Genomic DNA, 144,179 nt, shown 5'->3' with positions numbered 1-144,179 from the left:
CTGGGATCAAGATAAGCAAAACGGGGATGGAACAGACAGTTTGAATTAACAACATGTAATGCACGTGAAAATGAGCATGCTTGGGATAAAAAGGGAGATGTAATTGCTAGAACATTTCTTCAATATTTGACCAGCTCAAATTAGATTAGCAAGGAGAAAGACACCCCTAATACGAGTCATTAAAACACAGAAGAGCAATTTCACCCCTTAAATGAGTCTCAAGATAACAGAGTAGCAAACTAATCCGCTTAACTCTACAAGTAGTTAAGTAGTATATCAACTTCTTCATTTGCCTTTCACCTTTATTCTTATCTATCCCCTTTCCTAATCCAACATAATCAGAAGTTCAGAACACAGCGAATGTCGTTAAGATGCTTAGAGCCTTAGAGTTAGTTGGTGGTTTTTTTTTTTTTTTTTTGGGGGGGGGGGGGGGGGACGATAATAATCATAGAATCATCCACACTCCACACACCTAGACAAGAGTTGTAGTTCACAGAAGCAGCAGCTCTACAGTAACATTTGGGGGGCTTGTTCAATTTAACTATAGACGTAATAGTGCAGCCTGGCATACAGATGTGCACTGAGGCATTTGCTTGTCCAAATGAATTTGATTGGAATACATACTTCATTCCTGAAGAAAGCCAACATGACTTCATCCCTAGAAACTGGCTCAAATAAGATTATAGAACATCATCTCACGCCTTAAAAGTGGCACAGACACAAGAAAATGAGGAGTCTAGAGCATTGAAAAGCAATCAAAAGGTCATGTACATAAAATCAGATACAAATCAGACAATGGAGTCACAAATTGCTTCCTAGAACAACTATATTCTTTCCAAACTAGCTACATGCCTATAACTACTTAAATAGTGAATATATACCCTGGTTTCTGTAGACCAGTGAACAAATCAGACATAAATAAATAGACAAAATGACATTACACACAGTTTCTTCATTACCTACAAAATCTCCAAACTTGCAAATCGCTGCATTTAATGGAAATACTCTCCCTTGGTACATTTAAATTAAATTGAAGCTCAACCTCGTATATAGCATTGCCTTCTATCCACATTCTGAATTCATATTCTGATACTCATGAACTCATACCACACGACCTCGTACAGTTTTGAACATAAAACTTCATGATCTAATCAAAATCACAAGTTACTTGCAAGCTCCTTTTCACAGACCGGCCTACCATATTCTAGCTCCTATACTCCTAATAGCACTAGTGATGCATCCTATGTAGAGTTCAAGCCAAAAGTATTAAGAATATCCACTTGGGTCTTCCAAACAAGACGCATTCCTAGACTAACTGCCAACAACTACCTCAATGGTCAATTTTCAATTTCCATTCAAATTCGAGTTTTCATGGTTTGATCAACATCAAATCACCTTATAAGCATCTCAACTAAATACTATATAGCCTTTCAAGACTCAATCAGACTAAAGAAGGCAACTTTAAGCACCTAGCATTTGTCAACTTCCAATCAAATTAGAGCATTATATGATTCTATCATATGAACAAAACTTTTAGATTCTTAATTAATTCAACATATATATTAAATCAAAACCATACCAAGCAGACAAGCAACAATTGAACTAAAATTATTAAACCCAGATTCTCAAATCAAATTTTAAATATTTCAATTCACCCATTAAAGTAAAATTTATCATATTCATCATCCTCTGAATTCTGTGCAGCAAAAAAAATCCTAAAAACCCAACTTGAGAGAACGGAAAAAACAGGAATATGCACCAAAATTTAAACAAGAAATCTCCCAACAAAGAGGGTATATCACAATTCACAAGAAATTTAGCAAGCAAAATCAAATGAAAAACAAAAAAGGATAAGATTTCATTACCAAAATATGGAGGACGCGAGACTTTCTTTTGGTAGAATTTCTTGGGTTCTGCACGACTGCACTTGATTTCTTATAAGCGTTGAAGTCTTAGGTGAAGTAAGAGAGAAATTACCAATTTGCCAAACTGCCAAACATTTAGTATGAGTTAAAATACGGCCCCTTAAACTAATGTATTTGTAGAATTTAGTTCCTCAACTATTAGGTGAGGCAATTTGGCCCCTTAGCCACCAAGGAGTATTATTTTCGAATTCCGGCCTAATAGTTTAGGGATTTTGCCTACTCATCAGAGATGACAGTGGGTCGGGTTAAATGGGAGACACACCCCATTTCCGGTGGGGATGAAGGGAGTTTGGCGTGTAATGGGCATAAAATGTGTACCCGCCATGGGTGATGAGGCGGGTATGAATTTTAGAGTAGACCCGCCCCGCCCTATACTCGCCCCATATTTCCGTTAGAAGAGTATAGAATTTATGAAACTTGATACCCCCTAAGGCCTAATAAGCCAAAACAATAAGAGTCCCAAAATTTTTTAACCTAAATTGATATAATTGTCATTAATGTGATACAATACGGCATCATAGCAGTGGGTTTGGGACGGTTTTGGGGCGGCTATGAGGTGGGTATGGATATCCAAGTGGGTGGTGGGCGCGGGAATGGATCTTAGCTTGTACCCGGCAGGGCAGGTATGGACGTGGATATTGTACCCTTCACGTGTGGTGGGGCGAGGGATGGGTACAAGATTTTTAGGCGGGTATGGGTATGGGTATGGAGGTACCATCATCTGCATCTGACCCGCCCCATTGCGATCCCTAGTCATCAATAATTAAAAATCTTACTCCCTCCGTCCCTAAATATAATTATTTTTTGACTATTCAATATTCACGGTCTTCAAGACGTGTCTTAAACGTCTATATCTTTATTTCTATACGTGTAAAAATTATACAAATTTGATATTAATAAAATATACAATGCGATGAACTAACAAGATCTCACGTGAACATATAATCTCTTATAAATTAACGGAAATTTATGATCAAAGTTTTCATAATTTGGTCAAAATTAATCAAATAGGAACTATATTAAGGATCGAAGGAGGTAGTAAATAGAATCAATGTTCTAAAGCTTATAACTTACTTCACATAGAGGAAATGCAAGTTGATATCGCATATCAACAATTTTTGTTGATATAAGGGTGTCGTTGTCTTTTCCCTCATTAACTGAGGGGCATTATTGTCATTAAGGGGCGTAATTTACACTTCCCGTAGGCAAACCCCCGTTTTGAAGTAGTAGACGACGTTTGCTTCGTTTCGTTTGCTTCTTTCTTGTCGACGAACATTAATTCTTCGACTTGACGAACCCTAACTCTTCATTATTGCCATTTCATCCACTACTCCAACAACAAATACTTGTTCTGAACCCTTGAACATTATTTCGGGTGTTTCCTGTACTGTCTGTAAAGCGAATTTTCCGGGAGTAGGGTTATCAATGGATTTGAGCAACTTAATCCACAATCAGGAGCAAAACACTGTGAACCCGATGCCGATGAAGGTACACTAATCTTATAATGCAAGTTGTTTTCGAAGTAATATCGGTTTGATTTATTGTTATTGTACAAACTATTATATGTTGTAAATTAAGAGTCCAATTCATTTTTATGAATAAATTTTTGAAACAATTGTTTTCGTTAATTGATTCGAAGAAGAATTTGTTTTTTGATGCTCTCCACTTGTAACAATCGGATTGTATGTGGATTGAATTATTGAGCTGCATTATTATGCCCTTCAATTGTGAATTGGATTTTTGAGCTGCATTATTTCCGTATGTGGATTGAATTATTGAGCTGCAGTATTATGCCATTCAATTGTGAATTGGATTATTGAGCTGCATTATTTCCGTAGTTAGTTAATGTACCATTACTGGTTTGCAACATAATTAAGTGTTATAATTACAATCATTGTAATAGGAAAATGGGAGAAGGTGTTTAAAGCGGAAGTCGATTGATTGTCGAGCAGATGATCGTTTTAAGGTATCCAACTGCGCTCTTTTACTGATGCTTTATTTCAGATTAGTTTTTACTGATACTGTTCTCTGTTAGGAGCCTTGGCCTGTCAACAAGTTTTTATCTCCGGATGTGTTTAAGGTATTCAAACGAGTGGCATATTTTGTGGTTTGGTTTTATTCCTGTTATGATAGAATATTGACCATTAATGAAATATTTTGGTGTATTGATGAAATATCTTGGTATTGATTATGTTAATTGTGGCAGGATGACACATTAACAATTGGTGGACAACTTAAAGCTAAAGGGGAGGTCTTACTTAGACGAGATCATGTTAGATGTCGGGTGAGAATACTTGTATCATATATCTCCATTTGAGAAAGGTTTTGTTTTTGGATGAAGTGGTTTTTTATTTTATTGTGTAATCATTTGCAGCCTCCTAATACTACTTGTCGCATTGAGACTTTTGCAAGAATTTGTCAGACATTTGATGATCGAAGAGTAAAATGGGTTTTGGAAATGGGGTTTGGAGGTTTGCTACACTTCGTAGGAGACATGCATCTCCCGAGGCAGTTGTCTTACTGGCTTATGACTCGTATAGATCCTTTCAATTGTACACTTACTACTACAGATGGCAGGGTGTTTGCACTATCAAAGAACCAAGTACATTGGGTACTAGGTATCCCTAACAGTGGGATGAAAGTTCCAACATATAAAACAATGACCAAAGAGAGTTTGGAAAAGATTCACCAAATTATGGGTAGGTATGGTAAATCATGGAATAGTAAATCAAATAAAACAGGACGGCACTATAAATCAGAGGGCATCCCAGTGAATAAGAAATTAATGGACAGGGTGGAGGGACATTGGGAGGAAAACGAGGCTGATGAGTTTAAGATGTTATTTTTGTTGTTGTCCCTGGACATGTTGTTATGTCCAACTCAATCATCCAGATTGGCTTCTGATCTCCTACCATCTCTAGTATGTGCACCAGTTGCTTATGAGTATGACTGGTGCAGTCTTGTGCTGAAGAAACTTATGGATAGTGTAGCTACATTTGCCAGACGATTTTATTTTCATGGTTATGCTAGTGGGTGTGGTGGTTGTCTTTTATTTGCTGTGGTAATCATCCTTCATCCTTTAATTTTAAAGATGGATTTTGCTGTGTGGTTGTGTTTTATTTTTTTGTAGTTTGTTTTTTATCCTGTAACCTTTACAATTTTGATGTTGTAGGTTTTGTATTTGGATCGGCTTAACAGGCAACCTGTTGAATGGGGAGTTTTTCCACGGATTGAAGTGTGGACGATGAATCGTATACGTGATGCTATTAAGGATGACCGCCTGCCAAATGGTGGTGACTTTGGGTTACTTGGCGTATGTTAGAACCTTTTAATGTCCATAAGATATAATTTCTGATATTTGCCTGGCTGGTGTTGGTCTGAACCAGACATTGTTTAATTGTTCTTCAATCGCAGAGCTTAGATGTGGCGTATGGTGAACGACATCCACTATTAGCAAGGGACACAGATGGCCCTACCACTGATGAGGTTTTACAATATTCTGTTGATGATGTTAAATTATTATAAGGTAGGAGATGATGTTTCGGTTGATTAGCTGATTTGTTTTTTTTGTTAGGAGCGCGTGGTTTTAAGCAGGCCCCGTAAATGGTTCAAGCCCACACCACGCCGTGTTTCATTGACCAACAACTTAAGGCAGAAGTGCTCAGGGGATGAGGTACCAATTGTATGTGTCATATGCCATTGTATTTCAACTGGCCACCGTTTGAAATTTTGTCCATTGAACGGCAGTTCTATTGTTGGGGAACTCCAACTACTGGTTATGAATGGTGATGAAATGAATAGGTTTGTTAAGTCTAGTTACATGTGGTTCTTGATCAGCTGTCGCTATGTACCTAATTGGTTTGGCTTTTGTTGTTTGTAGGTTGCTGTATTCAAATCCTCTTAAATCTGATGAAATGGTTAAGCTCTGTCAATACATTGCTGGGAAGCAGTACTGTAGTACGCGACCGATCACACAGTACGCATTCAGTTTGGTGGGTTTCTGGTTGTTGTTACTATCCTATGATATTTTGACAACTTGGTTGTTGCTGGATCTGATTGCTTATACTGATGCAGGTGGTATTTTTAAAGTTTTGTGGAGCCGTTAGGAGTCAGTCATGGTGTCTTAATGTGGTGGCTGATTTCATTTCGAACAGGTGTTTTGGTTTTATGGTGCTTGTTTCACATGTGAGTGAATGAACACTTGCATTTATATTATCAGTTATGTGACTTTTTATAGTGTATATATGGCTTATAATAGGTCTATGTTTCAGGACTTTGAGACACAGAGGCCTTTGTCGCGGTTGTTAGTGGCTTTGAAGTGTGGTTCTGATTGTTATTTGTATATCTTGAATTCATGTACTGGCAAAAAAGTGAGTATTAATATGACTGTACTTTAAAGGGGAATTTATGTTAAATCTGCTTACAACATACATTCATTCACTTTTGCAGATACGTAGCTATGATCAGCTGCTTAGAGATTTGGACAATAACTCACTGTCCGATAAATCAGGCAACACGTTGATGGTTTCATGTGTAACTTCCAGCCGCTGATGGTTTGGGGATTTCAACAATAACGCTAGGTGAAAGGCAAATCTCATCCGTAGTGTATGTACAACGGCTTGTTTATGGAAGAGTGATTGACTGATCTAATAATTTGTCTGAAGCTGTATCATAGTGTATGTTTATTTTTAAGACATTCTACTATTCCAGTGTTTCTATGGTTAACTTTCCAAATTTGGGCGAATGTTGGGTACTTTATTTGTCTTAACTTGGGCTGTTATTTGTGTACTTTATGTTATACTATCTTTGGGCTGATATTGTGAACTTTATCTTGTATGTTAATATGGGTTGAGATTATTTAATTTATTATCTCTTATATTGGGCTTATATTGGGCTCATATTGGGTTTTTATCATATTCTAGATTGATATTTTGTGCTTATAATAACTTGTGTTGATGATGTAACTATCTTGGGCTGATGTGTATTTCACTTGAGTCATGAACAAAATCTCTAATGTAGTTTTAATATTTGGGCCATCTTGATGGACTAGACCATAAATAAGTTCATAAATAAAGTTTACAAATTACAAAACATGGTTTTGTTTACAACCTCCAAGGTTTACATGCTATTTTAGTCGAAATGTTAATACTTTAATACAGCCCACACTATGATTTAAGCAACATAACTTAGTAAACCAAAATATGATATGTAAATGCAAATTAGCTATTTGAAGCCCATACAGAATTATACAATTAAGCCAAATGGATCAAGGCCCATTTGAAGGATGTGTTGTTTGAAGCTATCAACCTTGTTAACAGAAGCTCCTTTCTGAAGGTGATGATAATTGTGCCACCAAGGGTCGGTGACCTAGCTACGCCACAAACCCGGTATGGCATAAGTGGATGGAGTATAAGTCTTGCCATGTTTACCGATACGCGAGTTTCTGTCAACACAACCACATCTGGCATATGTAAGTCTATTGCTGTGGACAGAGAAGGGAAAAAGGTTTCTCTGGCCATGTCCCGACAATTCCAGACGAAAAACTTTGTGCTGGTGAACCTGAAATCCATGATTTCAGGCTCTGTGACGTCCACCGTTAGCAGTGCACTTCTTCCATCTAATATGTTGCTCGAATTTGTAGAGCATTGAACAGACAACTCTGTTGCATACATTGGCGCCTCAACGTTGAAAATCTTGAAATCATTTCTGTAACTCTGTAGGCTTATTGAGTGTTCCCCTTTTGACAGCCAGCACAGTTCCATTACTGGTGGCAATTCTGAAGTTGGATCTATAACACTTCTAATTGATTTTGGTATAATTTTCTCAGATCCAGGCCCATGTAACCCACCAAATTTTGCAATGAACCAAGCAATGAAAACTTTAAAAACCTTGGGTTGTAGCGCCAAATCTGATAGGTCCGGCAAATGAGCCGGAGTGGCTTTGTTTCCTGTTGTGATTCGTACAAAATCTGAATCCGTTTGGATTCCGTTCACCACCCACGCTACTGCTTCTACTGAATCGACCAATGTTAAATTTACCTTCCCTTCACTCAATTTTGGATCTTTAATCTCACATAAGACCCCCTTTCTAATTGGTATTTCTGTAAAAGAACTTGGGAGGTTGTTTTTCATTAGTTTCATAGTTGGGGTTCGGATAATTCCATTCAATTGTTTTTTGAATTTGTTTAAGTTCCTGGGGTTTTGTGTTTTAATCAAAGAAACTGGGATGGCTAGGTTACGCTTCACCATTTTTGCGGGTAAGATTGTCTTTGATTTCATGTAAATGTAGTGCTATTTAAGGAAGAGGAAGTAAGTAATTTACGCGGGTAAAAGTATAGTGTTTCCCGCAAGACATTTCACTTCTTTGTTTTTAAATTTTCACAATTAAAGGTATCCGCCCACATTTGCCGCCACTACACATTTCAAGTAGATTAGATGGTTTGAGCGACATTTCGAATCTGTTCGTCTTAATGTTATGTCTGCGATTTTTTCAATTAAGCTAAATATTGTGTAGATATATATACTTGTATAAAGCATATAAATATTATTCCTCATAGTTTAGTGTATTTTTTTCTTTTTGTGAAACATATAATTGTTTCTTAAATTATTTCTAAATGTCTAAATGTTACACACCGTGGAAAAAGATTGACGTAATTCTTTTAAACGTAACGTCAAAATGTCCGTTGAATTACCCAAGTATATAAATTAACAATAACAGTATAAAAACTAACAATAATCGTACACAAACCAATAATAACAGTATTAGCACTTGATAATAACGGAGCACCTTATCGTTGTAAAATTTCATCGAACCGAGTGATTTGATACATAAACGTTTGTAAGTGCTGTTCAAAACTATCCTTGAATCCGAAAATTTTAAATTTCGATCTGTATTTGATTCGATTCAAATACTGATTTTCAAATTTTTCGGATATTCGACATTCGAAAAATAACCGAATATTATCAGATATAATTGCTATTTGTCTAAAAGGAACCCTATATTTCAAACTCCGCCGCTCAGTCACTTTGCTATTTGTTGGTCTAAAGTCTTGTGTAACCCCTGAATACATAGGCCTAATGTTCTTATTAATTTTTTTTTTTTTAAATGTCGCCTATTGGAAAATAAGATATAAGCATTATTTTTGGTTATAAGTTAGCAATACAATCTTGTAGCTTAGTGGTTGGAGGGATTGGGATAAAGCCCAATTAGCAAGGCCCAGTCACACAAGTCTTGAGTTCGAGCCTAATTACTTTTATTTTTTGTGTTCCTTTTTACTTGTAATTTTCATAACAAGTTTCTTCAGTGCCAAGCATCCTCCTCCACGAACTCATCGTTTATCAAAAAATTCATCCACCTCCGGTATGCGGTCGATGAGTGATGATCAATACAGGTGACAGTGACCCAGCACCTTAAAAATAAAAATATTCCTCTCCTCCACTGCTTCGTTCAGTTACCATTTTGTTGGTTTGTTCTCCGTTGCTCAACTCTCCTATGGTCATTGAATTTTGATTTTTAATATGTGTGTGTGTAGACACCCATTTGTGTCTCCCCAAAACCAAACCCAATGATGAACACCTTGTGCGTCGAAACATAATCGAATTAGGTGAAAGTGATTCGAAAGTCGAATGTCGCGGTTAAGATTTATTTAATGCTTTCTAGTATCATGTTTAGGGTGCCTTTATCCTTTCTAATATCATGTTAGTACCATGTTAGGTTCAAAGCTTCGATCTTTATTGTTTAGTGACATGCTAGGATTTGGAATTAATCTTGTTAGTATCATGCCTAGGGTCTTGCTGTCATTATCGAGCTTTATTATGCCTTATCATGTTATCATCGTTATTGTTATTATTTATTCTTTATTATTGTTGCTTGATATATATTATTGTTATTGCTTGATCACACCTTTTATGTAGGTTTAAAGGGAATTTGTACTTGAAATCACGCTTAATAAGATAATTATTAATTTGGTTTATGCTAAATGTGATTTTAATTCAAGTGATCGCCAATAATAGTATTATTTGTGCATTAATTTCAACCAACATAGATAAACAGGGTGTATGTTTAATATAATGTTTGTATGTTATTTGAAAAGCGCACATGAATACGAGCAGAACAAAGTAGAGGCCTATTTTATAGGGCGAGTCCTTTCTTTTGCAGATTGGATTCGTACCCTCATCCCTGGACCCTGTTTGGTTCAAGACCTTATGGAGTATTTGACGGTCCTTTTGGATTGTCTTTTAGGTACAAGTTCCTTAAAACTTGTTGGCGACTCTTTTTGCTCTTTGTCTTTCCCTTTGGAACGCCACCGTATTTTAGTGTATGATCACAGTGGGGTTCAAGTTTGGGGTTATCATAATGCTTGAAATATTCCCCACAGTGTGTCTCCTGTATTGTTGGGTTTTCTCACCAATTTCTTGGTCTTATCGCCAAACTAACAAAGAAGGCTGATATTGATGAGCTATTGTTAATATGTGTGTGTGTCTCCACTATTGTTATAGTTTTTGGTACTCGTGGTGATTAAGTAGGCGTTATTAGTTTACTATGCTTAACGACACCAAAAGCAAATGATTTAATGAGATTTACACAAGTTTCATTTATATCGGATTACGGATATCCGTAACATCCGATCCGAGCGATTTCGGATCGCAGAAACCCACTATTCGAAATTTTCGGATCGGATTGTGATATCAAAATCTAATCTAATATCCGATGGTTTGGATTTCCGATCCGAAATGTGCTAATGGGTTATATACGCATTTTACTATTTACTCCGCTCGTTTCAAGTTTAAATACCATACAATCAGGGCCTATTCTCTTATGTTGAAATTTAGTCCAGTTTTTAGTTTAATTCAGTTGATGTGAGTTCAGTTCAGTTTAAATCCAGGGCCAGCTCAGTTCAGATCACTACAATTCACTTCATTTCAAGTAGGGGTAGTCGGTTTGGTTTTATTCCAAATCCATTACAGTTCACTTCATTTCAAGTAGGGGTATTTGGTTTGGTTGTAGTCCAAATCCATCGCTAATCCATTTCAAATAGGGGTATTCCCTAATGTTTTTTTTGGCTTAATTTATACATAAAATATCCCTAATTTTTTTTGGCTCATAAATATAAGACTCTGGATATTTTAGATAATCGAAGTAACCGGGGGGGGGGAGGAATACCGTGATTTGTCTACGATCTTATACGCTTTCAATTTGTTTCTAATAACGCATAATGAAACGTTAAATTCAAATAAATAAAACATTAATTTGTAACTAGGGTAACTTGAAGAAACCTGTACGTTAATTTGTATATTGTACCGTTTACAGATCTTGGGAATTATTGTTATTTATTTATATTGTCTGTCAATGACCATTATGAATATTGAGTTCCAAAAACGATTTGTAACTTTACCAACTCAGTTGAAATCTAACTATGAACCGTAACCGATTTCAATTTGATCCAATTTAACTTCACCACACGTGACCCCTCATAAGAAAATGACTAACAGCTACATTGGAAAAAAAAAAACTAAATTAATTAATAGTGCGAGAATCAAATCTGAAAAGTAAATTTGCTGACTTGCCCCTTCAACTCCTAATTTAAACTCTGACCGTCACTCCCTCCTCACACAATTCTAACTCCTTCTCTGTCTCCTACATACTCTGTTTCTCTCTCATCGCCATTCTCAATTACCCCCTTCAAAATTTAACTTCATCATGGCCTCCAACTACCCTGCTGGTTTCTACCCAGCTTCCATGGAGGAAAATTCCACCTTTTATTACTTTGAACTGAACCGCAACCCTGTTCCTGAAATGAACTTTAACGATTTTGTCTATTTCTACAGTTCCAATGGGCGATTTGGCAGAAAAATTCTCAAAGACCATGAGCTACGAGATATTGTAGCTAAACCAGAGGTGAACCAAAGCATGCTGAACAACCTGCTGATGATGAGTGAGGAGGGAGTTGTCTACCCAGCTCACTTGCCTAATATTGCTGATGTTGTAGGCCGCACCGACGTCCAGGCTGTAATAGTGGAAATCGAGCAGCAGGATACAATACAGTATGAAGGGGCTAGCAAAATTATTCCCAAATTGTTGATCAACTATGTAGATCCGAAGCCTGTGATTCCACGGGGTGGACCTATCTACACTCTAAAGATGAATCATGCAAGCACTTATTTTGGCTCATACTCAGACTGTGTTCAATTCTTAAGGGTAATGTTTTATTAGCAATGTCCGTTACATATAAAATAATTAAGTATGCATTGATTTGCCGTACTTTCATTGTTGTGAGTTAGATATTTTTTGAAGTCTTGCACTACGCATTACTCAAATGTTGGTGTATTTACATGTGCAGGTTGGATGTCCTATGTCGGCAGTCAATTTCTCTGTTTTCCGTCACAAAATGATAGAGGATGATCCATCAAGCCGCTACCAGGGAGTAAGGCTGCACCCAGAGCAAGAAGCTGAAAAGAAAACACTGGAGGAAGGTTCTTCAATTGTTCTCTAGAATGTCCGCAGGCTAACAAGGCTATCATTCACACCCCACTTTCGTGAAATCGTCACCACTCACAATCCAATCTTAATCATCCTTACCGAAATCGGGGCATCATCAGTTAGCTCCAAAAGGGTTCTCGGGAATCTAGGCACCACAATGTGCTGGAAGGTTGATGTGGGTGGGGGACTGCTCGGAGGGTCTGCTGTGCTATGGGACCCATCAAGGGTGTCTGCAACTGTGACTGTGGCTGAAAACCCCAATATTGACCTCCGTGTAATTGGGTGTGTGGCTCCGGTTGTGTGCTGAAGTGCTCTGCTCTATCTATCCCAGGGAAGATGATCTCCTTAGTCTATGGTTAAGTTGTTTAAGCTGTACTAGTTTATGTTAGCCTAAGTGACGTAGTGTCACATTTTATGTTAGCCTAAGTGACATACTGTCACATATGTTATGGAGTTGTAAAATTTAAGACTTAAGTTGATGTGGTTTATAATTATGAAACTTCTATAATTATATTTTGGTGGTTTTAATTAAAATATTAAGCACTTGTCTTTTCCTTTCTAGTTGTTTGCATTTACTAATTACATGAATCCGGATTACCGGATGGAGTTTGGATCGGATATGTTCTGGGTTAAATATTAATATTTTAACTAGGATCGGGTCGTCACGGGTTTGGATCCGAATAAGGTTATTTTTGAACTAAAGTTAATATTGAATTTTTACCGTATTGTTATGTTAATTTGAAGTTGTATTATATATTTTTATCATTTGATTCTAATAGCTATATACGTGAAACGATAATTAATGAGCTAGTAAAATGCTGACAAAGCACAGTTAAGTATGATGGTTTATACAAATAAGAATGATATCATCTTCGTTAAGGTGATTATAATTCTTTTACTGAAAATTCTTCAATTGCATACGGATTTTAAACTTACAAAGTAATTTCATATAATTGATATGTACATGAAGCAAACTTGATGTAGAGTAACTCACGACTTGTCTCGATTGGTTAGAACCACATCTCGAGTAGCTCTCACGACTTGTCTCGACTTATTACAGTAGATCATGGGTTTGCATTCAGAGAACCCAGATCTCATCCCGAATTTTTTACATTGTGGACGTATGACTAATTGGTACAACAAAAGTTATTAGTATTAAGTTATCAATTAAACCATAATTGGTACAACAAAAGTAAAATTTAAAACACTCGTATTAATTATTTAAACATTCGTAGTAAAGCATTAAACACTCGTAGAAATTAATTAAAAGCATTAAAAACTCGTAGTAATTAATTAAACATTCGTACGTAAAGCATTAAATCGAACATGTAGCCTCTAAGTTCTAATTTTATCAAATTAGGGCCACTACATTTTATAAAATTAGACTCAAACCATTGATAGGCACCATCATCTAGTTACTCTAATCATGGACAGTAGGGTCTCCACTCAAACCAGAATCATGTGACCACTGTGCGTGAAGCTCGCCGATTAAATTCCCTTCGATTTCACTGGTCAGATACACGGCTCGTGCGTCCGAAGAGGGCTGCGTAATAAGAACAATAAATTAGCTGTATAAATAAACATAAAATTGAATTTTAAAAAACTAATCGAATGCAATAATTATAATTTTAAAATACTAATCAAATGCAATTACCACAAAGTCAGCTCCAAGTGTTAATCCCCGTCTAGTAGATGACCTTTTGTGAAATAGCGGGCGGCTTGCACTGTTCCAGAACAGGGCTACTCCGCCGTTGTCGACACAATCTGGGGTTAGAATAGAGTAATCACCACGTAAAGCGAGTCTAACTTCGGATAGTTTGTCGGACTTCGCACGAGCTTCAGTGACGATTACAAACAGGGGCTTAAATCTCTCATATAGGCTGTTAAAAGTTTCAATAAATGCAGGATTATGAATACCCTTAGCATTCAAGCAAATCACTATTTCTCCGTCGGCAAATGTTGCCCAATCCTCGTTCCCCATCTGAGTTCTTCCGTTCAATCGAACCTTGTAATACCCACTACTATTATTTCCTTCACCTTCAGATAACCACGAATACACATTTAACTCCAACATAACTGTTGGGCGCTGAAGACTAAATACACTTATGGCCTTTGTGCTACGACCCACTGTGACACATAACCCTTCACATGGCAAGGGAGATGGTTCAATTGTTTGTGGGTTGGATATTGGGTGGTAATTTATCTGATTGACGAATGAGCTACGAGTTTGATTCATGGTTTCTGTATGCAAATGATAGTTGGTTGGTTGTTCCTCGGTTCATTGTTTTTTGATAGATAGATATAAGCCTAGCCTAGGTTCCTGTTCCCTACAGGAAGCCATCACACATTTGGTTCACAATTGAATATTTTGTTTTTTTAAAGAAGTTAATTTGATCTTACAGAGTAAAAACGTTTTCAATTAATATGAAACCAAAACCCGTAAAACCTATGGCGAGTGTAATAGGAAATTAAAATGTTAATATAAAAGTTCAATGTGTCTAACTTTATCTACTAAATTGAGTCGATAAGTTTTATTTTTTGTTTGCTCAAATTTAAGTTAAAATTAATACCCATAACATACATAAAAAACACCATTAACATAAACAAGCAATAATTTAAATACCATGAAAATACATATGACATATGAGTACATTAATCTGACCAAAAATAATACATAATACTTGCCCATATGGAAAATGCCAGTAGTGTTGAGATTTTAAGAGTGCTTAGCAAAAGTAATACATAATACTTGCACAGTAGCAGATTATTTCAATACTAGTAGTGGTGTAGCCCCCATTGATGCCAGCATTGATTAAATCCCAAAATAAAAGGCTTCACGGCTTCGTATCAGGTTTGCTGGCCCTGCAATAAGTAGAATTTGTTAAAGCACTTGTACATTAATAAGTTAATCGAATTTGTAATCACGAATAGCTCACCAATAAATTAACATTTAACAAACACTGAGCCCCAGCTGATTGGAAGGTAGATACACCCCTAAGTGATTCCGCTTTCCATAGAATAGCCGCTCCACTTGACCAGGAACGAAGAACAGAGTGAGCGAATAAGTAGTTCCGTGGGAGCATGCTCAGCACTTCACTAAGATTGTATACTGTGTTCCTTATCTCAAACAGTATAACCACTTCTGGCTGGTACATGTCGTAGACCTCATTGAAATTGTGCATGAATGAAGGGCGTGCTATGTTTCTAGCGTTTAAACACACTAAGGTGCTGTTTGGAGGAATGTGGGGCAATGTGGGCATGGAAGTAGTGCTGTAAGTTTGGATCACGGCAGTATGGTACTTAGGCGACTCATTGTGGAACTGGGTCATCACCATAACATGCAGCACGCATTGGAAGGAAGTTGGGAGCAGAACAACTTGGACAGCATCTGAAAAGCTTGCCATCGAAATGCGGAGATCGCCCCCATTAAGTATGAATGGGGGTGGTGTAAGATCAATGGCTGGGTACGGGTCAATCAGATGCATTAGATATTCAGGGAATAGTGTTTCCCTGTGATCGGCAGTCCCAACAGCAAGGTGGTAATTGATAAGACACTCAAACTCGGTGGACAGAGATGCGCAATCGTAAAAACTGGGAAGATGGCCAGGACGACTACGGCCACGACCATCAGTGCGAACCATTCTAAGATTAGCACCCTCTTCGAAACAAGTATCAGGGTTGAGGAAAATTCGGTAAATAGACTCCCTAGTGGCTGGGTATGTTCTGTTGTTAGACTGCCAGTAATACTGATAAGAATTAGGTTCCATTTCTGGCCGTAAATTTGGAGTGGCTTGTGGTGGTTTGAAGAATAAAATGAGGGGACTACCATTAGCTGTGTGCCGGTAAACAGCCATGATCTCAGAGTAATTTAGCTAGGTGTGGTGGGAGGGAGGAAATGAGAGGGTGGATGTTTTACATTTAAAGTCGAATGGGACCCTTATAACGTATGATAAGTATTTCAGTGTTAGTAGTGTGACACATTGGACTTGATACTGAAAATGAACACGGATTAGGTCCTTAACACTAAGTCTTTAATTTAACTTACTCAAAGTGCAATTCATCTTTTCATCAAACCTTACATGTGTAGAAATTACTAGTGATTTATTTATTAAGTAAGTAAAAAGAACACTGTACTGAGTCGCTATCATGTTTTGTTCGATAGCGTACACTGTTATTAATTACCTATCATGTTTTATGAGTCGCTAGTTTATTAATTGTAGATTTTTTTCCATTTATGACAATGAGTTCTGTTTAATACTATTTTTTTTATTACTTATGTTGGTTTAAGTGCGGAATATTAAGGTCCGGCTTTGGTGGTCCTGCTTTGGTTGACTGTACTGAACTGAATCGAACTGAACTGAACTTATTGATTAGTAGACTGAGGAGAACGGATTACTGCAGGACACCTAGTATTATTACTAATATTGTAATTATTTATTCATGATTATTGTTATTATTATATATTGTTATTATTATTATTATTATTATTATTATTATTATTATTATTGTTATTATTGTTATTATTACTACTGTTATTATATGTTTGTTGTTGTATTAAAAGAGTAAAGGGATTTCATCGGAAATGAACCTATTATGTGATTTAAGTTAAGTATTTTATTACTACTACTATTATTACTACTACTACTTTTTTTTGAATGAAATTTTTAAGTTAAGTAATTTATTTTAAAACGATTGCAAATTTTTTAAAATATAATTGTACCATCACCTTCTTGTTAGGTGTGTAAAGTCATTTGACTGGATTAGTACCAACTCATTTTTACAGATTTTTAAAGATAGGGAAGTTATTTGCTTGTCTAAACAAAATAAATGTACAAATTTTAAAAATGAAACAACCACATTATACTTTATCCATACGTACCTTGGTAAGCACGAAGAAAAAGAGGAAATGCAGACACTCAACCTGCTTGATTTGACGATTCATACTGCCATGTATGGTACATATTAGACTTGATCTATCCAACTATGTACTTGATGGTGTAAGTAGTAATACGTATGGAAATGGTGCGTATCCCGAAACTATTCAAACTAACGGATCAAACTATCTTCATCTAAATCAAACTATCTTCGTCCATAACAAACTAATTTACAACTATAATGTTTGTTAATTTTACTAAGATGCATTATAAAAATAAAAATAAAAATTAAAAATCAGCGTAACACCCATCGGATAGAAAATCTCCTCCATCCAAATTTAATTCCGAAAGTTAGTTTTAGTCGGTCAAATTTAATTAATTTATTAGATGTGAATCGTTTGCCAAATTTCACCAATAAGGTTAATTTAATCTATTTTAATACATTTGTCTTATTTCTTCAAATCAAATACATATGATCTTTGATTGATGGCCTATTCTCTAAAAGGGTAAGGTGTTAGAAGGTTAGCATTTTTATTTGTCCATATATTAATTCATAAAATGTTATCTTAGAGAACTTGAGAAGTAGACCGTAACATTGTTGAGTGTGCTACATATGTAGTACCTGTGTCCTATATTTATTAGGTATTGACAGGACTAAAAAGTGTTTGGGGAGAGGTCCAATGATGTTTTAACCACTCTATAATTTCCAAAGCAGATGCATCCAACTGTAGGGAGTAGTAGGGGCAACTCTTTTTTGTTTTACTACTTATTCTGCAATTGCATTTCAAAAATATATTGTAAAGAGAAACTTATACAAAATCGTCTAAAACTAATTAGTAGTATATTGTTAAGCAAATTAACAATAGACATAGCAACACTTCATATTTGTCACAATATTAAGTTTTTTAATAATACAAATTAATTTGTAAAAACTATAAATTAAATAATCTCATTATCAAAACCACTATAGAAAAGCGTATTAATCAATTTAAGGGTCAATAAAACTACAATGTATTACCTTCCATGGAGTAATATCCTCTACATCTACATTGGAGGAGCAGATGTATTTTAAGGGTCAATACACGAAAATCTAAGGGTCACTGAACCAAAAATTTGGTCAGCTGAAAACCCGAGGCTTTCCTTTTGTCAGCTTAAATCCTGAAGCACGCGACCGTCAATATAAAGTAAAAGTACATGTACATCAAGTCATTTGGCATATAATCAAGTCTACATGTCCACTGTCAATTAGTTTTGGTATAGCTCTTTATTTATTTTTTGATTTATGTTTTTTATACACAATAATGGTAGTGGGTACACAATAAAATTGAACATTGTAATCAAATATTATTTTTTGGATTTAAAACACCATTAAAGTATATACTTCAAGTTTAGTGAATCTGTCGTTATGTAATTCATACCTAATCTCGGCTATTTCGTGAAAAATTGTTAAATACTTGAGTGGTTGTTAAATAAAAGTTAAAGGCGTTTTCGTTATCTACTATTTCGTGAAAAATTGTTAAATACTTGAGTGGTTATTAAATAAAAGTTAAAGGTTTGTTCTCTGTCTTGATCTTATCCAATCCGAATAAAAGTTTGGTTTTGTTTGATAAAAAAACAAATAACATTATTTCAAATAATAATAAGTAAAACTAAATATGTCAACATGAAGTCATTAAAAAGTCTCATTATTTCAAATAGTGAGTAATAGTGAATATATCAACATGAACTCATTAAAGAGTCTCATTATTTCAAATAGTGAGTAATAGTGAATATATCAACATGAATTCATTAAAGAGTCTCACTAATTTATTGTTGGTAGTAGTAAGCTTAATTGTAGTATTCGATGTACGGTTTGGATTGGATCCAATCCAATTATGTTAACTCCGTTTTAATCCGAAGTGGCAAAATACTCAAAATACTCAGAACTATTTACATTTCAATTCATTTCAAAACCCTAATAAGACCCATAATCCTTCTTATTTGTTCACTGATACATATTCGCTCTATTTTACAAATCTAGTTATTGCATTACTTGAAATAACCCCCAAAATTTTGCATACTCAGTTCGATTCAGTTCAAATCAGTACAGTTTAGTTCTATGCAATTAAGATCATTTCAGTTAAGTACCTCCTATTCAATTTAGTAGTTGGACATAGTAAGATAATTCATAAATTGTGCATACTTAGTTCGATTCTAGAATTTATGTAGCGGGTTTTATGTAGATATATGTTAGATATATGTTAGATAGGTTCGATGTCCCGTAAAACGGTCAATAACTAATGTCGTAAACGCAAACCTCCAATCCGTAACAATATGCACTTAAAAGTGGTAAAATTGTTTTAGTTAACATTTCGGTAAGTTAATCCTTTTTTATTGGAATCATTAGTACGTTTTAATTTAATATTTTTGGATGAAAACAATAGTAGAGTAAATTAAAAACTAATTGACTTGTTTTAGGAATGATGGGAAAAACAAAATATTAATAAAAAATACAATTGCCTCTCACAGTACGTTGTTTTGGCGCTCAAATTTCACTAGGAGACATCTTTCTTATATATGTTGCTGTTGTTAGCAAAGTTCCTCTTGCCCAGAAAACTGAAAACCCTAGTAAACTCCAAACTCTCCGAACTAGAGAATGGCTAGTAAATCTCCAAACTTTGTTCTTGTTGGTACCAGCTCTTCCAAGACTGGTAAATCATCCTCCAGAAGTTCAACCCCCGTCGTAAGGGGTTGCTAGTCAAAGTCCTTGCCAAAAATGCCCGTAAAGCCATGAAATTCAGTCCAAAAATTATTTTTATGCCACGTAGCTCAATTCCACTCTGTAAGCATCAAACACCCTTAATTCCAATACAACCTAAAGAGGAACCAAGTTACTCTTCTCCAGTGACCCGTAATGATGTTCTTCGACCAGAGTACAGGGAAGGTAAACAGCCGGTCAAGGCTGTTGACCTGAACGAGGAGACTCTACCAGCTGACAACGATGTTGTGGTCTTCTCTATCATCCTAAGGAGCCACACCCCAGGTGATGTTGATGTCATGTACGACATAAGAAGTGATGAAACGTTTCAGGCAATTTTTGATGACTACGCAGCAAAGATTGACGTAGAACCTCACAGGATTAGAGTCTACAAGGGTAGTAACCAAGTTCACTCTGATCAACGCCCTAGTGAGGTTGGGGTAGAGAGTGGAGATATGTTGTTCGTCGTTGGTCTGGTGAGCATTTCAACATTCACGAGATCATTTATTTTTTTAATAATATTGTGTCGTTATTGGTTAAAAAAAAATATTTAATGTTAAGATGAATTTGTTTTGATATCAGCCTGGAGTGATCAACTGTAACACCCGGATCAAGTCTTTCTTCATCAAAAACACCGGCCATCGTCACAAGGTGAAGCTCCAAGTGCATAGCAAGTTAGACACGCCTATGTGCAGGTTATTCCATATCTGGGCTAAAGAGATAAAGGGAGATCCAACAAACTTGCTAATGATGCATGAAGACAAAGTCGTCACTACAGTAGACACTGTTCGCGATGTTGGGATTAAGAACGGTGACAAGGTTGTAGTCCTTCCTAATTACTTCTGAGTTCATATTGTTTGATCCACATTACACAGAGTTTCCCTGGTTTTATTTTGTGTTCAAAAATTGTGTTAATGGTGGGACATTATCTAGTGTTGTGTCTTTTGTTCAAGCTATTGTAATATTTTAAGTAACTTTTGTCATGTCCACCTAATTAATGAGAAAACCACTGATCTGTAGTGGAAGCTTTTGCTATGACTGTGTTGATGTAGTAATTGGCTCTGTTTATGTAATGGCCTCCCCTAATGTAATAGGCTTTGTTTATGTATTGTCAGTTTGTTGTTAAGTTAATGGATTAGTGTGTGTTGGATCCACTTCATGTTTTGTGTATTTCACAAATTGCAACATTATGGGGCTGCTTACTAGGCTCAATAGAAAGTTAAGTATAACTTTATGTGTTTATGTGTTCTGTGTTCTAATAGGGCTTACTGGGCTCAATAGCCCATTAAATATATCCTATTAAATATAACCTATAATAGAGCTTACTGGACTTCATAGTCCATTTTAAGCATATCATAATATGTGTTCTGTGTTATAATAGGGCCCTTACTGGGCTAAATAGCCCATTTTAAGCATAAGTGTGTGTTCTTTTCTAATATAATTAGTTAAGCCAGAATAAAGCAAAAAACCTGAAATGTTGTGGTAGAGTTTGACTAAGCGTTAACTAAAATATTGTACAAACGCAAGGTTTCTAATGCTCCGATAACATGCTCTCAAATACAGCAAATAATGACTGTATTGAAATTCTTCCTGAATTCTTATACTGGTGGTATCTTTATTTTGTTACAAAAAGCTGTTGCAAATCTTAATGTTGTTTACAAAAGTTACAAACTTTGTTGATATGCGATATAATCTGGCATTTCAACGTATAGATGAATGAAGTGGCTTTAAAATTAACTTTTCTAATGATGTATCAATATGTCAATGCCAAATATGGGTGACATAACATTTTTAATTCAAAGTGTGATGGCCCAGTCCAAAAAAACATTACATGATTTTGGGCTTTTGTGAACATAGGGTGAAATAACATTTTTAATTCAAAGAGTGATGGCCCAGTCCAAAAAAACATTACGTGATTTTGGGCTTTTGTGAACATAGGGTGAAATAACATTTTTAATTCAAAGAGTGATGGCCCAGTCCAAAAAACATTACATGATCTTGGACTTTTGTGAACATAGGGTGACGGCCCAGTCCATAACCCTATTATGACAATAAATCAGAATAATCAGAATAATTGACAATTCATTACTACAAAATAATGGGAATATCTAAATATTTTAAACAAAATGACATTAACACTACGGTGACCATACTCTGATCATACTTGACAATTCAATCAGGAATCAGTACAGGATACCTTCAACCTCGGATGCCAGATTCAAGTTCGTATAGTTCAACAAAATAATGCCATGTGTGACATATATACAACAAAGTTCCCAATACTAAATAATCGCAGAAAACTGGTGCTACAACCTAAGTAGACGAATCAAAACTCAAAAGATCGATCTGATACCTCACCCGAATCAGTCATGTCTTCGATCAAGTCAGGGTCAATGCAATCCTCATACAACGCGCTTAGTGCCCGTGTTGCTCTCTTTCTTTTTCCCTGCCAGATAATGAAAGTTGTTTGTAACACAAATGGAAGAAAATGCAGAAACAATAACCAAAAATGAAACTGTTATCTGACCTGGTTAATCTTCTGGTTACTCTGACTTACTGAGGTTTTCTTCTTCATCTTATAGCCAGTCTCAGCTGGGCTCTTGTACCTTGAACCTTTTGGACGGCCTCGAGGTTTCTTGCGTGTGACAGGATCTTTAACATGTGTAACATGTGGGTCTTGCTTATCAACTGAGCAAGGTGTTTGATGCAACTGGGTTGGCATGGTGTTTGATGCAATTTCAGAAGGAGCTATCTGAGAAGCAGGTAATGAAGGAAGTGCAGCTTGCTTTTCAAGGAAACATTTTCTGCTCTGTTTCACAGCTAGGCGCAATTGCTGCAGGGTTGAAATAACCATATCAACTGTCTCAATGTCATCAACAGCCGAGGCCTCATCACAAATGTCCTCAAACTCATTCATCATTTTACGATAATACCTCACTTGGGGAGTTTGACCAGGATCATGGTATGCAACTCTGACACGAGTATGTTTCCTTGGTATGTCTTTTCTCCAGCGATCCAATATATATTTCTTTGGAATATCCAACACAAGGTTGTCCTCAAACACACGTATGGCATGCTTGCACAAAATCCCAGATGTCTCAAATTTCCGGCAATCACAGCACACATCCTTGGTTTCATGATCAAAAACCACAGACACCCATCGGCGTCTATCGGTAATAACATCCTCACTCATGCCTTCTGGTATTATCCAAACCCTGTCCTCAAGGATATACTCAATCTTTTGATTACCGATATCACGCCTGACCTTGGGATAACAATACCCCATCCTAGCACACTCAGTTTGCAGTTCCTGGAATTTTGCATCAGTGTATATTTTCTGAAAAAGTTTCTCCACTTTGAATCCACTTACCAGCCTGCGAACATATTTGCCACATCTTGCATCGGCATCCATTTCAGATTTGACACGCTTTTCCATTGCCCTAGTATATTTCTCCGGAAATTCATGAAGCTTCGTCTGCCTATTAACAAAGCCATCAAAAAAGCTGTTTATACTTTCAACACGCTGTGTTGTCTTCATTCCCGCCCAAAAATGCTCTTTCATAAAGGCAGGAACCCACATATGCCTCTCTTCAAACAGGTCACATAACCAATCATTCTCCTCTAAATTAAATTTCTTCATCAACGAGTTCCACCGGAACTCAAACTCTTCTACTGTGAAACTCTCGTAAATAAGAGTCTTCAAGGGGCTCTTAAAATCAGCATAGCTGCCACAAGTGAAACATAAGTATCAGCAAACTTGTGCATTTCCACAACATCACAGTAAATATGTCCTCCAATCTGTCGTACAAAGAGAACATTACAAAACCAAACTAGGGAAATCATAACCTAATAGAATGACATCATATCATCATATCCTAATAGAACCACATACAACATACACTATAAAGTAAATAAGTTAATCACACATAACTATAAGTACCATATGGCAATTACAATAACACATTAAAGCAATATCCTAATATCTTTTGTAAACCATATGTGCATTCAAGAGTTTTTAAGCCATTTGTCAATCCAAACTACAAAATTAACAAAACAATACAAAACATTACCAGAAAATTTCAACAAAAAAAAATTGGGAAAAACATTAGCACCAGAAGCAGTAACACAAGCTGCCATCAGTCCCAAAATCCATCCAAAATATATTAAAAAAACAAATCACTCAAAGATTCATTTACTTACTGTTTGCATTTGCCTAACTTGTCTGAGAATTTCCTAACAATATGCCAAATGCACCATCGGTGACGAGAGGAGGGCATAACTTCAGCCAACGGTTTTCTCATTGCAGCAGCTTGATCCGTAAGTATAGCACCAGGGGGTATGTTACCCATACATGCAAGCCATTGCTGAAATACCCACCGGTACGTCTCACTGGTTTCGTGTGAGACAAGAGCACAACCTAAAAGTAATGACTGCCCATGGTGATTAACCCCAACAAAATTTGCAAAAGGAAGCTCGTATGCATTAGTGAGGTACGTTGCATCAAAGCACACAACATCGCCAAATTCCTTGTAAGCGACCCGGCTCCTAGCATCAACCCAAAGAACATCCTTCAACCTACCTTCTTCATCAAGCCGATGTGCATGGAAAAAGTTTTGGTTATCAGCTTGCATACGATCAAAATAAGCCATCATGGCAGCAGCATCGCCCCCTTCCATTTTTAGTCGCCTTTCCTTATAAACCTCATGTTGGAGGTCTTTCACACTAGGCAAGTTGTCTGCACCCCCCTTTTGAGTGGCCATGCACCCATGGATTTGACTGACAGGAACCCCATTTTCATAAAAGTCAAGCAAGTTCCTCTTCACATTAGAAGTATACTTCTTCATCCGATATTCCTTCACCAATTTCGAACCAGTAGGGGATAAATCATGAGTATGATCAAGTACAACAGTCCTTAATATCCACTCTCCATCAGAATTCACACTAGCATATATTCTAGCCAAACAATAACACTTCTTGGAAGTTCTTTTCCCACGACTCAATTCATTACCAACAATGTCACCATTCCCGGTTGCCAACGTACCACAGATATCCATAGATTTAGCCCTTTTCTTCGCTTCCCTCCGGGCCCTCATATCAGGGGCACCCCAACACTCACAACGCCATGTAGTTCCCCTCCTCTCCTTCTTGTCCTTTCCCTTAGAGAAGGACCCTGATTGTCTACAAACACCAAATCCATGCTGCTCAGCATACTCTTTGTAATACATTTCTACATCCTCCCAGCTCTTAAACACCATGCCTTCTCTAGGTGACTCAACTGTAGAATAAACACTAATCTTGTTTGTCGAAACAATAGTCTCTACTGTCTCCAAAGTCTTCACTGGAGATGTTAAATTCAAGGCACGATGCCTTGAAGGAGATGGCTGGACATAAGGTGTGAGGCTATCTAAAGAAGGCCCTTCTACACTATCATCTACAAACTGATGTTCAAACATACTTATCTCAGGATCAGAACCCATAAGGGGATTCACCAGTTCCTCTTCCATAGCATTCAATACAATACACTGGCAGTGTCTGAAATTATTACAATTAACATAATTATGAATCAGACTTACAACTCAAGTATAAGGAAACAACAAGAACAAGTGCAACAGCATACAGATGAGGATTAAGATAGTAGAGTAACACTATAATCTGGCCTCAATTTACCAATAACCATTCATTACGGTTACGAACAATGTAAGCTATCGAATTACCAAAACAATAACAATTGTTTCACCAGTATAAACTACAACTTTCATCATTGAATGAATATAATTATCTATCGTGTTCCAAAACAATTTCTAAATTAGAGGATCATAATAACAATTACAACCAATTAACAGTAACTTCACACCAAATCAGAATGATGCGCATTAAAGCAAATTTCAAGGACAATTTCAACCAAATTTCAACACGATAACAAAATTAAGCCATGGATTAGGCAACTTACCTAAATAAACAACCCCAATTTCAACTCAGCTCCACCGATAAGTCAATTTCTTCGCAGCAATACTTGGTACCAGCTACTAACAACAACACCGAACAATGATTAAAGGACAGAATGTGCAATTGATTTGGTTTCTCAGATCGCATTGGTTTCTCAGATCTCACTATACTGTTTTCTCTCTCTTCGAAACTTTCAATCAGAAGAAAAGCTTAAAGTAACACTTGACGACGTTAAGAAATCCGTCCACTACACAACGGTTTAACATGCCAACTATTACGGGGTCCAGCTCAGCGTTTCAATTAAACAATGAATATATTCCAAAGACAGTACAAAATAATTACAGCAATGCCATTATATCAACAAAGTTTGTTGATATGCGATATCAACCGGGACAAGCTCCTTCACATAATACCTCATTTCACCTCAAATTAAGCTAATATTCTAAAATACGAGTTCAAAATTAACACCCTACAAATTCAGTGAGCTCTTGATTTAACTAATGTGGTTCCATCTTATACCTTGAGGACTTGAAGTGGTTCAGGACCTATTCTGATTGACTGAATTGAATATTTACAAGAGAAAGAAATTAAGATAAGAACTGAAATGAATTGAGCTGAAAATAAACTGAAAAGAACATGCCCTCAGTCTCTAATCTACTGGTCGGCTAAATGTTACTCTTGAAAATCTATCTATTTACTACTACTAAAACAAAACAAGTTGACATCATTAAGGGACACATATCAATTCCTTATTAAAAATTTTCCCGCCTAAACTATTTTTAACATCATCATTTTATTTTCCTCCTATGTCCCAAAACTAAATAAACACAGTGCTTCTTTCAAAATTAATTAATGAGATTATATATATTTTTTTTCAAATATTAAATTGACAACTATTTACAGAAATAATGGCTATCTAATCCTTGCAACGCCCGGGACTAAACTATTAGCTTCCTAATCTAGTTTTATTTTTATTTTTATTTATTATTATTATTTTTTTAATAAAGTTGAATATTGCATCTTGGAGAATTGAAAATAAATTAAAAAAAGAAATATCACCCAAAAAGAAAGAAAAAAACCCAGATTGGCCGAAGAGTTCCAGAGGTTTCTTTCTTCTGCTCCTCGGAAATCTCTCTCCCAAGTTTTACTACGACGATCATTTCCTCAAGAGACACAGAATATCAGTTACACGCTTTAATTTTAATAAAGGTTCGTTTTTTTTTTTTTCATTTCACTTACTTTGGAGTTTAATGTTTATACATTAATTATATCCAGAAAATAGAATGAGTCGAGATTATTAAACTTAGAAGCTTTAAAAATCATGTATATATGTTATGATTGATAATGGGTATTTGAAATTGGCTTCAAATTTTGTATTCCCAGCTCTTTAATTTAAATTTATTTTGTTTACAATTGCAGGAAATTATTTGTCAAATTTATGTAAAATGAGTTGGAGTAAGAATTTGAAGCAAATTGTTAAGAATAATGTGGGTATTAGCACAACTGGCATTGTAAAGGGTACTAAAAGTTCAATTCTTGGGTTATTTCAATTAAATGGTGGAGGGTTTGATTTTGATGGAAAACCCCAATTGCCCAAACATCCTGTAGCAATGCTGGAATCTCTTCGGTTTAAGCATAGCGCCCGAAAGGAGCCGGATTTGGACCGGGATTTTCTTGCCCGGCTTTGGGTTTTAGACAAGGAATTGGGGAAGGTAATGGAGAGAAGGAAAATGGCTTATAAAAGGATAAGTAATAATAGGAAATATCATGGTTCAGGAACACATGTATTCGAGCAGCCCCCGGTTAGTCAATCTACTACCGGGTATTTGGCACCTACTTCTCCTGAGGAGGTAAAAATATGTTCTGTCCCCTTTTGATTGGGTTAGCTATTGAGTGGTGTGTTCTTTTGTGCTTATTATGAGCTATTGCATGTTGCTTTTACATAAAATGATGGATTTGTTACCCCGTTTCGATTTTGTGAAATGGTGATCATTTGCTAGAATTGAACTGTGTTATTGTATCATGATGCTTTCTGTGTGAAAATTTGGGCTTAAGTTTTAATTGGTTAATGTCTGTTTGTTTAGTAGTGTGTCAGTTAAGCACTTAAGCTATTCCTAGATCAGAGCTTGAGATCATTTATACATCATTGTTTCATATTCATTTCTGCACTTGGAAACCTAGTTATGAAACATATAGCCTTTATATGGCCAAAGATCAGGGATAAATAACTTTGTGAAATCATTTAGGCTGTGCTTGGTAGTTGAATGGTTGTCTTATTTCATTGTTATATGTCATGTACATGTCTTTCTTTTGAACAGGATATCATAAGCTATTTATTTGTACTTGGAGGGTGTTATTTGTGATAGCCTATGGTGTATTAGCTTATTGTATAGTATTGTGCTCCCACTTTTGAATAGCATCATGAATTCATGATTGCACGACTATGTGTTGTTAAATGTTTATAATGCTTTTGTGAATATTGCAGGCTCAAGTTGCCCCTCTTCTTGCTAGAGCAACTTTATTAATCACCCGACATATAGAATGGGCAAACCTTGTGTTTGGCTTTGAGCAGGTAATTTGTGGTTTTGTTCAATAATTGCTATATGTGCATAAACAAGATTAAAATAGTGTGAAGTTGGAATATTTTACTTGAAAAGAAACAAGTCCAAAGTGATTGGGTAAAATTCTAAACTACCACAAACAATGTTGACTCCACAATGTTTAATCCTATATCAAATGATATAGTTTTCTTAGCGTACACATAGTGATGATTTGATTGGTTTAAGTTATGGAGTTTGGTTTGATATTTTTGTCAGAGATATGAGCTGTGATCTGTTGCAAAAATTAAACCCCCCTCAGCACTGTGAGCACTTGACCAGTGCAGTACCACCCCAAGCTAAGCACCACCAATAATTTGTTATGGAGTCATGCTAATCATGAATATGTGTCAGAATCTTATATTTTTTAAAAAGCGGATTTCAGGCATTAATCATTCCCAGACCCTTCAATATCTGAAATTTGTTGCTATGTTATATTTCTTATAGTTTTGTAATCAACCGTTATTGAATATCCATTGCAGGAAAATCGGTATGCAATAGTGGATGTATGCTACCCTCAGTCTGTAAGTGCACGTGGCATTTGCTTGAAGTTCTGCTGCAATTTAATGTCAGTTTTTGGAGGAAAATAAAGTCATTGTAGAACTCTGACTAGGGTTATTCTGTGTGTTTTATTTAGCCTGTAGGCTTCATCCGTGAACAGAGTAATGTCCTTTTGAGACAGGTAAGAATTCATCATTATCTGAATATTATGAGTCATTATTTTTTATAAATACACGTATTTTGGTCTGAGGGATTCTTTTGCTTAACTTTTTCCTTGAAAGGGCCTTTTATATGCCTTGAAAATTGTTAATGGCTAAAAACAGTAACCTGATTCCGTTTACCACTGCTGTTTTTCGTTGCTGTTGGAAAATTCAATAGAAATAAGAACTCTTTTATTGAGACAGTTGAACAAATGATCAGATTTGACTCAGAATCATGCAACACTATAAAGCAATAATTTTCACTTAATCAATAAGCTATATGTTTGTAATCCACTTGGAGGTTGGGTTGATTAATAGTGTCCCGGAAAATAAGGAAGTTTTTTTGGTACGAAAGGATCAATATTCCTAATGCCATTTAGCCATTTAGGATTGGCATTTAATCAATCTTGCATCTTGTTTAGTTTTGTTTCTTCCCCTAATTATCTTCATAGGAGAGTAGGAGACAAATGATGTTCATTTAGTGAGGATGCATAGATGAAGTGCTATGTTGTGGATTGCGTTTATGTCTTCAGCAATAACTAATACTTCCTCCATTTTTCTTTTATTGCACCATAAGGACTTTTACACTATTCACTTAATCTTCTTTGACCATCTTTTGTGATTTATCCATTTGGAAAAACATAGTCATGTGGGTTCTAGTTAGATTCGTCTCAAAATCTACTTTTCAAATATCAATTTTTTATAATTTTTGCAAAAGTATAATTAAGTATATTAATAGCCAAAGTAATGCATTGGCAAGCATGAAACCCCTTATGGTGCAATAAAAAAAGAACGGAGGAAGTATATGTCTTCAGCATTCAGCTAAACTATGCTACTGATGCCGTGACGCCAGATGCGCAACATATTGCTTTCCAGTACATCATCCTCACCTTCAAAAGCATATGTTACATTGCAGACTTGCAGTGTCCTTAAATTTGGCCATTCTTAATAACATAGGTTATCATTGAATATATATAAATTAGGATGGAAGGAGTATCATAGAAAAGTTTAAGACAATTAATTTCGAAGGGTGGAAGAGTGTTTCAGAGAGACCAACAGTGTTCATTCAGCAGGAGATATGCAGATTGATACAGAAGAGGCACCTGTTTTCTTACCCTTTGTAATGAACCGACTTAGCTGAGGGGTATTATAGGTAGCTTAGTATGTTGGTAGTCATCAAATGTAGTACATAAGGGAAACTATGCCAAGGTATCAAGAGATACGACATGGGCACAAAAAAAGACAAAACCATCTAAAATCATCTTAGTTGCAAATAAATAGGGAGAGGGAAGGAGATAGGAAGAAATTGGGTGTGAACCCTTGAGAGAGTTATGCCTAAAGCCATTGTTAGAGAATTAAATCCACTGTTGGAGAGTAATAGCCTTAAGCTATTAAACCTATCTTTTGTAATCCTTTCTCCATTATCATTCAAAATATAAAGCTTTCACCTTTATTAATTCTTAGTAACATGGAGTAATATTCACAATCAGAAAATCAGTTCACTACACCCTTCTTAATCTATCTCTTTAAAGGAAAAGTATGGCTGTCTGATGTAACTTATTGGTTTGCATTGGTGCTTTTTTTTTTTTTTTTTTTTTTTTTTTTAATTTATTTATTTTTTTTTTTTAAAAAAAAAAATAATTTTTTTCTTTTTTGAATTCAGAAGCAGGAGTGATTCAAATGTTTAAGCCTCGAATATCTGGAAGGGTGGGTTTTGAAGGATGTGTATTTGATGGACTAAAGTTTATTGAAGTAGTTGTATTCTCAGTCAAGCAAGTGGAAATTGAATTAAAAATATACTTCAAATATTACATTCAGCATAATTCAAAACTTCAAATTGAAGATTGAAAGTATCTTGTTTGAATCTTAGACTTTTGTCCTCTAAAGGGCTGATCGAATTCAAGTCTAAAATTTATAAGTCCAGTCCAAATTAGCTAATTTTGATTGGATTGAACTAGTTTTTGAATTTTATTAAGATAGCTACCTTTCTTCGCGATGAGCTTGCATTTGTGACTTCAACTATCCAATGACTAAACACTGGTGACACTCTAACATCAGAAAGAATTCTGAGCAATTAAATGTGCGCAAATGTACATGGAAATTGTGCGCAGTGAAAATTTGATTCTGAATATGTATGTTTAAAATTTGACAGCTAGAAATGTTTAAGGGACTGCTGTTTTGCAATTTTGCAGTTTCTTCGTTTGAGACGTCCCTTTGTAGCATACATAACTGATGCATTAGGCACTGAGCTATTCAGGGTATAACTCTATCTCTGTCTATAGTGGTTTCTATCATTTTCATATGCGAATTTGTTAACTTTGTGGACTTGTTCAATGCAAAACCTAGATTCGTCGGCCATTTTGGTGGATCACGAGCTCAATATATGCTGAGGTTAATGGAAAGGTATGCCGTTTTGTTTGTGAAAGAACCTTGATTTTTAGCTCTCTTAGGCAATTAGGTTACAAAATGTTAGAAGTTCATGCATACCAAATTACTGCTATGGTTCTAAGTACTCTATTCCATTTGGAAGACCCTTTCTCAATATGGGTTTCTCTTATTTTCCTGTCTTATAATATATTATTGGAAAACTACTGTTGAATACAGTTTTCCATTAAGATGACAGCTCTAAAATAAATGTTTGTGAACAGGAGATTGGTGTTGTACACCAACGATGGCATCTCTGGAGGAGAATCTATGATCTATATTTGGGGTAATCTTGCCTTGCCTGTACATTTTTACTTTAATAGTTAAGTAGCCCTTAACTCGTATATCATGCCTTAATTATGTAGAAACAAGCAGTTTGCTGTGGTTGAAAACCCTGGTTTTTGGAATTGGACATTTACAATGAAGGATGCTGATGGTAATGTGCTCGCGGAGATTGATCGTGATTGGAGAGGTTTGGGTTTGGAGGTTTGTTCTGTTTCCGATGCTCACTCAATCTCTACTAAGTGGTTTTGTTCTAATTGGGATTCCAATTGAGGAATTGGGTAAAATTAACACAAAGGCAGTTGTATTTGATGTCTGCACAACTTTTTATTTGTGGGATCATGATTCAGTACTCTGATTTGGGGTAATGAATGTTGTATTCTTTGTGATAAATGCATCCCAGTAAGTTAAAAAATTATGCAAATTGATAATAGAACGTGGCCAACATAAAAGTTGTTAAAACATTTTTTGAATGGATTACATTCCCAGTACCCGTTCCTTACTAGGAGTACTGTCTAAAAGAAATCAAAGCTTCGATCTGCATCATCAATTTCTTAGCTCTTTTGTTGTGTTATAGTTGATCAATGCTTCTGTTGTATTGACCTTTTCCACTCCAATGTATTAGGTATTCACAGATGCTGGACAATATGCCATTAGATTTGGAAGTTCTGATCCTGCATTGAAAACTGGCCCTGCAGAAGCGGTAATATGTTGAGCTGAAGAAATAGAAACTTGTGTACAATTGTGAGAGTTTAGATCTACTCACTTATGTCCCACTTTCTGATGCCTCCTCCGCAGGTTGAAGATTTAGAAATTGCCCGCCCATTGACCCTTTCAGAGAGAACAGTGGCGTTGGCTCTTGCTGTGTCACTGGATAATGACTTTTTCTCCAGACATGGTGGCAGCTGGTAAGCTGAGTTTTATTTTGCAATTACTTTTATTTGCATGCACTTCTGGAAGCCCTTGCAATCTGTACAACGCTATTGCCTACAGGCTACACCACTACAGCAACTATCTTAAGTTGCATTTTTAAATGTCACACCGTGTTTAAGCTTTAACTGGAGAGTTATTGATTTTCTCATGGTATTGTGGATGAAATTACTCTGTACATGGACTTTCCCTTCCTGAAACACAAGCACACCTTTTAAGAGGGTGAAGAAAAGGAGCAAAATGCGGGCTTTTTTGTGGCCTATAGTGTGTGCGTTTTTTTTTTTTTTTTTTTTTTTTTATAAATGTTAGTGCTTTCCTAGGAATACTCATGTTTGTCAATGCTATTGGCCTAGTCATGTGGGCTTCATACGGAGTCTTAAAAGGGATTGCTAAATTGGTCATTCATGTAGCTTGTGGGCTACATGAGGGTGAAGATAAACCATGTAGCTTGTTGCCTTTGTGGATAAGTAATTTTTATTTCTCCTGCTTGAAAATCTATTTGAGCCTCTTGTTTGCAATCCAATATTGATGTGTATATGCCTTCACATATCAATCTTCTTGAGGAATCATCATGTTCAAAATTATTTATCAACGACATACCTTGACTAGCCTAGGAAGTGGAGTAGAAGAACAAAATTATTACTTGGGTTTATATTTGGTTTGCTTCTGCCTTCTGCTGATCTGCTCTTACAGTTTAATGGTGGTTTCGTTACAGAATTCAGTTTATTGCATGATATGCATATTCTGGCTGCTTACTTCACTTTGTTGTTACCAGGTTCTTGGGCGTCCCATTTATTGTCACTGAGTAGAACACTGTGGCATCTCATGCTGGAAATATAGGCAAAATCAAGTATAGAGGAAATTATTTTCATGGTCTCGTTCATCATCTACTTCGGAAACTGAATACACATTGTTGATACATTCATACACCTAACTGTACTGGAAATGTAAATGAAAGCAATGGGCTTTTCATTGGTGTGGTCGAGAAATCAAAGAATTGGCTGGAAGAGCACATTATCTGCCTGTTTTGTTTAAGGTTGCTACCGAGTACTGATACAACTGTGAGTTTTTACTCATAAATGTGTATAAAGGCAGATTTTGGAATATATTTTAGGGAGAGTGGAATTTCCCTTAGAACAATGAATATGCATTATGGAATGTGTTGTCCAAACTAGAACTAAACTCACAATTTATGGCAAAATCACAAAAGTTACTCATTTGCTTTTGCTGGATTACCATTCTTGGTAACTAAGATACTGATATCTTGTTCCTATTACTTTGAAGTTTGAACCTTCTGTATTTGGGTAAGCATTTTGTATGTCTGTTAGAAGAAAACACACCCTAAAATTGGGATTATTAAAACCTTATTTTCCTATTAATAATGGATTATTTATTTATTTATTTATTTATTTATTTGTTGTTTTACACAAGCACACATCGCGTGCACAAAATGCTAGGTATTAATCATTCAAGGAAGCTGCAGAATGCACCTATAAAACAAAATCTTGTGAAGAATAAAGATGGACCAACCTATCCTTTACACTCCCATAAAAATCTGTAAAAATTTGGGAATCCCTGTAATTCTTGAACCCTCATGAATATTAAAAACTCTGTCTTGCTAAAGAGGTAGCATACTTAGCAAGAACTAATTATAAATTCGCATCTATTAATCTAATCTAATCATGTTATATCATCCAATTTATATAAAGTTGTACGATGAGCCAGGACACGTAAGTACGAGACAATGACACTTGTATAATAACAAAAAAGTTGGATTTTGTATTTTTTTTAAAGTTGGATTTTGTATTAAGGTAAAAAAGTTGGATAGATTTTGTAAGATAAAATAATGAGATTAGAGTTTTATTTTTTATAAATTAGTGGTTTAGAGTTTATTTTTCATAAATTACCAATATTTCCTTAATACTTGTATACAAATTAAATTATAAGCGAATTAAGAAATAATTTCCATCATTGCCTCAAAAAGAAATAATTTCCATCAAAAAAAACAAAAAAAAAATTACTACGTACAACGGTACAATATATAAACTTATACAATTAATAAGTCTTCGTAAAAAAAAAAAAAAAAAAAATTATTAAGTAACGATACAATAAAACAAGACTTGCTCTCCAAGTTGTTTTTACTGTCATTTGCATGCTTTGAATAATTGAATTGTTTGTGTCAAAAAAAAAATAATTGAATTGTTTAAAGGTTCGTTCTTTTTCTCTCTTCATTCATTCATGTAACTTACAGCAGTGTTTTTACATAAAAATTTTGTCTTTATTTCCAACAAATTGCTCAATAAGTTGACGGAATGATTTGAGACAATTAAGCTTGTAAAATCATGTTATTCATCTATACATGTGATGACTGATAAAGGGTGTTTAAATTTTGCTTTAAATTTGTATTCCAACTCTTCAAATTAAGTTTTTGTTGATTACAATTGCAGGAAATTATTTGTAAAATGAGTTGGAGTAAGCATTTGATGAAGCAAATTGTTAAGAGTAATATCTCAAGCAATTACTTGTTAAGGGGTACTAGAAGTTCAATTCTTGGGTTATTTCAGTTATATGATTTTGATGGAAAATCCCAAATTCCCAAACATCCTGTACCAATGCTGGAATCTCGTCGATTTAAGCATAGTATCATCCAAAAGAAGCCGGATTTGGACCGGGATTTTCTTGCTCGGCATTGGGTTTTAGACAAGGAATTGGAAAAAGCAAAGGAAAGAAAGAATATGGTTTATAAAAGGATGAATAATTATAGGAACAGGAAAAATCGTGGTTCAATAACTCGTGTATATGAGCAGCCCTTTGTTAGTCAATCTACTGCTGGATATATAGCACCTACTTCTCCTGAGGAGGTATAAATTTTATAAAACGAGAACTATATTATGGGACGGAGGGAGTATTGTATGTACTCTTATTATTGGATAGCATCATGATTATTGCATGACTAGATATGAAATGTCTTTGAACTTGCTTATTTTGAATTGGGAGCATTTTTATGTGTTAACAATGTAATCTATAATGATTATGTGAATTTTGCAGGTTCAAGTTTCCCCTCTTCTTGGTAGAGCAAATTTATTGATTACCCGAGATATAGAATGGGCAGACGTTGTGTTTGGGTTTGAGCAGGTAATTAAATTTGCTGTCTTGTTCATTTATTGCTTTATTATATATGAGCATAAACAAGATAAAATTTTGAATATCCATTGCAGCAAAATCGGTATGCAATAGTGGATGTAAGCTACCCTGGTCAGACTGTAAGTGCACTTGGCATTTGCTTGAAGTTATGTTGCATTTTAAGGAAAAAGAAGTCATTGTAGAACTCTTACTTGGGTTATTCTGTGTGTTTTATCTAGCTTGTAGGCTTCATCCGCGAAGAGAGTGATTTCATTTTGAGGCAGGTAACAAATTGCTAACAAATCCATCATTTGGCAATTTTACAGATTCCACTTCCACATACTAATTAGGATTGTTGTTATACAATTTTGCAGTTTCTTCGTGGGAAACGTTCTTTTGTTGCATACATAACTGATGCATTAGGCACTGAGCTATACAGGGTATAATTCTATCTTTTCGTCTAGAGTGGTTACTATTGTCATTTTTGCAAGCGAATTTGTAAACCTTGTGGCTTGTGGACTTGTTCAACGTGTATTCTAGGTTCGTAGGCCCTTTACGAGCTCAATATATGCTGAGGTTAATGGAAAGGTAGGCCAGATTGTTTTTTTAAGCCCTTTTGGTGCATCCTCATCTTTAGCTTTCCGGGGCAATTACAGTGCTATGATTACACTAATGTTTGTGTACAGGAGATTGGTGTTGTACACCAACGATGGCACATCCGTGGAGGAGAATCTATGATCTATATTTGGGGTAATCTTTCCTTCCCTATACACTTACATTGCTTTGATAGTTTAGTAGCCCTTATATCAGGCCTTAATTATGTAGGGATAAGCAGTTTGCTGTGGTTGAAAATCCTGGTTTTTGGAATTGGACATATACAATGAAAGATCTTGATGGTAATGTGCTCGCTGATATAAATCGTAATTGGAGAGGTTACGGTTATGAGGTTTGTTCTATTTCTGATGCTCACTCAATCTCAAATAATTGGCTACATTCTATATGTTTTGATTTGTTTGTTTAATGATGGATGTTATTGCTCTAACTTGTGAGAGGAGTTACTTGTGTTTTACTGTTTTATCACTGCTTCTGTTGTACTGAACTTTTTCACTCCAATATATTAGCTGCTCACAGATGCTGGACAATATGTTATCAGATTTGAGAGTTCTGATCCTGCATTGAAAACTGGTCTTACAGAAGAGGTAATATGCTGTACTGAAGAAAGAGCAACTTATGTACAATTGTGGCAGAGTTTGGTCTTTCTTGCTAAGATTTTCTCTATCCTATACTGCTATACATTCTCCGCAGGTTGAGGATTTAAAAATTGCGCGCCCACTGACCCTTTCAGAGAGAGCAGTGGTGTTAGCTCTTGCTGTGTCACTGGATAATGACTTCTTCTCCCAAAATGGTGGCAGCTGGTAAGCTGAATTTTCATTTTAAGGGCAATTACTGTATTTGTGTGCACATCTAGAAGCCCTTGCAATCCGTATGCTATAGCCTATAAGCTACATGGGTTACTAAAAGTGATCAATATGAGCCTTCTGTGTGCGATCCAATATTGATGTGTAATTATATGTGCCTTTACATATCAAGCTTCCTGAGGATCATAATATTCGAAATGGTTCAACGACATACCTTGAACATTATTGCTTTGGTTTTTTTTTTTTTTTTTTTTTTTAAGATCATCTTTAAGCATGGTGGTTTCATTACAGAATTTATTTTATTGCATGATATGATGCACATTTTGTCTGCTTACATCACTTTACAGGATCCTATATCGGCTACTACTTGATTTCATCACAGAAGACTAGAATACTGTGGCATCTCATTCTGGATTTATGAGCAGATTTCAAGCATGAATTAGAGGAATTTATTTTCATGGTCTCAGATCCTCCGTGTACTTAGGGAACTGCCTACTCGAGATTGATACACACCACCTAACTGTACTGACAATGTATATGGAAGCCTGGAAGAATACATTATCTGCCTGCGTTATATATGTTTCCTTTTTGTTTCTGTTTACTATGCACTAAATAGCTCTGTAGGTAATGTAACTGAGAAAAGGTACTCATTAGCTTCTGCCGGATTTACCCTTCTTGGTAACTAACCAAGTTAATTATATACCTTGTTCCAACTACTTGGAGAATTTAGTATTCTGCTGCTTAAGGGCAAGTTTTGTATGTTAAAATTTACTAGGCATATGGTTGGTGTACTAAACCAAGCAAGCTTGGCAAAAAGCCACCTCGTGACTTTGAGGTCATTGTTTCAAGTCTCGCCATCTACTTGTGCTTGGGAGTGGGGATTGTGATTGCCTTACCTTCTCCCTTTCAAGGGTTATACATGTGATTGGACTGAAAGACTTGTGAATTTGTGAGAGGTGCTAATGCAATTGGATCCTTTTTACCCTAAAATATAGGAATACTGATTAAGCACCAAAACAGTAGAGGAAAAAATTAAGCACCAAGAAAATAGAGCACATTTTTATTAGTAAACTGTCAAATTTGCAAGACAATGTACAAATTGTCAATCTACTTATCACAGGTTCCCTGATTCTTGTGTGTTACCACTGAAGAAACTTCAGAACTACACAGAAGGGTCAAGAAAGAAAATTACAGCAGATTACAAAGTTGAATCGGAAAATAATCACTTGAATCATACAGTTCATAATTCTACAGTAGATTAGCAATGTCGGATATTGAAATGAAATTATTCGGTCACTTCTTTGATTGACGACTTCAAATGTTCAGCTATTGTGGTGTGTGCAAACTTGGGTGGGAGAGTCATGAGAGGACCATTCCCAGTCAGCTTTTGCGCCGCCATGCCCAGACCATACCCTAGAGCTTTGGCAACTGAAACTGAAACAGCATTTCCAACTTGACAGTATCTACCAAAAATAAACATACATATATTAGTTCATTCAAGGAAGCTGCAGATTGCATCTATAAAACAAAATCTGATGAAGAATAAAGATGGACCAACCTATCCTTCACACTCCCATAAAATCTGTAAAAATCTGGGAAACCCTGTAATCTTGCACACTCGCGAATAGTGAGAACTCTGTCTTGCTCTGGATGCAAAATGACCTATAACATGACAAATTTGGATTTCATAATCCTCCAACACCGATCAAAAATTTGGGCCACATTATAATCTAAAGATCGAATAAAACTTCAAGGTCTACCTGACTGTGAGGATCAGGTTTTGTCAATACTGTGGGCACTGTCTCATCCCACCAAAGTCGACCAAATGGTCTTTACAGGGTTGTCATGCAAACCAGAAAGAATTTTGTAAGTACATTTTGAAGGACAGTTATTACTAGTAATTAAGTATCAGATTTATAAATTATATATCCAAATACCTCAGTGATTTTCCACTACAAAAGTTTATTGCATAATCAGGAACCTGTTCAATGTGAAAAGAATGCAAGTAAGGGATACAGGATGCCCTATGAAGTAGCCAAATGTAGGACATTAAAAACTTAAGTTGGTAGCCAAATTCCACTTCCACATACTCATAGTTTACTTTTCGAAATCAATATGTAGAGAAAAGAGGAGTTGGGTAAGGCAAAGAGATGTACAGTAGATTTACCAGTTGTTTTCCAGATGGTAATCTTATATCTGATTCTGGATCTCTACGAACAACATTGTCTGTTCCAATAATTAAACCTGGTAGGTCTCGAAAGTTTGCTCCCTGAAAATTGTTTTACTCCAAGAACTTATGAAAAAAACTATGATGTTTTGCCGGAAGAAATTATATGAAATTTAACACTTGAATTTCAACCTTTTTCACAGGGATTCTAGAAACTCGCAAGTAATCATCTTTGTTTAATTCAAGTGGTCGGTGATCATAAAGCACAGGTTTTTTTCGTGCTGTGGCGGGAGGAGTATTGAGCATATCTGCAGCATAAATTACAAGACAGAGATAAGATGCACTCCTACCCAAATGACCTATCCAAAAATGGGATAGACAAATACTAAACAACAGGATTTTAATAAACAAGGCTTTCCAAAAAATTCCATTATTCACGATTTCATCAAATCCACATGGCATTCCTAATTCCTATTGAGACTTTTTTTTTTTTTTTGACACCTGAGACTTTTAGGTGTCTAAGGAAGGCTGATATTGATTGGTATTATTGATTTATGAATATATAGAACAAGATTTGAAAAGATATAAAAGGAGATAAATTATTGGGAGATAAACTACAGGAAGAGAATGATAACACATATATCGAGGAAATGTAGAAGCAGTTTAGAGAAACTAATTGGTTTTATGCTGGGACAGTCGATATATCATGGAAGTCACATGTCTGTTGAGGAAAAATGGAAATATAATATGGATAGGAAGAAGGATCTGCACATGATTTTCTTTCACATGTAGAAGGCTTAAAAGTTCCAAGGTGCCAAGAGATGAGATTTGGTGGGAAATGATAGAGGAAATTCCACGTTTATATACACTCCCTCTGTCCGTATATCTTTGCCCCATTTGACTTTTCATGGTCTCAAAGACACGTGTTAAAAAATGATTATATCTCAATTTTCATACGCGTAAAAATTATAAATAGTATACATTATGACGAATTAAACAAGATCCCACATGACTAAATTACTTCTTTGTAGACTAATGGGAATTTGTGGTCAGAGTTTTTAAAGTTTGTCCCAAATTTTGGCAATGGGGCAACAAAATAGGGACGGAGGGAGTATTTCGTATGAATTTACAGTGTATAGAGACATAGATCCAAATGTGCGGACTTGTGGGGGAGTAATGAAGGATTTCCCTATCATGATTGGACAGTAACAGGGGTCTGCTTTGAGTCTTTTTAAATTCACAACATTGGATGAAGTAACAGGGTCTGTCCAAGATGAGATACCCTGGTGCAGAAGAATCTGTATTGGAGGACGAGACTATATCCAAGGTTAATGCTAAAATATAGTAATGATTAATTAAAGCAAAAGCTAGAATCTCAAGGGTTTATACTAAGAGCAACTTTAACCACATAGAAGGCCAATTTAGTACTAGGTAAGAGTCAAACAAGAATGTAGTTTTTTAGCAAAATAATGGGGCTATTGACCTATATATGAATCACAAGATTAAGTCCGGGTGGCGCAAATGGAGAACAATGTGGAATACTTACCACATTCACTTGATCTAATATACTTTTGAAACTCCGTTTCTGGTGGTTTTCGATATGACATCTCTATTCGAACTTCATTGTTTGTCACCTTGAAAGGAAGATTTTAGTGAACAAGAGTTTAAGAGGGAAGAATGAACAAGGACAGGTAAAGGCATTACCGGTGGAAGATCAGAAATAGCATCTCCCAGTTTAAGAGCTTTCTCAAGGTTAGGAGATTGATCCTCATCATATGCAACAACATTGCGCTTCACATCAAATATCATAGTAAATAGGGACACAACACTATAGAAAAACAGTTAGGAGTAATATTATTGAAATACACAAAAAGGATAAATACCTCAAATTTACATGGCGCGCCATATCTCACCACCACATCATGTGTAGGAAGAGGAAATTGTGGTAATCTCTGTACAGCACATGAACAATTATGTCATAAATTTATAATCTTGTTTTTGCAATTTTACAGATAATTTCTGTGTTTTTCTTCAGCATTGATAGCTAATGTTGGAACTTCACAGATGAATAGAAAACCCCACCTATGCTTGTGAAGAACCCTATATAATATTATAATCCAACTGAATCATCTAACTCACAGTCCAAGTAAGCATATTTTCTTAAATATCTTGTAGATATGCTAGAACGAATATTTAAACCTGTGATCCAAGCTAATTCTAGTAATTGATAAACATGCACCATCAATCATGTATCATGTTATTTACGTATACATTGCCACATGAGTAATGTTTCTTTTTCTTTTTGTCAAAAATAAAAATGTTTCTTTTTCTTACCTTTTCAAAATAAAAAATTATTATAATTATGTATTAGTAGGTCATGTTTCATTATTTTGCCTGAATTTCTTTTCCCATTCGGCATACATTAAGTGGCTAACCTCATTAGGATGAGCTCCCCATAGGAAAACACGTAGGCGGAATTGCGGAAGGCCATAGCAACCAGCTGCCATAATTCCTAGACTTGCTTGATACTTCAACTGAACCAATCTGCTAATTGCGTATTTTCCAAGCTGACCATTGGCAAGCCTCAGAATGTCAGCCACATTTTCCATCAATATGTATGTTGGCTTGAGAAACTCTACAATATCCATAAACACCACAATTTGGCGATTTCTATCATCATCTAAAGGGTTATCAACATTTCTGTGACGGTTATATCCACTTATTCCTTGGCATGGAGGACCTCCACAGATTATATCAACATCTCCCTGCACATCCAAATGGAAGATAAAGAAGTAACTCCTTTTAAATTTAGCAAATTGATTTATTAAGATCCAAATCAAATGCTGAAAAGGATGGCATAACCCTAAATACTATACCGGCCGAGGCAAAATCCCAAGTTTATGACCTTTCTGAACAAATTCTTGTATTCGCTCCTGGCAGTTACTAGAAATTGCACATTTACATGTATCAATAAGTAAAAATCAATGATCAATGATCAGCAAAGTAAAATGATTAACAAAATGAAACTTGCATACCTTAGTCCCTCAATTGGCTCCCATGTGTTCTCACTGGGGCCATAACCAGCCCAACGCACCTAAGTACACCAAGGTAATTAGCAAAGTCAGATATTATTAGCCACTCCACCCCCCCCCCCCCTCTTACCCAAGGAAAAAAAAAGAAAACCAGCAGCAGCAACAGTAAGGAGGATATCAATAAGGCTAGCAGGCTCGTGCATTTTGACAAATCAAACCAACCTCAAAATGAAGTCCAGGCTTGCCACTTTCGTTGGGATCACCATAGCAGATATCAGTAAGGCAAGCAACCTCATACTCATTAGATGATTTTTTAGTTTTGCTCCTCAAATTATCACTTTTCTGAGACTGCAACTGGCTTTGAACTCTAGGAGAGGACATACTCTTGTTTCTAGAGTCACCAACATAACGTTTACAAAGTTTATCCCACTCTTTCAGCAAGCCAAGAAATTCCTCAGCTGGCTCATTTCTTATCTGTAATGGCATAATATAAGAACACACATCCTTCTTTCTCAAACAAGTAAACAACCAATGAAATTAGAGCATAGCTTGACAGTGTAAAGGCTGGGCTTACTGACTTGTGCTTGGGGATGATTTAACCTCAAGCTTTCACAGGCTGATGTATTGATGTCAAGAGCCCATCTCTAGAATAAGGCAATGAATTAAGTTCAATAAATACGAAAGAAATCATAACAGTTAGAAACCCAAAAAAGATCACAAGGTCTACAATTTACCGTTTTAAGATTAATTCCAGCAAGTTTAGCCCCTAGGCATAGTCCCATTGACATTCCTCCACAACCAGAGTACAAGTCTAACAATACCATGTCAGACTTATGTGGCTTATGGGCAGAAAAGTTCCAGAAATTAGGCTTGAGTCCATTTGCTTGGATCTTCTTCATGTTATCACATGATGAAAGGCCAGGTTCCTCTGTAACCAACCAAAGAGTACTTCAATGTCAAGACATCCAGATACAACCAATTCAATTTTAGTTCTTTGGCTGTAGCATCACTCCCCTCACAATATTCAAGATAAAGAAGGCAATAATTCAGTTTTTATCACTTCTGTAATTTATCTGCTGATGTTATCACTTATCACTGTGATGAGTCTAACACACTAACAGCAGTAGGATGCAACTCAAAGAAGGAGATCTTAACATATCCTGGCCTGCAGATCATCAACTTACCATCAACAACTGTAGAAAAAGTGGTATAGTCCACACAGTATTTCATGTCATAATAGAAGTCAAAGGCAGAAAGGGATTTTGTTTTCAAGTCCACCTGCCAGGTAAAAGGCAACAAAGAACTTCAAAATTAAAAGTAACATAATCAAAATATAGCCAACACAAAAGCATGAGTATCATGATATCAGCAAGAAACTACTGTTGTAACTGCAATCAATTAAAAGTTGAAATTCAGAATTAAGTCACAACCTCCAGGATAGCATGCATCATTTACGATAAAAGACATGGCTAGAGAACATACACTTGGTGGTACTTGTATAACCTTGACTTTTGAAACAATGCAATCTAATGGGTTGTCATTCATAAGATCCGAAAGGAACAACCGCTTTTCATCATGAGGCTTTGCCTCATCATCTATAACCTGAAAAGGAGCAAAAGTAATCACACAAAGGTTGCAATTCTTAAATCTTTGAAGTTCCCAACATGACGACAAAAGAAAATAGCCAACTTATTTCCAAGTTGCTCAAAAAGAAGAACTTTTCAAAAGGTCAAGGCTGTATTGACTGAGATTTCTGTAAGCAAATGAGTGCTACTAATTGACCATTTATCCTTCAGAATCAACACTCGGTAAATTTTTCTTATGTGTATTTTTTTTACCTACCTGCAACTCTGCGAGGCAGGGAAATGAATGAAGCATGAAAGGAGTTAATATGCAACAGAAAAACTAAATCCCTAAGAGGTTTATATCTTTACCGTATCTTCAGCCCTATAAAACCATTGAACTCGAAAATAATCTTCATCATCCATGGTTTTGAAGAATTCTACAATCCTGCCAATAAAATTTTTCTTCCGTTTTTCACCCTACAAAACATAGATAGTTTGTGAGGAAAGAATAAATAGGAAATGGATAAAAAATTAATAATAATGAAAGGACTAAAAATGGTGTTTAACACTGAATATAAGATATTTATGGTCTTGAATGTAGTTCAAGCAGTTGAGTCATGAGACCATAAGACGCATGTGTCCATCCTTTGATCCATAATTCCATTATAGGCCTCTTATAATCAACTCATAACCACACTGAGACTTTATACATTCTAGGTATATCCCACCCTCCTAGATCTTTGAAATTGGATTCAGAAGCTCTGAAGTGCACACAAAGATCAACATCCTTAGCTTCTTCAGAGCACTGAAGTACCCACGTGGGCCTAACCAGGTGTCCCAAGATCATACAAAGCGTCACTAAACACCCCTCCACATGCTCACTCAACTAAGGCATCCCATTCTGACTTCAACGTGGAGGGGATTTCCTCGACTAAGCCTCAAGGTTAGCAGCTTTGCATTTCCTCGTTCTCAATCCTACTAGCCGACCAGATACCCTAACATTACAAATCATCACATTTCATAGCAGGAGTAACTTCCATTCTCGTGTTTTCTTTCATGTTCCCCTTCCATGTGACAAGACTACTATCAGATTTCTATTATTATAGCTAGAGAATTCTTCTCAGGAATTATACCAATAAAGTAGATATTGGTAAGCTACCAATCATGTGTTTAAAAGAGGCTGCAATCAGACAGGAGTATATTAGCATTTTGCTTGGCTTAGTAGTCAATCATCCAAGGTCATTAACTCATTGTACACACTCCACCCCCACCTCAATACACATGCATAAATGCACATCGTAAAATGTTAATAACAAAGTAATACAAGTGACGATTGTAAGAAGCTTCTTCTGAAAACCCGATCATAGTAATTGTATCCAAAGCATAACCATCATATAACATCAAGACACGATAAAGGAAAAGAATGGAGGCTTACTTTTACATATGTACAATCTCCAATTTCGAAAATACAATTCACAACTTCAGCTTGCGAATAATGACATTTTACATTCAAAATCAACTCATCTTCATCATCATCATCACTATAAAAATACAGGGAAAACATACCAATTAAATAAACATACACTGAATAATAATAAGCACCACCAATAATAAGAATGATTGATCACTTACACTGATTTCGAGTTCCCTCGATTATTTCTTTGGCGCTGCAAAAATACAGCATTACAACAAGATCATCAATCATTATAACCCCAGAATCACAGGTCTTAAATTCAAATTAATTAAATCAAATAAAATTATCCAACAAAACAAAATAAATCCCATATTATTCCCTCCATTTTCACCCTCATTATCATAACATTTAACAAATAAAATAAATCCCATCAAGAAAATTTGATTTCTTTTTTAATTATTGCATGCATTAATAAACCCAATTAATTAAACAAATAATTTCATAAATAAACTAAAATTACAAAGAAAAGGAGTAAAATTAAGACAATGTACCTTATTCGTATACCTATATGGCCACCGGCGGCGAGCTTCTTTATCGGGAATTGGGTCACCGATCAAGAAAGAAACACAGGCAGAATTACCCCTTTTCTTCTTAATCTTATTGGTCTGTTTGTCACCGGAAGCACGACAATCAGTCAATTTAGCATCTCTCTTTCCTCCTCCTTCAACAGACAACCTAGGTGACTTCCGATGTTTCATCGGATCATCGGAATTTGTTGGATCCGACGCCATTTTTGTCACTCTACAACAGTCAACAGCTGCTCTGAGAGGAGTGAGGAGAGAAAGAGGAAGAAAAAAGGGGGTATTTTAGGATTTTGTTGGGGTTTTAATAACGTCAATAGAGACTCATGGGCGGCGTATTTGACTTTAATGGTCAAAACATTCTAATTTCGAGGCGATTTTTCTAAAATTTCGAAGTAAATTGAGATGTACTTTTGTATTGGTTTGAAACTTTTTTTTGAGGGGAAGTATTGGTTTGAAACTTAGTTAGCTAGGTTATGTTGTTTTCGCCTCAACTCTTCTACTTTGATTACAAATTTTTTGTAATTTGAGATTTGACTTGAATATTTTAAAGTAAAAATTAACAAGAATGCACTAACCTTTGATCCATTCTCCCAAAATGCACTAATTTTTAAATCTGTTCAAAATAAGGCTTATTTTGGGTAGATTTAAAGGTTGGTGCATTTTGAATTTCAAAAAAAAAAAAAAAAAAAAAAAAAAAAAAGAAAAAAAGATTGGTGCATTTTGGGAGAACGAAGCAAAAGTTGGTGCGTTTTTGTTAAATTTTCCTTTTTTAACAAAAATATTAAAAACAATAAAATTATTACCATTACATGTATATGTCATAGTAAAATTAGTACGAGAGTGAGGGATAGCTCAAATGAATAGAGCTTCCCTCCCGGTTTCAGAGAATCCTGGAATCATCCCTGCCTTTGTGGCTCTATAATAAACATAAAAAAATATTACAATTAGTAAAATTCAAGATTTGGACATAATTGTTATTGGAGAGGTAAGTAAAGAAAATATATAAGTTGTGAATTGTGATGATATGATTCAATAAGAAATAAACATGAATAATTCTCTTTTCTTTTATTTTTTGTGTTAGAATTAATCAATCCACAAATATATGTTACCTTAAAAATTGATGCTCTACTATTTTCTACCAAGAGAGCATTCAAAGCTTGTAAAAATTTTCTTTTTAACGTGTTACAGTAATTAATAAATGATATCCTAATGTTAGAGCAAGAAAAGCGGGATTTTTAGAGCAAAATTATTAAACGGGTTTACACCTCAATCAAAAGTAGAAAATTTTCATAAAGTATCTTAATTTATTTTACACAATTTAGTAAAATACTCATAGTAACCAAAAAATAAATAAATAAATAAAGTTTTTTCATTACCTTGGTACAAGAACTCTAGCCAAAAGGGTAAGTAACCGGCTTTGACGGTTCTTCTTGCCGTTTTTTTTTTTTTCTTATTAGCCAGTGATATCTCACATGCTCTCTATCTCTCACGATTTTCTACTTTTTCTTCTTTCTCCCTCTACTCTCCTTCCTCTCTCTTCTCCCAACAATTTTCTCTATTTCTTCCTTATTCCACATTTCTTCTCATCTTCTTTCTCAATCTCTTGATTTCATCGCCGTCAACTTCTTCCCCTCACTTTCTTAATTTTATTTTTCTCTTTTCTACCTCCCTATATCTCCCGATGCTTCCGCGCAATCAAAATCCTTTTATCAGAGATAATTTCATAATTGCATGTCATTGGTTTGCTGTAACAATCCAATTTGTCCCTTGTTGCTGTAAGTAATGCCTTCAATTTCTAGTATTTTCACTTTTGTGAATGTAATTTTAGTTCGAATTAAACTCTTTGGTTTTTTTATTTTTTTTATTCTTTTTTTTTTTTTTTTTTTGGAAATTAAACAAAAAAAAAATGTCTCTTTTTAAAAATGTTAAATTTCTTGGTCATTTTTTAAGGGTAGATTTACAATTATTCGATGCCTGTGGTTCAAGAAAATGTTGTTGCACACATTGTATAGGAAATTATTGCTCTTAATTTTGTTAATTTATGCCATCAATTAGAATTGATTTTCAATTAGATTTGTGATTATTTAGACACGTTGTAATGATATAACTTGATATACAACTTAGATTCGATTGATTTGATTTGATAAACTAAATGAATTGAGTATAGATCTAAGACTACATGTGTTTCAAGAGACATGCAGAGGAGAACCCACTCTTCTTCATTTGAGAGAGACATGCAAAGCAGCAAAGGAAAACCTACTCCTCTTCATTTGAAGTTTTAGTCAAAGTAAATCTTGATCCCTTCATTTTTTTTTTTATAGTTGTTTCATTTTGACTTTTGACACTATTTGCAAAATTTGTTTTGGCCATATATATTTTTTCTACCCATGTATAGAAAAAAAAAATCGTGTAAAATGATAGAACTTTTCTCAATTTACATTGTTAAAATTTAAAAAAAAAATTATTTTAATATTTAAAGATAATTAAATATGTATTAATAGTGAAAGTTGTAATGGTTTGTATCTACACAAGTCGAAGTAGAACAACTAAGAAATACTAGCGTACAAATATATACAAATTATTGTACGGAGTATAACACATATTTTTAATTATTTTAACTTTTCTGTTATTTTTGTAAACCAATTAATTATTACTAATTAACTTTCATCGATTCACCAATACTTTTTTTTTATATATATATAAAATTGTATTTTTTTGTACATTAATTTAAATCATTTTATCCTTATTGGAATCTATTCGTATATTGATTATAATGTATGTAGGTGAAGAAGAAGAAGGAGAGGAGAATGTAAGCTACGCACAATTAAAAAGGAAGTCAGCTGACAACTGTCAGAATTGAGACTTGTTTTTCCAAATTTTAACAATAAGGTAATCTTTAAACTAATTTTAAATCATTGATTGGAAGTCATATCACATCTATAGCATAATTAAAAACTAAAAAAATTGAAATAGGATCAAAGTTAACTCTAGTGCGAGTTACGACAAAGTCACTATAGATAATTTGACACTTATGCATATTCATTTTCATATTTTTCTTATATACCTTTTTACAAGCTAAGGTGTCTAAAATTTATTAGATTCATACACTTTTAAGTTATAATTTACAAATTTTGTTAATTCAACTATCCCCCTTGCTTTCCTCTTAACTCAAATATGACAATATATGTTCATGAGTGGTTTAATAAACAACCTAAATGAATTGTTATCTTCTTTGTATTCTAATAGTCATCTTGTAAATCATGTTATATCGTAGAGGGTCAATATTAAACTACTTAACATTAAGTTGTGTGCCTAGAAACTCTAGTTACTAATTTTCTAGTTGTTCTAACACTATGAACCTTTTTTTTTAATGGTATTCAATGCACACATATGATAATTAATACTTTGTATCTTTGATTATGTTTTAGTGTAAATCATAAAACTTTGATGGTTTTAAAACAAGATCTGTTAAGTTTTTATGATTGTATGTATGACTAACATATTCACTCCAAAATTGATCTCAAAAAGTATAGTGAAAGGTGGGAGCATACACTTCATTACACTTGTAATGTTAATGATTTATTAGATTAAATATGGTTAGGGTAAGCCAAACAGCTCAGTATGGCCCTTCAATTCCCACTTTATTCAGTCATTCCCTGAAACAGTTGTCAGTTCCAAGGCAAAAGCATCATGTTCCCATAAACTGTAGTTAAAATGATTTAGGCAAGTTTGAATTCTGCTGAAAATTTGACAGACTATACATCAATATATTCCCCAGAATATGTGCAAGATAACACATTCAAATATAACCCCAATGTTACACATTAGCTAAAAGCTATCATATAAGTAAAAACTAGGAATGTATGCTTCAAGATATGAAAGCATTTACATTAAACTTTACATTTTTCATGTCAAAACTAAAAGTTCTACCTCTCTTTAAATACTGATTACTGAGTATTAGTATAACTTCCTACTGAACAAACGGTAGCTGTTTTCCTCTCTATGAGACTATCACTATTCACTATCAGACATGCATCTGAAGCCATATACCAGTAAGTGATCATCTCCATCCCAGTATTCCGAAGACAGCAAAGACTCCGTTAAGCTCCAGATGCAGGTGATGTATACTGATGCGGTTTGTTTTCTATCGCAAAAGAATTAGCAAGATATCGACTATTAAAATGGTATTTAGATTATTCATCCCCACATTACAATTTACAGAGTACCTACGCGGGTGGGATTTCTCTCCTTATTGTTGTTCACTTGAAACCCCTTGCTTATCAGGTGCAGAAGGCAGCCTACCAACAGCCTCAAGTAATCTACTGAACACCAGTTTGACAGGAATACAGGCCACTGTTTGGGGACCTGAATTCACAGATTTTATCACACCATCATCCTCTTTCTTTTCGGGAGAGAGCTTCTGATCAAAGCTAATGGAAGACAGTGTCTTTGTCTTCTGATTGGAAGATGAATTCACTTTTCGAGAAGGCTTCTTCGTCTCATGAAGTGGAGTCCTGGTCACATGTGAGGAATTATTCTTTTTCATCGAAATTCCGCCTTTACGAACAGAATTCGAGGCATGTGACTTCTTGGACCTTACTTTCACAGACTGATGAATACTCTGATTATCAGAATCTTCATTGCCATCCATCTGGGATGAAGATGAACGAGGACGTGGCACTCGAAAATTGGCCGTCCTCTTTGCAGTCCTCCAAATTGGTGGAACTTTGCTTCTATCAGAGTCATATCTTACATCACCATATACATCACTAGCTGATACAATAATATCTGTTGACCCATCTTCAAGGGTTTCGATTTGAATAGGATGACCTATAATTGCCTTCCCGTTTAACCTGCTCATCAAAGAAACCCAAGGCACATGCTCACCGCCTTGACGGTTTGCTTGGACCATCAGGTCTACATCTATCAGCAAATCATGCCCATTTCGGCCACCAAACATTGGATTAAAGTATCCACTTCTATCTTCCCAGAATCCTCTCAACGGCCTTCCCCATGTCAACTCTTCCCAATCACTCATATTCTGGCCGGTGAAATTTTGCCTTCTGGCTACAGCTTGTGATGGCAAGTAACCCCTTCTACTGAATCCCTGTGAATGGCGGTCAAAGTCATCCTCCATATAATCAGTGTCATTGGTGTAGCCATTGTTATGAGAGTAACTCAAGCTATGGCTTGGTGCCCTCTGGCTCATTGACCTACCCCTTGTTTCAAGATATGATCCATAAGCAAATCTCTCTACAGGTCTCTTGTTGATATTGCGAACATTTCTTTTCCCTTTCAACTGCCATTTAGAGACTGCGGCAGCACGACTTGGATCATGAAAATATAATTCAGACCTCTCATCACCATCTTCAGAATCATCACTGCTGGTACTTTCATGACCCGTTTGCACTTGCAGCCTATGAAGTAATCTTGGCTGAGCCCTGATGCACGTTTCAGCATCTGAAAAAGAAGCAAAACAAAGTATTATAAACCACCAAATTGAACTACGTCAAGCTGCAGGATAATTTCCAATACCAAAAAAGAAGTGTCTTTAAGCAAACACATGCTTAATGTCGCACTGCAACAAAGTGTTTAAAGAGCAAGATTCCAAATGCACATCAAGACAATTGCACAAACCTTACCACTTAAGCCTTTGGTAGTGGGGACAAGGGATGATAGCCACAAATGAATAAAGCAATTAATATTTTGCTAAATTAGAGTTTTTACAAACACATTGTCAGACAGTAAGTAACTATGCAAAGACTGGTGTACAAAATCCAGGATCAACAGTATCTCATATTCTCATATGAATAGCAACAGTTCAAATCACAAAAAACAATACCTTAAAGGACACAGGATCACATAGAGTAAGACATCAAATGATGAGTTTGTAGCTCCCCAACCCTACCCCGCAAAAACCCCTACTCCTATAGTCCTACTTCTGCTTGTGCTGTTTTTAACCTTCAAATGGGCTTCAAGAAGTGGCTCTTCAAAATTTGATCTCTTACAAAGTTTATCCTCCAATTAGATCAGGACCAAATGCAATCAGGAAGATGAGGTCATGATTTTGTTTCAAAATTGCATATATAAGTTCAACAGAAAAAAAATTACTAGCCCGGACTAACAAGTTTGAAATCAGACCAGACTTAATGTGAACTGCTGAACTAGCAAACTAGTGAATCTAACAATGCTTCACAATCATTCTTACAACAGTCTTAAAAAAAGTAAAGCACTAAACAATTAGTAAAACAATCAGGGCATGTAGTCCAATTCACACTACACAATTACATCCAATTCACCAGACAAACACAAGATGGCATGTAGTCACATGAGCTGAGGGGCATCTGACATGCATATCTGTCAAAAATGCACAAAAGATAAACTTAAGAATGTCTAAAATGCCAAATAGATCCAGAAAGTGTAGAAAAAATAGACCGAGCCATGTGTAGCGATTGGCCAAGTCAAACATACAAAAATAAAATAAAATAACAAGCACATTGCGAGCACTCTTGAAAGTACCAAAATTGTTCAACAACCTGAAAGCATTGCCCCTGCCTCAACATTTGCTTCTAAAGATCGGGTCCCGGATGAATCAGATTCAGTTTCTTCTGATGATCCAGAAGTAGACACTTCTGCAAAAGCGCTGTGCTGAGATCGGCAGGTGCCCACCTCAAGCTGGGAAACTGGCGTTTCTATCAGGCTACCTTGCTTGGTAACAAATATTTCACGCGGCTCGGATGAAATATACATGGAACGATGACTACCAGCAATGGGAAGCCCCTTTCTTTGCACATCAGGATGCAAAGTACTAGAATGAAATTTTGCATTATCATGCCTCCTGACCTTGACAAAGGAATTCAGCCTATCATGCATTTTTGGAAGAGACTCCTCAACAGATCCATCCAGTGACCGCTTCCGCTTGCCAAGGGAATTCCTAGAATCAGATGAACTAGAATTCTCAAAGCGGTGATCAGCTGTTGGGACAGCATATGCAAGACCATCAACTGCCATTCTATTAGATTCATCGGACACAGTTGAAGTGTATAGCATTTTATTAGTAGCCACAGCCTTAAGGCCAAAAGTATGCAACTCTCTTACTTGACGACTCAAGTCAGTACCACTCTCTTCTAAACTTGGATGAGTTACATCTATAGTTTTGTGAGTGTACAAGGGAACAGATTTTCTCTCCATTAACTTAGATATATCAACTGTCCTGCCAAGTTGACTTGATTCATGGTTTCCAAGTTTCCCATTACCATTTTCCAGAACTCCAGATGATCTAACTAAGTCCTTTCTTTCAGAATCTGTTTGTTTTTCTCGCATGGAATGAGTGCTACCTAATTTCCCATATTTTTTTTCAAAAAACTGTTTTTCAAGTTCAAGCGCATGAAGTATGGCATCTTCTCGCCGTGCATACTTTTCACGTTTCTTTGCAGGAAGTCCCAGGGAGGCTTCAGCTCTTTCAATGCAATCATTAAACTCGCCACATCGAAATGCCTTCACACGCTTCGATTTTTCCAGATTGTACCAATCCCTGAGAAAATATCCATAAAATTTCAATGGGAAATCAGGACGAAGAAATGCAGTGTTGTGATTCTTGTACAACATATTTGCTTCACTCACGTGAAGAGCACACATAATGCTTGATGAATGAAAGAGAGATCATGTTTGTTCAAATAACAGAATCTCAGCATTTGGCTTCCTGATAAGATGCATGCCTATGAATATAACACAGCAGAAAGTAATAGAAATAATAATATTTAAAAAAAAATAACTCGAGATACATGTGTAGGCTCATGACACTATGACAGTAGTAGCTATGCACCACCCACCTATTTAGACCACACAAGACAAGTAGATAACATGATGCCAACCAGAATTTAGAGTCAGGTTGAACTATAAGCAAGTATTTTAAGACAAGGAAAATACAAGATAAAAGATGCTTACAAGGGGTATAGAGCATGGATGTTTTTTTTTTTTAAATACCAACAAATGATAGTAGGAACTGAAGAAGGAAAAGTGAATTCTACAACAACTTAGTACCTCTTAGAATATTTAAACACCAGCGGAATAATTATATGAGAGGGCCATCATATTTTAGACAATGATAGCAGATATTCTTTTTCTTAAAAGGATAGCATTCCCACAAGACTTTCACCAACCAAAGCAAAGTTAGGTCTTAAGTGTGCAATAATATACCGGCTATGTCCACGAGAATTTTACCAACCAAAGCATGTTTAGGCCTTAGGTGTGCATTAGTACTATTAACTTTGTCAGTCATTTGTGGCAGAGCCACAGAGGAAATCCAAATAGTTTTACCTTACTTTATAGATATGGAGATAGATAGAAAGGGTAGTGCCTGCATGAAGGCTAAGGAGTCTGGCATCAATTGAAGCACTAAACAGGTATGTACACAATTTGTTGCGAGTGTTTGACCACCCTAAAGTAACTGACAACTTGACATAAGAGGGGTGTGGGTGACATAAACTAGCAAACCAGATAAGGAGAGTAGTAATCTAAGAAAAACAATAATATTAAAATTTTTTTAAAACAAACAGTTATCCTTAATCCAAAGCATCTGTATTCAACTTCCAGCTATTTCTTGCTTCCAGTTTAAGGGATAAAATAGCTTTCACTCTTCCCAGACAAGTTGGTGAGCATGTGTTTGACATTCCGACTAAAATGATTTCACAGTATTACTACTATCTAGTTCAGTCACTAGTGTATCGGCCAGTAAAAGCTTTTTCAGTGTCATTAGGTTCTCATCCTCCTTGAGCAAAACAAGGGCAACAAAGATATTCATAAGAAATATACAAGTCTCTTCAAAGCCTATAATCTCAGCAGCGGAAAGCAAGAACTGATTATCAATCAAGTTCTTACTAATGAAAACATCAACCCAACCTTGCCCCCTGCCTCCTACTAAGATTCTCAACCAACCTCCTATCCTAGCACACAAACAATTACCAACACTATACCTTCCCATTGCAACTTGGTCGAAGGCAATCTAATACCAATATTCTCTAGATGATAAGTCAGGATGTTACAGCTCGAAAAGAATATACCACCTTCTGCCAAGATTCACTCCACCTATTCCACAAACTCACGCCACTCACCTGTTAGCACTTCTAGGCTTTAATCTGTCTTTCAACCAGCAAGTAACCCTACCCTCCTCACATAGCCACATTCCCTTCCTTCCTTCCAAAGACCCTAAATCCCTAAACTAACCAACATTCTCGGCAACATCACTACATATTCAACAAGGAAAGCCGCTCTCTCCCTAGGAAATAAATCAATCCAACCAAATTCCAATCCCTAAACTATCTCATATAGCTATAATAGCATCTCATAAGCTCTATGATAATACTTCATAAAAACTTGGGACAAATTAGCAGCTCGTGACGGTCAGTATATAGAAAGTTCCATTCCTCGAATCAATCATTCCTCTTCTACATAACTAAACCAACCCCATCACATAACATATACAAACTACATTGCACCCAATTCATGAAAACCAATTAAAAAACCAACTAAGCAAAACAAAACCCAAAAAATAATACAAAAAAACCAATTTAATTAATTCATATTAATATTCAATTAAGATAAACATAAATTGATAAATAACAGAAAGAATATCAAAACAAAACTTACACACTAGCATCTTCTCTGCCCAGAAGCTTAACAGGAGTTCCAGATCGAGGAGACATAAGATGAGAAGCAGAGAGTTCATCCGGACCCAGTATTTTACCGGGCCACCACGACCCGTTTCGCCTTCGAACCCACACTATCGAACCGGCCCCACCATCTCGAACCCCAACACACTCTGAGCTCCCCATAACTAGAAAAAAAAAAGGAAAAAACAGGGTATACTAACAAAGCTTTACAGCAAACAAAAATGGCGGATTTTCAATATTTTTACACAGAAAAAACAAAATAAGAAATTATTTGATCAAAGGACGATCAACCGGCGGCAAAGAAGAGAGAAAACCGGAAAGTGGTGAGGGAAATAGGAGAAGACGCCATTGATTAAAAAGGAAGAAGATGATTATGATTAGGGTTTCCATTCAAAATGGGAAAAAAATCATCTTTGATTTTTCTCTTTTTTTTTCAAAAAAAAAAAAAAATCAGAAAAAATTCTAGGGTTTGTAATCGATTTGGATTCGACAAATCAATGAAATTGGGATTTATTCCCGACGAATTAGTACGATCGAAAAACGTCGAAAAGTTGAACAAATTGCAAATTGTTGTTGTTGTTGTGAATTAATTTTCTCTCTCTTCTGAGATTTTCTCTCTCATGAAAGAAGAAGCTTGTTGTTGGGAATGGAAGAAAGACCTCTGTTCACTCGGTTCTGAGTTTTACCTGGGTTGACTCGGACGATTTTACACGTGCTCGTTTTTCTTGTGAGAATTTATGTTACAGTTTTTTTTGGATTTTGATTTTATTTGAGGTTGTATTGTTTTTAAGAGGAAGATTTATCAATTCATCAGAGTGGCGCAGCGGAAGCGTGGTGGGCCCATAACCCACAGGTCCCAGGATCGAAACCTGGCTCTGATATAAGTTGTAGAGAAATGCTTCCTGCCCTCTTTTTTATTTATTTTTTTTTTTTCCCGAAATCTGAATCGGTTTTTTTTTGGACCAAGTCAGTTTTTGTTTGAAATCGAAATCGGATATTTTTTTGGGGTGAACAGATTTTGTTTGAAATTTAAATCGGATCTTTTTTTGTTGGGTTAGATTTGGTTTGAAATCTTATTGGGTTTTTTTTAGGGCTGAGCCGGGTTTTGTTCGAAATGGTATCGGGTATTTTTTGGATTGGGTTGGGTTTTGTTCGAAATCCGCATTGGGTATTTTTTAAATCAAATCGGGCTTTTTTTTTTAAATATATAAATATTAAATCTTTGCAATTATCAAATCTTATTTTTTGAAACCAATTATCAAATTTATTACCCAAAAAAAGTTCTTGTATGGATATATTAATGATTTGGATTCTATAAAAAAAAAATGGAAAGATATATTTATATGGATCAAATTGTAAAAGATACTAGTTGATTTGTTACTATATAATTTTGATATTGTTTGATTCTAATATAATAAATGGTGTATCATATATGTTACCATAAATGTTTGTGGTTGGAACAAATTTTAAGCAAGTGGTGATATGTGTCTTATACAGCAGAAAGAACTATGACTTTCTCTAATGTGTCAGTGTTCTACATGTGCTCGAACACATGTTATTTGAAGGGCATGCGAGTGACACGATGCGTGAAAATTTCAAATTTCGATACAAACATCGAGTTATTGACCATATTAGCGTCTAATTAAGTTGAATCCTTAGTAATATCGAGTTATTCTCTTTCTTATTTTATTTTATTTTATTTTTAACGGAAATTTCTATTCTCTTATTAAATACAAATAAGATGTTTGAATGATTTTGATATCCTTTGATGGTTTTGATATAATGATAAATGTTACCATAAATACTTGTGGACAAATTTTGACTAAGTGGAAACATTTGGCTCATAGGCTAGAAAGAACAAATACATCTTTATTGTACCCTGGCCTAACTTACATTTTATAACCAAATTAAGCGAACGTTTTAGGGCCATTATCCGGAATGGTGAAATTTAAACCAAAATTTCAAAATTTAAACTGTTTTTCATGTTGGAACTAGGTAAGGCACTTAATCAACTCTATAAATAAAGCCATTAGTGTCATAGACATTTCATCAAAAAAAAAAAAAAAAAAAAAAAAAAAAAAGCAACACCTAGTAGGAAGAGAGAGAAAAATGGAGGAGGCAAGAGGCGTGGTGAACCATGTAGTACTGGTAAAGTTCAGAGATGACATTTCACCTAAGCAAATTGAAGAGCTCATCAAAGGCTTTGCTAATCTCGTCAATCACATTGAACCCCTGAAAGCCTTTCATTGGTATATTTCTCTTCGTTTTTTTTTTCTTTTTTTTTCCCCTTTAATTTTTTGTTATTTGTATTCCAATTCGTTTTCTATTGATCTTTATTTTCCCCTTTAGTGTATACTAGCTTTTATGAATGCGATGCATGTGTGATTTTCGGAATGAATGTAAGCAAATTTTAAAAAGTCAATTTCGTTGAATGTTTTCCCCTAAATTACCCTTATTAATGGGTGTATATCTTTTTGAATCTTCTATCACAAATGACATTGTTACAAAGAAAAAAAAATGACTAATTGAAAAATAGATATAAATTCTAAAACAATCTATTATATAATAATTCAATTGTATGATTTCTTACAATAAATAAAACCTTTAACAATATTTTAGAGTTTAATGATATTGATTTATTACGATTATTGCTTGTGGTTAAAAGATTAATAAGAATAATAATAATAGTTTTTTTTTAACAAAAATCCTAATTTATTTAATCATATATTTAAATTTGAATTATTTTAGAGGTGCTAGATTGTAAATACTTTTCACATGATATTTTTTTTAATAATATGTCATAATTGCTATTACATATTTTGAAACAACATTTTGAACAAGTCATGCATTATTATAAATTTATTCAGTGTTTTGCTTGCTATATTCATATTCTTGCATTTGATCGGAATTCGGTCCTAAAATATTTGTTGAGTGATGTCGTAGGGGCAAGGATGTAAGCGTTGAGAATCTGCATCAAGGTTTCACTCATATCTTAGAGTTTCATTTGAGAGCACTGAAGGCGTTGCAGAGTATCTTTTGCACCCGAAGCATGTTGAATTTGCTAATCTCCATTCTGACTATGTGGAGAAGGTACTTGTTATTGACTACAAACTAACTATTGTTCGTTGTTGAAAGCCGCATATGAAGTTTGGGGAAATATTTTGTTTTTATTATTGGCGAAAATGAATCATCACATACTTGTAGACGATTTGGTCTACTGGAAATCTGGATGTAATTGAGTACATCTTTTAATAGAAAAATAGTGAGTAGCCCGGCGTTGCCCCAGGTTGCTACTGTTGTAGACGTGCAATCGATAAATTTTTTACAAGACTTTTAAAAATTGTATAATAATTATTATTATTGTCAAACTAAAATTGAGTTTTTTTTTTTTTTAGAATATTTTATTTTAATTGAATCTTGTGGTTTGCACTTATATTATTTTTTTTTACATATTGATTATATACTTGATAAGTGGCTTAGATGGTGAAATGGTTATTTTGTTGTAAGAGATTGAGGGTTCGATCCCCCTTATTCTTATGTTTTTATATTCAATAATGTTGGTTGCTTGGGTGATGTGGCATTGTTTGAAGGATGATGTGGCATCATGAGACATAGGGATGATGACGTGGCGCAACAAAAAGGAATTGCATGGCACATCGACGTTCTTAGGAACGCCTTTTAATAGATAGTATAGATTATGATTGCTGTAAGCTTGTATCTTTCTATAAGGAGTCCGAGATGATTTATACCTGATGTTTAGGATGTTTAAGCCTTCATATTCTTATGTGTTTTTTCAACTCTAAAGTTATTGAAATTGGTGGGACTTAGCTTGACTGAACTTCTATGATGTGTTTTTAGTCATAAATTGACATTTGCTTACATTCATTCCAAAAATCACACATGCATCGCATTCATAAAAGCTAGTATATACTATAGTACAAAGTTTAATAATTACTAGTTTTGTGCCCCGTACGATGCGCGAGTTGTTTCTTGAATTTTTGGGCTAGGGTTGAACATTTTTTGACCCATAACCTAAAGTGACAGATCCGAAATGACTCGTGATCTGACCCGATTGCCAGATCTACATATAGTAATAAAATCATATGAGAATGTGAAGTATATTATTTTAATCAATTAGAATATATTACAAATGGATGTTGTACTGCGTTCTGAACTATTTTCTTCTCTCCAAAAAAAAAAATTTATATTATAATTATTGTGAGTTATTATCTAATTATAATTTAATTTGTACATAGGTATTTTATCGAAAATAAAACTCTAAAATAACAATTTTATGATTGATAATAGAATTCTAAACTAACTTTTTTATCTTGCGAAGTGTATCCAAATCTATCCAACGTGGCGCGACACTTGGCAAAAAGTTAGACTGCCAAGTGTCACTGTCTTGTGACCCAGTTAAAAGTTTAGCTTTATATATTAGTTCTATATGATTATTATTATTATGTTAATCATTGTTAAATTTTTAGTCATAGTATAATAACCCTTAAACCAATATTATTATATCGCAGTGGATATTACACGATTGGAGCGATGATTGTTGCATAAAGATACTCGAAAGGTGCAAAGTTTTTGTTTGAAATCGAAATCGGGTATTTCTTTGGGCGGGCGGATTTTGTCTGCAATTTGAATCAGATCTTTTTGGGTTGGGTTAGATTTGGTTCGAAATCTTATTGGATTTTTTTTTGGGCTGAGCCGAATTTTGTTCGAAATCGTATCGGGTATTTTATAGATTGGGTTGTGTTTTGTTCGAAACCCGCATCGGGTATTTTTTGGATCAAGTCGTGTTTTTTTTTTTTTTTAATTTTTTTTTTTTTTAAATACATTAAATCTTTGCAATTATCAAATTTTCTTTTTTGAAACCAATTATCAAATTTATTAACCAAAACAAGTTCTTGTATGGAAATATTGATGATTTGGATTCTTTAAAAAAATGGAAAGATATATTTATATGGATCAAATTGTAAAAGATATTAGTTGATTTGTTACTATATAATTTTTATATTGTTTGATTCTAATATAATAAATGGTGTATCATATATGTAACCATAAATGTTTGTGGTTGGAACAAATTTTTTTTGGACGGGCTGATTTGTTTGAAATTTGAATTGGATCTTTTTGGGTTGGGTGAGATTTGGTTTGAAATCTTATTAGGTTTTTTTTTGGGCTGAGCCGGGTTTTGTTCGAAATCGTATTGGGTATTTTTTTTATTGGGTTGGGTTTTGTTCGAAATCCGCATCGGGTATTTTTTGGATCAAGTCGGGGTTTTTTCTTAAAAAAAAAATTACATTAAATCTTTGCAATTATCAAATTTTCTTTTTTGAAACCAATTATCAAATTTATTACCCAAAATAAGTTCTTGTATGGAGATATTAATGATTTGGATTCTTTAAAAAAATGGAAAGATATATTTATATGGATCAAATTGTAAAAGATACTTGTTGATTTGTTACTATATAATTTTGATATTGTTTGATTCTAATATAATAAGGGTCTGTTCTGTTCACCTTATTTTCACTTATTTCAGGTGTAATAAGTTCAGATAAGTTCAGGTAAGTTCAGTTAAGTTCAGATAAGTTCATATCAGGTCTAATAAGTTTTAACAAGGGTTAACCAAGTACAAATTACATCTAAAATAAGTTTTAATAAGGTCTAATAAGTTCAGATAAGTTCAGATAAGTTCAGGTAAGTTCAGATAAGTTAAGATAAGTTCAGATTAGTGAAAATCAGGTGAATAGAACACACGCACCCTAAATGGTGTATCATATATGTTACCATACTTGTTTGTGGTTGGAACAAATTTTAACCAAGTGGTGACATGTGTCTTATATAGCAGAAAGAAGTACGACTTTCTCTAATGTGTCGGTGTTCTACATGTGTTCGAACACATGTTATTTGAAGGGCATGCGAGTGACACGATGCGTGAAAATTTCAAATTTCGATACAAACATCGAGTTATTGACCATATTAGCGTCTAATTAAGTTGATACCTTAGTTGTATTGAGTTATTCTCTTTTATTTTTTTTTATTTTTTGACGGGAATTTCTATTCTCTTGTTAAATACAAATAAGATGTTTGAATTATTTTAATATCCTTTGATGATTTTTTTTTTTTTTTTGAAAAATATCCTTTGATGATTTTGATATAATGACAAATGTTACCATAAAAACTTGTGGACAAATTTTGACTAAGTGGAAACATTTGACTCATAGCCTAGAAAGAACAAATACATCTTTATTGTACCCTAGCCTAACTTACATTTTATTACCAAATTAAGCAGACGTTTTTTGGCCATTTTCGGATTGGTGAAATTTAAACCAAAATTTCAAAATTTGAACTATTTTTCAGGTTGGAACTAGGTAAGGCTATTCTTAATCAGCTCTATAAATAAAGCCATTAGTGTCATAGACATTTCATCAAAAAAAAAAAAAAGCAACACCTAGTAAGAAGAGAGAGAGAAAAAATGGAGGAGGCAAGAGGCGTGGTGAAGCATGTAGTACTAGTAAAGTTCAAAGATGACATTTCACCTAAGCAAATTGAAGAGCTCATCAAAGGCTTTGCTAATCTCGTCAATTACATAGAACCCCTGAAAGCCTTTCATTGGTATATTTCTCTTCTTTTTTTCCCCCCTTTATTTTTTTGTTATTTGTATTCCAATTCGTTTTCTATTGATTTTTTTCCCCTTTAGTATTTACTAGCTTTTATGATTGCAATGCGTGTGTGATTTTCGGAATGTATGTAAGCAAATTTTAAAAAGTCAATTTCGTTGATGTTTTCCCCTAAATTACCCTAATTAATGGGTGTATATCCTTTTGAATCGTCTATCACAAATGACATTGTTACAAAGAAAAAAAAAAGACTTTTTGAAAAATAAATATAAATTCTAAAAAGATCTATTGTATAATAATTCAATTGTATGATTTTTTACATTAAATAAAACCTTTAACAATATTTTAGATTTTAATGATATTATTTATTACGATTATTGCTTGTGGTTAAAAGATTAATAAGAATAATAATAATTTTTTTTAACAAAAATCCTAATTTACTTAATCATATATTTTAATTTGAATTATTTTAGAGGTGCTAAATTGCCAATACTTTTCACATGATATATTTTTTTTTTAATTATAATATGTCATAATTGCTATTACATATTTTGAAACAACATTTTGAACAAGTCATGCATTATAAATTTATTCAGTGTTTTGCTTGCTATATTCATATTCTTGCATTTGATCGGAATTCGGTCCTAAAATATTTGTTGAGTGATGTCGTAGGGGCAAGGATGTAAGCGTTGAGAATCTGCATCAAGGTTTCACTCATATCTTAGAGTTTTCATTTGAGAGCACTGAAGGCGTTGCAGAGTATCTTCCACACCCGAAGCATGTTGAATTTGCTAAGCTCCATTCTGACTATGTGGAGAAGGTACTTGTTATTGACTACAAACCAACTACTGTTCGTTGTTGAAAGCCGCATATGAAGTTTGGGGAAATATTGTGTTTTTATTATTGGCGAAAATAAATCATCACATACTTGTAGACAATTTGGTCTACTGGAAATCTGGATGTAATTGAGTACATCTTTTAATAAAAAATTATGATTGCTGTAAGCTTGTATCTTTCTATAAGGAGTCCGAGATGATTTATACCTGATGTTTAGGGTGTTTAAGCCATCATATTCTTATGTGTTTTTTCAACTCTAAAGTTATTGAAATTGGTGGGACTTAATTAGCTTGACTGAACTTCTCTGATGTTTTTTTAATTTAGTCAGAAATTGACATTTGCTTACATTCATTCCAAAAATCAGACATGCATCGCATTCATAAAAGCTAGTATATACTATAGTACAAAGTTTAATAATTACTAGTTTTGTGCCCCGTACGATGCGCGAGTTGTTTCTTGAATTTTAAAACTTTGGGCTAGGGTTGAACATTTTTTGACCCATAACCTAGAGTGACAGATCCGAAATGACTCGTGATCTGACCCGATTGTCAGATCTACATATAGTAATAAAATCATATGAGAATGTGAAGTATATTATTTTAATCAATTATAATATATTACAAATGGATGTTGTACTGCGTTTTGAACTATTTTCTTCGCTCCAAAAAAAAAAATTATATTATAATTATTTTGAGTTATTATCTAATATTTTTTTTTAACTAAAATTATAATTTAATTTGTACATAGGTATTTCATCGAAAATAAAACTCTAAAACAACAATTTTATGATTGATAATAGAATTCTAAACTAACTTTTTTTATCTTGCGAAGTGTATCCAAATCTATCCAACGTGGCGCGACACTTGGCAAAAAGTTAGACTGTCAAGTGTCACTGTCTTGTGACCCGGTTAAAAGTTTAGCTTTATATATTAGTTATATATGATTATTATTATGTTAATCATTGTTAAATTTTTAGTCATAGTATAATAACCCTTAAACCAATATTATTATATCGCAGTGGATATTACACGATTGGAGCGATGATTGTTGCATAAAGATACTCGAAAGGTGCAAAGTTTTTGTTTGAAATCGAAATCGGGTATTTCTTTGGGCGGGCGGATTTTGTCTGCAATTTGAATCAGATCTTTTTGGGTTGGGTTAGATTTGGTTCGAAATCTTATTGGATTTTTTTTTGGGCTGAGCCGAATTTTGTTCGAAATCGTATCGGGTATTTTATAGATTGGGTTGTGTTTTGTTCGAAACCCGCATCGGGTATTTTTTGGATCAAGTCGTGTTTTTTTTTTTTTTTTAATTTTTTTTTTTTTAAATACATTAAATCTTTGCAATTATCAAATTTTCTTTTTTGAAACCAATTATCAAATTTATTAACCAAAACAAGTTCTTGTATGGAAATATTGATGATTTGGATTCTTTAAAAAAATGGAAAGATATATTTATATGGATCAAATTGTAAAAGATATTAGTTGATTTGTTACTATATAATTTTTATATTGTTTGATTCTAATATAATAAATGGTGTATCATATATGTAACCATAAATGTTTGTGGTTGGAACAAATTTTTTTTGGACGGGCTGATTTGTTTGAAATTTGAATTGGATCTTTTTGGGTTGGGTGAGATTTGGTTTGAAATCTTATTAGGTTTTTTTTTGGGCTGAGCCGGGTTTTGTTCGAAATCGTATTGGGTATTTTTTTTATTGGGTTGGGTTTTGTTCGAAATCCGCATCGGGTATTTTTTGGATCAAGTCGGGGTTTTTTCTTAAAAAAAAAATTACATTAAATCTTTGCAATTATCAAATTTTCTTTTTTGAAACCAATTATCAAATTTATTACCCAAAATAAGTTCTTGTATGGAGATATTAATGATTTGGATTCTTTAAAAAAATGGAAAGATATATTTATATGGATCAAATTGTAAAAGATACTTGTTGATTTGTTACTATATAATTTTGATATTGTTTGATTCTAATATAATAAGGGTCTGTTCTGTTCACCTTATTTTCACTTATTTCAGGTGTAATAAGTTCAGATAAGTTCAGGTAAGTTCAGTTAAGTTCAGATAAGTTCATATCAGGTCTAATAAGTTTTAACAAGGGTTAACCAAGTACAAATTACATCTAAAATAAGTTTTAATAAGGTCTAATAAGTTCAGATAAGTTCAGATAAGTTCAGGTAAGTTCAGATAAGTTAAGATAAGTTCAGATTAGTGAAAATCAGGTGAATAGAACACACGCACCCTAAATGGTGTATCATATATGTTACCATACTTGTTTGTGGTTGGAACAAATTTTAACCAAGTGGTGACATGTGTCTTATATAGCAGAAAGAAGTACGACTTTCTCTAATGTGTCGGTGTTCTACATGTGTTCGAACACATGTTATTTGAAGGGCATGCGAGTGACACGATGCGTGAAAATTTCAAATTTCGATACAAACATCGAGTTATTGACCATATTAGCGTCTAATTAAGTTGATACCTTAGTTGTATTGAGTTATTCTCTTTTATTTTTTTTTATTTTTTGACGGGAATTTCTATTCTCTTGTTAAATACAAATAAGATGTTTGAATTATTTTAATATCCTTTGATGATTTTTTTTTTTTTTTTGAAAAATATCCTTTGATGATTTTGATATAATGACAAATGTTACCATAAAAACTTGTGGACAAATTTTGACTAAGTGGAAACATTTGACTCATAGCCTAGAAAGAACAAATACATCTTTATTGTACCCTAGCCTAACTTACATTTTATTACCAAATTAAGCAGACGTTTTTTGGCCATTTTCGGATTGGTGAAATTTAAACCAAAATTTCAAAATTTGAACTATTTTTCAGGTTGGAACTAGGTAAGGCTATTCTTAATCAGCTCTATAAATAAAGCCATTAGTGTCATAGACATTTCATCAAAAAAAAAAAAAAGCAACACCTAGTAAGAAGAGAGAGAGAAAAAATGGAGGAGGCAAGAGGCGTGGTGAAGCATGTAGTACTAGTAAAGTTCAAAGATGACATTTCACCTAAGCAAATTGAAGAGCTCATCAAAGGCTTTGCTAATCTCGTCAATTACATAGAACCCCTGAAAGCCTTTCATTGGTATATTTCTCTTCTTTTTTTCCCCCCTTTATTTTTTTGTTATTTGTATTCCAATTCGTTTTCTATTGATTTTTTTCCCCTTTAGTATTTACTAGCTTTTATGATTGCAATGCGTGTGTGATTTTCGGAATGTATGTAAGCAAATTTTAAAAAGTCAATTTCGTTGATGTTTTCCCCTAAATTACCCTAATTAATGGGTGTATATCCTTTTGAATCGTCTATCACAAATGACATTGTTACAAAGAAAAAAAAAAGACTTTTTGAAAAATAAATATAAATTCTAAAAAGATCTATTGTATAATAATTCAATTGTATGATTTTTTACATTAAATAAAACCTTTAACAATATTTTAGATTTTAATGATATTATTTATTACGATTATTGCTTGTGGTTAAAAGATTAATAAGAATAATAATAATTTTTTTTAACAAAAATCCTAATTTACTTAATCATATATTTTAATTTGAATTATTTTAGAGGTGCTAAATTGCCAATACTTTTCACATGATATATTTTTTTTTTAATTATAATAAGTCATAATTGCTATTACATATTTTGAAACAACATTTTGAACAAGTCATGCATTATAAATTTATTCAGTGTTTTGCCTGCTATATTCATATTCTTGCATTTGATCGGAATTCGGTCCTAAAATATTTGTTGAGTGATGTCGTAGGGGCAAGGATGTAAGCGTTGAGAATCTGCATCAAGGTTTCACTCATATCTTTGAGTTCTCATTTGAGAGCACGGAAGGCGTTGCAGAGTATCTTCCACACCCGAAGCATGTTGAATTTGCTAAGCTCCATTCGGACTATGTGGAGAAGGTACTTGTTATTGACTACAAACCAACTACTTTTCGTTGTTGAAATCTGCATATAAAGTTTGGGGAAATATTTTGTTTTATTATTGGTGAAAATAAATCATCACATATTTGTAGACGATTTGGTCTATTGGAAACCTGGATGTAATTGAATACATCTTTTAATAAAAAATTATGATTATTGTAAGCTTGTATCTTTCTAAAGGAATCCGAGATGATTTATACCTGATGTTTAGGGTGTTTAAGGCATTATATCCTTATGTGTTTATTCAACTCTAAAGTTATTGAAATTGATTGGACTTAATTAGCTTGACTGAACTTCTATGATGTTTTTTTAGTTATAAATTGAGAATTGTAATGTCATGAAACCTTGTGTATGTTGCTTAATGTCATGTGTTTCATTAATCTAAAGGATGAAGTAACTTTATTTATTTGAATCTAAAGTAATTTTCAGAAAGATCAACCACCTAGTTAACCTATACAAAGTTGAATGATGCTTAGCAATATTGGTACATGAATGATACAAAAATCTGTTCAAATAATTCTTTTATTGAACAAGGTGTTAAATAATAACATAAAAACTTATACATGTTATGGTCAATTTATACATATATACTTTGTATATAATATTAAAGGAGTAAAGCTTAATTGAAGCTAAGGGTTATTACATTGCTACTAATAGTTGACTACCAACTACTCTCTTAAGCTAAAAAGAGAGTCGTCGACCCCAAGAACTATAGGCCCTATCCAAAAGATAAAAGGAGTTGACTATGAAAGTAGTTAGTACAATTATAAGTACTTATTAAGTAGGTAACTATTAATTACTTCATTTGCTAAGTATACAATAAGATTGTGATCGTATCAACTCATTAAACAAATTAGATCAAAAAGCTCAACCAAACTCGTTATTTCTAGGTTTGGGTTATTAGCCAGATTGAGTATTCATGCCCTAAACCCCTAACCTATATAAGTGAGCCAAATTAAGCGAATTTTTTTTGCCATTTTTAAATAGAGTGAAATCTCATCCAAAAATTCAAAATTTGGACTGTCTAAGAAATTAGGCGATCGTGAAAACTCTCAATTTCTACCCAAACCCTTTTATGGGAAGTTTTGATAGGTACTTGTATTACATATCAAGGGGCATTTGAGACATTTGCATGGAATTTACCCATCTCTCTCCTCCTTTCTCTCACCCCCATGTGCTGAATTTAAGTGCACCACTTGGTGATTAATAGTATCACTAGATGATCAAATAATATCATTGAACATTCAGTGGTACTATATATTCATTCAATGGTACCGTATATTCATTTAGTAGTACTAACTACGTGTAGAAATAATATCACTATATAGTCAATGATATTAAATAAGATTACAGTGATACTCTTAAAACCGGTCCCACTTTCCCATCTCTCTTCTCCAATCTCTCACTCCAACGTGCTTTACAATACTTTTCAATATTTTAAGATTTAATATGTATTTGCAAATACATATCAAACCTACATTAGTACTTCCTCATTCGGGATCGGGTCGAGTTAATCTCTCTATTACTCTATTAGTGGTACAAGTGTCATGGCAATTTTTTTTTTTTTTTTTTGTTTTTTTGACAAGAGCAAGTCATGGCAATATTATAGCATAGAAGACTGATAGACATTTCAATCTATCATCTAACTTGACAAAAAAAGAGCAGCACAAAGTAAGAAGAGAGAGTGAGAGAAATGGAGGAGGCAAGGGGAGTGGTGAAGCATGTATTGTTAGCAAAGTTCAAAGATGACATTTCACCTGAGAAAATTGAGGATCTCATCAAAGGCTATGCTAATCTTGTCAATCATATTGAACCCATGAAAGCCTTTCATTGGTACATCATTTCCCTTCAATTTCTTGTTATTTGTATTCCAATTCATTCTATATTGATCTGCTATGGAAAACTTAGGGTTTGAAATTGAGTATAATTATCTTAGTTTTGGTTAAATATATTCAATTTGGAGTATGATCTTTAGCTTGCAACAGTGTATGTAAATGCCCTGTTTAGGGTTCTTGTTTTGTGATGATAACTCAGTTATTCAAACATGCTGTTGATTACCGATTACATCAATTAATCATTGTTTGTGTAATTAATCGCTTTTTGAGTGCTTTGATGATTTCTGTATAACTAAATGTGATTTAAAAGGAAATTAGACATGTATTGAATTTTTGTGGGATGTCATATTTGATGAAAGTCAATTAGCTCCAAGCAAGAAATCTAAACGTGGAGAAGTAGGACTAGCATTGGCATACAATAAAATGAATCTAAGGTAGTAATCTCTGCACCCGAATTTCACTAATCTTATCGGTCCCGAACTTGTCATGTCTTATGTAAACTTATCAACCCATTATCATTTTATCTAATGGGACCTTATAAAGGGTCTCAAATTATGGGTTAGCAGACCTTATTGTAACTATTAACCCTTTTCCGAACTTATCAAGCCTTATCTAGTTATCGTACTATATCATTTGAACTTATTGACCCTTTTATTATCTTATCTTAGCCAATATGAGGTGTAACTGATATGAGTGAAAATAAGGTGAAGAGAATAATGCTTAACAAATTACAATTACAGTCAATTGGCTTGAAATCGTTTTTGCTAGCTAGAATTCGTTTGCTATAATAGTGACTCGCTTGGCATGGAGCCATGGAGGGCCACAGGGGTTGGTGTCTTCTAAAGAATTAACAAGGTATAATTTGGTTGCTTCCTCAATGGCAAAGAGCCTCTGTAATAGCAGATAGCTCTCGAAGTTCTTAACAAGCTCACAAATAGCCTCTAAAAGGGTAGTTTCCCATGCTAGCCTATGATCAATAGTTCAGTGCTCTTGCTGAAGTACTATATGGCGCCAGTTGCTGCTCAATTCTGATATTTTTTTTTTTTTTTTTTTTTTTTTCGGTCCCTTAAATTGCATTGGGCTATAATTGTTTCAACGTTTTAGTAACATGAGCTTTGCAGAGGACATAGCTAATAGCTCACTTCCTCGCATCATAACATGCACATATAATATATATCATATACTTCGTAGATAATAAACTTTAGGGAAATTTTCTGTGTTGATTTATGTTACATTTTTGAGAGTTTGAATAAGATTTTATGCTGTCCTCCAAAGTACAGCAGAGAGCCACCACAAGAGAATGAGAATATCAGAATACTACAAGAACCATGGGTATGTCCTTAGCATAGTAAGCCAGAAGGAAAGGAACACCAACATTACTATGTCCTCAGCAGGTTTGAAGCCTGCTGTCTGTGCATAAGGTAGAGGGGCTAATTGTAGCAGAGAAGTATCAAGGACGTTTCTTCTATTGTATTTCTAAAGATTTTTGTATGTGAACAGCCACATTAGTGGTTCTCCTCGGCCCCTAAAAACTGCATCAATCCTGGAACTGTAGGTCTTTTTTATTTTTATTTTTTTATTTTTATTTTTATTTTTTTTTGGGGGGGGGGGGTGTTCAGCTGGCTCTCTGCATAGCCACACTCAAATTTCAGCTGGGTTGAATGCCTTTGATAATTGCATTATAAATTTGTTCAACATTGTGTTGCTATATTCATATATTGGAATTGGGTCCTAAAATATCTGCTGAATGATGTTGCAGGGGCAAGGATGTAAGCATTGAGAACTTGCATCAGGGTTTCACTCATATCTTTGAGTCCTCATTTGAGAGCACTGAAGGTGTTGCAGAGTATGTTTCACACCCGAAGCATGTTGAGTTTGCAAACCTCTTCCTTGCCCACTTGGACAAGGTACTTGTGATTGACTACAAACCTACTACTGTTCGCTGTTGAAAGCAACTGAAGAATTGCGGAACTATGTATATTTGTTTTGTGAAAATGAATCATCACATAGAAGATGATTTGGTTCAATTGGGATCTTGGATCAAATTGAGTACATCTGTTATATGTTTTGATAATTGCTGTTAGCCTGGATCTTTCTAAAGGTGGCCTGAGACGATGTTAATGGCGTGGTAAGCCATTATGTGTTTTTTCAATCCTGAGGTTATTGGATTTGATTGAACGTCTATGAACTTTTTTTAGTCTTATTATTGAGCTAGAATCATGTCCTGAAACCTTGTATACGTTTGCTTGATGTCTTTATTTTATTTTATTTTTATTTATTAAATGGAAAGGTAAACAAGAAGTTAGGATAGTCTTCTCTCAAGACTATGTTTGCTTAATGTCTTGTGTTCCATTAATCCGAAGGATGAAGTAACTATATTTGAATCTAAAACAATATTTTGAAAGACCAACCACCTAGTTTTTCAACACCTCTTTAATTTTACATTCTAGTGTTTTATGTAGAACCTAATGACTATTTGAATCAATGTTGTAGTCTTGTAGATATAAAATTATATTTTTAATAGTAGTGCTTCTATTTTATGAAATACTAAAAATTTGCAATGACTTCCAATTTGATTTTAAGGAGTATACAGTACATCAATTATTTTAAGCTGATTATACTATCAAACCAAAAGCTATGATTACCAAAATTTTAGTTGAAGCCTTGAAGGTAAGTTATGCCTTGTATCTTGCTAAACTATTCCATACATCTTAGATGCTTAGCATATCCCTAAGAAATTATGTACGAAGTATAATGCACTTATACTAATTTACAAAATCCAGGAGCTTTATGGTGTACGTGTGAGTGTGAATGATACGACTAATCTACGGACATGGATGGTGAGAAGGTTCGAACACTTGACTTCTTAGAAGAAAGGTTATTGTTTAACCATGTAGGCTAATTGACAATTATGCTTTTACCTAGCACAATAAATTATATTATACTCACTACAAAGTATTGAGGACACATACTACATTCAAAATATTAAATGCTTTTAATGATTAGCAGTTGCACAACTATGGAATTAGTAACTCGGGGCAACACCCAAGCTACTCCCTAGTTACTCTTAAAAAACAGCGTTGATCTTTTAAATTGAGCCAAATTTATTATCGGTCACCATTTTCTTTTATCAGGTTTTATGTGTGATCTTTTTTTTTTTTTTTCCTCTTCTTGGTTTTAATCCTTCTGTAGACTATAGAACTAGCAACTTGAGTCAATGCTCAATAGATCATGTTCGAGTTAGGTTTTAGGTCTATCCCGCACTAATATTATAAGTAAACCCGATAGTCCGATACATTCCTTAACATAATAACCACAAAATACGAGAAATAAGTCAAACCAGTTAACTTTACGAATACTACCTAAGTCTAAATCGGATGTCTCTCATTAACTAGGTCAGGTTCAGATGTCTCTCCATAAAACCGTAACCACATGTCAATTAATCCGGTCATAATCCATCTCCCCTAATACCCATTAGGCCATTACCCAAGGCCCAAAAACCACATTCTCAGCACCGATGAAACAAACAATTATACGAGTACCACTTAGGAAACAAAATCTCATACAAACCCTGATTACAAAAAATAATAAAAAAATCACACAAAATTCAAATTCAAAATCTTCCGCTCTCTCACACTCTAACGGTTAATTTTACCCTGCACAAATCTCCCCTCTTCCATCGTATATAAAGTCCCCCAAAACTCAATCTCTTAGCCACCACCATTTATCATCGTCTCTCTTACATTGATTGATTCAATCCCTAATTTTCTCTCTCTTCTTCTTCTTCTTCATCTTCAATTTTCTGTTGAAGAGAACTTTCCAGAATCCATGGATTTCCAAACCTTCAAGAGACGTGACCTTCAATCTCTCTGCAAGCTTAACAATATTCCTGCTAATACTACCAATGCTGCCATGGCTGATGCTCTTGCTTCGCTTCCTATTGTAAGTTTTTGCTAAATCTCGTTTTCTAGGGTTTTGTTTGATATTGTTTGATTTAATCTTATGATGTTGTTGAATCGGTAAATGTTTTAGTTATTGGATGAATTATTTGTGAGGAATGTTGTTATACTGGATTTGATTGAACCTAAATGTGGAGATGTTAGTGTTTTTTTGTTGATCGGTAAATGTTTGAGTAATCGATGACTTTTAATTTGTGTGTTACAAATTGAATTTATCTGGATTTCAATAATTTTGTGAAGATTATATTGAACTGAATGTGTAGATGTTCGAGGAATCGATTAATTTGAATGTGTTAATAAAAATTGAATTACTGCATTTGTGTGAAGAGGATAAGCAATCCAGATTTAATTATAATAGTATTTGTTCAATCGATAAATTATTGTACTGTTATGCTGTTGGATAATGTAATAGCAAGTCGCTTATTGTGATTTCGGAGCTATTTGTGGATTAGATAAGTTATGCTGAATTGCTGATGTTGAAGATGACTAATATAATTCATTTTTGTTTAATCGTCGGAATATAAGTAACTTTGTAATAGCAAGTTGATTTTTGAATCGTCAGAATATGTGGTTTGAATCTAATGAATTCTGATGTTTAATATTCTGGTGTGTTTCATACATTTCATGCTTAACCTAATGAATGCAGGAAGATTAATATTTGAAAGTTAGGCCTTTATACAATATCAGAATATCTTCTCTTTGTATATTGTCAGTGTATGAATGGAAACGTGTCATTATAATTGGAATTCAGAGCTATTACATGTGAATTGATGAGTTGATATTGAATTGTTCAGCTTGCTAGAAATGAAATCAATTCCTGATCAAAGTTGAATCAAATTTGTGGAAGGAATTTTATTGCAATTTAATATATTGAATTTAATTTATTCAATGTTGCAGGTTGAAGGACTAGCTGAATTTTTGGCAAGACCAGATTCTGAAACCCAGGGATCCCCTGAAAGATCAGCGATTAACTCATCTTATGCACCCCGGACCACGGCCACAAGAACTCGCTGTAGTACAAGGACTAGAGCGGTGGAAGGAACCGATGCAAGGAAGACTCCGGCAACACGAACCACTCGGAAAAGAGCATCTCAGGAAGCCTCAATCCAGACCAATATGCAGAAGAATATGGAAGCTGAATTTGAGGCTGAAAAGGAGCAATCTGAAGTTACTGACAACAGTGTGCTTCCTGGTAATGGTTTTTCTGAATTTTTCTTTGGATGTTATTTCCTGTCTTTGTTCTTTTGAGATCCTAATTTTGTTTCTAATTCTTGTTTAGGAGGTGAGATTAAGGAAATTTCAGAAGTGGTTTCCGGAGTTAGTGTGGAAATTGAAGGACAAATTGAACCCCAAAAGGATGTAGAGCAGCAGGTCAATGATGGGCAAGAAGTTATTGATTTGGATGCAGAAGAAGAGGCTACCGAGATGTCGAATGACAGTAACAAGGTGGACTTCCACAGCTTCAGTCGGAAGGACCTCCAAACTCTGTGTAAGAGAAACAAGAAACCTGCCAATACTACCAATGCTGCAATGGCTGCTTCGCTTGAATCTCTTGAAATCGTAAGTTTCTTTTGCTAATTTGGCTGTTAATACCTTTACTATTCTTCTAAATTTTTGTATAGCTGACTTTGGAAGCCAATGACTACATTTCATCTCTAAATTTAATGTTGTTTATACACTAGGTTTATTAATTTTCTAATTGTTGCATTCTCATAGGTTGAAGGTCTGCAAGAGTTACTGATGGGATGTGACTCTCAAGTTCCAAGCTCCCCTATGATGTCAGGAATTACTTCATCTTGTGCTCGTCGATCACGTACCACCATGAAAATCAGTAGAGAAGAGCCACCGAGCTCCAAGCTGATAACAAAATCATGCCGCGTTTCAAGGAAGAAGATTGTAGAAGAAACAGACCAAGGAAAGAATGATGTTGCTGAAACTTCCTTTGCTCCAAGTACTCAGAAGGAAGCTAGTGCAGTGCAATGGGACATCTCTAGCGTTGAGATTTCTGAAGTTTCAGGTGTTGCTGAGAACAATGATGACATGAGTAACAGTAAGTACCTACTCATTTCTGAAGATTCAGTATCAATTGCAGCGAAGATAGTAATTGCATGTGCTAACATATGGTTCTGATTTCTGAATTAACCTGTAGATAACGACGATCTTCTCAATGTTGAGAATCTGACGGAGTCAAGTGAACTTGTGGCTAAAGTAGACAATGAATTTGTTGTTGAAGATGAGAGTCATGAAACTGTGGAGGTAATTGAAGCAATGGTTGCTGAAGGTGAGAGCCATGAAACTTTGGAGGTGATTGAAGCAGTGGCCAACTTTGCCATCCAAGACGAGGGCTTGAAATTGGGTTCTGCTGATAGTAACTTGGAAACCATCATGGTTCAAAACTCAAGCGAGACTGAATCTCAAGACGGCCAGCTCGAGAATGCTGTAGAGAGCCTTGATGAGAACCTTGCCATTACCCATGCTGAAGATCAAATGTCTAAGGAATTTGTTTCTGAGTCTACTGCTGAAGCTGATCAAGTCACACTGGAAATCAACGAGGATGGCAATTCTGGAAACACCAAGCTTGAAAAGGCTGTCACATTTACTTTTGATTCTGAGGTACCTGAACCTGCAGAAGATGAGGTGTCTGAAGCTGATAAACCAAGTCTGGAAACCAATATGGAAAGTGAAGGTAGTTGTACAGAAGATGAATCTGATTGGTCTGATTATGAGATGCCAGAAGACGACGAGGTGTCTGGTTCTGAGCTGGCCATTCAAGATGATCTACTGAGCGTGGAAGCCAACGTGGACAGTGAATCTGAAAAGAGCCAGCTTGAGAAACTTGACATTACTGATTCTGCTACAGATTTGGTTGAGAAGCCTGAAGTTAGCCTAGCAGAACTTCTTGCCAACCAGTTCGACACTGAATCAACCATTCAAGTTCATTCATGTGTTCCTACAGAAAGTAAGACACCTTTGAACCATAAAAGTCTGCGAAAATTGAAGAGGATGTACAAGGAGAAACTACAAGTGAGTTTTAAGAAATTTCTGTTTGCTTTTTCCTTTTCAAAAAGTTTATTTATCGATGAATACTGACTTTATTATTGTCAAATTGCAGGAAAAAACATTGGTTGAGGGAATGGAGAAGTTGGACTTGGATGAGTCTGAGGTCCCACTGGCCAATGCGGATGCAAATTTGCAAGAAGGTATATTACTTAGCCTGTTTACCAACTGGTAGATTGATATGATGGGAAAAAAATACAGTTTATTTGCTCAGAGAATAAAATATCATGTTTTTTACAGGAAATATTGAAGCTCCAGTTTCTCAAGTGATGCTTGGTTCTAATGAAGCCAATGAGGATGATACTGAAAAATCAGAAGAAAACTCCGTTGATGAGACAGGATCTGAGAAAGACAAGGAGGATGTGATTCAGGAGACCCTAGTGAATAATTCTGTTGTCGAAAATGCAGAACTCTGCCCAGTTGACATTCTACTGGACAATGAAGTGGTATCTGAAGAAGCAGTAGTAGGTGACATTGATGTTGTCCTATGTCCAACACTTACACCAAGCAAATGTTCAAGCGTGACTAAGAAGCCATCGTCAGTTAGCATGGCTACCCCTACTAAATCTGCCTGCAAAACACCAATGTCAGCTGGAAGGAAAAACCGCGTTATGGATGTCAACAAGGAGAACATTGACAGTATCAGTAAAACCGAGCCTGGAAAAATCAAAGTTGCTTTAACTGAGAGTGGAAAAATTCTTTCTGCTTTGAGCATGGGGATGCTGAAAAAGGAATTCAAAGGGATACAGCAGTCAGAGAAGAAGAAAAAAGCACTGCAGTCGCGTTCTGATAACCAAAACCCTCTTAGCTAGCCCGTGAACTGAAGACCTGTGTTTTAGTCCTGCAAGTCTGATCAATAGTTTGAGGTTAAACCTTTGGTTTTACCTTCTTTTAGTTTTTATGATTTTCTCAATGGCCCAAATGTGGGTATGTTAATCTCTTTTTGTTCGATGATAGTAATAAACTTAATATCTTTAGTAAATGATAATGCAAGCAAAATAGATGGCAAACATGTTCTAAAAGAATGATCTAAAAGCTGATCTTTCTTGATTGATATTTGCAACAATTCACAAGTTTATATGAACAACAATCACCACTTGGCCAGTTGGCCTCGTACCTTTTGGCCTTTTAGCTCAAACATTATTAGACCTTGAACATCTTTTAGAACTTCGAAGGGATTTATACTTTGCAATACTCTTATGAAATATAGGGTATCTTTTACTCCGTATGATTATATTCCAAGTTTGGATCATATTTCCAAAAATTATCTCAAAGTTAGTAATTTAATAAAGTTTAAAATTTTCTTTGAGTTTAAAGGTTTTCTCAAAAAATGATTTAGGCACACCTATTGTGGGAGCATAATTTTCAATGCTCTTCTCACATGGTGTCATGGAGGTGTGCCAAAATCAAAATTTGGTGTGCTTAAACATTTTCTAGTTTTTATGTGATGTAATTGAAAACCATTGTTTTTTTTTTAATTTGTTTTACTTAGTTTTAAGAAATTTGACTTTTCAAGTTCAATAAAACCCTCAAAACAGTATAACGACAATTTCCTACGTTGTCTCACATAGAACATTCTGAGTTGTTTATGTTTATAACGTGTCAACTTGACTTTGTATACGGGGCTATCCTATATACTCGAGTAAAGCATAAATACAGTCCCTGAAGTTTCGTATAAAAGCCGTTTTAGTCCCTCTTTAACTTTTTTCACCAATTTAGTCCCTCAACCACCCACTTTAGTGTTTGTCAGCCAAAAGTTGAGGGACTTTGCTGACTAAGCAATACTTTAGGGACCTTGTCTCATCAAAAAACTTTAGGGATGTTGAATCATCAATAGTTTAGGGACTTGGTGTCAGATTTGTGTATTTTAATACTCCGTATTTATTTCAAGAAGCTTCTTATGCAAGCTTTATTTTTTTACTGAGTTGATGAAGGAAAGTTTAGGGATGAGTATTAGCCACGTGGCCCAATGACGGGTTAATATTCAAAACGTTGCATTTTGCACTGCGATCCCAATTGAATTAAAAAATTAAATAATATTAACAAGGAAGAATATTTTTTAATGTAATAATATAAAAATGTTACATTTTATAAAATTTTAATTAATTTCATTTTATAAAATTTTATGTAGTTGGACTATGAATAATGGCAGCTGTTTCAGATTTTGTGAATGAGGGAAGCATATTTGTAAAATGTAATATTCTTATTTTTATTATTATTTAAGTTACACCATCCATCTAATAAGCAAAATTTTGTTGTTTTTTTAATCATATTGTATATAATTTGATGTGAAGAAATAATATGACTCTTAAGTCTTAATAGTCTTGACTTCTTGGGGCAGTTGTAATGGCCAAATTTAGCCTAATGATTATACTAATGGTTTCTGATATTATGTTTGAAAATTAAAATGACATCACATTGTATTTTTCGATCAACTAACAAACCCATTAAGAATTCGAAACAATTGACGTCTATATGTAACACTAACAGTAGCTTGAATGTGTGGTATAATATCAAGTTATTATAAACTAAAGTGAGTGTATAATCAGGGCAATACATGCTTTAAGTTTTAAGTATATAGAGAGGCACCCACTTAATCTGGATGCGCCTAATGACATATCGCTAAATAGATTTAACTTGTTTGTTTTGCCACCTTCACATACGTTTATTCCAATTTTTAATAACGCCTGTTGCCTTACCAATATAAAGAATAAAGTATAAAATATATTTTTGAGCCTCAACCATCTTTTTAGATTTACGTTTTATACGTTATCATAAAGTTTAGCAAATACGACTATATCCAACAAATTGTATGTAAATTTGATGCACCGCACTTTTTTTTTCATGAAAATCGAAGATTTATAACCCTTTAATTTTATTAACGGCTAGTTTTTGGATTCATGTTAGAATATTCCTTAATTGCTTTGTACTGTTTGAAATATTAATGGGTTGAAGTCCCTAAACTATTTGCTATGTCATAGTCCCTAAACTTTATTCATAAATGATGATTCAACATCCCTAAAGTTTTTTGATGAGACAAGGTCCCTAAAGTATTGCTTAGTCAGCACAGTCCCTCAACTTTTGGGTGACAAACACTAAAGTGGGTGGTTGAGGGACTAAATTGGTGAAAAAAGTTAAAGAGGGACTAAAACGGCTTTTATACGAAACTTCAGGGACTGTATTTATGCTTTACTCCTATATACTCCATACTTCCATAGTCCATACATCATGTACGGAGTACGAACTATAGCGTATGGGACTATATAATTATACGGAGTATATAAAACCCTTTAGCCTTGAAATTGAGGCCTGAATCAGGAACTTTCTCATATGAACTTTACGAAGTACACCGTATTATAAAGAACCTTTTTGATCGGCCCTCCTTAAACCTGGTTGATAACTTGTCAGTCGTCACCGGAAAACCGGCCTTTCTTCGCCGGAAAACCGCCTTTGTCTCGCTTCCTTATCGCCATCATCTCAATTTTCCGGCCACGAGGTAAAACTAATACACCATTACATTACAATATTTGATTTTCTTGATTATAGAGTTCTTCTTTGCAATGTGTCAAGCATAAACCACCTCAAACCCCTGTTCATCTGCATTTTCACAAAAATTCTGCCTCTTTTTCTTGATTATTTATGTAATTGAAACATTATATACAATTGAATTATTATTGAACATATTGCAAATTTAATTAGTCTTGTTTTTTTATATGGGATATCAAAATATGTGAAGAATTGTTGATTTGGTTACAAAATTACAGTCACTCTTAATATAATCAAATCAAAAGATCAATGATGCACAATTTAATAGATTATGATTTGTCAAGAACATGTACTTAAATTATAAAAAAATTAAAGTATAATCATGAATTTAAATAAAGAAGATACTGTTTATTGATGATTTAAAGTGACATTATTAAATTTGTTGTGTTTTGATATTAATTTATTTACTTTATTAAACTCAAGAGAGATGGCTTCACTTTGGTGTAGCAGTTGCACTCGACGTCAGCCAGTTGAGACCACTGCATTGGGTTTTATGTGAGTTCACTTATGATCTTAAACTCTTAATTTTTTGCGTGTTTGTTTGTTTCATCAATCGTTCTAAGGAACTCGTGTACATGTATCTGTAGGTATCGGAACATATGTTACTTGGACTCTTTATTTTAGAATTTAGATCAAAGTTTTAATATGGCGTACAATTCTACGTGTTTTTTAGACCTCAAAATATAATGAGTCTCCTATTGTAAACTAAGGAGGTACTCGTATTATTTATTTGTTGTGTATCTTATTCCGTTTATTTTTCTTAGAGAAAATACAAGTTTCTTAGAGTCCTAACCTGAAAAATGTAATGTGATTGATTGATTGGGTTTGTTTTGTATCCATGTATATGGACCTCTTAATTTGCCTAGATACTTAGATAATCAAATCTGATGGAGAAAAAGTGTTTTGTTCACCAACGATGCTTCAGTATCGAATTTGAGAAACATATATGTGCATTTGTCACACTATGAAATGTACTAATACACTGAATGTGTTTAATTTTCTCTGTTTAATCCTATGTGATGAGCTTTGTGTGTACTGTCGAGCAGCGAGTATGAGGAATTTACTCATTTAGTACTATTTGGACCTCTTAGTTTGCCATGATATGGAGATCATGAGATGAATTGAAGAATTATGTGTGTTGATGATGTTCAATTGCTCATATAGTATTTGAGTCATGTTATAGTGCAGTTGTCACACTTTGATGTATATACTAAATTAATGTATATCTTAATTTTGTTTTGTTATGTTAGATGTTGTACTATTTGTGGGAAGGTCCTTGATCAGGTTATATATTCAGACGACGATGAGCCAAGCTATGTTGAAAACACAAGAGGAAAAGTAGGGGGTGGTGCTAAATCTGGGAATGGAAAAATTCTTTCCGCTGTGACCCAGGGGATGGCTGCTGAAAAACGAATTCGACGTGCACCAGGTGAGGCTTTTATGTCAGAAATGTTTTCTTAATCAGTTTTTCAGTGTACCCTTATCCCCTTAAAAGCATTAATTTACATCTTTCTGTAGTGTGTGATATGTATGATGCAGCAGCCAGACATGCAGAGACAATCACTGCAGGCGTGCTCGAATAACCAATGCCTGTTGGCTAGTTAGCCCTTTAACTGAAAGCTTCAGCAATGTGCAAGTTTGGTTAATGATGTAAAAGGAGGTTAAATCCATCTCTTGCTGGGATTTCTCTATGACCCAAATGTGGTTGTAGTGTAAACTCAAGATCTATCTCATTTATTTTGATACTCAGTGAAAAAATGATGGGGGTTTATCTTTCATTTTTTGACACATAAAAATCAGTATTAACTACGTCTTCCATTTGATAACAAACGGCCTTCAATAATCCGTACTCTGGCAGTCTAGTAGAGTAATAATCGAACTCAATCTTTTTAAGCACAGTGAATGTATGATGCTCTGTACTATTTTTTTTCTTAAGCTTTTCTTGATTGTGCTTGCTTTCGCTTTTGCTTCATCAAAAGACAAACTTCATCAAAACACAAACTATTTGTGCATAACATTCAAATTTTGCTACAATTTTCTTCCATTTTGCAATGTAAACATCAATATAAACATCATGATCGGTTTAACTCCAATCCAAACAAGTAATGTTGTTTAATGAAGTAAATACTTTCACTCATAAGCAAGTGTTGGGTCCAAATCTAAAATTGAATATTACATGTCCAATGAAATTTGTAAGAATTGGAAAATTTGATGACACTGAATGTAATCTCTAGGTATAGGGATAACTCAATTGAATGAAATAATGTCAATCAAACCTATAATATTAGGTGCGCCCAATGACATATTTACGTTAAATTTGCCAAATTATAAGTTAACATCCCATTTGAATTTTATTCAATATTTTAAATTCAGTCATATGTTGAAATAAGTAGTTATGTTATTACTCTATGAAAATATTATAGAGTTAATAAATTTGAGATATAACAAAATAAGAAAGAATGACATCAACCATATCATATATGAATATTGAATAATATGAGTATTAGAATACGCGAGATGAAAAAAAGTCGACATTTTACAAATTTGTTCCTTAAGTACAATTGTACAAATATATATGAAAAATATGCGTCACTTCACAACCCAAGGCACCAATGAATTTTGAGCGTTTATGCTATTTAAAGATGTGACGGTAAACATTATTATACTCAGTCTCCTACTCTTACTCGTAACTTTTTAGAGCCCTTTCCCTAAATAATGTTGGGAAATTATCTAATTCTCAAATTACAGCTAATCTTTTTTTAATTCCCACTGTACCGTCCATATCATCGGTGTAGTGGAAATTATTTTTAAAACGGGTTTATTAGAAAACCGATACTTGAAGTAGCGGTGTGCTACCAAAAACCGCTACTTCAAGTAAATTAGGTATACTTCTCAACAGTTTTGCCCTTAAATTATCAAGGTACTCCGTATCAATCTTGGTTCGATATGAATATTCAATTCCAAATTATGTATATTCAGACGTATCAATATTTGCACCTGACTTGCAATTCGGCCCGATGAACCCGACCTATTATTTGTGAGTTTTACACTTTTTTTAATCTCAAACTCGTTTATCCTATAAAGTCTAAGCCAGGTAAAAGAGATAAAATCCTACTATATAATGAAAAATAGATTATTATCTACATAATCTAAGGCATTATCATCAATTTCATTATACTAAAAGCGAACCTGAAAGGACACTTAACAATGTAAGATAAAGAGCTTTTCCCTCCAAAATAACTTACTAAAAAAACCTAATTTTTATGTTTGTATCCAAGGGCTTGTTTGACGTCGTTTTCTGTTTTTTTGAAAACAAAAAACCAAAAAAGAAAACAAGAAAAAAGGTGTTTCCAATTTTCAATTATCAGTTTTCAAAATTATTATGATTTTAATAAGAATAGCGGTTCGTATTAGTGTTGGTGTTGATATTCTTATTTATATAGATTAGTAAGTGCACCACCAATATTAAGCAATTAATGGGACTATATGCATACATGAAATATTAAATTGTTAGTTGTCTCTTTCTAAGTATCATATCATAGTCATTAGGAAAGGGCTAACTTTTTACTTCTTTTTTTCCCCTTTTCGAGCTCTTTAACGTTCACGCTGCGCGGCTAGTCGGCTAGTCACAGCCCTCCTTCCCTTCCCTCCATTGAAGGGTACTCTGAAATCTCCATTGAAGGGTATTCTCAAATCTCCATTGAAGCGGCTTCGGAGCTTTCTCTCCTCCATTGAAGCACCCTCCTAGGTAAGATTTTTTTCCCCATTATTTTTAATCATAGAATCTCACTTTCACATTGTAGTAATAATCGTTAATTTTTAACTGTTAGTATAGTCAAATTTAGGGTTTTTCTAAGGTGGATTATTGAAATATTAGTTTTCATATGAAAGATTTTAACGAGTGATTTCGTTGCTAGAATTTTGCAATTCATATTTTTAAGAGAAGAATTTAATGCGTTTTTTCAATTTTGTTGGGTTTTGATTAATTTGAAATTGTTTGATCATTCAGTTTTTGGGGATGATTCGCTTGGAATTTTGCAATAGTTGCTCTAAACGTCAGCCTGTTGAGACAACCGAGTTGGGTTATGTGTGAGTTCACTTATCCTCTATAAACCCTTCTATTTGGTCTTATATGTCCTTTGATTTTATTTTCGGGTTTCGAACTTTGTAATGGCCTGTTTTAAATATGTTTTGTGTTGGAAATTGGACTAATACTTCATTCCACATCAAAGTTACAGTACATGTTTTTGGAATTAAGATTACAAAGGGTGGGGAAGGGGGGAGGGGGGATAATACTTTGTGATGAATTTTGTGGGTCGAGCACTCGAGCAGAGAGTATGACAATTTTAGTATTGTATTTGTATTACTTAAAATAGAGTATTGTATAGTTTGTGATTTATTGATGTTTTCGACCTCTTATTTGCCATGATACTGATATAATAAATTTTGAGGCGGGAGAAGTGAATAATTATGTGTGTTGACCTGTTGAGGATGCTCCTATAGAGTTTGAGTAATGTAATAGTGCAATCATCACATGTTGATCAGTTGATGTATACTATATTTATTGGCTTCGTATCCTCACTGTATCTTAATTTTGTTCTTTTCTTTTGGTTTTGTTTTGTTAGATGTTGTACTCTTTGCGGGAAGGTCGTTGATCATGATATTTATTCAAATGAGCCAAGTTTTGTTAAAAATGCAGCAGGGCAGGTTGGTGCTTTGTGTTAAGAGGAGTTGATTGCTTTATTTCCTTTCATATTACATCGTTACTCTTTGGTGTAACATTGTGTTTTTCTATGTTACAGAGCCAGTTGGCTGGGAATTATGTGAAAACTGTACAAACTGAGAATGCAGTTTCAAGGGAGAGGACATTAAATAGAGGTATGTAGTGGCTAGCATCACATTGATGTGATTGTTAGTGCCAAACTTGGTTATCTTATCTTAATGTACTTTGTGGATTCTTTGGCTAAATATATTCTAGTTGGATTCCTAGTTTATGCTTTTCCAATGTGTTTCCTCCGTTCTTTTTTAGTTGACATGTTTTTTTTTTTTTTTAACAAAAATAAATAAAGTAATATGTTTGCCTACATACAATTTCAACAATTAATATTTATAATGATTGATAAATAAAATTCTATAAAGGTCATATTATGAAAATATACATTGAGACAAGTCCAACAAGGTCTCACATGAATATGTTTTATCATAATTATAAATTACAAAAGCTAGTAAAGTAGAGTTCATGAATAGTATCAAAAGTCTAAATAAGTCAACTAAAGAGGAATGGAGGAAGTAGTAATTTCTGGATAATTTGTTGTAGCTGGCTTCTTTGTTGCTCTATGGCTAGGCTAATTCCTTCTCTTTCTTAACATATGTAAACATGTTTCTGGATTTTTTCGTATATCAAGATTGGAACGGGATATCTCCTGTCCTTATCCTGGCTGGCAACTTAATTATGACTAGTCCTTATATGGCCTGGTTAAGAATGCTTGCTAACTTGGCTATTCACTTATCAAAATATATATGAAGTTGATGTGCATTCAAAGATATTGTAATGTTTTTAAAATGCAGTGAAACATTTAGAGCAAGTTTATAATTTTTACCTCGCTCCCCTTTTCACCTGATGTAGAATATAAGGCATTTAGGCCTATGTTAAAAAAGGAATTCTTTTCAATTTCTTATATGTCTTATATATTCGAGGGCTCCTTATTCTCCGCTCTATAATATTAACCCCACCCCACCCCCCCCCCCCCCCCCCACCCCACCCCACCCCACCCACCCACCCACACATACACACACCCTTTTTCTTTCCCTTTCGAGAAGGAAAGATTAGAAATTGACAGACAACAAGTAGACACATCTCAACTTTAAAATTATGTGGTCTACTATTTTGAGGTAGTGGGAGTGTTATTGCGTTAAAATGTTGCAAGCAATAAGATTAAATGTGCAGTTAAAGCTTGGGGATTGAGACTACTTCTATGGAATTTAGGTATGACTGAGAAAATTGTAGCATTGATTAAGTTTGTTTGTTCCTCCTGATCCTCTTTTTGTTGACAGCCTCTATAATTGTATTCATTCTTTTCCGAATGCGCCATGACCCTTTCACAAAATTCCTGTGAGTGGTCTGTACTTCAGCTCTTATTTAGTTGACATGCCACTATTCCACCGTCACCCTCCCTAAGAAATAAGAAAAGTTACTGAGGTGTGCCACGTCCAGGGAGGTATTGATGTAGTGTTGTTTCCTTTACCTTTTTTTTTAATTTGTAAGGGGTTGGATGGGGATTGGAAGCTTGATGTATATATTTATATGATCTCAACCTCTCATGTTTATTTACTGCAGCATATGACTACATTATTCACATGGCCGAGAACTTGGGTGTGGGTGGTGGAGACCTCTTAGCACGACCAGCTGTACGATTTTACGAAGTGAGTTGTAAAGAATTTATCCTGTTGCTGATATTCATAATTTACTTATAAAATGATATGTCTTGATGAGTGTTTACATTTATTAAAGATAGCTGTTGAGAAAAATTTTGTACGTGGACGTAAAGCTGAACAGGTTCAAGCTGCATGTCTTTACATTGCATGCCGGTAAGTCAAACCAAATTCTTATTTTGATTCTTCATGCCATGATTCAAGTCTGGATTTGTGTTGCATCTATCTCAGTTTTGTGACTTTTAGTGAAAAAATAACTTAAGAAAACTTGCCGCAATGGTTATTGCTGCATCGGATGGCTGGTTGGAGAGAGTTCAAGTTGTATCTGAGTTTATGTCTCTTAATGTTTGAGTTGTTTTCTTAGAGAAATCGCTTGTACATTGTAGGTTGATCTGTCTAAAGGTTGTAGTCCTTACAGCATCTCTAATGGTTTCTTTTAGGGATCCACTTGCAAATAAGTAAAAATATCAAGTAGGTTGATAAAATTGGAGTATTTAAAAATAATATCTGCTTGGAAGCAGGGGTAGCTCAAACAAGCAGTTATTTTTGTAATTTTTTTTTTTTTTAGTTTTATATTTGTTGAAGTAAAGCAAATGCCTCTTACAGTGACATGTTGATATAAAGTTTACTATATTCATTATTTACTCCGTAATTTATCGCAAGCTACAATGTGTTATTGCTAATTATAAGAGTACTTGTAGTCAGAAAGTATTTATGCTTAAAATTTGATGTGGCTAAGCAAGTTAGACTATTGTAGCTTGCCATTGAAGTTGCTCTTAGTGCTCTATGGCACACCAATTTTTGTTTTCAAGGATACAAACTTCGAGGTGGGGTTCATTAATTTTGTATTGGAACTTAGTAGTGGAGTTATTTCTCTTTAAAGTATTGAACGAGGGTTCTTGTTTGTTTATGTAACCAAAGGAAATATATACACAACTGTCTAGGCTTCTACTTTCACCTGGGCTCTATTCTATTATAATATGCTGATCATTCTCTCTCCCTTAATCCTTCTTTGGGCCCCTTGTAATATTTTTTTCTTATTGATATTCTAAACCTTAAATTTATGAATGAAAAGAATGAAGTTATTGAGAATATCTTCTATTCTTTCCTGCCTCTGTCATTTTTGAAAGGCAACTAAATACTATTGTTATACTTCTATTGCTTAGACTTGAATCAGTTTCTATTTTAATGTAGAAGGCTAGAAGCTGTAGGATGGACAGCTTTTCTCCTTTTCTTGTAATTTTCCCTTTTAGACGCTTTGCTAACGCGATTAGCATTTGCTAATGGGTAAATAATATTCCTTCCTAACTAGCTGTTGGGATTCTTATATGTGCAGGGATAACAACAAACCATTCCTCCTTATTGAATTTTCGGAGTTTTTACGAGTAAATGTGTAAGGCTGTTATCTTCCTGCTCTCCGAGCCAGCATATATGAATACATTTTGCATGTTTGCATAGTTTAATTCGATGTGTCACTTATATCTCCCTTTTCCTATCCTTGCATGCATTCTTTTTGATGTATTTTTTTTTTTTTTTTTTTTTTTTTGTTTTTTTTTTTTTTTAAGTATAAAAAAGCTCTAAGTGTCTTTCTGTTGCATGTCCTGATAACATATGCACTGCAGATATGTGCTAGGCGCTGTATTTTTGCAGCTATGTAAAGTACTGCACCTTCAAGAACACCCAATTGTTCAAAAACCAGTGGATCCAAGTCTGTTCATTCACCGATTTGCAAATGGTATGCATTATTTCATTAACTACAGTTTCTTAATGCCTTAGAGATTTTACATGATATTCTATATCCTGCAGTTTGCCTTAATATCTTTTATCTCTTCTGCCCAACCCTGAGGCCTGAATGAGTTTTGTTGTTTTCTAATATTCTGTTCTGTTTTGGTTTTCTTAAAGTACCTGAGAGGAAAATGTATTTTAGATGAGCTTAGAAGTTCTTTTTCATTAGGGGCATATTGCTTTGAAATCTTGAATTTTTTTTTTTTTATAGTAGATTTCTTGCACTGGTTGGTGAAAAATAATCTATGCAATTCAATTAATATTGCTTGATGTTTTAAGCCTTGGATAGTTTATGCATAAATGTGATGAAGTTATATGTTTTTGAGTCAAATTTCCTTTCTTATTTACATGGTGGCTTTTACTTTTTTTTTTTTCGGATTTTTTTTTTCCGGGGGCATGAGTGGAATTGTCTGAGAGAGCGCTTTGCAAAAGGGTCAAAGCCTCATATCTGTGAAAAAATAAGGTCCTTAAATATTCACTTCATTATTTGCAGTTCTGCTGGGTGAGGTAAACCATGACGTAGAGAAGACTGCTTTGCGTATTATGGCTAGCATGAAACTAAACTGGATGCAGGTATTGACATTGTCTACTTTCCTCATCCCCCAGTTTCCTTTTTATCATGTGGGGGGCTGGAAAACTTCCATGAAATAGATGATGTAAAGTAATTCCGGTGTCTTATGAGCTATGGACTTGATATAATTTTCCCTTTTATATTTTATTCTCCTGGACTTTTTTTTTTCTTTCTGTTGAATGTAAAGTTTATTTTCTTTCAAAAAAAAAAAAAAAAAAGAAAAAAACATATAATTTTCTTCAGAATTTGCATCACAAGCGATATCAAATTATCAATCAAGCTATTTATGCTCTGCATGGAATTGTACCCTTTAACATGGTTAGACAAAGCTCCAGAATTTGTGCATAGTTAATGCCTGTTGGTGTAATGGCTCCTAGTTTTTTTTTTCCCTCTGTCGACATTGCTTTTACTTTCCAAATTCTGTTGCTTTCAGTAGCTAGTAATCAAGTTGAATCAAATCTATGTTACTTAATGATCTTCATTTTTCATACCTTTAAAATTTTGGTGTTTATAGTGAGATATCTAGTTCCTAACTATTGCCATGGCATGCAGACAGGGAGAAAGCCTAGTGGCTTATGTGGTGCAGCACTGTACATATCAGCTCTTTCGCATGGTTTCAAGTTTTCAAAGGCAGAGATAGTGAGTGTTCTTGCTTTATAAAATACTTGCAACTGTAGAATGTTATTACTTTATGTTTATGAAGCATATAACAATAATGATTCCAACACCAATGGGCATTTATGATTATTATCTTTCTTTTAGGGGGTGGGGTAGAGCAGGGGACCTAGGAGAATCATGCAAATTGGTGCTTAATAGCTAGTATAATTTGCTTGTAGTGTATAGAAGTGAAGAATAACTAAATCAAATATTGGGATCTATTTCTTGAAGAATGTTGATTGTATTTTAAACCATCTAATGGGATTGCTCTTGCTGTTTTATCCCTAATACAATATACATTTTACAAAGCTTACATGGAAATGATTTTAGGTCCTTCATTGACAAGATTTACTGTTTTGTGCAGGTTAAACATGTACATATATGTGAAGCTACATTGACCAAGAGGTTGATTGAATTTGAGGGAACAGAATCAGGGGGCCTCACGGTTCGTGGATATTGTGCACTTTGTTTTAATTTTGGTTTATGTTTTTTTTGATTGTCTTTGTTGTGTTATTGTTGTGTGTGGATTGGTACCTATTGAGGGATGGGTAGTGGCAAAGTAAACTCAGACTTTTCAACGTATTCAACTAGGGGTACCAAATGCCTATACTTGCAATGTATATGGCTTAGTGATGCGGATCTTGACGACTGTAGGCTAAAACTTAGAAGGGAACGACTTTTAAGGGTGGATTTAATGGCAACGACACTAAACCCAATCGAACTCTTAACAAGAATCCTCACTTGAATTTAAGCACTAAAGCTTAACTCATATATCTTTATATAATCAATATCTGCCCATAATTTAATACTATAATCTCTTATATAGGGTTATTCCACTAACATAAACTCTAAAAAGATAAATTCCATCACCAATAAGATATATTATTTGCTAAAATAACAATATTAATGATAGAACTAAATAGTTTCCTAATATACTACTGACTAATAATTAAAGAAAACCATCTTCTTGCTCTTGCATCACTTAGTATCAAAGTTTCTTTTTGCTCTTGTGAATTCGACAAAGGGTTTAGTTTTGTGGTGCTAGCATTGTTTTTGAGTGGAGAAAATAACTTAAAATGGTGGTCACATAGCTTTGTTGGGGTTTATCCTACCACCCGCTTGTGCTTTCTATGGCTTAGCCATTTCCTCCTTTCTCTTGGTGTATAGGTTGTATATTTATTCAAATAACTTGCGCTAGCCTAACATCTGGCATTTTTATGGGGTCTGGCTAATGTTGGACCAATAATTTAAGACCAGAAATTTGATAGCTGTAAACACCACTCTGAGTTTGTAGTAGGGTGCTGCTGTGTAGTATATTGTTTACTGTTACTAGTCATTTGCTTGTGAAGTTGTTATTCTTCTGTTCCTTGGAGAGCAGTTTGTCATGAATGTATTTGGTGTAACAGATAGAGGAATTCAACCAAAAAGCTGAGGAGCTTGACAGAAACGGTAATAAAGCCAAACATACGAACTTTGGAGACAACATGATCAAAGGAGAGGAATTGCTTTGCAAACATAAGGGTGGTGGAGAGCCTCAATTTGCTCATGGACTTTGTGAAAGCTGTTATCATGAGGTACTGTATACTTTTATTCATGCTCTTGTTTTAACAATATTCAGTTTATTTTGCTGAGCTATGTAACATTAGTTGTCTTAACATAATTCATGCTGGCTGGATGATACAGTTCATAAAACTTTCAGGAGGTCTTGATGGGGGATCAGAACCCCCAGCTTTCCAGCGTGCTGAGAGAGAAAGATTAGCAGCGGCATGTGCAAACGAAGTGGCTGCAGATTCTCTTTTGGAACCCCCATTTGTGGAAAACAGTTGTGAACACTCAAATGTACTGTCCTCAATTTTATTATAATTTTTTTTCAATTTTATATATCAGTCCTTATCCGCATCATTTGCCTAACCACTTGTTTTATTTATGTTATGTCATATCTTATATTACTATTTCATTTTGACAATGGTCTATCTGTGATGAATATTGAATTGCTTGCACATTGATTAAAGAAAAATTTTAAGTACAGACCCCACTACATTTAACCCTTTCTTGATAGGATTCTTGTACACGAAGAAAGGATCATAATGTATAGAATGTGAAACTGGAAAATTTTATCCTTTGGCCCTTTTGTAAGAATATACTTCCTCTGTTTTAATAGTGTTGCATTTTGACTTTTTTTCATTATTCACATAATGGTTTTGACTTGATTAATTTACTAATATATAAAAAAACAAATGTTATTGTATAATACTTTATTGGGTTCATTACAATGTATACTTTCATGATATCAATTTTCCTATAATTTTACTAACGTATAATTAGATAAATTAATAGTCAAAGTCGTGTCTCGGCATGCATGTTTGGTCAAAGTGTAACACTTTCAATGATTTTACTGCCACCTATAGAATATTAGATTTTTATACTGTCAAGTTAAAAAAAAATGTTGAAGAATACAATGAATACAAATGCTTGCTTGAATGCCTTAATCTCATAAGTGGGGTCGGCTACATGAACCAACATGAGGACCTCCCAGGAGGTCACCCATTCTAGTACTACTCTCAATCATTGTGGCTCATGTCAAGAGATGTGACAGTTTTACACTGGCTGCCTCTAGCCTACCGTAACCCTCCTTTATTCAGGCTTGGGACTGGTAGCAAGAAACCCACTGGCAGAGTTACAATAAAGACAATTGTTGACCAAAATTTGACTTGTGAATATAGCAATAGATTATATGACCAGATCTGTCACTGAACACTAGATTTTGGTAGGGCACATGTGTGTGCATGCAGCCATGCAAATCAATATGTGCTTTTCTAGTGATTTGCATCTTTTCACCCTAATTACTATCTGTTATGCTGAGACAGTGCAAAACTGCAATCACCTTGGCTATAAAATGTCTCTTCATACCCCATAAGAATTTATCATTTTACCTGCATCCCATCAAAAGTTTCCCATATCCAAATAAAGTTACCCCAAGTACTGATATTGCTTTTACTTGCATCATAATTATTCAATGCAAGATCACTTAAATAAGCAATTTGGTAGTAATAATAGTTCAGAAGTGAACTATTATCATTACCAATTGCTTATTTATACTTATTTTTTAGTTTCTTCCTCTACCTGAAGTTGTATGAAGGTGTATTATATCCGGGGGGGGGGGGGGGCATTATATGTAATTGTATTATATCTGTTACTTCCACGTCACTTCTCTTTGGAACATCATAAATGCTTTTTGTGTGGTTTTCTGTTCATTAGTGTTAGTGTCCATACTCCCTACATCTTTCTTCCATTGGTAATGAATATTGTTGATGTTTCACGAGTGGTTTTCAGGTCATCTTCTTGTCATGTTGCACTATGTTTTTCTAATATATATATAAAATCTCAGATGGCTTCTACTTTTCTTTGGTGTCTATTTACTCATTATTCCTTTGTGTAGATGGAGAAAGAAAGAACACTTGGTGCTGGTGGAATTGACCAAATGACAGCTGCAGGTGTTAATTGTTGGTCATCTTTATCTGCCTTTTTTTCATAAAATCAAAAGTTGGTCATAATAAGTAATAACATATCTACTTTGCGGCTTTGCCCTTAAATCTTTTGATTTATCAGGTGTCAAAGCTCAGCATGAGGCAGTAGATGATGGTGGTGAGGAATTCTTCAAATCTGATTACATGGGCATGGAAGGCGATGAATCTGAAAACTTATCAGACATTGATGACGATGAGGTATTCTTTTGCTATTTAATGTTTGTGACTGCTGCATTGTCATTTATCTGCACTTCACTTGTTCGATCATTTTTTTTTTTTAATAGCAATGATAATAATGCGTGCAACTGAGCTTAGGATGTCAAGCTTCAGAAAATGTCCAAGTTGTTTAACAATGTGTATCGAGTAAATTATGAAATTTTGAGCTGTTAACCTGATTTGTAAACCATAAAACCATATAGTTATATGTAAACCGTTATAAAGAAATTATTGGGTTTGTAACTAAGGGGTGGTTGGGAAGAAGAGGGAGTCTGTCGAGAAATGTCTAAGCAACATTATCTGTTACAGTGTGAGCTGTGAGAGATCCTTTTTGTCTTTTGACATGAAGGGAAATGTCGGAATTACAGTGTCTATGATGGTGCGAGATTGCAGAAAGTGCGGAGTCTGTCCTATCATTTGTTGACCTTACACTGCTGGTTGCAGGACATTTTTATTTGCTTACTCCTGCCGTCACATATTGTTTTTGCCATTGTAAAAATTTCACGGGAATTAAGAAATGGGAGGAGGAAGTATATGAAATACATTAAAAATAGAGAAAAGTACAAGAAATGTGGGTGGGGCACAAATAATAAGTGCATGATAAAGAAAAAAGTACATGCACATGAGTGGGGGCACAAATATTTACAGAAAAAATAGAGGGTATTTTAGGTAGTTGAGTGATTAAAAACCAAAAAAAGTGAAGGCAATTTTGTCTTTTCATAGTGTTTAAATATGGGAAAAAATAAAATGCAAAGATTATTTTGGGACACCCAAAATGGAAAATGGGAAAAACAATACGGGACAGAGTGAGTACATCTCTGTTTGGGTGATTATTCTTTGAATATCTTCTCAATTTTAGTGTCATTTTAATTTGACCAAATATAGTCTATTTTTGGCAAGTAAATTGTTGTTTTGCTTTGATTATATGTACATATTGTGTTTGAAAATTATAGAAGCTGTCCAAGTCATGTCCTATTATTTTTCTAATTGATTTATACTTTCCCTATTTCTTTATTGTTGCAAGATACCCCTTTGCATAGTTGTGAAGAAAGTAGAATTGGGTGGGCCATACTTGACTTTTCACACTTCAATTAATCCTTCTAATCACCACCCCACTCCATAATTGCATCTTTACCAATGACCTGAACACCCAGCTCCACCACCACTGCCGCCACAACCTGTCTTCCTTTCCTCCTTTTCTTCATCATTACCTTCATGACTCCTTCAACCGGCCATTAAAAATATTGAATCAAAAGAGAAATTTCAGGAAAGACCGGAGAATAAAAAGAATGAAGAACCCATCATTAAAAATAAATCAAGAGAGAGAGCGAGAGAGAGAGAGAGAGAGAGAGAGAGAGTGAACGAACTAGGCAACATTTAACCTCTCAGTGGTTGGAGTTGGCGTTGGAAGTCTTAGACCTCTGGTTGATTTTGACCATTTTATTTAGCCCATTTTCGTTATTGTTCAGAAAATCATGGTGGTAGACCAGTAATTTTATTGACAGTGGTGAAAGTGGGTGGTGGTTTTGGCCAGATTCGTGGAGGTAGTCGGTGGTTTTATTGAGGTTGGTAGTGGTTATGATGAGATCGGCGAGGGTGGATGATGACTTGACTAGGTAGGCGTTGGTTTTGGTTGGGTACTTGGGTTAATTGCTGTCACAGTGGGGGTTGTGGTGGTTATGGTGGAAATAATGGTGGGTGGTTAACGTGGGTTGCTCATGAAATCGGGCAAGGTAAAAGATGGGGAGGAGAGAGAAAAAGTTATTAAAAAAAGGGGAAGGTTTATTAAATAAAATTAAGTTTGTTACATGAGGATAAAATTGTGGCTTTTGGCAAATAAAAGATACCTTTTATGGTGTGTTGCAAGCATTGTAATATTGTTGTGTTAGGGAAGTGGTGCAATTATAAAGAAACAGAGGTAATATATTTTGTAATGAAATTGTAATTTGTTTTTTTTTTTTTAATTATTTTTTTTTTATTTATTTTTTGAAGGTTGCTGGTTACTTGTATAATGAAGAACAAATGCTCTGCAAGAAGCAAATCTGGGAGGGCTTAAATCAAGAATACCTTCAGGTGACACATATTATTAAGTTGCATTTATGCCCCATAATGCGAATAATACTTAGGTTTTTTAATTTATATGTATGCTTCAAGCTATTCAGCATAGTTTCTTAAAAGAGACCTGGAGGATTCATGACTTTTGGATGTGGGTATGTTTATTATGGCTTGAATTATGTCAATAAATATGAAGTAGTGTTAAAGAGTTAGCAGAAAAGTGAAGATTATCTTTTAGTCACAGAGGAATATGTCCTTTGTTGCATGGGAGATATAATACTTCTAGAATTTCAGTCTCTGCTCCCTTTTATATAAGTTTTGGTCAATGGGTATGTGGGTAAGGACTTGGTGATCAAACAGTCATCAAGTGGCTTTTTCTGTATTGTATGTATTATGTGGACACTTAGTTCAAACGTGTGTTTGGTGTGTGTGTGGGGGGTTTTTTTTTTTATTTTATTTTATTTTAATTTTGGGGGTGGGAGGGTTAGAAACTTTTACTTGATAGTGCAAGATTTTCATACTTTCCCATTAATCTGACTCCAAGAACATGCTACTATGTTTTCGTGGAGAACCACTTGTGCTATTGAATCCTAGGTATATTACCTAGACTAGGTTAAGGTTGATCGTATTTGGAATCTTAGTCATGATCTTGTTTATACCTTTACACTCTAAAGGTCAGATTATCCATCTTATCCTTATACTTTTTACTTGATGTGGAATTGCGGACCATGTGTGCAGGAACAAGCAGCTAAAGAAGCAGAAGCTGCAGCGAGGGAAGCAATGATGGCCAAGTTTGAAAATGGTTCAGCACAGGCGCTTGATGCCAAAAAACTGGCTGATGAAGCTGCTGCAAATTATGCAAAGTTGAAAAAAGTAACTTTTGCTGCTTATAACTCATCTTTGCCCTTGATATCTTGTTGCTCTCTTTCTTTACTCCCGCTTTTTCTTTGCTGGCTCATATTTCTTTCTGGTGAATGGATAATGACCTTTTTTTAACTCTTGTGTTTAGTGGTAAACCAGTAGGTCACAAAATTAGATGGTGCGCTTATTTAAAATACCCATGTTCTTTAGGTTTGAACTATATGTTCGCTAACTTTACATTCTTTTCAATACGGGCCATGTAATGATTTTGTGTTTTATATACGGCTGAAGAATATGTTCTTTAGATTATAATTTTTTCAGTTTTCACTACTACAGTTTTTTAATTTAAGAATTGACAATGAACATGTATTTTATGGGTTTTAAATATTTGGTTTGAGCTATATGTTATTTTACTTTATATTATTTTCCATGCGGTTCTTTTTTTTTTGAATACGTGGAGATTAGACATTTTCTTTGAGGTTAAACTGCATGCTCTTTTGTTTCTTTTGGGGTTCATGTTATTTTGTGTTAATTCTCGTGTACTTTAAATCCATGCTTGGACTGGGAGTAATAAAAGTCAAATTAGGAAAAACGTAAGTGATGAGAGGTGGTGTTGTAAGGAGATAAGGTGTTTTTAAATAAAATAAGGTAGTTGTGGCATAAGGAAAAGAGAGGGGTAGAGGAATCATTACCCTCGTAATGAGGGTAATAGTTACCCTCCCTCCCCTTAGTGTAACCATTATCCCCAAAATGAGGGTAATAGTCCCCTTTCTTCACTCAACATCACTATATTATAAAACTCCTTACAAATTACAATCACACCATCATTTCTTCTCCTCCACTATATTTACTTTCATTTTGTTTAGTTTGACTTTTATTTCCCTAGTAATACATTACTCTCAATCCAAGCTTGCCATTTGAGTTCATATTCTTTTGTTTTACCCCTTACGTTCATTGACGAGTTCATTGGATGCACAAACCAATTTAACCAATAATGTCTTAGATTCTTGTTTTTTAGTTGTGATAATAATACTTTACTTTTACTTTTTTGCCCTTATGCGCATGTTAAGATGTATGTGTGGGAACACTCTAAGAGATAGAATCATAAATGAATGTTATACGCAAGAAAGTGGGTGTTAAAGTCATTGTAGACATACTTAGGGAAAATTGTCTGCGTTGGTTCGGGCATGTAAGACGGAGAATCTAGGTGCACCAGTATGAAGAGTGGAAGAGCGGGATCCTGGAGTGCTTAAACGAGGTAGAGGAGACTGAAAATGACTTGGTTGGAAGAGGAAGGATATGAAACAAATGGATTTGAGTGAGAATGAGGTATTTGGTCGTAAGGGATGGAGGAGGAAGATTTTTGTGGATAATTATACGGAATAATCACTTTTGGTTCATGTAGCCGACCCCACTTATGGGATTAAGGCTTTGATTGTGTGATTGATTGGTTGGTTAAAACAGAGGTCCTTTCCCCATTTCTTGTGCTTTTATTGTGCTCATCTGATCCTCTAAGTGTCATTCAACTACTACTCCATACCTATTCCTATGCCCTTATTGTTTGAATATTGAATAATTTGAATCCAAATTAAGAATACTGGTGATTGTATTCAACCATTCCAACAAGAATGCAGATATGACCATATATGACTATTTAAATCCTTACAAGTTCCACTTTTCAGGGACGCCAGCTAAAAAGGGCTGCTGAAACAAAGAATCCTCAGACTACTGCAGAAGCAGTTCAACAAATGCTATCTAAAAAGGTAAAGTTTGCCATATTATAAATTGGTGTTGATTTCTTCTTTAATTGGAGCTTTAAAATATGGTCTTTGTGATTACTGGTTGGCATGTTGATTAATGCCCTTTGTATTCATTTCTATTTTTGTAAATATAGATTATTATTAACCTTATCTTAGGAGATATTAGTCCATCTCTCATCTGATTTAGAATGCTGCATGCAATTTCTAATATCTATTGAATTTATTGTTGGTTTCAGAGGAGGACCAGTACAAATATCAAATATGACAGATTGAAGGAATTGTTTGATGAACCTGTAAGTACACTAGTTCATTTTTTTTCAGATTTCTTTAGGGGTATTACTTGAAGATACACCTAAATTGTGTAAAATATGACTTACCTCTCTATGTTATACAATCCATTACTGTGACTGCCTCTTCTGTAAGTTATTTTGATGGTTTTCGACATATGGGTGAAGTTTTTTCCATGGCAATATTTTCCATATCCAAAGCGCAATTGTTCTTGGTGACATCGTTTCTTTGTATTTTCCTCGGCAGCATCTTCACCCATAATAGTTATTGGGGAGGAGTGTTATGCTTCTTTATTGTATGCACCATTCCTGCACGCTTTTCTTGAATTTAGTAAACCCACTATTATGAAAATGCAGGTTTCCATTTAACCAAATCATTAATATTCAGTGTAGATTTTTGCTTTTGTTTTTTTTTTTTCCTGCAATATATATCTTTTTTTTTCACTTTTGTCAATGCTTAACTGTATCTTTAATTATACTTTTGTAAAAACTATGAAAATAAAATTATAATATAGTGCACATTGAGACAGATCCAGCAATATCCCATAGGGATTATTATTTTCTCAAAGTATAAATCACAAAATGTTATAGAAGTGGAGTGTTATACTGTTAAGTGTAAACTGTAGAAACATTTTAAGTAAAAAAAAAAATGTAGCAAGTAATTTGTTTTGTAATTACAAAACTCAAATCTTATTGCTATTTGGTTTACCAGTTGAAGGTAGATATATTTTATTATTATGGCACACAATCTTACTAGGTTGTAGGGTATTGAATTGATCTGTGGTGCTAATTTTTGGAGTGAGCCATGGTCAAATCGTCAAAGGTGGTGGACTGGCAACCTTATGATTTCTATTTCAGGATCAATAGTTTATGACTATCGAGTTGGTTTGCATGTCTTTGCAGGCAATTCCTGATAACCCAAAGAAGAGTCAGTCAGAAATCAATATGGAAAAGAATGGCATGTCATGGACTGAAGCTGAAGGTGAGAATAATGAGGATGAGTTAGAGACAGTGGATGAAGTTGAAGAAGGAAATGATTACGGAGAATACCAAGACAATGGTTATTATGAAGACGATTATGAAGATGATGGTTTGTTCTGACAGCACCAACTGCACACTTAAGTTTGATTGTTGTGTCCCTAGACTAGATTACAGGTTTTTTTTTTTTTTTTTTTTTTAATTTATTTATTTTATTTTATTTTATATATGTATAAATTATATAGCTACAATATATTATTTTTTAAACTTCTGTATTTTTTTTCCAGTAAGAAATTATTTGTTTAGGGGAAATATAGAAATTATACGTTTCCAATAAGAATCTTGAACGGCTTTACAGTCGTGTATAGTATACTGTAGGAGTTTGCTGCATAGTAATTGAATCACCAACATTTTTTCTTGATGATAAGTGCATTTTTTTGAATCAATATACTACATGTTACTCTTATCTTGGTGATTGATTGTCGTAAAATGTTACTAATTACTTAAGATGTTGCAGTTAAGTGTTAGCAGAAGGCTCGGAAGCTTGATTGTACAAGTATTGCAATAATTTTGAGGTCATAGGCTTAATGATGTACTTCTGTTATGTATCAAATTAGCATTGGTAAATGATTGTGAGGTTGAGGTGATGGAGTAGTGGTATTACTCCCACCTCATATCCCCGGAGTCTACGGATCAATCCTCACGGGACTCATTTGAGGGGTTTTCTCTTATCTCCTCCCTCAAATGACCCCCCTTCTTACATTAAAAATATAAAATTGGTAAACGACTATCAGTAACAGAAAATATGTGAGTTGACTTGTTTAATTGCAGCAAGTTGTAAAGTAAGCGAAAAGATATTTGATGCTTTGCGAATTTTTGTTCTTGCAGATTAATTATGACTATTGACAAATATACAGAAGTATTATGTACACTTGACAATACATAGCTACAACATTTCTATGTACATCCAGAATTTATAGTCTTACTTCAACCACATCACCATCTCTTAATTCAATATTGGGTTGTACCGGTTGACCATTTACCAAAACAAACTTTCCTTCTAGCCCAATTCTTCTTGCAGCATCTGCAGCAGTACTGCCAGCTCGTAATCGTACAATATCACCATCTGGCCAAGAAACAACAGCTACTTCCCCAATGATTAAGGAATCATCATATGATTCACTCAGCTTGGAGCCTTGTTTCACTCCTACTTCAGAAAATATCTGCTCCTCCCATTGGAGCATTGTCCTCAGTAGATGAACCTGTAAATATATACCAATTAATGAGCTCATAGTGTCGGGAATTTCAGGCAATTTATTTAACAGGTACAACTCATGCTAACAATTGTAACAACTTTTAAGCCATTGATAAATTAAGACATCAAATGTCAGACAATCACATTAGATTGGAAAAAATAAAAAAGTAAAATAATAAAAAAATAAACCTGATAATGTGCAGAGAATCATAAGTTTTGATTGGGGTAGCCTGATATTAAGATTTTTTTTTCTTCTTATATAAAAAACACCAATAAAAGAAGATAGGATACAGAAAGAAGGGAATAGTCAACAGACCTTGTTATTGATATTAGCTTCGCTGGAAGAAGAAAAAGCACCAGGCAAGGGTGTATTACAGCTCCCCAAATAAGACGTAACTGAATCAACATCTTTCCCATCGAAAACAGCAGACATGACAGTCCAATAATTAGACTCTTCTTCCTCAGTCAGGTCAATAACCTGAATAAATGTTGGCAGCAAACGATCATATTGATCTTGCTGCAAGGATATCAGTAAAATTCACGTCAGAATTAATTTGATTCAGCTGCACGTGTAGAAGGCATGATATCGCTTGACAGATAGAGTCTAGTTAAAGTTGTGATACATTAACCTGATAGCATGCAGTCTGATTCATAAACATTACCTCTCCAAGAGTACCATGACGCTCTTCCCTGTTCCCTCTCCCCTCTCATAAAAAAATCTCACTCAGATTGGTTGCATTGGAGCATAACTAATTACATAAGACTCCATAAATGTCATCAATCGTTAATCTTCAAATAGCTCATTTTTTGCTATACCAGATATTTCTGCTTGACCATTGTAATCTCATGTGGCCACTAATGTCCCTATTAACCATGATATATATGTCCAACAATACTTGCAGCTTGAATATCATTAACAAAATGCTCAATTTGATTAAGCTACACAAGCGGCTCACGCCACTGAGCTGCGTATTTGGACTCCCAAGGTACTGCTTCCTGGTGGCCTGACAATGTGTGCAAGGCACTTACAGTGGTTAACAGACATCGCAACTGGTAAATTCTGTAATTTAGGCACCCACCACTGAATCTATAATACATCTTCCAGTTACCTTCATCAATATTTCCATAAAATTCACCTATTTTCTCTCACTTTTAAGGGAGGGGGGGGGGGGGGGGGGGGAGATGTTTCAGTAAACCCAATTGGCTGTTTTATATCGAACATACGAATACAATCAGCCTTAGCATAGCAACTCACTAATCAAAATCTGGTGGATGTCACACTCACATACCTTATGATATAGTCCATCTCGGCAAAGTGAATATTTCTCAAGACATGTACACCAATCTCCATGTCCTGGTTCAAACCATCCCTCATCCAAGACCTGGAGCAAAAAGTTCAAAGTAGAAAAATAAATAGAAAGACCAAGACATTACCATGGTGGTGAGCCTTGCTAAATAATGAAAGAGGGATCTGAGAAAAATAATTTTGTTACTAATTGGTTTGCATGTTCTGATTATACCGCTCAAGCAGAAGAGAACAAATACATCTGTTAAATAAACACATATTGAGCTATAGTTATTGCCAAAATTTTCTTGTATCTTATTAATAATACTCTGATAGAAGATAATGGTCAAATTCGTCAAGGCTGATCACAAAAATCAGTTGTGGCCTATTATTTAGAGGGGGTCAAGTTTTTGAGCTACCATAGGAGGCTGAGAGCATCCAAAATATAACCTTGGGCGGTACACATCAATAAATTAAAGATAATTAAAAAAAAAAGGAAGTGACATTGACTTATATTGATAAGAAATTATCAAAGCGATACAAGCCAGACAAAAAGATCAACACCTAAAATCACAAGTACTATTTCCTGTAATGATGCAACTCAGGGTATTCAACCAGGAAAAGCAATGCAATGAATTGTGCAGACTATATGGAAAACCTAACAGGTGACTTGACAAGCGTATATCTCTGATCAAGGTGGTCAGCGGTCTGATTCCAAGCTATGGAAAGTATTCACACCTTAAATGTCAAGAAGCACTAGGGCACATTTAAGGCCACCTAATATGGTGCAAAGAAAGCTAGCAACAACTGAGAAGAAATGAACCCCCTGCATGACTAAGATGAAAAGCACATTCAAAAATTTAGATTTATGGGAAGCTTGTTGTTGGCTGTTGCTAGAATAGGCATGATACAAGATTTAAAAACAGAAATAAAGTTAAGATGCCACAGCTAAGTGGAAGGTGATATAAAGATTGAAAAGTAGAAATAAGTCAAATAGCAAACTGGGTGCTTCAGCCTGATACACGCAGAAGACCTCAGACAATAATAAATTTTGAAGAAACAGGGGGTTAGAGGAGTACTTTTTTGTATAACCTAGCATACGCTTCCCATCTCTTTATTTGGAAAGATGTTCGTCTGTCAGCAACTGCTTCAGATGCTGCTAATCCAAAGCTGACAGCAACAAGTAATTCCCTTCCATCCTTATCAACACTGGACAATGAGTTTCATGAGCATGTATGAGATAAGCTCAACCAGGTATATACATTTGATATCAAATCATAAAATACCTGATGATAACAGCAGCAAGCAAGTTACTTCGTTCAACTCTAAGGGCTGGATGTCCTGCTTTCAAGGAACTATACTTCCAATACATATCTCCTACAGAACTTTGCTCCTCCAAGCCTTGCGAAAAATTGGAGAGCTCTTGTCCATGGGAAGCACCCAAGCTTATACCAGAAAGTGATTTGTTGTTGGTCTCTTTGTAGAGCCAATGTGCAGCAAGTCCATGTTCTGCGTACTCATGCATCCTCTACCAGAAAATTCCCACACACTTTTGGTTAGAAGCCAAACAAGCACAGAGAGAGACAGAGATGTAATAGCTAACCTGAGTCCGTATTTGAACTTCCAAGGGTGAATTATCAGGACCTTGTACAGCAGTATGCAAAGACTGAAATAAACAAATAAAACACTTTAAACATACAAAATCAAATCAGATAGACATGAATCTAAAAAAAATCATCAGGCTCCAAACAAACCAGCAAAAAGAGGTAATATCATGGTGGTTATAGATCTCCTTGTAGCACCTAAACTTTGGCACTTTCATGAAGGCCACCCTAATGTTGTTTGGAACCATATATGACCACTAGTCAGTCATGTAATGTCTCGTGGTGGCCTTGAGTTAATAAAGGGAGGCGTAAATTATTAATGACTAAATTGCAAGCATAGAGGCAAATAGGATAGTTGCATCCATTCACAAATAGACTCCCAGGGTGTCGTGGGGTCTACGGGAAGAACCTTAACCTCTTTTCTTTCCGGGTTTGAAAAGGCCAAAATTTGTCCAAAATTGAAGATTATAATCCACGCTTCCTGGACAATTTTGGAAAAAATTTCCAAAACTGAAGGGAACGCATGAGGTGTCCCCCAAAAGGTCATATAAGTTGGTTTGGAACCATAACAAGCCTACCGATAGGTCTACAAAGTTCTTAGATTGAGTTTGGTTTAAGTATGTAGCTATTTCAGTATTAAATTGTATTGGTAGAGAAGAGCTGCAAGGTTCAATCTCTTAGCAAAGGCAATAAGGTGTCAGGACCCAGTGTCGGAATTTCAACAAACATTACGGGATGCATCCCGGGGTCAGATAATATTGTTTCGACCCATATATGACCATTATCCGGCTACATACAGGCCACGTGAAAGATATATCCAATACAAGAAGCGTGTACCGTAACGGTTAAATTGACAGTTTTAAAGCATATTGGATGGTTCCACCCACCCAATTGGACTCCCGGAGAGTATTAGAAACCATGATAAACATCTCAGCAATTTTTATTTCCGGGCGATAAAGGGCCAAAAAATTCCAAAATTAAAGGCTATAATCCACGCTTTTTGCGGATTTTTGATGGGTTACGACGCCCGGTGGCGAAAAGTCTTGAGACTCTAGGGGATATATCTTAGGGTCATATAATGATGTTTGAAACCATATATGACCATTATATGTTGTCAAAAATGTCTGTGGTAGGCTTCGGTTCACAAAATCGGTGCAAGTTTCGAACGGGTAAATTGACCGTTTTAAGGCATATAGGATGGTTCCACCCACCCAATTGGACTCCCCCGGGGTATTAAAGACCATCATAAACATCTCGGCAATTTTTATTTCCGGGCAAAAAAAGGTAAAAAAAATGCCAAAATTGAAGGCTATAATCCACGATTTTTGAGGAATTTTTGATGTTACGGGGCCCGGTGCCGAAAAGACTTGAGACCCTAGAGATACATCTTAGGGTCATATGATGACGTTTGGAACCATATATGACCATTATATGTTGTCAAAAATGTTTGTGATAGGCTTCAGTTCACAAAATCGATGCAAGTTTCGAACAAATAAATTGACCGTTTTAAGGCATATTGGATGGTTCCACCCAACTAATTGAACTCCCGGAGGAAACTAGAGGCCATGGTAAACATCTCGGCAATTTTTATTTCCGGGCGAAGAAAAGGTCAAAAAAAAAATTCAAAAATTGAAGGCTATAATCCACGTTTATTGAGAAATTTTTTAGACGTTACGGGACCTGGTGGCGAAAAGTCTAAAGACCCTAGAGTATACATCTTAGGGTCATATAATAACGTTTGGTTCCATACATGAACATTATATGTTGTCAAAAATGTCCGTGGTAGGCTTCAAATCACAAAATCATGCAAGTTTCAAACAGCTAAATTAACCGTTTTAAGGCTTATTGGATGGTTCCACCCACCCAATTAGACTCTCGGAGGGTATTAGGGACCATGATAAACATTTCAGCAATTTTCATTATCGGGCGAAAAAAGGGCCAAAAAATTCCAAAATTGAAGGCTAGAATCCACGCTTTTTGAGGAACTTTTGATGTTACGGGGCCTGGTGGCGAAAAGTCTTGAGACCCTAAAGGATACATCTTAGGGTCATGTAATGACATTGGGAACCATATATCACCATCATATGTTGTCAAAAATGTCCGTGATAGGATTCAGTTCACAAAATCAGTGCAAATTTTGAACGGGTAAATTGACCGTTTTAAGGCATATTGGATGGTTCCACCCACCCAATTGGACTCCCAGAGGATATTAGGGACCATGGTAAACATCTCAGCAATTTTTATTTACGGGCGAAAAAAGGTCAAAAAAATTCCGAAATTAAAGGCTATAATCCACGCTTTTTGAGGAATTTTTGATGTTACGCGGCCCGGTAGCGAAAAGTCTTGAGACCCTATGGGATACATCTTAGGGTCATATAATGACGTTTGAAACCATATTATGATCAATATATGTTGTCAAAAATGTCCCCTTAAGCTTCAGTTCAGAATCGATGCAAGTTTCGAACAGGTAAACTGACCGTTTTAAGGCATATTAGATGGTTCCACACACCTAATTGGACTCCCAGAGGAAACTAGAGGCCAAGGTAAACATCTCAAAAAATTTTATTTCCGTGCGAAAAAAGGTCAAAAAAAATTCTAGGCTATAATCCACGTTTTTTGAGAAAAAATTATTATGTTACGGGACCCGATGGCGAAAAGTTTTGAGACCCTAGGATATACATCTTCGGGTCATATAATGACGTTTGAAACCAAATATGACCATTATATGTTGTTAAAAAAGTCCGTGGTAGGCTTCCGTTCACAAAATCATGCAAGTTTCGAACAGATAAATAAACCGTTCTTGGCTTATTGGATGGTTACACCCACCCAATTGGACTCTCGGAGGGTATTAGGTACCATGATAAACATCTTCGCAAATTTTTTTTTTCGGGAGAAAAAAGGTAAAAAAGAATTTCAAAATTGAAGGCTATAATCCACGCTTTTTGAGGAACTTTTGATGTTACGGGGCCTGGTGTCGAAAAGTCTTGAGACCCTAAAGGATACATCTTAGGGTCATATAATGACATTTGGAACCATATATGATCATTATATGTTGTCAAAAATGTCCGTGGTAGGCTTTAGTTCACAAAATCGGTGCAAGTTTCGAACGGGTAAATTGACCGTTTTAAGGCATATTGGATGGTTCCACCCACCTAATTAGACTCTCGGAGGGTATCAGGGACCATGATAAACATCTTGGCAAATTTTTTTTTTGGGCGAAAAAAAGGTGAAAAAAAAAATTCCAAAATCAAAGGCTATAATCCACGATTTTTGAGGAAATTTTGATGTTATGGGGCCTAGTGTCGGAAAGTCTTGAGACCCTAAGATGTATATGATCATTATATGTTGTCAAAATTGTTCGTGGTAGGCTTTAGTTCACAAAATCGGTGTAAGTTTCGAACGGGTAAATTAATTGTTTTAAGGCATATTGGATGGTTCCACCCACCTAATTAGACTCCCGGAAGGTATTAGGGACCATGGTAAACATCTCAGCAATTTTTATTTCAGATCGAAAAAAGGTCGAAAAATTCCAAAATTAAAGGCTATAATCCACGTTTTTTGAGGAATTTTTGATGTTGCAGGGCCCGGTAGCGAAAAGTCTTGAGACTCTAGGGGATACATCATAGGGTCATATAATGACGTTTGAAACCATATATAATCATTATATGTTGTCAAAAATGTCCGTGGTAGACATCAGTTCACAAAATCGATGCAAGTTTCGAATATGTAAATTGACCGTTTTAAGGCATATTGGATGGTTCCACACACCTAATTGGACTCCCGGAGGAAACTAGAGGCCATGGTAAACATCTCGAAAATTTTTATTTCCGTGCGAAAAAAGGTAAAAAAAAAAATCAAAAATTGAAGGCTATAATCCACGTTTTTTTAGAAAATTTTTTAAGTTACGGGACCGCGAAAAAGTTTTGAGACCCTAGGATATACATCTTAGAGTCATATAATGATGTTTGGAACCATATATGAACATTATATGTTGTTAAAAATGTCCGTGGTAGGCTTCAGTTCACAATATCACAACAGATAAATTAACCATTCTTGGCTTATTGGATGGTTCCACCCACCCAATTCGACTCTCGGAGGGTATTAAGGACCATAATAAACATCTTGGCAAATTTTTTTTTTTCGGGCAAAAAAAGGTAAAAAAGAATTCCAAAATTGAAGGCTATAATCCACGTTTTTTGAGGAACTTTTGATGTTAAAGGGCCTGTTGTCGAAAAGTCTTGAGACCCTAAGGGATACATCTTAGGGTCATATAATGACATTTGGAACCATATATGATCATTATATGTTGTCAAAAATGTCCGTGGTAGGCTTAGTTCACAAAATCGGTGCAAGCTAGGTTGCACTGATACGGATACGGGGACAAAAACGGGGACGGGACGGGGACTGGATACGGCAAAAAAAAAATTTCAAGAAACGGGTACGGCTCAGATACGGCAAAAAAAAAATTCAGAAAAAAAAAATCCATAAAAAAAAAAAAAAAAACCATACAACACAACTTAAAAGAAATACTAAGGAAATTAATGTCTTAAAAACATAAATAAAAGAGGTAAATTCAATCTTCAACGATCAATTTTCTTTCAAGATCCGGCTCATCAAGAGAGAGGTCCGCAAACTCCAAAAATCCTATGCCCGTCATGGAATCAAATTTATCTCCACCAACATCCCACATCTTTGTATTCTCTTCCTCATATTGTGCACTATTCCTTGATATAAGACGAAGATTGTAGTGAATGTAAACCAAATCTCGTGCACGACTAGGATTTAATTTGTTCCTTCTAAGTGAGTGAATGAAGTTGTAGGTACTCCAATTCCGCTCACAACAAGAAGAGGAAGTGGGCTGCCCAAGTAACTTAAATGCTAAAGTTTGAAGGAGTGGAGTTTCTGCACCAAAATTTGCCCACCAATTCTTAGGTCTCCGGCGCCGCCACCAACTGTCGACTGCCGCAGGTGGGTTTTCGAACTCTCCGGTCGCCGCCTTGAATCAATTCAGACACTTGGAAGGAGAAGATTTAGAGCTCAAAAATTTTAGGGTTTGTAGAATTGGGGGAAATTGATTTCTCACGTAAGTAGAATGAGTTGGGTTTTTTTTTTTTAAGAAAATTGGGCTGGGCTTCAATGGGTACGGCTGAAATTGGGTTTTGCCGTACCCGATACGTTTCCGAACATGACGTCATCCGTCCCCAAAATGACGTGGCGTACCACTCTTCAAGGGTACGGCTTGGGGACGTATCCGAGCCGTACCCGTACCGTCCCCGTATCCGATACGTCCCCGGTACGGGATACGGCAGGGAGTTGGCGTACCCGTGCATCACAGGGTGCAAGTTTCGAACGGGTAAATTGACCGTTTTAAGGCATATTGGATGGTTCCACCCACCTAATTGGACTCCCGTAGGTATTAGGGACCATGGTAATCATCTCAACAATTTTTATTCACGGGCGAAAAAAGGTCAAAAAAATACCAAAATTAAAGGTTATAATCCACGCTTTCTGAGGAATTTTTGATGTTACGGGACCCAGTGGCGAAAAGTCTTGAGACCCTAGGCGATACATCTTAGGGTCATATAATATATGATCATTATGTGTCAAAAATGTTCGTGGTAGGTTTTAGTTCACAAAATTGGTGTAAATTCGAACGGGTAAATTGATCATTTTAAGGCATATTGGATGGTTCCACCCATCCAATTGGACTCCCGGAGGGTATTAGGGACAATTGTATACATCTCGGCAATTTTTATTTCCGGGCGAAAAAAGGTCAAAAAAATTCCAAAATTAAAGGCTGTAATCCACGTTTTTGAGGAATTTTTATTGTTACGGGGCCCGGTGGCGAAGGGTCTTGAGATCCTAAAAGATACATCTTAGGGTCATATAATGACGTTTGGAACCATATATGACTATTATATGTTGTCAAATGTCTGTGGTAGGCTTCAGTTCACAAAATCGGTGCAAGTTTCGAACGGTTAAATTGACCGTTTTACGGCATATTGGATAGTTCCACCCACTCAATTGGATTCCCGGAGGGTATTAGGGACCATGGTAAACATCTCGAAAACTTTTATTTTCGGGCGATAAAAGGTTAATAAATTCAAAAATTGAAGGCTATAATCCACGTTTTTTGAGGAATTTTTGAGGTTACGGGACCAGGTAGCGAAGGGTCGTAAGACCCTAGGTGATACATCTGAGGGTCATATCATGCCGTTTAGAACCATATATGACCATTATATGTTGTCATCAATGTTCGTGGTAGGCTTGAGTTTGGAAAATCGGTGCAAATTTGAAACGGGTAAATTGACTATTTAAAGGCATTTTGGATGGTTGCACCCACCCAAATAGACTTCCGGGGTGTATTAGGGTCCATGGTTAGCATCTCGGCAATTTTTATTTCCGGGTCAAAATTAGTAGAAAATTGTCCAAAATGGAAGGCTATAATACATTATTTCGGATCAATTTTTGACATTTTTTCAAAAAATGAACTGAATGTGTTGGATGACTCGTGGAGTCATATAAGGAGGTTTGAAACCATAAGACACCGATGTAGATATCCATAAAGCACCAAGAATGAGTTTTGACTTTATTTTGAAATTCATGAAATATAGTGATGTCATAAAAGTGTAATAATGTGATGTGAAGTGACTTTACTGATGTCATATATTTATAATGACGTCATACAAGTGTATTGAAGTGATGTGACTTGACAATAATAATGTCATCGATGTATATAAGAAGTTATGTGACTTGACTATAATGATGTCATATTATGTAAATAAATTTTTGATAATGTGATGTCATAATGTGACATGAGTTGACAATAATGATGTCATAAACACATTATATGCTATATATGTGTAATATGGGTAAAATAGTGATGTGATGTGATGTAATTTGACAATAGTAATATAAATAAACACATTATATGATCTGATGATTGATTTGACAATAGTTACCATTCATTGTTACTATTCACATGTGTGTGTTGATTTGACAATAGTGACAATTCATTGTTACTATTCACGTGTGTTGATTGATATGATGTGTGATGTATTATATTGAGTAGATAGATATATTTGAACAAACTATTTATGTTTGTAATGTAAATATCATATCTTATCTCATGTAAACAATCACCAACAACCCAAACTGTCCCCAATCACCCTATTTTGGGGTCAATCACAATATTCTCGGTACCGGTCCCGAATCTCGAAAAAAGCACAATATGGGATGTAAAAACTGTTAAAAATCCATTCCCCTCTTATTTCCCCATATTTAGGACTATTTCAGCAAATTTTCATATTTTTTCAATTACCGCCATTTTTCCCGTATTTTCCCTTTCTGGGGCCCACAAAAAAATTTTTTTGGAAAAAAAGTGTCAAATGTAGATTACTACCCATTGTTTGGATTCCAAAAAAAAAAAAAAAAAAAAAAAGGGTGTTATTATCACATTTTCACAAGTTTTGACCCATTATTGTGTTACTGTTAGTCGGGTGTTTACTAAGATTTTACAAGAGGTACAATATAAAGCTCTATAGGGGAAGGTGGGCAACTCAATGTTGAATAGCTATAATATAGATATTCAATGTTGATTCCTTCTCCGAACCAGAGGTAGGTAGTGTGCATTGCCACAAGCTAGGAAAAATGCACACAAAAATCTCACCGGGGGTAAGGCGAAAAATATGACGGTGTCATAGCTTCGAGGCCAGGAATGTTGACCCGGCCATATGCTTGGAAAGATGCAGGCGCAGCCTCGAATCTATGAAGTCGATATTGTTCGTCTTGCCTTCCACTAAACGTCCCGCCGTTGACATTGTATTTTATGTTAGTTTAAGGTGTTTTCAACTATATTTTCTCGTAATGACTTTTTGTTGTTGCAGGACTCGTAGTTCGGGGAAGCACTCGGCGAAGCAGTGGTACAACGCGACAAATATTCGTTGATGGAGAACCTATGTGAGGTTGGGATTCCAGCTTTTGTTACCGTCAGGAAACCTTGGCGAACTAATGGAACACCATGTGTTGCCTTATTCCGGTCGTCTACATAGGGTATCCGCGAAACGATGAGGAAGTAGTGTTTAGGGTAGCTTGATGCGGACTATAATCAAATACGAGCGAGGACGATAAGTATTACTGATTAGTTCAATTCTTGACATTTTGTGGCATGAAATCATTGTAGTAGCAAGTCTAGCCTGAGTTAACGATTGGAATTGTTGTCTTCACGTGTTACGGTGCTAGTTGAGGGATTCCTACGAATTCTTGCAGTCATATTTGTGGTTGTGGGTTGTACGCTCGGGATTTCTCGACATGGTGGTACGGAATACATGTGAGTAATGATCGGTTTTTTTGGTTGGCGGGCTCCATGCTTGTGCATCGAACCGCACGTTGATAAACCTCTTCAGCGTTTGCTCCAATGCGGTAAGCCTTGGGCGAGTTATGGTTTTCTGTGTTTAATTCCTAATGACGGTATTGATGTCCATGTAAATCTTTTGTTTCCGCCTGACATCCTTTTGGGTGTTTGGTGGACCTTGTAGCTGGGTCTGTCCTCCAACCTCGACGGCGAAAATCAAGCGTTGTTGGTCAGGTGTACGGTCTCTAATTGTGCCCCGAGATGCAGAATGTTGAGGCAATTTGGTACCATTTCCATTTATAATAGGAGCTTAACTTAAGAGATAAAAAGGCTTCCCTTCATTTTTTTTTCTTTGTTTCTTTTTAGAGCATCCCCACCAGCCCCGAATTTACTACAAAACTAAGCAATTAAGCATAAAGGTCCGTTAAGCACAAAATCTAAGACAATTGAACAGAAATATAGGACTACATCTTCAAAGAATATGAAACTCAATAAAATAAGAAAAGCTGAGGGCAGTCATATTTGACACAGGAGAATCTAACCTGATAACCACTAGGCTTCGGATTAACAATATAATCATCAAACTCCCCATCAATAGGTGACCAGAGCCTGCATGAGGCAGCTAACTCTTATCAGACACCATAGCATAACATAACGTTGAGAATGCACACAAAAACAAGTTATGATTGAGATAGTAAAATTTTCTGAAGCACACAAATAAAATCAGCAAAAGTCAATAAGAAAAATTCATTGAAGTGATGATTGATAAATTACATACTTATGTACGATGTCAAGGACACTGTAGCAACAACTCACAGCAGGTCCGTGGAGAGTTCCATCCTTATCTCCGATAATTACCCGTAATGCGCGTGCATCATAGACCTCGTTGATGTCAATATCTTTTCTTTTCATCTACAGACAGACAAAGGAGAAAAACCTTATACACAAGCAACATATTTAGCAAACATAGGCCACCCAATTAACATTCACCAAATAGCTAGATTACTCGTAATTTCTTGTTATGGACTCAAGTCAACCGTTGATGGTGTATTCGAGGCGCAAGAAAGGGGCAGCAGCCACCAGAGCATAGGGAAGGCATTTCCTTACTATGAGCCAAAAACGATTAAGGAGTTTGAAGGAAAGAAGGGCAACCATCTTTTGTTATGTTCATTTATGGTTTTTCCTAATTAGCTAAGTAGTCACATGTACTCTCCTAAGGTCAGCCTTGACCATTAGCTTAAGTATGGTAGTAGAGTATTGTAAGGGATTATCCAGAAATTGTCAGACAAACACTTGAGAGTGGCTACCTAAAGTGGCTTAGAGACTTGTAGCCTCAAGCTACTAATTATCCTTGTAATTTTTGAGAAATCTAATGAGAAATCTGCCCTTCTTCCATTAATTGAATCCGTTAATTACAATTACATTACAATTACGTTACAATCAACCTTAGTCTATTACATTTCTACTACTACTACTACTACTACTACTACTACTAAAAAATTAGAGCCATTTTCTAATATCCAACACTATAAGCAAAATTTCACCAGATACAAAAAATTCAGCTCAGCCAAACAAACTATATATACTTCGCACTTCAAAAAAAGATTTCACACTGTTTGGCTGTTTGCACTTCGCAAGGTGAATCTTATTTAGTGATCTTCAACATGATTCGAAGATATCCAATTATCATTGATTTAGTCTCATAATCCATCCTCAAAAGTTCCACTACAACATAGAAATAAGTTTAAGGTAACCGAACCTTGCTATAAATGCTGTACAAGCTTTTCAAGCGGCTGGATAGAGTAACTTCCATTCCTGGTACGTAACTGTAAATGCAGAATGTATGCATAAAATATCACGTAACCCTTAGTTATCACAGTAATGAGCAACTTTAAAGATGTGTATAAGAAGTCAAACACATTAAAAATATTTAGAAAAAGATGGAAACATACGAGGTTGATATCAGAAGTTCATACTCAAGTGCCTCCTCACACATTGCTAAAGACGCCAGAGCAACTCCAGCATCCCTCACAACCTTCGGTTTTGTTGAAATCTTAGAATAGCTTGTAAAATTACTGAGAAAGTTCATTCGTTTTCCTCGGTCTAACAATAGTTCAAAAGGTAAGACTGCTTCAAGAAGATCCTGCAGATGATAAATCATTCAGAAAACAAACGCTCTGACAGAAGACAGGATACAATCATTATTGAAACAGCATGATTGTTATATTGAAACTGCATGATTGGTATTAAACAGCAATTATTTAGAAATAGCACTTGACAGAGAGTATGAAGGGAGATCCCATGCTGAAAGTATTGCCAGCTTATGCACACAGTTGACAAGAGAGGTCCAGGATCAGGTGTTTTCAATTTCTGATAGAAGTAAACAGGGTACAGTCCTTTATATACATAGGGATTTATGTGTTACTAACAAGCATGATTTTTTAAAAACATGCATCAGAATTAGTGGAAAGTGCTCCAAACGCATCAACATAAGCATGATAGATAATACTCCCTCCGTCCCAAAATAAATGACAAGTTTGACTTAATTTTCGCTATTCAAATATTAGCTTTAAAGCAGTAAAAACAATTTTTATCATGAAATATAGTTATTAATATAAATTTTCATAATGTCAACTTCTATACTTTTTTACTATTATTTAATTATATATATAACGTCAAACTAGTGCATTGGCATATGTGCCAAGTTTGACTGTGTCATTTATTCTAGAGCGGAAAGAGTAGAAGAATAATGATAGAGTATACGTAAGTAGAGTTTTCACTGATGACAGATCTACCTTCATTTCTGTGTCATCACCCTCGGTAGCCACAGCGCAATTAAAGCTATTTGATGCAGTTGTATCAGAGGCTGAAAGCAAACTGCTCTTAGTGGACACTCTTCGGGGATTTCTTGCCCTTCTGCAAGGGCTCCACATGGATGCTAGCTCAGCTCTCATTTGGCAAAACATTTGAGGCTGCAAAAACATCACTCGAGACTTTAAAGCCAATTCTGCTGGTTTGTTCCTACTTGTTAGCATTTTAGAGAGCAGTGAAACACCAAATAAAATATAGTCTAAAGACCATAAAGGAAATAAATTGGAATGTTCATACACACTCAGGAAATGAGAAAATACAAGTTGATCTTTATGATAAACAACAATTGTTTATCTACTGGCAATATTGTAAATAAGTGCATTTTTTTTTTACTGTTTATTGAAGTAGCAGTTTATACCGAAACCGCTACTTGAAGTAGCGGCTTTGCCTTAAAGGGCTAAACAGGGGCTCCCTCAAAATGGAAATTGCTAATAATATTACAGCTGCAGCCTATTTATTTGTGCATGGAATTATTTTCCCCACTTGAAGCAAAAAATTTGATAATACTCACTTAACATTTAAAACAAAATGCAGGAAAAGATATGTCAGAAAAAAATGAAAGAGGGAAACATGAATAAGGACCCCCCCCCCCCTCAACAGTGGTTGGCAGAACAGGGTGGGGCTAAGGCATGTTAAGAATTAGCAAAGTAGACAGCCTAACGGCATTTTCCAGTCAGTAGGGATAGGATGTATACAGTCCTGCAGAAATGAATTTAACAACCACTTGCTTGGCATCCTTCCACACCCTTCCCTCCTTCTGGCAATCCCTCCACGAGAGGACCCTTGTATTGAAGATATTATATCAACTAGTACAAAGCACACGCATCAAAAAAACTTCTCAAATTGATCTTTCAGTCTTAAAATGTTATAAGTATACTTATTGATCTACTTAGTGACACAAAGGAATATAAAAGTAGTTGCTACCCTGAACCATAAATTTTCCTGTAATAGTAAAATTTCCAGATTCATCTCTGGCTTTGACCAAGGAATAAAAGATCCAGTCAATGTGATAGGTTGGACTGAAATTAAACAGCATATATCCTGCAAGAGGGTGAAATTACACTCTGCAAACCTGCAAAACGGCAAAACAAAGATCTTCCAATTCAGCCTTCAAAGCCCAAAGGCCCAGTCTCGAAGCAAGAGAGCACCAAACTACCAAAGTTTCTTCAGCAACAGCTTGAGCCTTGGAAAGTGGCAAAGCATAACTGCACAATTATAAGAAGAATCACATATCTGTAAAAGCAATATATGTATACTAATAAAATAAAGGGTTTGGTATTTCTCATTTCTTATAGTAACAAAGAATCCACTAAATATGATACTGGTGTGTCTTCTAGACTTCTACATACAAAAGAAGTTTCAGATTTAAGATACCATGTAAATTCAACCATAAAGTCATTAAATAATACACATGGCATATATTATTATGTACGTACAGCGTACATGCAAATTACAACTTCTCTTGACTTACTTACCTTGTAATGTACTGTAAATTACATGCACTTTTCTGAAACTTGTACATTTTGCAGGGAAAAAAAATGCAATTGATGCATTCTTGTTCTATCCGAAATTCCCACATAATAGCTTAGCTTTTTTCAACTAACTAGCATATACCCTAAGCATTCCCCTTTTGAATGATTGAAATTCACCTGACTTTCCAGATTCCTTGGATAGTTATTAGTTCAGTCAGTCTCCAACCTACCCATTCTATCTCCAACAATTCTAACTATCTGCGGTGAAAAAGAGGGAGGTCATGTCAGAAGATAAAAGTTCTTGGAAAACTAGTCTGATCAACAACTAATGGAGAAGAAATCTAACACATTATTAGTCTTAAGCTCCCAAACAGGAAGATAACTGTAGGTGAAAAGTTCATGACCAACTAGTTCATAGTAAACACAAATAGTAAAAAAAAATCTAATTAAAAAAAAAAAAACTACATAAAGAGAGCTAATACATGGTCCTCATGTTATGAAGGCGATCAGCAAGCTTTATGAGTACCACACGTGGATCATCAACCATGCCCAAGAGCATCACTCGCAAATTATTTGCCTGATAAAAAATAGAAGAAATTAAAGAATCAATCAATTTAGCCTTTTTCAACATGCTTGATGATCCATGAGCCAACATGTTTATCTTGGTTATGTAAGATTTTAAGCGTTTAACACACGTTTCTGATCCTCATGGTGGTGCACATATAGGCATCCGGGTGAAATAGTGAGACACAATAAAATAGAGTTTCCAAAAGCCTATAACATGAGCCGGTCTCTAAGCAATATATATGTCAATATAATTATAAATTGTTTCATACTTTCAGTTAAATATAACTTGAAGAATTTACCGTGTCAGTACTATTTCTTCCATTTTTTCTGACAGGAATGTGTTAAACTGATAGGTACACATTAACACTTTACACAAGTACTTCTTAAGTGATTCAACAACATAAAGAACACAAATAAGACAAATTTGAAAACACTGAGGTTGATACAGCTAGTGCTCAACAAGCTGAAATAACTTTTACCTCTTCATGACTAAGACTGCTCTGGCTTGCATTAATTCTGCGATGTCTTCTTAACAGCTGTAAAGACATGAAATGACTCTTTGTTAAAGCTGCAGTGTAGCTCTTTTAGAGCCCTCTAATCATATTAGCATCCAAATTGTAAGAATTGCAAGTTATCCCAGCAGAGATTAGAAGATAACTCCTAAAGGAGAAGGGAGAAGAGCAAAAGAAACATCAAGAACACATGCAAGCTTTCTATACCTGATTAATATAACTTAACCGGGAAACACCAGCTACAAGCTGAGCTACATCATTGCCAAAATTTTCTCTTATACTAATTAGAGTTTCACTTGTATCATCAATAACATCATGAAGAATCCCAGCCACCACTGTATCAGCAGCCTGCAGCAACATCTAATTAGATAGAAACTTGGGTAACCATGGTTTAAGAGCACTATAAGTATTTATATCCATTCAGTAGAAGCTACAATACAGATACATAAAAAATAATAATAAAATTTTAAAATACCAAACGACAAAGTATTGACTAGTGGATTTGAAGGAATGGAGCTGCGATACAGCACCTTGCATTCTTGCAATGTGGTCAAGTATGTCTTCTTGTTATTTTGGCACCAAAGATGGAGCAAATATATTTATAGCTTAACTAGACACTATAAACTAGACATTATGAGAATAACATGCACTATTATAGCTGCATATGATCTATTTCATCTCATCCAGCAGTCCAATATCACACAATGACATTTTCTTCTTTTCACCAGTTTTGAGGAGCTCAATCAAACAACAAAATTTTTATATCTACATCCGTTGTACTGTTACTGTACGAACAGAATATAGAATACTTAGACAACATAAACTTAATAGAGAGCACCAGTTCCTTTAAGCTTCAGGCATAACGTTTTAAGTATTTTAGAGGCATAATTATGCATTGCTTTCCATCCTAAGATATAAAAATCAGAGTTCTGAAATACTATTTACTGCAGCATTATAAACAGGGATAATCAGCTTACTTTATAAGGAGTTTGCAAGCTAAACACATAGATATCAACTAAAAATATATTTCAATAAAAAGTATTATTTCAAAAAACTCTGAAAAATTATCCACTGTGAATTTTGAAAATGGAAATAGCATAATACTGGACCTAGCGATAGCCTACAACCAGATTCATTTAGCACAAATTATTCAATAAGTTGCTGTTCCAAATCTAGCAATGTAATTGAAGAAAATGAAACTTTCCCTAAGCATATGTGCTATTTTACGAAAGAGAGGTTCTAAAGTAAATAAGCTTTACAGAGGCCATACATGGGATCATATACATACCCTTTGTCCACTTGATGGAACTAGGTCAGCCAAAGCTCTTCCCGTATGAAGACAATGAGCCAAGTAAGGCTCTCCATTTTTGCGTAGTTGCCCGTGGTGGGCTTTCCTAGCAAAAGATACAGCCTTTTGAACCTGATTTCACAATTCATTGTCATTAATACAGCAGAAGGTTATGTATACATATCTTTTAAAGTATAACTAGGAAACCTTGGGATTGTTAAATATGGGGTAGCCAGTCACATCCACTCCTTCTAGTATAAGAGGACCTGCATCAGAGGCGGCATGGGAATAATGTACAAACATAAGTAAAGAACTCCAGAAATGCAAACCAAAAAGGATAAATAAAATCCATTTAAAACATTAAGACACCCATCCACTTCAATCCATCAAAGATATAACAAACATCACCAAATTAAGGGTAAGAACTTTCAGCTTCAAGTTAAACATAGTCAGAAATATAAATTTGAAACAGATATACTAATGAATACAACTTAACAACAACAACTGAACAACCCAATAACACCCACTAAACAAAGGGTAGGAGGTCCAGATGCATATAGCCTTACCCTTTACAGCTAAAAGACGAAGAAAAGATGGATTATGTTTAAAGATAGAAAAACGCAATTATTATCTAGATTGCAGCTCCTTCACAATATATAAAAACTTAGACATACATGGTTGGCTTGGCACATTTAGAAATATATGGATGATAAGCATTTGCACATAATGTTACACCCTATGTGAATATTCATGGCAATGCACCTCCACTACCAAATACATGTAGTGAAATTCAATAACCAAGCATGCAATCTCCCTCCTTCCAGAAATAAAATCAATGCTTCTGCTGTAAATTGCTCTCTAAATCTTGTAATTGTTGTCACTCGAACAATTATTTAAAGGACCAAATTATTATTAAAAAGAGTTAGCATATTAAGCTATCTAGCACCGCCTAAAATTAAGTTAAAACTTTACATTAACATTTCCATACTCCATCTAGCTTAATATAGTCACGACAGCAAGCTGAGCATCCATACTTATGTGCCACCGATATCAACCGAGGAAACAAACACATATGCACTAATGTTACTCCCTCCATAATCATATATACTACCTCCGTTTCATATTATTTGTAACGCTTAGACACTTTCCACTCACGGTATATGTCAAATCATTGCAAATAATATGAAACATAGGTAGTATTATAAACCACACTCAAACCATTGCAAATAATATGTAACTGATGTAGTATTATAAGTCACACTTAAACTTAGTTTACCAATAAAACAGTATGCAATTCAACAACTCCAAGTACCAATATCACTTAACTAACAATTCCTTACTATTTAAGCATAAACTTACAAAAAGACAATAAATTCTAGAAAATCACAAAATAAATAAGATTGTAAAAAAAAAAAAAAACATACTAGGCTGATCATGGGATTTAGGCCACAAGAAGTCTACTTTAGTAGAAAGGCAAGCTCCGGAGGCGATAGCGACGGCACTAACAGCCACCTGGGTGATGGTGGAAGCCACGGCTGCATGAGTTGAAGAACCAACAGCTGCCGCCGAGGCGAAAAGTGGGCCAAGTGATGAATTGATCACAAATTTGGAACCCCCAATTTTGTGAGGGTGAAAGGGGCGAAAATGGCGGGAATTCCAGCGAAAATTATGGAATAATTTTAAGGTGGTGGTGGAAGTTCTTTGCCCTAACATTGAGAAATTCGTTGTTGTTGTTGGTAAATTTGATGGTTGGCATGTGATCATTTGAGTTTTGATTTTGATTTTAATTTTGATTTTTCGCCCCCTTTTAATTGTGCACAGAATTCTGAAATTAGGGTTTTGATTTTGATTTGGATTAATTACAGGAATTTGAAAAGTTTGTAAAGTGGAAATTCATCAGGAGAGAGAAATTGCCAAATTTGGGGCGAGTGAAGAGAGAGGAGTAAGATAAGTGGTTGGAATTTTGCGGGAAATGAAAGGGGAGGAACTTGTCTGTTAATATGTTAACGAACATAATTGGTAATAAAAAAAATAAATTACCAAAAAAATGTAAAAATTTAAAATTCTCCGTACTTAATTACTTGCAACAAGTCTTGAGCTGAACTGAACTGAACTGAACTTATTGAAGCTAAACTAAACTGAACTAAACTAAACTGGATATTTTATAAGAGAAAGAAATTAAGAACAAAACTGAACTTATTAGAACTAAACTGAACTGAATTGAAAATAATCTGAAAAGAACAGATCCTAAGAGGGTAAGTTTATTAAGTTATGGTCGTAATTCGTCTATTAGACACCTTTTAAAACGTTATCAGCATATCACTTGTTTTAATACTCGTATAAGAGTAACATATTAGTTTGTTAAAATCGTATTTTACTTTGATAAAATTGTGCAAATGTGTTGGGACAATTATTAACATGGAGAAAGTGAGTGATTGCTAGTTGAAAAGTTTATCAAATTATAGGATATCTAAGATGAGGGGAAGGGCAAATCACAGATGCATTATTTGATGTCGTAATGTTCATAAGGGTGTTATTTAGTCTTTCAGACATTTCTATTTTGTTAACACCTTAATAAACGTCACATAGCCATTACTATTACTATAAGTTAGGCTCCCGAACAATGGTAGGTTAACATAGCCATAACAAAAGTTAGTTCAGTGGGAGAAATTTTCAATGGTTGGAAAATCTTTTGTGAACATCTTAAAAGAGAATTTTGAAAGTTATATACAAACAAAATGAGTAACTATCGCAATGGTTCTAATAGAAATCTCACAAATGTAGTGCAAACTGCAAAGTTCAATTTTTCGGAGTGGAAAATTTTAATTCGAAAAACTAGGTGACATACACAACTCAAGAATCCAACAAACTTGTAGTCTAGTAAGATGATAGCGTGCTGGAGATATTGAAGACATCGACAATTAACAGAATCTATTCGAGTTGAATTAAGACTCACAAAAGTTCTTCAGGTGTCTTAGCTTTTCAGGGTTCTATTAACAATTGCTGAACAATGATAGGAAGTATAATAGGTAATTCAATGAGATGCATGGTCTAACACAATTAGATATTTCACTAGCGTGAAGTAAACCTGAATAAGAAGTGACATTCGGACACAATCAAAAAATTTGCTCAACTGTAATGGCTAATATGTTGCAATTCTAGAATGGTACAATCACACTGCCATGAAGAATTTTTACAAACAGATCTGCATCTTCACAGTGAGAGAAATTGATGCTTATCAACCTCAGTTGAAAACACACTTACTATGAATGTATTTGACAGATCCCCAGCGAGGTACAGCCATACAGTGAACATGTCATGTCAATATACATCTGAAGTTGTCAGGAGATTTGAAGGCAAGGCAACGCCAAAAGCAAATGCCCAAAGCATCATTAGTTTTCACCACAAAACCCGAGAATTACCTACACTTGCTATAAGTAAATGGTAAGCTCTCTTGCTACTTCCTTCAAAAGATATCGCCCTTGAAGTCCACCTGCTGGAAGTGTGAAATACAACATAAGAAATATGACGACATCTTGAATCTAGAAAGGCGTCAAAAATTAAAGAATATACCTGGTCGATCAGATGGATGACGCCCCCAGAGACGAGTATCCTGCAGCTCTTACCTCCTTAAGGGTGTTAGATAACCAGTCTAAACCCTCATATAGACCATCTCCCTTTAGAGCACAAGTCCCCTGAATATGCCATTTCCTATTTTTGAGATCAAAAAGACCCAACCCTTCACAAACTTCCATCGGTGTCATGGCTCCTCTCTGTAAACAGAAAACACTTCTTTGTTAGCTATGGAGCGGTATACAGACCTACAAAAAATTTCAGCTACAGTCCAAAAACATGTCATGGAATAGTTTAAAAATCTTATCTGTAGAACAGCTTTAATCACTGCTTATAGCATGAACAATTAATAAAAGTCAGATCTGATTCAAAATTGCAAATGACAACAGCAAGCAGTTTATCGAAATGGTATCTGATTGAAAATCCTGCATATTGCCTTGAAGGTGAAGGAAATTTGACAGAGATAAATGGAGTGTAAAAATGATCCCATGGCCTAAAGGGTCCAAAACATTCTAAAGAAAAGGTGGCATCAGTCTAATCTACGCCAAAAGATCTGGTCTGGTCTCATGATTGGATTACATGACTTATGAGAATGGTAGTAAAGCACCAAGGTCAACAGCCTGTTTGTGTTTGATGTTCGAATATTGACTAAAAACTTCCAAAATATAATTCCTTCACTAGTTTAATCCTACAGTCCTTCACAGCCATAGTCACCTCTCATCAGCCAGTCAAACTATATTTGAGATCCTTCAACAACTTCTAAGTACCAGAAACAAAATTCCAAAATAAATTGAAATAATGATATTAAAAAAATTAAATAAAAAAATAAAAAACCATACCACCAAAAAAAGGGAAAAAGGCATCAACATTCCAGAACCATATACAAAGGCAAGAATCATATTTTCTCCATGTAATTGACTTAACTACCTTATCATCTCCACCTACTTGAGCAATTAAGCTCAACTCAGCCCCACTAGAACCAATCCTTCATTTAAGGGGAAAAAAATAACAAAACTATCCTATAGACCTATAGTAACCCAGTGCTAAGATTTGATACAGCAGGTTTTGTCACATCTAAAACAAACCCCTGCCATAGACCAATTACAAAAGAAAAATAAGTACAACATGAAGACCTTCTTTGTGTTTTATCAAACTGAAGCTAGCAAGACTACTTGGTGATAATAACACTCTTTATCGGCAATCTGCTGAGGATAGTCCATAAGTTATTAGGTGAAAACTATACTGGGTTATCATTTCTGTTGCTGTATTTAATCTATACAGAATATTTCAGAGGTAGTAAGTTCATACCATATCTTGCTTATTTGCGAACACCAGAATAACACTGTTCAGCATGAATGGATCATTGATGATAGTCTGAAAGAAGAACAAGGAGGTCAGTTCACGAAATCGATTGGTACCAAACAATGGAACTCTTCCCATTTCATCATAGGATCACCTGAAACTCTAGCTTTGCCTTTCCAATCCGTTCTCGGTCCAAGGAATCAACTACATAGATCTGCAACCATAGAATGGATAAATTTAGGCCAAAGTGCCAAATGCCCATAGGACCATAACATCACAATACACGACAATAAACAAATGAAAACTAAAATAAAAGCTATTTAAGATTTGTAAAACTTTCAGTTTTGAGAAGTTTCACAATAATTGCAACACTCTCTTTATATAGTAAGTTTAACCAATCCAAATCCCAAAAATGCCCTTAATTACCTAAATATTGAACAGCTGCCCTCCCCTTACTTCCCTCTCTTACATCCGACCACACCACCAACCTGTAAAACTCTTCTCCATGTTCCATCCTTACCATTACCTTCAAGTCCACACAAACCTCACCAACCACCACCGTCAAGTTCACTCGCCAACCATCTCTCCCTATCTTCCTTGAACCAAGTAGCTCACCACGGCACCACCACAACTTCCATGGCTCCATCTACTTTCCCATCAAAAGTTGGCAAATTTCAATTTCAAGGGATTAAACTCGTTGAAGAATATTGTGTCATCGAAGGGGGTTTAATAGTCATATTCAACAACCACAACTCAAGATTTGAAGTTTTAGCTCTCGAATTTGACCCTTAAAAATCTATGCCAGAGATTACAATAGTACTTCTTCATTCATTCATTTTTTTTTTTTTTAATTGTATGGTTGTGGTATACTGGTATGGTTGGGTGAGGGCTCTTAGGGAGGTGGTCGTAGCGGAAGAGACTTAAAAGTAATAATTCGGGGTTATTGTGGAATTAGGGTGGTATGGTAGTCAATCTGGTGTTGAGTGACAGTGGTGGGTTTGTTGTCGGTCTTGTCACTGGTAAGGGTGGTTGCACTGAGGGATGGAGTTAAGAATTGGGGTTGCTAGACATGAATGATGTGGGATCGTGGGTAATTGGGTATATGGGTAGGTACATTATTTTACCCCATCTCTCATCTTTCCTTAAAAAGCATGCTAAAGTAAAGTGTTGCAATTTTTATTGAAACAGATGAAGTAAAAAAAATGCCTGCAATATGGAAAAAAAAAAAAAAAAAAAAAAAAAAAAAAAAAAAAAAAAAAATATGAACTAATACCAGCCCATCAGTATTGTTGAAGTAATGCCTCCAAAGCGGTCTCAGCTTTTCTTGACCTCCAACATCCCACACAGTGAACATTACATTCTTGTACTGGACTTTTTCAACATTGAAACCTACAGGGTAGGAAAACATATCAGTTTGAAGTTTCAGATTACACCTTATGAACTGCAGCCTAGGAAATTATCACCAAGGGGTAAGGATAATACAGGTCTCTAGAATAATTGCATAAATAACAGGCATTAGGATTTTAAACTAATTACACAGCCAGGGTATCATGCCACCATGGTCGTAGCTTGTGATCCTCAAGAGTGTAGAGTGTAGACAGACCCGATGGCCGATGGGCTTCCCAGACCCAACATATTTACTCCCTCCAACAAAGCAGATTTTTTGACCTCAAAATCCAACTAGATCACTGCAATTCTTAATCCTAAATCTCACTCATCATCTATCAACTAGCTAGCCCCTCTATGCCAAAAGGCTCTGAAGTCAAATTTTTTGCATTTTACCTCTTACTAATAATGCTATAAATTTCTACGACCAAGATCGGCTTCAAGGGATTAAAGTTACTTATCCAATGATGTGCTCAATTATGTGTTCCAAGATGTAATCAACCTAAAATAAGAATAGATAGGACAGCACATTTTACTAACTTGTTTATATAGTTTGTTGCTCTTTCAGTCTCCCTCAGTCACAACACTGTGAAAATGCCTTACTAGTCTGCAATAATACGTCATCTCTCAACAAATAAAATAAAATGGGGCATTTAAGTTTCATGCAGATAGCTTAATGTTCAAAAAGATCTATTCTAAAGTTTCTTAGAGATTGAGTTTCATCAATATGATTCAATAATACGAAAGTTTGATTGAAAAGACTTTACTACCAACTTAGGAATGAAAAGTCCTTTACGATACATCAATACTATAATTTCAAGTATGTGAGATGGAGACCTACCAAACCAAACAGAACTATACTTTCTATAAGCCATACAGAAAAATTATTGCAATTCAACCTGCAAGTTTGGAAACCACACTTATTTAATGTTTTACACTATCTTTAAATAACAATTACAACCAATGAATTCATAGCTTAGTGGTTAAGACTGAGGGCTTGTGTACAATAGGTTGCAAGTTCAATCCCCTACCCCCATTTGTAATATGTATTTCCCTATGGCTTGTTTGTACCAAAAAAGAAAAAAAAATACAAAGCCACTTGAAATTCACATCTATCAAAAGAAAAATGGTACCAACATACTGCAAAACTACTTCATCTTATTCTTAGATAGTGAGTATTAAAGAGCCAAGCAAGATAGAGAAACAAAAGCAAAAAGAGGGTTCATGGGATGGAAGGAAGCAAAAAGGTCCTAATCAACAACTGGTCTATGGTCAGTGGCAGGTCAATTGCAGCCATTCCCACACTATACACAGCAGAGTGATTTTCCAAGGCACAGAATAACAGAAACAAACTAAAAGTTAATGAGATGTACCTATCGTTGGAACAGTAGATAGAACCTCCCCAATATGCAGTTTGTACAGTATGGTTGTTTTGCCAGCTGCATCAAGACCAAGCATCACAACCTAATCCAACTCGATCAGAAAAATGCATTGTCAGATAATATGCTCAAATCTTAAGCAACAATTACATTTAAATAATTAAAGACAAAAACAAATGCAGCTAAGTGCAAAAAGAGAGAAAACATAAAACTGAGAACAGTTCAACGAAGGGAGAAAAAAGATATATACTACATTATTTAACTTACAAACCAGGCCCAAAGCACCTAAAGGCCCTGTTCAGTTAATACCTCACCCACGCCCCAATATGTGACGTAAAACTCACCGAGGTGACTGATGACTCAATAAAAACCTGCCTAATATGCTTCCATCCAAGCAACATTAGGTAATGGCTGTAGCAATTTACCACTACTCTTATATTGAGTATCAATTTTTCCTCAAAAAAAAAAAAAAATATTGAGTATCAATTGTCTAGTGCCAATAACTTTTCCATGTGAAACAAGATTCTCATATTCATACTTCAACAGCAACACCACAATCTAATTCGGTAATTGCTAATTTCCCTGACTCCATTATTTACCACAGAAGATTGATGTTATATACTCCCCAGTACCGCCCACATCATCATACCAGCATCACTAGCAATAACTATACAGAACTCCCTCAATAATATGCAACATTTCATTCAAATTTTACAATATCTAATTTCGACAGCCAATTTATCTTCAATCATGTTGAATGACAATATGTAAATCTCATTGTTGTATTTGCTGTAAAGAGAACTTTCATAGTGTTTAAGTCTTATAATATCAATTGTTGAAACAAAAAATCCAGCTCTTTCACCCCCCCCCCCCCATCTCCAAACCCTCCAGGCCTCCACCGATAGACTGACCTCTGTGCTCCAACCCTTCGATACTCGTACTATCCAATAGATTGAATTCCTTAAATATATACTAGGAAACTATACAGGCTGCAAATGAAGCTTATCTAGCTAATCCTGTTTCACTTTCTCTAAAAATTCCCTAATCAGCTTGTTCCAATTTACTTTCCCTTCACCTCTATGTTACTCGTACTCTTCAATTCATCTCTACTACCCATGTCAGATCCTCTACACTACATCTTGGGCCAAAATCAAGGAAATTTATACAAAATAGCCGAGTTAGACATTTGGACTCATCACACGTACCCGTGTCCGACACGAGTAAATCAACCCGAGTAACATACAACACAAATTAACAATTTCAACAATGCATTGCAAGATTTGCAACTCTAAAACAACATTAAATAACTAAACAAACCCATAATAAGAAACAGAATCAATAAACACCCCATTAAATAATTAATCAATACACAAGAGAATCATCAATTTAGGTGTAAAAACTGTAAATGTAACCTAATAATCAATAATTACGGAGAAAATTTATAAAATGATTAACCATAATCAAAATTTTAGAAAATACCCATATACAACACAATCAAAAAATCATCAACAATCAAATGAAATCGCCAAATTAATCAAGAAAAACAAAATTAAACAACTAACCCTCATTTCGGTGTTACCAAAGAAAGTATCAAACAGCTTGCGAAAAGCTTGACCCATTTGTCAAGAACTCTCACTACTATCACCAACAACACCGATCTCTCTAAAAATTGCAGAAAATTGTAAAAGAAAAAGGGAAATTTTAATGGGGTCGTAAAAAAAACGAAGAAGAAATGATCAACTCTGATGACTTGGATCAATTTTTTTGGGTTAGTGGTTGATCAATTTGAGAGTGGAGGAGAGAGATTATAAAAAGGATCGAAAATTAAAATTGGTAGCGTTTGTTTTCTTCAACTTTGTTCGTCAAGACTCAAGACTAAAGACTTAAGGCTCTTTTTGTTTTCTACGAGTACATATTGAGGGGTACTTCTCAAAACGGTCCTTAAAAGTTAACACCTTATATATTTTTAATCGGGGCGGTTAATAATTCACGTACCTTGTTTTTGTTAGGTGTAATTACAAAAATTAATCCTCTATCTCTCTAAACACCCACCCCTCCCTTAAGTCTCTTAACACCATCTATAATATCTTTTATATAGACCCGAGTGTATTGGGTCGGCGTGATCATACAAGAAATACATTAGATATCATCAGAAGTTCAGAACTCCGCTGTTAAGCATGTTCTGGAGAGAGTAGAAAGTATTAGAATGAGTGACCTCTAAAAAGTCCTTGTGTTGCACCCCTTTTAAAGTAGTTTGTAAGAAATTTACCTTGTGATTTTGAGGTCACGAGCTTGAGCCACACCAATTACATTTGTTTATATATATTACTAGATACATACTCATTATTGTACATACTCATTATTTGTAGTAGATACATACTCATTATTGTACATAGATGTAGGCGCACCCCAATGTTTTTTTTCTTCATTGGAAATAATTTTTGCTTATATTGGAGTATGAATGTATTGTTGATAATTGCTAAATGAAATAACACTTATATTATCTTGGTCTAGAATATGGTCTTACATTAGCATGCAATGTTGGGATATCATGGTAATTATAGTTTTGAATAAAAGGTTGGATTTTTGGCAACAACTATCTTTGGAGTATTATGAAAGTACATGTTTAGGGTAAAAATACCCCAGGTACGTGGCCCAATCTCATAGTGACACGTGGCCCAATAAATAGGCGACACGTGGCCCTATGAAAGTGAGACACGTGTCTCCTTGTTATGGTGACACTTGTCAGCCATGTCTAATACCCTAAAGCTACAAATCAGAAAGAGAAAAGGGCTCTGATGACCTCAGGCCCAAATCCCGAGAAAGCCTTGAAAGCCGTAAAACGGCGCCCCCCACGACACGTGGCGACCTCTGATTGCGCAGCCAATCACGTCCCGAGATTTTAGGGTAATAACCCTAAGGGGGCACATGCTCCCACCCCTATAAATACCCCAATCATTTATGATGGGAGGGGTGGAATTTGATGTGACATTAATACAAGAGCTCTAAAAACGCTCCAACTTCTCTCTACTTTCTCTCTCTAGCCTTTTCCGTTTCCGTTCACTAACTTGAGCGTCGGAGGCAAATATTCCGATCACCGGAATATTCGTTATTTTGCAGGTGTCCGAGTCTTTGTCAACAGAGCGCGACCAGTATCCGAGGGAATCACAAAAAACCCCGAAACAGTACACATTAAAACAAACACATCCACGAGATCATTTTTTCATTTATGATTTATCATAAACAACTTAAGCTTATAAACAATAAATGAGAATGAATTAAAGAGCTAAACAAGTGTTACTTTTACACACCACCCTCCTTTCATTAATGAAAATGACACATACAAACAATTCCTAAGAAGTCTATAAAATAAAACCAACTCAAGTATATAACAATTTAGAACTAATTACATCGCATATTCAATCAACAATTGCCTAATAAAAAGCTTCATTTGAGGCAATACAATATGTAAGTGAACACTAAATCGACTTAGTCACTTTGATGAATATATGTAATGGAGGAAATAAAAATTTTCGCACTATTTATGAGATTTTCTTAATTCAAATGATGCAAGATAATGGAGTAAGGGATAAAGAGAGTACTACGTAAATTAAACAAGTTTATTATGTGTTTTGTTATTTAATCCAGTAGTACTTGTAGCATAACAAAAACTCGACCACCCGAGAATTCTAGTCAAGTTGAACATGTTATGAAGTACTTTGTATAATTTTTGTATTGTTGGATCAATGAACTAGGCATCGAAGCAAGAGGAGACGAAAAACTGGATTTTATACCAGGACTAACCAAGATCAGGGTGAAAGACATACAAGATGGAATTGTAACAGGACTTGATTCAACATTTGCTCAAATGCTACATAAAATGAGTCCAGCTTTACCTAATGCAAGTGCAGTTTGCATTAGCTCTTGTGAAGAATTGGACCCTGTTGTTACAAATGATTTAAAGTCTAAATTCTCAAATACTTTTTCAATTGGTCCACTAAACTTGGTAATTGCACCACAAAAAATACCAGATAATTATAATTGTTTAGGTTGGCTTGACAAACAAAAGCCTAATTATGTTGTTTATGTGAGTTTTGGTTCTGCAGCTTCACCACCACCAAATGAGCTTTTTGCTCTGGCCGAGGCTCTTCAAGCTAGTGGAGTCAAGTTTTTGTGGTCAATCAAGGATCACCTAAAGGTAAGATACTTACTTCCTCCGTTATTTTTTACTTGATTTGTTAATTTTATTACGTTTGTCAATGCACAACTTTAATCATCAATAACTTTAATTCTCTATAGGTGAATATTATAAAAGTTATATATTGTGATACAGTAGTATTTATTGAGATAATTCTTATAAGATCCCACATAAATATGTTTTTCTTTATTACATATACTCCCTCCATTTTTTTTTTTATATGCATCACTTTGACAATTGCACTATTCACATCCGTACCATGATTGACTTAATTTTTTCACCTCTAAAAAATGAATAAATGTTATTATATATCATTAGATTCGTCATAATGTCTAGTTTTATAATATAACTTTGTTACAATTTTTACTAACACACAATTAAAGATATTTATGGTCAAACTAGCGTCTCGACAAATGTGCCGGTCAAACTGATGCATATAAAAAAAACAGAGGGAGTACTTCACAAAAAAAAAAAAAAAAAAAAAAAAAAAAAACACAGTTAGAATAGTGAATAGTGTAAAAGTCAATATGAGTCAAGTAAAAAAGAAGGATCAAACCCCTACCATGGGTGCTGGAGGTACAAGATCTCACCAATCTTCCAACCCCCTCGTCTTTGATTCTCTTTGTGTATGTCACTGTAAAAATATTTTATTCAAGTGTTTATGATAGACAAATGATAGGTGGGACATTAACCATTTGCAATTTTGGACAATACTGTATGTAGGCATGTAGCATTGAACTTTTTTACGTGACCAAAATTATTACAGGTATATTTTCCAAAAGATTTCCTGGAGAAAAGCAGAGAAAATGGCATGGTTGTCCCTTGGGTACCCCAAATAGAAGTCCTGGGACATGATGCAATAGGGGTGTTCATCACCTACTTTGGTTACAATTCCATGACCGAGAGTATAGCTGCAGAGGTTCCAATGATCGGGCGGCCCTTTTTCGGTGACCATAACTTGAATGGACGACTAGTAGAGGCCATTTGGGAGGTTGGATTGCAAGTCGAAGGAGGGACTTTTACAAAGGAAGGAGTATTCAAGAGTTTGAATCGAATTTTGTCGAGTGATGAAGGGAAGAAAATGAGGGCAAATATCAAATTGGTTGGAAAAGTTGTTGTCCCTGATGGAGTTCCAACAAGAATTTTAGGTTGCTTTTGGAACATATCACAAAAACATAGTTGTAACTATGAAATGAGTTGAGATGAAGAACAAGTTTGCATAGTTCACTTATTAAAATAGATCAAATTAGGCAAGTTATGCTCTTATTTAAATTGAAGTGAGTGAATATGTAAGATGTTGCATACTTGCATTCATTCTAAAACGAAGAGACTAAGATATCTCTAGGTTGTATTAAAAAAGTTCAAACGAACTCATGAAATAAAAGGCAACTTTTTAAAAAAATAAATATACTTTTACTACTTTCAAAGTTGATAACTTACGAATCATGATAAAGAGCACTCTAGATTCCCTAGAAACTACTAGGTCGTAAAGATCAATCATTACACAAATTGCGAATTAAGGAACCTCCAAGGCTAATAATCCAATATTGATTGATTTTTTTATTTTATTATTTTTATTTTGTAATCTAAAGGTATTTTAAGCAAAATTTTGTAGTTTAGTACCTAAAAAATGGACCTAATTGAAATTTTGCACCCGTTTAAAACTTTTTTTTTTAATTTTATTTTGGTACCAATCAAAATGTAAAATTATAGGTTTTGGTACCTCCGTCTATTTTCTATTAACTTTTTTGTTAGTGGGGCCTAGCCATAATCCTGCCACCTCCCATCCCAACCCTAATAACCACCTTCCAGCCACCAAAACACAAAATAAGACTGACAAAAACAAAAGGGCCACACAAATGCTAGCTACCTATATTAGGGGTGGCGACGTTTAGTCTTAGTTATTCCACTATGGTGATATCATATACTACCTCCGTTTCTTTTTAGTTGACACGTATTCCGATCCTTTTTAGGAATGAAGTTTCTTTTTAGTTGACACACTTTCTTTTTGGGTAAATTTTTTACCTTGCATTTACAAGCTACCCCATTTGCTTTTTCATTCTCTATCACTCTCTCTCCTCTCCTTAATATATGTGCCTAAATCAAACGCGTCAACTAAATAGAAACGGAGAAAGTACGAAGTATATTAGACTTTTTCAAATTTTGAGTGAACAAATAAACAATAAAAACAATCACAAAAAGTTACAAATTTGAAAGTAAAATTGCTATCCAAATAAAATTAGTTTGAATATCAAATCAATTAAAAAGTTGGTTGACGTTTGGAGAAGATGAATTAGGGAGTAATCATTGAAAAAGAATGAGGATTATGACGCACATTTTTGGTGCACTCATTAATATCAATAGTATTGCTTTATTGTAGAGCTGTTCATGGGCGGGACAGCCCGCTAAGCCCGCCCAACCCGGCCCGCAAAAAGGGCGGACTTGGACAACCTTTTTGAAAAAATTGCATATTTGGGCGGACTAGGCCCGGCCCGTTAACATAAATGGGCGGGTATGGACAAGAAATATGTATCGCGGGCTAGCTCGTCCGGCCCGTTTATTAATATATAATAATAATAATAATAATAATAATAATAATAATAATAACATTCTTATTTTAATAATTTTATTTAGTTAGTTAGTTATGACATACTTTGTGTATTTTTGAAAATAAATACAAAGAGACTATATTGAACTATAAGCTTTTATTAGTTACAATTATTCATTTTAATTTTATATTTTATAATTAACACTTATTAAATAACTTTTATCTTACATATATTTATAACATATGTCATAATTTCAACTTTTTTTTTATTTCTATTACCATTTGTGAACAAAAAATTACAAGACAACTCCACCAAAATAATTCTAGCACAAGTAAATAATAAAAAAAAAAATTAGTTAGCGTTATAAAAATTAAAACAAAAATTAAGGCCCGTTAGCCCGCGGGCAAGCCCGGCCCGTTTAACAAGCGGGCATGGACAAAGTATCAAGCCCGCATAAAAGGGTTCGGGTTTGCTACATAAAGCCCGTTGGACAAAAAATAAGCATAGGCCCAGCCCACTACCCGTCCAAGCCCGCAAATGATCACCTCTACTTTATTGTGACGTTTAGGAAAGTGAATACTATTGGTAAAGCAATAAAACAAAATGACCACTATAGTTAAAGTTAAATAGAACCACTAATTGTAACACCGTGTGGGTCCACAAATTTTAAGTTTCGATAATTAAATCAATAATTTTTCTACAAATTAAGGTCCTGTTCACTTCACCTTAAAAAAATAATATTAAGTAAAAATAAGTTTAGTTCAGTAAAATTAATTTCAGTTCACTAAAAATAAGTTCAGTTCAGTAAAATTCAGTTTTCTAAAAGAAGAAATAATATAAAAAAATCAGTAAAAATAATTTCTGTTCAGCAAAAATAATTTCAATTCAGTAAAAATAATTTAAGTTCAATAAAAATAATTTAAGTTCAGCAAATATAATTATGTTTCAGTATAAATAATTTCCCTTCAACAGAAATAAGGTGAAGTGAACGGGACCTAACGTGTTGGTCCTCCAAAAAAAAAAAAGGGTTAGGATGAGAACATATTGTTACAATTATTGATGGGAGCTCCTACAAATGCATTTTAACTTCTATTATTTCAATTATTGATGGGAGCTCCTACATGCATTTAACTGTAAAACAACGTGGTTCCAAAGGCTATTTCCCAAGATGGGAGCGTGTGACAGTTGCAGATCCAGGATTCCGAACTAGAGGTAGCACTAAACGCATGCTAGAATAATAAAAGGGATGAAAAAAACCAATATATGAGGCTATGAATAATGTATTGTGATTCCGTATAAAATGTTACCATATAACACATCAAGTTAAAGTTTTTGCTTAATGTTCTGTTCTGTTGAGTTCAGTTCAGCTCTAATAAGTTTACTTCAATTCAATTCAGTTTAGTTCAATTCTTATCTTTTCCTTCTCTCATAAAATATTCAATTCATTTTAGTTCAGTTCAGTTCAGTTCAGCTCCAATAAGTTCAATTCAGTTCTGATCTTAATTTCCTTCTCTCATAAAATATTTAGTTCAGTTCAACTCAAATAACTTCACTTTAGTTCAGCTCAGCTCAATTCAATACTCCCTCCCGTGTTTTTTAAGTGTTACAGTTTAACTGGCATATAGTTTTAGGCAATTTTATTGACTTAAATAAAATAAGAGGTAAGTGGGGGTAGTTAGAGTAATAAAAAAATTGTAAAAGAAATATAGTGGGGTAAATTGTTTATTGAAAAGTAATGTATGTGAGAGAAAAAAGATATAATAAAAAAGTAGTAGTGGGTTTTGGTGGGGACCATGAGAGGAGAGAGGTATAATATTTTAATGTAGTTTTTTGCCAAAAAAGGAAGTATAACACTTAAAAAAACACGGTCAGAAGTGAAAGTGTAACACTTAAAAAAACACAGAGAGAGTAATCAGAATAGGCTCTCAATATTTACTTAGTTGGGATTGTATGTACCTCTTTGTAGTAAAAGGTGGAAAATTAGCCAAGTACATATAGCTAGACATGTAGCACGAAGTTTTCATATAAATTGACTTTATTTTTGTTAAAGCCTATATCATTCATTTGCCATATATGGAAGATAGCAAAACCAATGTCAATACCAAAATCACTCATCATATAGCTGTATTTGCCTTCCCATTTACCAGTCATGGCACCTCTCTCCTAAACACAATAAGGCAGTTAGCTGCCTTAGCACCGCAAAACAAGGTGCATTTTACTTTCTTTAGCACACCCAACTCAATAAACTCTCTTTTTCCAAAAGGGTCTAAAAAAGATGTAGACTACCCCAACATCAAGGCCTATGAAGTTTGGGATGGTAAGCCTTTAGGGTATGTTTTTAAGGACAATCCCTTGGAGGAGATTGACCTCTTTGTTAAGGCGGCGACTAGGCCGGGTGCATTGAAGAGGGTGTTGGAGGAAGCTGAGGAGGATGTAGGTGTTAAAGTGAGTTGTGTTATGGGAGATGCATTCTTGTGGTTTTTGTGGGATTTGGCTAAGGAAATTGAGGTGCCTTGGGTGTCTTATTGGGTCGCTGGAGAACATTCTTTCTCTACCCATGTGTACACTGATGCAATTAGACAGAAGTTTGGCACTCAAGGTAAGGCTCATGAAAACTAGACCGGAATTCTATTGGGCCGATAAAATTGATCCAAAACCTAAATTGTACCGAAATTTCCTCATTATCGATTTTATCCATTTCATATTATTTGCAATGACTAGACATTTTTCCTCTCTAATTTATGTCAAATCGTTGCAAATAATATGAAACGAAGGTAGTAATATCAATAAGAAACCAATTTCCAAACTACAACATAACAAAACATATCTAAAAATAGAAAAGGGAAAAAAAAAACATTGTCAACAAATTATAGTTTTTGAGATTTTATTTTGTCAACCTTTAACCCGTAAGGTTATCTTAGATTCTTAGGTAAAAACCCAGTCCGATTTTTGAACATTCTTAATTATATATAGACATATATGTTTCATGTCATCTAATTCCAGTAATGCATATTAGAAATTCTAACCAAAACCATTATTTCATAGTAATGATCACTTATTTCTATTGAACTAGGCATCGAAGAAGGGAAAGAAGAAGAGACCTTGGATTTTATACCAGGACTAAACAAGATCAGGGTGAAAGACATACCAGATGAAATTGCAACAGGAAATCTTGATTCACCCGTTTCTAAAATGCTACATAAAATGAGTCAAGTTTTACCTTATGCAAATGCAGTTTGCATTCGGTCTTGTGAAGAATTAGACCCAATTGTTACCAATGACTTAAAGTCTAAGTTCTCAAACGTGTTTGAGGTCGGTCCTCTGAGCCTAGTGGTTGCAACATCAAAAGTGACAGACACTTATAATTGTTTGGGTTGGCTTGACAAACAAAGGGCTAACTCAGTTGTCTATGTGAGCTTTGGTTCTGTTGCTACACCAACTCCAAATGAGCTTTTCGCTTTGGCTGAGGCTCTTCAAGCTAGTGGACTCAAGTTTTTGTGGTCGATTAAGGATCACTTAAAGGTAATACTCTCTCTGTCTACAATTATTATTTCATGTGTATGTAATAAGTCAAAATAATATACAGTGTTGCATTGAACTTTTTTTTACGTGATTTAAACTACAGGTACATTTTCCAAATGGTTTTTTGGAAAATAACCAAGAAAATGGTATGGTAGTCCCTTGGGCACCCCAGAAAGATGTCCTAGCACATGAAGCAGTAGGGGTGTACATCACTCACTTTGGTTACCATTCCGTCTTTGAGAGTATAGAAGCCGAAGTTCCGATGATTGGGAGGCCCTTTCTCGGTGACAACAAGCTAAACGGACGACTTGTAGAGGCTGTATGGAAGATTGGACTGCAAGTTGAAGGAGGGGTTTTTACCAAGAATGAAGTATTGAAGAGCTTGGATAGAATTTTGTGGTGTGACGAAGGGAAGAAAATGAAGGAGGCTATCAAAACCCTAAACGACGTGGTTCGAAAGTCTATTGCCCCTGATGGGAGCTCCTACAAAAATTTTAAGTTGCTATTGGAACTAGTAATGAAAACATAGGTGTAATGCTTAATGGCATTTTAGTTATTTTTCAAACTTTTAATTCTTGCCCCTACCCTCTTATTAATATTTTGTTGGAAATAAAGGGCATATAATCCCAAAATAAAGGGCATATAATCCCAGCCCATTTCCATGGTTTATTTATTCTCGATCGGACCCAGGAATTTCATTCAGTTGGGATTAGAAATCTTACTCCCAACCTAAACTCATCAAGTCATCAAAACCAAGCATGTGATAAAATTTTCATATTGCTCTAACCACTAAGCTATACACTAGAGGGTTGTATATAAGTCCACCTTTATTGTATATATCTATGGGGGCCAACCTTCAAAATATCACTACTAGAAAACAGGCAAATAGCGACGGACTGGTTCCTGTTAGGGTTTTGAATGACAACAGTGTCTTGTTATGTTTTGATAAGGAAAAAAAAAAAGATGAATTAAACATGGCTTGATCGCTCTTAATACCCTTTGTAATTTTTTTTTTTGAAAGACAACTACGTACCCATCCACAAACTTTCATATATAGCATTATAGCCGATCACATTGTATGGCCGGGGTCACTTGGTCGGTCAGGGGTTACTTGGTCGGTTAGGGGTTACTTGATCAGTGGAGAGTTACTCACTTACTAAGTCAAGGGTTACTCTATCAGGGATTACCTTGGTCAATATTTTGATATATATCTACCGGCCATACTGTGACTAGCGAGCCACACAGATTACACGTTGCTACATACCCTATTTCCTTTCAAAAAAAAAAAAAAAAAGTCTACCTCATTTGTTGATTAATGGATTTTTTGGAATTTCAACCTAAGAGAATAGGGCCTTAATTAGATTCTTATTTCCTTCATTTATTACTCACATAATAAAGAGAAGTAGAAATCTAATTAAGGGACGGGGGAGTACAATTTATAGAAAATGTATATTGCTTCCTCTGTTTCTATTTAGTTGACGCGTTTGATTTAGACACATATATTAAGGAGAGGAGAGAGAATGAAAAAACAAGTGGGGTAGCTTGTAAATGCAAGGTAAAAAATTTACCCCAAAAGAAAACGTGTCAACTAAAAAAATCCTATATTGATTGAGTTTTTGCATTGAAATCTAAAAATTAAAATTTCAGATAAGACCAAATGTGGGCCGCAAAATTGTAAGTCCCTGTATTCATGGTGATGACGTTTGGTCTTAGTTATTACACAATACAGCGACATCATATACACTCTTAAAAATTGTATAAAATTAAGAATAATGCATGACAAAAACACACATAAATTAGTATAATCAGTGTATATATTTTTATGATTTCTTAAACTTTATACGACATCTTAGTGTGTATTTAATGCTTATATGCATAAAAGTGAAGATGATGACGTAGGTTTTTGGTGCATTCATTAATATCATTATAATTGCTTTATTTTGACGTTTAGAAAAGTAAATATAGGAGTAATTGAATTAAATAGAAATATGACACGCGTGTTATATATATTGGCTACTAGCACTACCTACAAAAATTATGACGTAGACTCTCCCACTTAGGGAGATCTTAGGCTGATGCTCTTCATAAGTGCAATGGAAGCCATCACCCTAGGCCACGGGCCTTCTTGATCGCCCATTGACCCCGTCCAGGTAAGTAGGCTACAATGAAGAATTAAATGCATGAAAAGTTGATGCTTATGCTACGATTTTCTAAATAACTTCCTACACCAAATTATAAAGGATGTTTGGTATAGTACGTGACAATCAAAATTTGGGATTTTTTTTTTTTTTTTTTTTTTTTTTTTGGGAAAAATAAATAAATAAATTGTGTGGATCTGAAGTCTATATGCGTGAAATTGACATTACATTAAAGGCTTGTTCATATTTACTGAAGTGAGCTAAATTGAACTGAACCGATTAGAGCTGAACTGAACTGGGTTGAAATGAATATTTTATGAGAGAAGGAAAATATGAGCTGAACTGAATTGAATTGATTAGAGCTAAACTGAACTAAAATTAAGCTGAACTGAACAAGCCCTTACTAATGATCATAAAACGAAGTGCTAAATATAGTAACTAATGATCATAATACGAAGTGCTAAATATAGTAACTTTAATTTTAACATAGTAATCTTTATTAAATGCCCTTTAATATTATTACGAACATGAAGTACGACGTTATGTTGAATACAGTGACCCTAATTTTAACATAGTGACCTTTATTATTCACATTGACCAGCATTATAAAATTTATACCAAAAAAAAATTAACCTCTTATGAACCTTTATAAAAACACAATGATTTTATTAACCTTCATTATAATATAGTGACCTTTTTTTTTATTATTATATTAATAAAGCAACTAATTTGTCTCTTTTATTAGTGAATCAGATCTATTTAAGAGTGTGTATGAAAATTTGGAGAATAAAGGTTAGGATAGAGATCGAGTTTCACACTTGCACCTAATGTCTCTTATATTAGTGGGATGACGCAGGCTAGGATGGTGCCGATTGGTAGAATGCCTTAGGTTGTGTTAGTTTGTTTTAGTTGCTTTCGTTTGTTTTTTCTTCAGTTTGTTCTGTTTCTGTTATGGGGCTTGCCTCTCTTTCACCGGGAAAAAAAAAAAAAAGGATAGAGATCAAGTGTAAACTTATTGTTAGGATCTAATTAAAATACAATCAGTGTCTTGTTTAAATGCAAATTATAATACTACAAAAATATCTTTACTAGAATATCTTCTCATTTCTATAATTCTATTCATTAATGGCATTTTAGTCATTTTTCAAATTTTCAATTCTCATCTCTTAATACTTGACCCTGACCCAAGCCCATTTCCATGGTTTATTCTCATACCCAATAAGCGAACATGGAAGCTTCATTCAATTGGGATTAAAACATTCAAAAGTCTCATTTCTTATCTACTCACGCATACCAAATTAAACATCCCCTTATACTTACTGTGTCACTAATGTCCTCTTCGTAATTTTACAACTTTATAAACTAGTGTATAGTTTCATTTACAGTATAAAAAAAAAAGTAAGTGAAAGTATGATGATCAAATAACTACTAATATTGGTTGTTCTCATTTTAGCCATAAGCTCTCACATAATTAACTTTACACAAAGTCAATAACTACAAAATTATTCACATTAATTATAATTATCAACTTCGTTCTACCGCTGACATACTAAAATATTCGTTTTAATTCACAAGCGTAACACTTTGTGCATGTGCAATTGATGCACTTATTTTAAAGTGAAGGGATCAGAGCACGTATCAACTACTCATATTTATTACTCAATCCACCTTAAATATTTTTAAAACTCGTACTGAGTTAAGGCGTTAAGGTTTATAATAAGTAATTAGGTGCCAACTACTCCTTTATTTTTTTTGTCAACATTATATATAGCCCATGCTATAAGCAATAGAGAATAACGACCACCAAAGCCATGAGTAATCATATAGCAGTATTCGCCTTCCCATTTACCAGCCATGGCACCAATCTTCTAAACATAATAAGGCAGTTAGCCGCCTTAGCACCGCGAAACAAGGTGCATTTCTCTTTCTTTAGCACACCCAACTCAATAAACTCTCTTTTCCCTAAAGAGTCTAAAACTTGTGTAGATCAACCCAACATCAAGGCCTACGAAATATGGGATGGTAAGCCTGTAGGGTATGTTTTCAAGGGCAATCCCTTGGAGGAGATTGACCTCTTTGTTAAGGCGGCGACTAGGCCGGGTGCATTGAAGAAGGTGTTGGAGGAAGCTGAGGAGGATGTAGGTGTTAAAGTGAGTTGTGTTATGGGAGATGCATTCTTGTATTATTTATGTGATTTGGCTAAGGAGATTGATGTGCCTTGGGTGCCTTGTTGGAACTCAGGGGAGCATTCGTTCAATGTTCATGTTTACTCTGATGTTATCAGGCAAAGGTTTGGCACTCAAGGTACAATTTTATATACTTTCTCTGTTTTTTTTTTTCCATGATCCGCTTTGACTTTTACACTATTCAGCACCTCTCCTTTGAGCGTCTTTCATGACAAGCTAGGAATAACATAATTATGATGAGATCTTGTTCGAACCGACACAATAAGTACTTTCATAATATATAATTTTTATAACTTTTACTTATAGAGAAATTAAATTATTAATAGCTAAAGTTCTACATTGGTAAGCGTGATAAATGAGACAAGTAAGTGAATAAGAACGGAAGAAAGATATAAATTGTGACGACTAATACAACAACATTTTACCGAAAGTAATATGTGGTGTAACCGTGTATGTTTGCAATTTAGTGTATATACAAAATTATATCAAACAGTTGCAAAATTAAGGAAATGTTAATCAAGGCTATATGTTTTAGATTTTACCAACTATATTACCAAAAAAAAAAAACATATTATGACAAAACAATGCGTCGATCGGTGTATTATAAAACTAGTGTGTAGCCCGAGCGATGCTCCGGATTATTTTTTTTAATACTTGTAATGAATAGATATGTTCATTCTTTATTATTTATTTATTCAATATTTGTTTATAATTTATAATAGTTTTCCATTAAACCTTTGAATAAATTGTTTATGAAACAACTATTAACTAATTATACAAATATGTTCTTGTAAAACAATTATATAGACATGTCCTTTGTATATAATTTATAAAATGATAAAAATAAAGACATAATTAATATCAAAATAATTAAATAAATAAAATTTATAACGATAGTTAATTTTTCTTGCTTGTATGTATTATCTCGATGATTATAATTAGCAAATAATAGGATCAATTTTTTTTTTTTAAGAATTGCAGTGATTAAATGTTCAGATCTCCATCCAATCCATATACTTATATATTTATGAGTCGAGTATTGAAAACATGATTAATATATGGATGAGATGGTAAGAATTCTAATGCATATTTTTGTGGTTGTGAGTTCGAATCTCACGATAGACATTTTTATTAGAATATGCTCATAGTTCAAAGATGACATGGCGAGGGTGCCACGTGGCACATAAACGTTTTTAGGAATGCTTTTTAATATATATATAATATAATAATAAGTATAGATTTACTTAAATTTTCTACTTTTAAGTATCTTATCTAACGCCTACGGGACACTCGTTAGCTTTTGTCTATATACTATCATTAAAAACATTCGTTTTGTTTCGCCATCAATCATCATTTAATATATTCCTTCAAGAATTTATTAGTGGGGCTCATCCCTTCATTTTCTGGTGTGACCAATGAACTAGGCATTGAAGCAAGAGAAGAAGAAACACTGGATTTTATACCAGGGCTATCCAAGATCAGGTTGAAAGACATCCCAGATGGAATTGTATCAGGAAATCTTAATTCACCCATTTCTCAAATGCTACATAAAATGAGTCAAAATTTACCTTATGCAAGTGCAATTTGCATGGGCTGTTCTGAAGAATTTGACCCTATTGTTATAGGTGATTTAAAGTCAAAATTCTCAAAGGTTTTTACAGCAGGCCCACTAAGCCTAGTAATTGCACCACCAAAAATGGCAGATAATTATAATTGTTTGGGTTGGCTTGACAAACAAAGGGCTAATTCTGTTATTTATGTGAGTTTTGGTTATTCTGCTACACTACCACCAAATGAGATTTTTGCTCTAGCTGAGGCTCTTCAAGCTAGTGGATTCAAGTTTTTATGGTCAATCAAGGATCACCTAAAGGTAATTTAAGATACTTATAAATTTTCGATAGAGGATAGCTTTCTGCACTGTACCCATGGTCGAGGGTGGAAGGATCAAACCCGACCATGGGTGCGGGTGGTAGAAAGCTCACCGGTATCCAACCCTAGCCTCCGTCTTTAATTCTATTTGCATGTATTTGTGTTTAGGTAATTTAATTTAGTCTATTTTTTTCATTTAAAATAATAGCTGAAATAGACTTAGTATGGTTGTATGTAACACTGAACTTTTTTACATGACCAAAATTATTGTAGGTACACTTTCCAAACAATTTCTTGGAGAAAAACAGAGAAAATGGCATGATGGTCCCTTGGGCACCCCAAAGAGAAGTCCTAGCCCATGATGCAGTAGGGGTATTTCTCACCCATTTTGGTTACTATTCTATAGTTGAGAGTATAGTTGCCGATGTTCCGATGATCGGCCGACCCTTCTTCGGTGACCATAAGTTTAATGGACGGCTAGTAGAGGCCGTTTGGGAGATCGGATTGATAATTGAAGGAGGGACTTTTACAAAGGAAGGAGTATTGAAGAATTTGGATCAAATTTTGTTAGGTGATGAAGGAAAGAAAATGAGGGCAAATATCAAAAGCCTAAAAAGAATTGCTTGTAAAAGCTATTGCCCCTAATGGGAGCACCAACAAGAATTGTATGTTGCTATTGGAACATATCACGAAAACATAGGTGTAAGTGTGACACTAGTCGAGTTATCAAATTGTAATATTTTCATTTTAAGGTGGTTGTACTATATTGGTAAAAAAATATTTAAGTTTTATTGGTGTGATTATAATGTTTTTTAAAATTAGAGCTTAAGTGTGAAACAACTTTGATTCAAGAGAGCTTAACTTGATTGAGTTTTCTTGCTTGGATAGGACAAGCTTCCAACCTATATAAAACAAGTTTTATATAAATAATTCTTGCAAATTGCAGAAACCAAATTATATTCATAAACAACACTTTCTTTCCCAATATTATACATACTTCGTATTATATTATTATTAAACATAATAAATGTACTCCTCTACTTCTTTTAGATGTTTTGTTTGAAATTTTTGCTACTTTGCAACTATTCAAAGATTTAAAGAAATCTTATAAATATTCTCAATATATAAGAAAAAAACATGATAATGTACAATCTTAAGACTCTTCTCAATGAATGGTTTAAGAATATACCATTTTTATAAAATTTAATAATTTTAGTATTAAATTGGGAATTTATCGACAATTTATGAATAAATTGATATAATAAATGTTTATGTAACTTCAATTCTTTCCACTTTTAGTTCTTAAATTCAACTCTTAGGGCTACATATGGTCTTTTCCTTTAAGATTTTATACTCCGTACTACTTTTACATTTATAAGGTCCATCTTCATTCCTACCTAACTTTAAACTAGTTTTGCCTCAAAAAAAAAAAAAAAAAACCCTTTAAACAAGTTTTAATCGTGCTATAAATGATCATGATTGAGCTTTTTAGTGAACACAAATGAGAATGTCGTTTATTTACTGTCTATAGAAGTGTTAAACAAAATTGTTTGCGCTAAATTAGCTTTATTATTATTTTATTTTATTTGACAAAGGATTAGCTTTATTTTGTGGATGAGTTTAAAAATTGTTTGTACTATTTTTTGATTGGGTGAGTAAAGTTAGGTAAACCCTACCTAAAGCAATAAAGCTACGATCATTTTCTATGATAGGAGCTGAGAGACGAGAAGGCACAAAATTATTAAAACGAGAATAGTTTGTCATGATGGTGTCCCTCCTTTGCTCTATAGTCCAATCCCATATTTGTCATTTTCTAACAATGGTGGATGGAGTAGGAATTGAAGGTGTTCAAATTAAATAATTTACCTTTCCCTCAAAAAAAAACATTAAATAATTTACCTTATAAATAAAATTATTGATTTCCTACTCTCTTCTGACAAAGTATATAACATATTCTTGGGCCTTACTCAATTGTAAGCATAGAAATATATATTATATACTCTATCAAAAAATATGTTATATACTCTATCACCTTCGTTTCGTAATAATCTCAACA

At 34.7% G+C, this 144,179-nt stretch overlaps 9 protein-coding genes, 1 non-coding gene and 5 pseudogenes across 13 annotated transcripts in view; 9 read left to right on the top strand and 6 right to left on the bottom strand.

Annotated features, from left to right (window-relative positions):
- The window catches only part of LOC145608623 (gluconokinase-like), a 3,758-nt gene extending 1,832 nt beyond the window's left edge, over positions 1-1,926 (bottom strand). The window contains exon 1 of the mRNA XM_081664237.1: positions 1,866-1,926. The gene's annotated coding sequence lies outside the window, so the exon portion shown is untranslated. The remainder of the gene's footprint in view (positions 1-1,865) is intronic.
- A 25,069-nt stretch (positions 1,927-26,995) lies between these two features.
- LOC145608543 (altered inheritance rate of mitochondria protein 25-like) lies at positions 26,996-34,112 on the top strand. Its single transcript, XM_081664156.1, has 12 exons — positions 26,996-27,170; positions 27,381-27,811; positions 28,447-28,533; positions 29,041-29,082; positions 29,196-29,240; positions 31,452-31,517; positions 31,606-31,662; positions 31,908-31,969; positions 32,049-32,169; positions 32,591-32,668; positions 32,764-32,873; positions 33,671-34,112. The coding sequence occupies exons 2-12, from the start codon at positions 27,407-27,409 to the stop codon at positions 33,702-33,704; spliced, it is 1,107 nt and encodes a 368-aa protein (XP_081520282.1). The 5' UTR covers positions 26,996-27,170; positions 27,381-27,406; the 3' UTR covers positions 33,705-34,112.
- Positions 34,113-35,357: 1,245 nt separating this feature from the next.
- On the top strand, positions 35,358-37,671 carry LOC145609664 (altered inheritance rate of mitochondria protein 25-like; annotated as a pseudogene).
- Positions 37,672-38,474: 803 nt separating this feature from the next.
- On the bottom strand, positions 38,475-46,463 carry LOC145606770 (DNA (cytosine-5)-methyltransferase CMT2-like). The gene is made up of 21 exons (XM_081662598.1): positions 46,166-46,463; positions 45,833-45,867; positions 45,636-45,741; positions 44,570-44,677; positions 44,118-44,237; positions 43,820-43,913; positions 43,370-43,563; positions 43,214-43,279; positions 42,858-43,109; positions 42,639-42,697; positions 42,480-42,546; positions 42,039-42,368; positions 41,487-41,555; positions 41,308-41,394; positions 41,150-41,237; positions 39,796-39,911; positions 39,604-39,705; positions 39,374-39,417; positions 39,197-39,266; positions 38,995-39,098; positions 38,475-38,899 (listed from the first exon to the last, which is right to left on the bottom strand). Exons 1-21 carry the CDS (start codon positions 46,403-46,405, stop codon positions 38,722-38,724), a joined length of 2,529 nt encoding a protein of 842 aa, XP_081518724.1. The 5' UTR covers positions 46,406-46,463; the 3' UTR covers positions 38,475-38,721.
- A 3,479-nt stretch (positions 46,464-49,942) lies between these two features.
- On the bottom strand, positions 49,943-56,540 carry LOC145609193 (uncharacterized). The gene is made up of 3 exons (XM_081664740.1): positions 55,847-56,540; positions 52,735-53,732; positions 49,943-51,658 (listed from the first exon to the last, which is right to left on the bottom strand). The coding sequence occupies exons 1-3, from the start codon at positions 56,029-56,031 to the stop codon at positions 50,448-50,450; spliced, it is 2,394 nt and encodes a 797-aa protein (XP_081520866.1). The 5' UTR covers positions 56,032-56,540; the 3' UTR covers positions 49,943-50,447.
- Positions 56,541-56,678: 138 nt separating this feature from the next.
- On the top strand, positions 56,679-56,750 carry TRNAM-CAU (transfer RNA methionine (anticodon CAU)). The gene has a single exon. It is a non-coding gene; the product is annotated as a tRNA-Met (tRNA).
- Positions 56,751-68,911: 12,161 nt separating this feature from the next.
- LOC145609057 (stress-response A/B barrel domain-containing protein HS1-like) lies at positions 68,912-71,527 on the top strand. Its single transcript, XM_081664629.1, has 2 exons — positions 68,912-69,121; positions 70,883-71,527. The coding sequence occupies exons 1-2, from the start codon at positions 68,982-68,984 to the stop codon at positions 71,070-71,072; spliced, it is 330 nt and encodes a 109-aa protein (XP_081520755.1). The 5' UTR covers positions 68,912-68,981; the 3' UTR covers positions 71,073-71,527.
- A 1,216-nt stretch (positions 71,528-72,743) lies between these two features.
- Positions 72,744-77,212, top strand: LOC145609053 (uncharacterized). Its single transcript, XM_081664624.1, has 7 exons — positions 72,744-73,065; positions 73,980-74,274; positions 74,362-74,642; positions 74,799-75,132; positions 75,232-76,106; positions 76,195-76,282; positions 76,380-77,212. The coding sequence occupies exons 1-7, from the start codon at positions 72,952-72,954 to the stop codon at positions 76,949-76,951; spliced, it is 2,559 nt and encodes an 852-aa protein (XP_081520750.1). The 5' UTR covers positions 72,744-72,951; the 3' UTR covers positions 76,952-77,212.
- A 6,023-nt stretch (positions 77,213-83,235) lies between these two features.
- Positions 83,236-99,235, top strand: LOC145608618 (transcription factor IIIB 60 kDa subunit-like). Its single transcript, XM_081664232.1, has 20 exons — positions 83,236-83,433; positions 83,695-83,774; positions 84,311-84,392; positions 84,488-84,563; positions 86,023-86,108; positions 86,197-86,273; positions 87,454-87,510; positions 87,740-87,852; positions 88,396-88,475; positions 89,026-89,112; positions 89,495-89,575; positions 90,537-90,704; positions 90,814-90,969; positions 92,570-92,624; positions 92,740-92,855; positions 94,866-94,946; positions 95,667-95,801; positions 97,472-97,552; positions 97,786-97,842; positions 98,740-99,235. Exons 2-20 carry the CDS (start codon positions 83,704-83,706, stop codon positions 98,935-98,937), a joined length of 1,857 nt encoding a protein of 618 aa, XP_081520358.1. The 5' UTR covers positions 83,236-83,433; positions 83,695-83,703; the 3' UTR covers positions 98,938-99,235.
- A 436-nt stretch (positions 99,236-99,671) lies between these two features.
- Positions 99,672-119,996, bottom strand: LOC145608558 (uncharacterized). Of its 2 annotated transcripts, XM_081664172.1 has the most exons (18): positions 119,446-119,996; positions 118,229-118,287; positions 118,022-118,153; positions 116,941-117,081; positions 116,701-116,757; positions 116,137-116,231; positions 115,255-115,387; positions 114,107-114,283; positions 113,264-113,454; positions 113,071-113,137; positions 112,090-112,223; positions 111,854-111,920; positions 102,958-103,020; positions 102,641-102,882; positions 102,434-102,563; positions 101,359-101,451; positions 100,386-100,586; positions 99,672-100,076 (listed from the first exon to the last, which is right to left on the bottom strand). In XM_081664172.1, exons 1-18 carry the CDS (start codon positions 119,783-119,785, stop codon positions 99,789-99,791), a joined length of 2,610 nt encoding a protein of 869 aa, XP_081520298.1. In that variant the 5' UTR covers positions 119,786-119,996; the 3' UTR covers positions 99,672-99,788. The 2 variants fall into 2 exon arrangements, with proteins under 2 accessions (XP_081520298.1, XP_081520299.1); XM_081664173.1 differs by lacking the exon at positions 101,359-101,451.
- Positions 119,997-121,094: 1,098 nt separating this feature from the next.
- On the bottom strand, positions 121,095-127,555 carry LOC145607867 (uncharacterized). Of its 2 annotated transcripts, none has more exons than XM_081663463.1 (7): positions 127,224-127,555; positions 125,656-125,746; positions 124,170-124,285; positions 123,051-123,110; positions 122,903-122,968; positions 121,595-121,794; positions 121,095-121,517 (listed from the first exon to the last, which is right to left on the bottom strand). In XM_081663463.1, the coding sequence occupies exons 1-6, from the start codon at positions 127,278-127,280 to the stop codon at positions 121,603-121,605; spliced, it is 582 nt and encodes a 193-aa protein (XP_081519589.1). In that variant the 5' UTR covers positions 127,281-127,555; the 3' UTR covers positions 121,095-121,517; positions 121,595-121,602. The 2 variants fall into 2 exon arrangements, with proteins under 2 accessions (XP_081519589.1, XP_081519588.1); XM_081663462.1 differs by having other exon boundaries at positions 121,095-121,514.
- Positions 127,556-129,228: 1,673 nt separating this feature from the next.
- Positions 129,229-131,060, top strand: LOC145607426 (anthocyanidin 3-O-glucosyltransferase 7 pseudogene; annotated as a pseudogene).
- Positions 131,061-134,481: 3,421 nt separating this feature from the next.
- On the top strand, positions 134,482-136,459 carry LOC145607425 (anthocyanidin 3-O-glucosyltransferase 7 pseudogene; annotated as a pseudogene).
- Positions 136,460-137,947: 1,488 nt separating this feature from the next.
- On the bottom strand, positions 137,948-138,088 carry LOC145609811 (U1 spliceosomal RNA; annotated as a pseudogene).
- Positions 138,089-139,816: 1,728 nt separating this feature from the next.
- Positions 139,817-142,923, top strand: LOC145608839 (anthocyanidin 3-O-glucosyltransferase 7-like; annotated as a pseudogene). Its single transcript, XR_014105907.1, has 3 exons — positions 139,817-140,372; positions 141,679-142,124; positions 142,397-142,923. The product of XR_014105907.1 is annotated as an anthocyanidin 3-O-glucosyltransferase 7-like (transcript).
- Positions 142,924-144,179: the final 1,256 nt, after the last annotated feature.

Source organism: Chenopodium album, chromosome 23, assembly GCF_948465745.1.
Source record: "Chenopodium album chromosome 23, dcCheAlbu1.1, whole genome shotgun sequence".
NCBI classification, from domain to species: domain Eukaryota; kingdom Viridiplantae; phylum Streptophyta; class Magnoliopsida; order Caryophyllales; family Amaranthaceae; genus Chenopodium; species Chenopodium album.
The sequence above is the reverse complement of the archived record's forward strand: the minus strand, read 5'-3'. Positions and strand labels throughout refer to the sequence as shown.

What these genes read in the sequence shown, in the direction of transcription:
- LOC145608558 (XM_081664172.1), bottom strand. Translation starts at nt 119,785, where the DNA reads ATGATCACATGCCAACCATCAAATTTACCAACAACAACAACGAATTTC. An exon ending in TTCCATCAAGTGGACAAAGG is followed by an intron (nt 117,082 to 118,021) that starts GTATGTATATGA and finishes ATGTTGCTGCAG; the next exon opens with GCTGCTGATACAGTGGTGGC. An exon ending in GCAGTCTTAGTCATGAAGAG is followed by an intron (nt 116,232 to 116,700) that starts GTAAAAGTTATT and finishes ATTTTTTATCAG; the next exon opens with GCAAATAATTTGCGAGTGAT.
- LOC145607867 (XM_081663463.1), bottom strand. Translation starts at nt 127,280, where the DNA reads ATGGGTCAAGCTTTTCGCAAGCTGTTTGATACTTTCTTTGGTAACACC. An exon ending in ATCTACTGTTCCAACGATAG is followed by an intron (nt 124,286 to 125,655) that starts GTACATCTCATT and finishes CCTACCCTGTAG; the next exon opens with GTTTCAATGTTGAAAAAGTC. An exon ending in TCAACAATACTGATGGGCTG is followed by an intron (nt 123,111 to 124,169) that starts GTATTAGTTCAT and finishes CTATGGTTGCAG; the next exon opens with ATCTATGTAGTTGATTCCTT.
- LOC145609057 (XM_081664629.1), top strand. Translation starts at nt 68,982, where the DNA reads ATGGAGGAGGCAAGGGGAGTGGTGAAGCATGTATTGTTAGCAAAGTTC. An exon ending in CCCATGAAAGCCTTTCATTG is followed by an intron (nt 69,122 to 70,882) that starts GTACATCATTTC and finishes ATGATGTTGCAG; the next exon opens with GGGCAAGGATGTAAGCATTG.
- LOC145606770 (XM_081662598.1), bottom strand. Translation starts at nt 46,405, where the DNA reads ATGGCGTCGGATCCAACAAATTCCGATGATCCGATGAAACATCGGAAG. An exon ending in TTTATAGGGCTGAAGATACG is followed by an intron (nt 44,238 to 44,569) that starts GTAAAGATATAA and finishes GCTCCTTTTCAG; the next exon opens with GTTATAGATGATGAGGCAAA. An exon ending in TAAATCATCCCCAAGCACAA is followed by an intron (nt 43,110 to 43,213) that starts GTCAGTAAGCCC and finishes ATGCCATTACAG; the next exon opens with ATAAGAAATGAGCCAGCTGA.
- LOC145608543 (XM_081664156.1), top strand. Translation starts at nt 27,407, where the DNA reads ATGAGTTGGAGTAAGAATTTGAAGCAAATTGTTAAGAATAATGTGGGT. An exon ending in CACCTACTTCTCCTGAGGAG is followed by an intron (nt 27,812 to 28,446) that starts GTAAAAATATGT and finishes TGAATATTGCAG; the next exon opens with GCTCAAGTTGCCCCTCTTCT. An exon ending in TTGTGTTTGGCTTTGAGCAG is followed by an intron (nt 28,534 to 29,040) that starts GTAATTTGTGGT and finishes TATCCATTGCAG; the next exon opens with GAAAATCGGTATGCAATAGT.
- LOC145608618 (XM_081664232.1), top strand. Translation starts at nt 83,704, where the DNA reads ATGATTCGCTTGGAATTTTGCAATAGTTGCTCTAAACGTCAGCCTGTT. An exon ending in TGTCTTTACATTGCATGCCG is followed by an intron (nt 86,274 to 87,453) that starts GTAAGTCAAACC and finishes TTATATGTGCAG; the next exon opens with GGATAACAACAAACCATTCC. An exon ending in TAAATCAAGAATACCTTCAG is followed by an intron (nt 94,947 to 95,666) that starts GTGACACATATT and finishes CCATGTGTGCAG; the next exon opens with GAACAAGCAGCTAAAGAAGC.
- LOC145609193 (XM_081664740.1), bottom strand. Translation starts at nt 56,031, where the DNA reads ATGGGGAGCTCAGAGTGTGTTGGGGTTCGAGATGGTGGGGCCGGTTCG. An exon ending in GGCAGAGAAGATGCTAGTGT is followed by an intron (nt 53,733 to 55,846) that starts GTAAGTTTTGTT and finishes ATATTTTCTCAG; the next exon opens with GGATTGGTACAATCTGGAAA. An exon ending in GGCAGGGGCAATGCTTTCAG is followed by an intron (nt 51,659 to 52,734) that starts GTTGTTGAACAA and finishes CTTCTTTTTCAG; the next exon opens with ATGCTGAAACGTGCATCAGG.
- LOC145609053 (XM_081664624.1), top strand. Translation starts at nt 72,952, where the DNA reads ATGGATTTCCAAACCTTCAAGAGACGTGACCTTCAATCTCTCTGCAAG. An exon ending in TGACAACAGTGTGCTTCCTG is followed by an intron (nt 74,275 to 74,361) that starts GTAATGGTTTTT and finishes ATTCTTGTTTAG; the next exon opens with GAGGTGAGATTAAGGAAATT. An exon ending in TGTACAAGGAGAAACTACAA is followed by an intron (nt 76,107 to 76,194) that starts GTGAGTTTTAAG and finishes GTCAAATTGCAG; the next exon opens with GAAAAAACATTGGTTGAGGG.